The sequence below is a fragment of the Cetorhinus maximus genome, chromosome 19, assembly GCF_964194155.1.
Source record: "Cetorhinus maximus chromosome 19, sCetMax3.hap1.1, whole genome shotgun sequence".
NCBI classification, from domain to species: Eukaryota; Metazoa; Chordata; class Chondrichthyes; order Lamniformes; family Cetorhinidae; genus Cetorhinus; species Cetorhinus maximus.
In genome coordinates, this window is record NC_135897.1 from 19,292,050 (window position 1) to 19,409,819 (window position 117,770).

At 47.3% G+C, this 117,770-nt stretch overlaps 1 protein-coding gene across 1 annotated transcript; it reads left to right on the plus strand.

The window, feature by feature from the left end:
* Positions 1–6,800: 6,800 nt before the first annotated feature.
* Positions 6,801–89,556, plus strand: LOC144694304 (YEATS domain-containing protein 2-like). The gene is made up of 16 exons (XM_078564636.1): positions 6,801–6,848; positions 8,754–8,924; positions 10,071–10,326; positions 47,667–47,828; positions 49,103–49,218; positions 56,339–56,497; positions 70,795–71,004; positions 71,235–71,514; positions 75,738–75,846; positions 76,544–76,620; positions 77,860–77,939; positions 78,841–79,042; positions 84,002–84,228; positions 84,445–84,519; positions 85,863–85,936; positions 88,011–89,556. Exons 1-16 carry the CDS (start codon positions 6,801–6,803, stop codon positions 88,135–88,137), a joined length of 2,373 nt encoding a protein of 790 aa, XP_078420762.1. The 3' UTR covers positions 88,138–89,556.
* Positions 89,557–117,770: the final 28,214 nt, after the last annotated feature.

Consider the following 117,770-nt stretch of genomic DNA (forward strand, 5'->3'; position numbering starts at 1 on the left):
GCTGACACTAGATGCCTGACGAGGCTTAGTACAAGACAGGGTGGCAGGTGCTTTGAGAATTCATGTTTTGATTCTCCATGTCCAGCTACAACCTCTGTACAATGTTCACTGAAGCCTCAGAGAGAAGGCAATAAGTTGGAGTATTTATGTTCATTTCTACAAGGTTTCCACTGTAGTTAACAGTGATAAATTGGGGAACTCTCACAGATATTATTGGGTCCACCGCTTTAGCAACTGGTGCACCTAAAGTGCCTGAGCAAATGTTATTCTCTCTTTGGAGATGGAAAGGAGATCTGGCACTTTAAAGGTTAACATGCATGTTTATGTTTTGAAAACGAGTCAGTATGAAAGTCCACGTGGAGGATGGAAGCTCAGTATCCTGGCCAATATTTCTCTGTACAGCTGCAAGCGTGGCAGCTCCACCTTGTGGGGTTTGGTAGTAATGCAGCCTATGTGATGGAAAGCCAAAACTGACAAACACAAGCGTGGCAGCTCCACCTTGTGGGGTTTGGTAGTAATGCAGCCTATGTGATGGAAAGCCAAAACTGACAAACACAAGCGTGGCAGCTCCACCTTGTGGGGTTTGGTAGTAATGCAGCCTATGTGATGGAAAGCCAAAACTGACAAACACAAGCGTGGCAGCTCCACCTTGTGGGGTTTGGTAGTAATGCAGCCTATGTGATGGAAAGCCAAAACTGACAAACACAAAAAGCAAAGCGATTCGCATTCCACCAAAGTGGAAATCCATAAGACTATAAGAAGCAGGAGTAAAAGTAGCCATTCGGCCTGTTGAGTCTGCTCCGCCATTCAATGAGATCATGGCTGACCTGATAATCCTCAACTCCACTTTCCTGCCTTTTCCCCATAACCCTTGATTCCCTTACTGATTAAAAATCTGTCTACCTCAGCCTTGAATATACCTAACGACCCAGCCTCTACAGCCCTCTGCGGTAAAGAATTCCACAGATACACTACCCTCTGAGAGATGAAATTCCTCCTCATCTCTGTTTTAAATGGGCGCCCCCTTACTCTGAGATTATGCCCTCTGGTCCTAGACTCACCCACAAGGGAAAGCAACCTCTCAGCATCTACCCTGTCAAGCCCCCTAAGAATCTTATATGTTTCAATAAGGTCACCTCTCTTTCTTCTAAACTCCAATGAGTACAGGCCCAACCTACTCAACCTCTCTTCATAAGAAAATCCCTCCATACCAGGGATCAACCTAGTGAACCTTCTCTGGACTGCCTCCAATGCCAGTATATCTTTCCTTAGATAAGGGGACCAAAATTGTTCGCAGTATTCTAGGTATAGTCTAATGCCTTGTATAGTTTTAGCGAGACTTGTGCTCCAGAACTTGCTGCGCCCATAGTCAAGCTGTTCCAGTACAGCTACAACACTGGCATCTACCCGGCTATGTGGAAAATTGCCCAGTATGTCCTGTGCACAAAAAGCAGGACAAATCCAACTCGGCCAATTACTGTCCCATCAGTCTACTCTCGATCATCTGTAAAGTAATGGAAGGGGTCATCAACAATGCTATCAGGTGGCTTAGCAATAACCTGCTCACTGATGCCCAGTTTGGGCTCCGCCAGGGCCACTCAGCTCCTGACCTCATTACAGCCTTGGTTCAAACATGGACAAAAGAGCTGAACTCCCGAGGTGAGGTGAGAGTGACTGCCCTTGACATCAAATCCGTATTTGACTGAGTATGGCATCAAGGAGTCCTAGCAAAACTGGAGTCACTGGGAATTAGGGAAAACTCTCCGCTGTTTGGAGTCATACCTAGCACAAAGGAAGATGGTTATGGTTGTTGGAGGCCAGTCATCTCAGCTCCTTGACATCACTGCAGGAGTTCCTCAGGATAGTGTCCTCGGCCCAACCACCTTCAGCTGCTTCATCAATGACCTTCCTTCTATCATAAGGTCAGAAGTGGGGATGCTCGCTGATGATTGCATAATGTTTAGCACCATTCGCGACTACCAGTGCATCCACTATCTCTGTAGCTACTTCCTTTAATATCCTAGGATGCAACCCATCAAGTCCAGGGGACTTATTGGCCTTTAGCTCCAGAAACATAATCTGAGCAATTTGAACCCTCATTCTACATTTCACCTGGCGTCGTTCTGTCCAATTCACTGACCCATCTTCACAGTTAACATGTTCCCTACTTTTCAGTTGTGTGCAGGTTTTGATATTATTCTCCTGAGTCCAGATTACTCATACAGCTCTTTGAAACAAGAGCAACAGTAGTCATAACACTGACCCCAGGAGAAAACCAGTGTTAACATCCTTCCAGTCTTGGGAACAGGCATCAATCGGTCACCTCTCCTTCAGCCAGCTTTCAGTCCATGCTGCAGCTCTTCCTTTACGATTATGTATCTTTATATAATCAATAAACCTCCTGTGCTGCCATTTATCAGTGGCCTTTTGAAAATACACATTGTTCCATGGGCATCAATTCCACACCAAACCCTTGCCCTTCAGCTGGATGAGATTTCGTGCAAACAGCAGGAGCGTACTTTGTTTCCGACCACACCTCCAGTACCTGCCTGCCAGCCAGTCCATCTGCCCACCTCCTGGGGCAAGGCAATGCCCAAGGTTCCGCCCACTCTGCCCTGCCCATGAGACTATTATCCTGGTGGACTGGCTTCCTGGAATAAATTAGGAAGAAACAGGAAACCCTGCCTCCTTCGCGCTATTTGCCTTGTAAAGGGTAAACTTCTTACTAAACCAACTGGGTGCTCCTGAAATAGTTGTGGACTTGGCATAACCGGGATAATCTCTTTCATGGGATTCCTGCTGGATTTACAACAGAGGTCCGGCTAATTCCGGCAGGAATTCATGCCAAAAATCACTGTCTTTACTTTATCAGTGAATTCCAGTATTCTTCAAAGAATGCTTTAAAATTTGTCAGGCACAAATTGTCTTTTTATAAATCCAAGCTGTCTGTCCTTTATTGAACCTCGCCATTCTCATTGAGTATTACATTTATTCTGTATTCTGGCCTCTAGAAGTTTACCCACTGCTGAATTAGGCTCCCTGGCCTATAGTTTTTTTCCTTTCTCTCTTCCGCTAGGTAAAGATGTTTGAAAGATTGTGGTCAGAACCCCAGCTATTTTCTCTTTGATTTTCCATGGCATTCTTTGACACATGCTGTCGCAACCTCATTTTTCGGGTTTGGGTTCCACCTTTTGTTCAGTCCTGCTCCCTAACTGGCAGTTCTATCTGAATGGCTAACCCTGTCCTCCTGTGCCCTTTCATCCCTATCACCACACTCTTCAGTGAAAACCAAGGCAAAGGACTCATCTGGAAACTCCCACATTCCTTTATCCACCATAAGATTTTCTTTTTCATCTCTGATTGTCATGTTCCTTTTTTTGATTATCCATTTACTTTTTCATCTCCAATCATTGCTCCCCTTTCTTTAATTATTCTTTTGCTCTGTGTTTATAAATTCTTTCATTGTTTCCTGAAATGTTATTTATTGTCTGCCTTTCTTCCTCCCCTTCTTTGTCTTCCTAACCATTTTTGCTTCTAAATTTTCTGTTCCTGGCTTGATTTTTTTTTGCATATTACTAGCCCCAAACTTGCCACTTAGCCCTTTTTGAAGTTCTAATTTAATTTTTAATTTCGTGTTGAGCCAAAGAACTCCAGCTTTTGTTGCACCTTCATTTCTGGTGGGAATAAGACCAGTGTTGTACTATAAATCATCTTCTATTTGAAGAGTTCCTATTGTTTCTTATTTCCAGTTTTTCTTTTCTATTTATTTGGGCCTGTTCCTTTTTCTTTGGTTCTGGGGATGTAAGTGATACTAGGCACCTATTGCCCATCCTTGAGAAGTTGGTAGTGGGCCCTCTCCTTGAACTGTTATATCCTTGTCGTGATGAGTAGAGTCCGTCTTAATTGAATTTGGTATTATCTTTGTTCCCTTTTTCAATTTTAACCCTCCTCCTCCTTCAGATACCATGTCCTAAGCGGTCATTGGCAACCATGGACTTCCATTGCATATTGGCCCATGATTATGCTTGGCAAAATACTTCAGTGGTTTGCCGTTATCTTCTGCAGTAGTATGGCTGCTCGGGAAACTCCCACTCTTACCACCTGCCTTCAAGTGTAATGGAAGGATTTAGATGCTGATAATCAACCTTTTAGTCAAGCTATGAACGCACCTTCCAATGCACCCGAAGTCAGGTGGTAAGTTCTGAAGTGGGGCTTGAACCTGGATCTTCTGGCCTAGAGGTAGGGATGCTACCACTGTGCCACAAGACCTTTAATTTTGATACCAGTTTTATTCCAATGCCATCTCTCTTGGCCCTCATAGCTTCTAGATTCTCTGCATCACTGCACATTCCCCACTCTGCCCCAGGTGCTTCATCCAGATGCCGATTCTTTGGGAGTGAAAATAGATAGTAACTGTTGGGAGGCATCACAGCCCTCACCAGATGACTACATTCATGCATCGTTTTTGCCTAGGATTAGGGATTGTGACTGATTCTAATCCATGGTGCTGACGCCAATTATAATGCTCCTACTGTAATAGCAGTTAAGATCATTCACCTCTGCACAGGCTCAGGATCAGACCTCGGGACTTTGACCTGCTAGGCTCAGGCATAAATTCCCGTAATTAACTCAGTCTGTGGGTAGGAACTTTGGTTTTGGAGCTTACAGTGTCAGGAGTGAGGCAAAAGTGAGTTCATACCTTAATGGGGAAGGACTGTTGTTCCATTATTGAATTGTAGTAGACCTGTCCCGGCAGACCGATCGTGTCAACCTGTTCCTGCCCCATGGAACTCATTTCTTGCTATCTTGACTCCATTCTCTCTCCCCTTGTCCTGTCCCTTCCCACCTACATCCGTGATTCCTCTGACACCTTACGTCACATCAACAATTTCCAGTTCCCTGGCCCCAACCGCTTCCTCTTCACCATGGATGTCCAATCCCTCTACACCTCCATCCCCCACCAGGATGGTCTCAGGGCCCTTAGCTTCTTCCTCGAACAGAGGACCGAACAATCCCCATCCACCACTACTCTCCTCCGTCTGGCTGAACTTGTTCTCACACTGAACAATTTCTCCTTTAACTCCTCTCACTTCCTCCAAATAAAAGGTGTGGCTATGGGTACCCGCATGCGCCCCAGCTATGCCTGTCTCTTTATGGGGTATGTGGAACATTCCTTGTTCCAGTCCTACTCCGGCCCCCTCCCACAACTCTTTCTCCGGTACATTGATGATTACTTCGGTACTGCTTCATGCTCTCATCGGGAACTGGAAAAATATATTAATTTTGCTTCCAATCTCCACCCCTCCATCATTTTCACATGGTCCATCTCTGACACTTCCCTTCCCTTCCCTTCCTTGACCTCTCTGTCTGAATTTCTGGTGATAGACTGTCCACCAATATCCATTACAAGCCTAACGACTCCCACAGCTACCTCGACTACAGCTCCTCACACCCTGCTTCCTGTAAGGACTCCATCCCATTCTCTCAGTTCCTTCGCCTCCGTCGCATCTGTTCTGATGATGCCACCTTCAAAAACAGTTCCTCTGACATGTCCTCCTTCTTCCTTAACCGAGGTTTTCCACCCACGGTGGTTGACAGGGCCCTCAACCTTGTCCGGCCCATCTCCCGCGCATCCGCCCTCACGCTTTCTCCTCCCTCCCAGAAACATGATAGGGTCCCCCTTGTCCTCACTTATCACCCCACCAGCCTCCGCATTCAAAGGATCATCCTCCGCCATTTCCGCCAACTCCAGCATGATGCCACCACCAAACACATCTTCCCTTCACCCCCCCGGCGGCATTCCGTAGGGATCGTTCCCTCCGTGACACCCTGGTCCACTCCTCCATCACCCCCTACTTCTCAACTCCCACCTATGGCACCTCCCCATGCCCACGCAGAAGATGCAACACCTGCCCCTTCACTTCCTCTCTCCTCACCGTCCAAGGGCCCAAACACTCCTTTCAAGTGAAGCAGCATTTCACTTGCATTTCCCCTAACTTAGTGTACTGCATTCGTTGCTCCCAATGCGGTCTCCTCTACATTGGAGAGACCAAACGTAAACTGGGCGACCGCTTTGCAGAACACCTGTGGTCTGTCCGCAAGAAAGACCCAAACCTCCCTGTCGCTTGCTATTTTAACACTCCACCCTGCTCTCCTGCCCACATGTCTGTCCTTGGCTTGCTGCGTTGTTCCAGTGAAGCCCAACGCAAACTGGAGGAACAGCACCTCATCTTCCGACTAGGCACTTTATAGCCTTCCGGGCTGAATATTGAATTCAACAACTTTAGATCTTGAACTCCCTCCTCCATCCCCATCCCCTTTCCGTTTCTTCCCCGTTCCTTTTGTTTTTTTCAATAATTTATATAGATTTTTCTTTTCCCACCTATTTCCATTATTTTTAAATATATACCTTTTATGCCCTTTTAGTCTTTCCACCCCACCCCCACTAGAGCTGTACCTTGAGTGTCCTGCCATCCATTCTTAATTAGCACATTCGTTTAGATAATATCACCACCTTCAACACCTCTTTGATCCTTTTGTCTGTGACATCTTTTGATTATCTGCTCCTACGACTGCTTGCTTGTCCCTACAACCACCCCACCCTCAACTTCTCTCCCCCCACCCCCCCCACCTTAAACCAGCTTATATTTCACCCCTCTCCTAATATTACTCAGTTCTGTTGAAGGGTCATGAGGACTCGAAACGTCAACTCTTTTCTTCTCCACTGATGCTGCCAGACCTGCTGAGTTTTTCCAGGTAATTCTGTTTTTGTTAGGGAATTTTGCCCTCTACGTGGAAACATGTTGTTTGTGGTATCCATTGTAACTGGTAGCTTTGGGCTTGCTAAGGTAAGAAAGAACAGAATTGTATTTATATCGTGCCTTCATGACGTTAGGACACCCCAAAACTGCCAATGAAGCACTTTTGAAGTGTTGGAGTGTTGGAAATATGGCAGTCCATTTGCACACAGCAAGGTGCCACAAACAACTATGCGATAATGACCAAATAATCCATTTCAGTGGCAATGGGTGAGGAATGGGATAATTATATATGTTTTTATATGTATTTTACATATTTATATATATTATATATATATATATATATGTATTATATATAATATAATACATATAATCCTGATTGGCCAGGATACTGACCGATCTCCTTTGAAATAGTGTCACAGGACATTTTATGCCTGCCTGAGAGAATAGGTGGGACCTCAGTTTAATGTCTTACCTAAAAGACGACGCTTCCAACAGAGCAGTGCTTCCTCAGTACTGCACTGGAGTTATATGTTCAACTCTCTGGAGTGGGGCTGGAATCCACAACTTTCTGACTCAGAGGCGAGAGTGTGTGTTTTATTTTGATGCAACAGAGTAATTACTAACTTAACCTTTATAATGGGACAACTGGGGGTGTGAATCAAAATAATGAACGCTCACCAGACAATGATATTTGTTAGTCACTCATGGGAGGAGAGGTCTTACTGTTTCAAAATCCTTTCACATCTATTACGCTTTTCCATTTTCCTTTGCCCAGTTTCACATGTGACATTTCTGGTTTGTATTTTTTATTTTGGCCATTTTTCTCAGCTGCAATATTTTCATATTTTTTCTGGTGCTTCCTGTTTAAAATAAAATGTATTTTAAAAATGGAGCATGTAATTGAACTTCACTCATTGAACTAGCCCGGCCATGTTCAATGCTAACACACAAGCATAAGCCAGTGTCAACCTTGTGGCATAGAAGTAGCAGTGTTGCCCCTGTGTCAGAAGGGTCATGGGTTCAAGTCCCAATTCTGAGCACAAAGTCCAGGCTGGCAATTCAGTGCAGGACCAAGTGTTGCACTGCTTAAAGTGCCATAATTTGGATGAGGTACTATACTGAGGCCTTGTGTATCTGTCCAGGAGGTCACTGTTTAAAAATAAGGGTTTGCCCATTTAAGACAGAGTTGAGAATTTTTTTCTCTGAGGGTAGAGAGTCTTCGGCACTCCTTTCCTCAAAAGTTGGTGGAAGTAGAGTCTTTGAGTATTTTTAAGGCAGAGCTAGATAGATTCTTGATTAACAAGGGGCTGAAAGGTTATTGTGGGTAGGCAGGCGTTTACAATCAGATCAGCCATCATCTTATTGAGTGGCAGAGCAGTCTCGATGTCCGAGTGGCCAATGGTTCAAATTCACATATTTGCATGTTCATATCCCGTGCCACTGTTTGAAGAGCAAAGTTTTTTCCCAGTGTCCTGGGCAACATTCATCTGTAAGCAGAACAACCAAAAACAAAATAACGAAGTATTTGTCTCATTACTGTGGGATCTTGTTGCTGCTGTGTTTGCCTACGCAACGACAGTGCCTACACTTCAAAAGTAATTCCTTGGCTGTGAAGCATTTGGGGACACCCTGAGGACGTAAAAGGTGCTTTTTAAATGCAATTTCTTTCTTTTCAACGAGCAGTACAATAGTCATTAACAGTTGAGCTACAGGAATTGAATTGCTGGACATTATGAATTATATTGAGCATTACAGTCTTTTCTCTCAACACCTGTCTGTCCATTGCACGCTTTGAGAGGGGTGACATAGCTGATGCTGGGTTGGAGAGGGGGGATGAGAAGGTGAGGTGCTAAAATGAGCTAAAATTGATATACTCTAGAAAGCAGGTGCACTGGAAGTTTATTAGCAATAGTTAAAATACATGCCTTGCTTTGTGTTCCTGAGAGCTGTCACCACGCACTTAAATAAAGAATTTCTGGTTGTTCTTTGTAGGTCATCATTAAACAGGAACCAGGAGAAGCAGTGGGCCAGCAGTCGGGGGTCACAGCCGTGTCCACACAGCAGGCTGTGCAGCAGTTTGTGACTGTGAAGGGTGGCCAGGTGATTGCAGTCTCCCCCCAGAAACACAGCAGCGCACTTGGGGCAGGAGCCACCCAGACTAAGGTAGGTCTCGGAGGTGACTTTTCACGGAACAACGATGAGCAGGCCACAGAGAAAGCCTGATGGGCATTGCAACAGCAAAGCTAGGTTATCACAGAGCGGTGTCATCATTGACACTGAATGCACTCAGGAACTCTGCAGCTTAGAGGCTGTTTCCCTGCTGATGTTACACATCAGGTGTCACATGCTGAACTAAAAGGAATATGTCACACTACACATGGGGCACTTGTAAACGGGTGCAATTCCAAAATCGGCTTCCAATAAAATCAAGGCCCAAATGTGGATCGGTATGCAGCCTTGAGACTTGGCTGGTGGTTTGATTGCTAAAAGACCCTCATTTTGGTGACCTAATACACAATCTGCATTTCTTCAAAGATAAAGTTAGCTGAGATTCCTATTCCTGAGTGCTATCCAGTGACCTCCCCAGCTGGAAAATGCACACACATAGATGCAGGTGAGGATTGAATCACGTTGAGCTCTGATGACCTCTGTGGTCTATTGGGCTGCTGAAAATCAATGTAGGTTTATACATCAAAAATGGCCATTTCTGGGCAAGGCACTTGAGGCTGCTTAGCACCTGTGGAGCCAGTACCCCAACAAGAGTCAGCCTTCAGGAGATGAGAGAAGAGGGTAAAATAAAGCAGACAAAGAGAAAGGACAGGAAAAGGTTCCAACTGATCATCCTGTACCCTTCCTCCCTCTTCCATAAATTGTGCAGTTCCTTACACCACTGAAACTCTCCCCTAATTTCTCAATCTTCTGGGAGGCAGAGAAAACAGGAAAAAACATCCCAAGGCCAATTTAGGGAAAAATCTGGGAAATTCTTCTTGAAGTCCAGAAGCAATCAAGCAACTCAGAGCAATAATCAAAGCTAGCCCTCACCGACCTCAACAGCTTGAGGTGTCTTCTGGTCTCAGGAACTCACCCAGCTCCCTTTTAGAAAGACAGGTAATCAGATTGAGAAGTCAACGACTCTCTGTGACTAGTAATACCTCCCATCTCTAATTTAACTTTTTGCTTTTGTATTTCATATGTCTGACCTCCAGTATTCCCACCCCTATTTAACTCAAATAAATAATCCAGTTTTAAATTACCATTGCCCAACAGGTTCAATTGGTTTAGTAATACAGTACGTTTGCTTGCCCACAGGTGGTTGGGATTCCAGTAGGTTCAGCCTTGCAGCCAGTGGTGAAGCAGGCGGTGGCACTCAGCGGTGGGCAGATAATTGTTGCCAAACCAGGCACCACCGTTGCCCGGGCCGTCGGACAGAAGCAGATTGTGGCTCAGGGGGTGGCGAAGGCCGTGGTGAGCGGAGCGAGCGGAACCATCGTTGCTCAATCAGTGCATGCAGTCACCAAGGCTCAGAGTTCGTCTGCTGTCCAAAAATCAGGTTCTCAAGGCTCAGGTAGGGAGAGACGCTCACCTTTGCTTCTGATGCAGCTACGCTCTTTCTGATGGGGTAACCGTGACATTTGTGGGGATGACCGCTGATGTCATGTCTTTGTTGGTGAAGCTGTTGTACGGGGAACCAGGATTGGACCCAGTGGCTGTAGGCTGTTGGCTGTACTTCTGCTGTTTGAGTTGTGCCAGTATAGAATGTCTCTGTTGCCTATGGTGAAACTGCAAAGGAATTCTATCTGTCCACACACAGAGTGTTTGAAAAAAGCAAAGCCATGAGGTGTCATTTTGACTTGGCGAGATGTAGTAAAATAAGCCAAATCGATTCAGCTGACCATTTTATACCTTCCCAATTTTCAAGTCATTGAAATTGAAATTCAGGAAGGATGTATAACAGGCAGCTGATTCAATATTGCATATTTTACACGCTCATCCAAAATCATAATGACCCCCCCCCACCCCCGAGTGTCATATCTATCATGTTTCATACCTCAGTCTGCAGAATACTGTTTGAACTTGATCCCGACAAAAACCCTTTCAGAATAAAGGTTGGACTCTGACTGAGAAAACCCAGCTGTGCTTCACATCCTCTGAGTTTCTGTGTTTCTGTTGGTGTGGTGTACATGGACTTTCAAAAGATATTCGATACAGTGCCACACAACAGACTTGTGAGAAAAGTTATTATTCATGGAATAAAAGGGACAGTAGCAACATGGATACAAAATTGGCAGAGTAATAGGAAACAGAGGGTAATGGTCAATGGATATTTTTTGGGCTGGAGGAGTGTTTGTAGTGGAGTTCTCCAGGGATTGGTATTAGGACCATGCCTTTCCTGATATAAATTAATGATCTTGATCTTGGTGTGAAGGGGACAATTTCAAAGTTTGCAGATGATACAAAACTTGGAAGCATTGCAAACTGTAAGGAGGACAGTGTGGAACTTAAAAAGGACATGGACAAGTTGGTAGAGTGGGCAGATAGGTGGCAGATGAAGTTCAATGGGGAGAAGTGTGAGGTGATGCATTTTGGTAGGAAGAACATAGGGAGACAATATAAGATAAGGGGTACAATTCAAGGATGTGCAGGAGCAGAGACCTAGGTGTACATGTGCATAGATCATTGAAGGTGACAGGGCAGGTGGAGAGAGCAGTTAATAAAGCATATAGTGTCCTGAGCTTTTTTAATAGGGGCATAGAATACAAGAGCAGGGAGGTTGTGCTGAATTTATATAAGACACTTGTTAGACCTCAGCTGGAGTATTGTGTACAGTTCTGGATGCCACATTATAGGAAAGATGTGATCACATTGGAGAGAGTGCAGAAGAAGTTGATGAGAAACTTGAGTTATGAAAATAGATTGGAGAAGTTGGGACTGTTCTCCTTGGAGAGGAGAAGGCTAAGAGGAGATTTGATAGAGGTGTTCAAAATCATGAGGGGGCTGGATAGAGTAGACAGGGAGAAACTATTCCTGCTCGTCAGGGGATTGAGAATGAAGGGACACAGGTTTAAAGTGATTTGCAAAAGAAGCAAATATGATGTGAGAAAATAACTTACACACAGCAAGTGGTTCGAGTCTGGACTGCACTACCTGGAAGTTTGGTGGAGGCAGGTTCATTCGAGGCATTCAAGAGGGCAATAGATGATTATTTGAATGGGAAAAATGTGCAAGGGTATGAGGAAGAGGCAGGAGAATGGCACTAAGTCATGATGCTCATTTGGAGAGCTGGTGCAGACACGATAGGCCGAATGGCCACCTCCTGCACCGTAGCAATTCTGTGATTTTGTACAAGCGGGGTGCGTAAAAATATTTGTCACTGTTAGTTTTCGGTTGCATCTACCCCGACAGAAGGAGAGGCCTGCAAAAAAAAGGAACCTGACCTTAATTTAATTATACCAGTGACAGCCATTCCATCCAGCGCTGGCCTTAGAAACATTAGGCAGGGAAGAGCATTTGATTGCAAGACGATGGGACAAAATTGGGCAAGCAGGACTAATTAGATAGATCTTACAGAGCAGGCACAGGCCCAATGGATTGAATGGGCTCCTTCTGTACTTTATGATTCTATGTTATTGAGGATAAAAGTCTTTTTAAAAATTGCCAACTTTGCTGCCAGGCATAGAGCTTGTGCCATGGCCTTGTGCTGCTGTGGTCATTTGAGGTCTGCAGCACCATCTCCCCCCATTCCCACTCCACTTTACCTTCCAGGCCTCCTGAAATACGCAGGCGATCGATAACATAATGTGACCATAAAAAATCATCAAGCTCCAGTGGTTGCCAGGATTCCACCTCCCCTGGTGCTGTGGTGGGAGCCTCCTGGCTGATGCCTCCAAGTGCCATACTCTAGAGAGAGGGATATGTCAGAAAAGACCTTTAATGATTTTTCTGTGAAGCAGCTGCTGATTACACATGAGAGTACCTGCTGTACACTGGTGTTTGTGACATGTATTTCAGTTTAAGGCATATCAGTGTTGAAAGGTTTGAATTTAGTTCAGCTATCTTAAGTGATTTGCGGGTTCTGTTTGAGTCAGTCAGATTTGTGCTTCATGACCCAATCTGACTTAAGTGGGAAGATTTAACAGAACAGATGATCCTACAGTGAAAGATATATCTAAGTGGTAGAGATCACGAGCTTGGAAGGTGCTGTCGAAAGAGCCTTAGCAGGTTATTGCAGTGCACCTTGTGGGCACGTTGTTGTGCTGGTGATGGATGGTGTGACTGTGGTAGATGGGGTGCTGATCAAGCAGGCTGGATTGTGTTGAGCTTGAGTGTTGTTGGAGCTGCAATCATCCAAGCAAGTGGAGAGATTTCCATCACACTCCTGACTTGTGCCTTGTAGATGGTGGTCAGGCTTTGGGGAGTTAGGTGATGAGTTACTCACTCTGACCCTCTCTTGTAGCCACGATATTTATATGGCTAGTCCAGTTCAGTTTCTGGTAAATGGTAACCACAGATTGTTGATGGTGGAGGATTCAGCAATGATAATACCATAGAACACCAAGGAGAACTGATTAGATTCTCTCTTGTTGCCAATGGCATTATTGCCTGGCAGTTGTGTGGCATGAATGTTACTTGCCACTTATCAGCCCAAGTCTGAATGTTGCCCAGGTCTTGCTGCATGCAGGATTGCTTCTGAACCTGAGGAGTTACAAGTGATGCTGAACATAATGCAATCATCAGCAAACATCTTGACTTCTGAGCTTGTAATGGAAGGAAGATCATTGATGAAGCAGCTAAAGATGGTTAGGCCTGAGGACACTACCCTGAGGAACACCTGTGGTGATGTCCTGGGGCTGAGATGACTGGCCTCTGACAACTGTAGGGAGATAGACTGAAGAAACAGACTGTTCGGAGAGGAGAACATTGGAAGGTATTCAAAATCATGAGGGGTCTACGCAGAGTGGATAACGAGAAAATGTTCCCATTGGTGGAAGGATCGAGAACAAGAGAACACTGATTTAGAGTGATTGGCAAAAGAAGGCTGCAATGAGATCTGGAGACGAGTGGCATTGGTGGAGCCCAAACTGAGAATTGATGAGTAAGTGCTTGATAGCACTGCCAATAACACTTGCTGATGGTTGAGAATAGTTTGATGGTGCGTTAATTATACAGATTGAATTTGTCCTGCTTTTTGTGAACAAGATAGTTTATCACATTGTCGGGTAAATGCCAGTGTTGTAACTGTACTGGAACAGCTTGACTTGGAGCATGGCTTGTCCTGGAGCACAAGTCTTTAGTACTGTTGCGGGAATGTTGTCAGGACCCATAGCCTTTGCTTTGTCCAGTATGTTCAGCCGTTTCTTGATATGATGTGGACCGAATCAAATTGGCTGAAGACTTGCACTTGTGATGCTGGGAGCCTCAGGAGGAGGCTGAGATGGATCATCTACTAGACACTTCTGGCTGAAGATGGTTGTAAATGCTCCAGCTTTGTCTTTTGCAATGATGTGCTGGGCACCCCATCATTTAGGATAGGGATGTTTGTGGAGCCTCCTCCTCCACTGAGTTGTTTGATTGTCTGCTGCCATTCAGGACTGGGTGTACCAGGACTGCACAGGCCATAAGACCATAAGGTGTACGAGCAGAAGTAGGCCATTCAGCCCATCGAGCCTGCTCTGCCATTCAATGAGATCATGGCTGATCTGATAACCTTCAATTCCACTTTCCTGCCTTTTCCTCATAACCATTGATTCCCTTACTGATTAAAAACCTGTCTATCTCAACCTTGAATATATTTAACGACCCAGCCTCTACAGCCCTCTGCGGTAAAGAATTCCACAAATAGACTACCCTCTGAGAGAAGAAATTCCTCCTCATCTCTGTTTTAAATGGGTGCTCCCTTACTCTGAGATTATGCCCTCTGGTCCTAGACTCTCCCACAAGTGGAAACAACCCCTCAGCATCTACCCTGTCAAGCCCCCTAAGAATTTTATATGTTTCAATAAGGTCGTCTCTCATTCTTCTAAACTCCAATGAGCACAGGCCCAACTTATTTAACCCCTCCTCATAAGTAAATCCCTCCATACCTGCGATCAACCTAATGAACCTTCTCTGGACTGTCTCCAATGCCAGTATATCTTTCCTTAGATAAGGGGACCAAAACTGTTCACAGTATTCTAGGTGTGGTCTAACTAATGCCTTGTATAGTTTTAGTAAGACTTCCCTATTTTTATATTCCATTCCCTTGAAATAAAGGCCAACATTCCATTTGCCTTCCCTATTACCTGCTGAACTTGTGTGCTAGCTTTTTGAGATTCATGCACGAGGACCCCCAAATCCCTCTGTGCTGCAGCTTTCTGCAGTCTTTCTCCATTTAAATAAGATTTAGCTTCTCTATTCTTCCTGCTAAAGTGCATAACCTCAGACTTTCCCACATTATATTCCATCTGCCATGTTTTTGCCCACTCACTTAACCTGCCTATGTCCCTCTGTAGACTCCTTGTGTCATCCTCACCACTTGCCTTCCCACCTATTTTTGTGTCATCTGCAAACTTGGCGATAGTACATTCATTTCCCTCATCCAAGTCATTAATATATATTGTAAATAATTGTGGCCCCAGCACTGATCCCTGTGGCACTCCACTAGTTACAGGTTGCCATCCTGAAAATGTCTCCCGTATCCGAACTCTCTGTCTTCTATTAGTCAGCCAGCCCTCTATCCAAGCTAATATACTATCCCCAACACTATGGGCTCTTATCTTCTTAAGTAGCCTTATGTGTGGCACCTTATCGAACGCCTTTTGGAAATCCAAATATGTTACATCTACTGGTTCTCCTTTATCTATCCTGCTTGTTACCTCCTCAAAGAATTCTGATAAATTTGTCAGGCATGATTCCCCCTTCATGAAGCCATGCTGACTGCTTTATTATATCATGCATTTCTATATGCTCTGCTATTGCATCCTTTATAATAGATGCCAACATTTTCCCAGTGACAGATGTTAAGCTAACTGGCCTATAGTTACCTGTTTTTTGGCTCCCTCTCTTTTTGAATAAGGATGTTACACTGGCAGTTTTCCAATCCTCTGGGACTTTTCCAGAATCTAAGGATTCTTGGAAGGTTACTGCCTGTTCATCTACTATCTCTGCAGCTATTTCCTTTAATATCCTAGGATGCAACCCATCAGGTCCAGGTGACTTATTAGCCTTTAGCCCCATTAGTTTCCCTAGTACTTTTTCTCTAGTGATAGTTATTGTATTTATTTCCTCCCCTCCCTTTTGCCCTATGATTATTTAGTATTTTTGGAATGCTATTAGTGTCTTATACTGTGAAGCCTGATGCAAAGTATTTATTCAACTCCTCTGCTATTTCCTGGTTCCCCATTATTATTTCCCCAGCCCCATTCTCTAAGGAGCCTATGTTTACTTTGGCCTCTCTCTTCCTTTTTATAAATTTAAAGAAGCTCTTACTGCCTGTTTTTATATTACTTGCTAGTTTACCCTCAAAGTTTATTTTCTCCCTCTTTATTATTTTTTTGGTCATCTTCTGTTGGTTCTTAAAACTTTCCCAATCCTCTGGCTTACCAATAATCTTTGCCTCATTGTATGTTTTTTCTTTCACTTTGATACTATCCTTAACTTCCTTGGTTAACCATGGCTGGTTTATCCCCTTCCTACAATCCTTCTTCCTCACTGGGATATATCTTTGTTGTGAGTCATGAACTATTTTATTAAACATCTGCCATTGTTCATCAACTGTCTTTTCTGCTAAACTCCTTTCCCAGTCCACTCCAGCCAACTCTGCTCTCATTCCTTTGTAGTTACCCTTATTTAAGCTTAGCAGTTGTTTCCGAACTAAGTTTCTCACTCTCAAACTGAATGCTAAATTCCACCAAGTTATGGTCACTGTTTCCTAGGGGATCTTTTATTCTGAGATCATTTATTAGACCTGCCTCATTATTACACATTACCAGATCCAAAATATCCTGATCCCTGGTTGGATCCACAACATATTGCTCTAGGAAATTGTCCCAAATACACTCTATAAATTCTTACTCGTGGCTACCTCTGCCAGTTTGATTTTCCCAATCTGTATGAAGATTAAAGTCACCCATGATTAGTAAACGGCCTTTTTAACATGCCCTCGTTATTTCCTGATTTGTCCTCTGTCTGACAGCATAGCTACTGTTAGGGAGCCTATAGACTACTCCCACCAGTGTTGTCTTCCCCTTGTTATTTCTTACCTCCACCCATATGGATTCTGCATCTTCCGATCCAAGATCATTTCTTGCTATCGCACTTATTCCATCTCGTACTAACAAAGCTACCCCACCACCCTTTCCTTCCTGCCTGTCCTTTCGAAAAGTCACATGCCCTTGAACATTTAGTTCCCAGCTTTGATCTCCTTGTAACCACATCTCCGTAATGGCTATAAGATCATATCCACTATCCTCTATTTGTGCCGTTAATTCATTTATTTTGTTCCGAAAACTACGTGCATTTAAGAGCCATTAAATTTGCCTTTTTACCATTTTTTCCCCTTTCATCCTATTTGCTGCTTGTTTTTTTATGTCGTACACTCTGTCACTTCCTGTCACACTCTGGGTATCATTACCTAAGCAGTTGCCCTGCAATGCCACCATATTATTTTGCTTTGTAAGCCTACTTATCTCCTCTCCAGAATCCTCTCCCCTCTGTTTAGTTTAAAGCTCTCTCTACAGCCTTAGATATTCTATTCGTCAGGACACTGGTCCCAACATGGTTCAAGTGAAGCCCATACCACCGGAACAACTCCCATCTACCCCAGTACTGATCACAGCTTTGATTTGATCCGTTGGCTGTGAATTTGCAAACTCGGTCTATAGCATTCTGCTTCCACTGTTTAGCATGCAAGTAGCCCTGGGTTGTAGGTTCACCAGGTTGGCATCTCATTTTTAGGTATGCCTGGTTCTGCTCTTGACATGCTGTCTTATACTCCTCGTTGAATCAAGATTGGTCCCCTGGCTTTTGATAATGGTAGAGTGAAGGATATGTTGGGCCTTGATTTTGCAGATTGTGGTTGTGTACAATTCTACTGTTGCTGATGGCCCGCAGCTCCTCATGAATGCCTAATTTTGAGCTGCTGGATCTGGCCTGAATCTATCCCATTTGGCACAGTGGTGGTGCCACACATGATGGAGGGTATCCTCAGTATGAAGATGGGACTTTGTCTCCATTAGGACTGTGCTGTGGTCATTCCTATCATTGCTGTCATGGCCAGATGCATTTTCAACAGGTAGACTTTTAAGAACTAGATCACGTAGATTTCTCCCTCTTGTTGGTTCTCTGACCACCTTGTGCAGGTCCAGACCGGCAGATATGGCCTTCAGGGCTCGGGCAGTAGTGGTGCTACTGAGCCACTCTTGGTGATGGACATTGAATCCTACGCAGAGTACATTCTATGATCTTGCTGTCCTCAGTGTTTTTCCAAGTGCTGTGATGGATACACACACACACCACCCACACACACACATTAATGAGAAAAGTGGACAGTTGCTAAGCAGAGAGAGAGATAATATCTTCATCTCTGAACATTGACACAAGTGGTTTAATATATTCAAAAATATTGTATATTCAATGTTAATGTGCTCCTGACATTACAAAATAATGTACCTTCAATGGTCCACGAGCAATTCTACTGTTGGTCTGGCAGTAATATATGGTATGCAGAGGTAAGCACTCTATATATAATACCTCTGTGTGTATTAGTTACGTTATACATATTTATATATTATAACCTGTCTTCATATGTGTTACATACATAGGATACAGTAGTGTACAAAGCCCCTGCACATATAACATTCAAGTATTAATGGAGTGATGACAGAAGCTCACTCTAACCAGGGGGTTTGTGTCTTCAGAAGCCTCATTTAAACTGCTGCTGTTTTGATATGTTTTCTGGTAAACCGATGCCTGTCAGCTGATTATGTTGTTAAAGCATCTTATCATAAGAGTTGTAGAGCCAGCATTTGCAATCAGATGAGATTGGAGCAGCCCTTAAGCAGTTTTGTAAGGGCTCAGTCAGTGTTTTCTTGGTTTTGTTGTAGTGCAGAAAGCCAGTTGGTGAAGGATGATACTGGAGTCGGTCTTTACTCAGCCTCACATTTATTTGCAGAGTGAAACATTGCAGTAAATGCAACCATATGTAGTTTCATTAAGTATCTCTTGCTCAATTAGTACCTTGCACTTGTATATAGTTAAATACAATTGATATACAATTAACAAGTCCCTCAGTGATGCTGTATTCAACACCAATGATTTGAGGTGTCAGCCCTCAGTTCATAGCACCCTCGCCTTTGAATCAGAGGGTTGTGGGTTCATGTCCCACTCCTGGAAAACCAAGAACTGTGATTGTATTCGAAAGAAGTTGCAATCTGTGACTGTTCGTAACTTGAAAGAGTTTCAACACCAATGATTCTGCATTAAGGAGATGGAGGAGGGAAATCAGCCTCCACTCAGCAAATGTTTCCCCTTGCTGAAGTGTGCTCAGGCCAATGTTGGCTGGGGACAAGGCCAGGTTGGCTGCGATGAGTTTCATTCACAAAGAGTGACCATTTAGGGGCATTAGCAAAGACATGTTAAGACAAGTAGTTTTTCATTTGGCAGTTCAGAACCTTCAGGAAGAATGGTCAGAGAAATCCACACATATTGATAGATTTGTCTGTCTACAGTTTTATCCTCTTCTACCCTTCTCTCTTGAATGCATTAATTCATGCTGGGCATGATTCCATGGGCACCATCTCTGTAACATGCTCATTGTTTGTGTAAGATCCTAGTGAATGATGGAGACAGTTCAACCACAGGAGGCATCACGTACATCCCCACTCAGTTGCTTTCTCACTCGCTCTCTCTCTCACCCACGCACGCGCAGTGGCAGGTACATTCTAGTAAGGGTTACTGGAAAGCAATAAAAATAGAAAGTGCTGGAAAATTCAGGGCTAGCAGCGTCTGTGGAGAGAGAAACAGTTCGTGTTTCAAGCTCAACATGACTCTTCTTTGGAATTGAAGAAAGCTTGGGAAGTGATGTTATGCTGTTGAAAAAGGGGGCGGGGCAGGTAGAGCAAAAGTGAAGGTCAGGAATAGGTTAGAAGGCAAGGGAGATTAAATGTTAAAGATGTCATGGAACACAAGCTGAAGGATGTGGTAATAATAGCATTAAAGACACAAAGCATTGGTTCAGAGTGTCAATAGCAGGATAAAGGTCAGCATTGTCTGACAGCAAAAACATTAAATCAAGATACAGACTGGTACTGGAGGGAAAACATTCAAAATGGAGGACAGAGTTCATGGTCTGAAGTTGTTGAACTCAATATTGGGTCCAGAAGGCTGTAAAGTGTCTAATCGGAAGATGAGGTGCTGTTCCTCCAGTTTGCGTCGGAACATTGTAGCAGGCCGAAGACAGAAATGTGAGCATGAAGGCAAGATGGTGAATTGAAATGGCAAGCGACAGGAAGGTCTGGGCCATGCTTGTGGACAAAACGAAGGTATTCCGCAAAACGATCACCCAGTCTGTATTTGCTCTCCCCAGTGTCGAGGAGGCCGCATTGGGAGCAGCAAATACAGTAGAATAAATTGCAACAAGCACCTGTAAATCACTGCTTCACCTAGAAGGAGTGTTTGGGGCCTTGGATAGCGAGGAGGGAGAATGTAAAGGGGCAGGTATTATACCTCCTGGGATTGCATGGGAAGGTTCTGTGGAATGGGAATGAGGAGTTGGGGGAAATAGAGGAGTAGACCAGGGTGTCAGAGAGGAAGTGATCCTATTGGAATGCTGACAGGGGAGGGGAAAACAATTTTATTTTACTGGAACGCAATGGGGTACAGGAACCATAACTGATTACTCCCTTCCTAACAGAAAGGGCATAGAAGCCTGTTATAGACCTCTTCCCTCCACCCCCCCCACCGCCCCCCACCACCACCAACCCACTGTTGCCCTGGTTAAGGTCAGTTAACTTGGGTTGAATCTTGATCCATCTATACTGTATGGCACATTACCCCATTGGGCTGATGCTGGAGGGGGTGGAGTTGAGCAAAGTCCTCTGAAATACCTAAAATGTAATCTGTGATCAGTCACCAGGAACAAGGTTACGTGCAGGATGTGTTGCACTGAGACCTGCTCATCCCTGGGGATAATTCTGTGGGGATAGCAAGGCCTGATTTGGTATTGCACTGGAGCCAGCGAATTGTGCACATGTAGTCCATTCTGATGCTTCTGATTTCTGCCTTTTTAAACTCCACTTGAATGTGGCCTCATTCCCAAGGGATATAACTTGGTGGGGAGGGAATCAGCGTGTTTCTGAATCCCCACAGGAAATCTGCCTGCCTCAGCTGGAGTATTATTAATGGTGTAAAGGGCTAAATCTCATTGAGCTTTCCTGGTGCAAATAGGTGTGAAATTATTTCAAATTTTACTCAGAAGTTAGGTTTGACTGCTCTTACTGACTTCATCACTGACATCATTGACAGGAAGAATTCTAGTGTTAGACAATATACCTCCATGTGCCTTTTAAGCAGACAGAGTACTAAAGAGCAGAGTGGCATGTCATGAGTGTCAGAGATAGAAATAAAGATAAAAGCAAAAAACTGCAAATTCTGGAAATCCAAAACAAAAATAAGAATACCTGGAAAAACTCAGCAGGTCTGACAGCATCTGCGGAAAGGAACAGTTAAAGTTTCGAAATAAAGGTTTGGTTACTCCCTGCTGACCCATGACGAAGCTTGTTGTATAACTTGCTGTTCATCTTGTGTGCTTTTGTTTTTGTTACAATGTCAGAGGGTGTACGAACAGATGAGGGTGTTTGCCTCTGGATAGATGTTTGCTGTTATGACCTCTTTAAAGCGGTGACATCAGTAGTATGCCTTTTATTAGCAGAATTCCTTGTTTTTAATTTAATAACAAATCCAAAGGGAATCACCAATCAGTTTGAAGATATTGAAATCACGGTTCACATAGACAGCAGCTGGCTGCTGTTAATCCTTTGGGAGCTCAGTGTTACTTTTGAATAATTAACCCTATACAATTCCTTGAATAACCTGAAAAAAATACTGACTGTGTTCTCAATAAATAAGGAAGTAATTTTTTTCTGCCTCATTAGAGTAAATGACCAAAAGCTTAGCCCAAGAGCTAGGTTTTAAGGAGCATCTCAGAGGAGAGAGAGGCAGAGAGATTTATGAAAGGATTCCCAGAGCTAGGTTATAGCTGAAGGCACTGCTGCAGTGGTCAAGTGATTAAAATCGGGGATGCACAAGAGCCTGAATTGGAGTAGCGCAGAGATTTCAATGCTGTAGGTGTGGTTGGAGTGATCAGGAGGGGGCGAGGCCACAGAGGGACTTGAAAACAAGGCTGAGAACTCCAAAGTTGAGGCATTGCCCTATCAATTGTGCTGTCATGTGTCCTGAAGCTCATCTCGGTGTCAGATACAACACAAAGGTTACGTATAGTCTAACTCAGCCTCAGCCAGTTGCCAGAGGGAGGGATGGAGTCGGTGGCTAAGGAACGGAGTTTATTGCTGGAACTGAAGGCAATGGCATTACTTTCCCAATACTTAATTGGAGAACATTCCTGCTCATCCAGCTCTGGATGGGTAACAACCAATTAACTACTAGGGACGTTGGAGGTGTTGGTGAGATATGTTGTTAGCACATGTAAAGCACTTTGGGATGTTCCGAGGATGAGAAAGATGATATATAAAGTTATCACTCAAGTTAGCCTCAGTGCCTCTCACGGTGGTAGGGGAGAGGGGTAGGAGGGGAACTCAGCTCCCCTTTGATTCCAGCTACAAGTGTGTATGTGTGTGTGTCTGTGCATGTGCGTGTCTGTGTGCGCATGTGCGTGGGTGTCTGTGCGCGCACGTGTCTGTGTGTGTGTGTGTGTGGGTGTGTGTGTGGGTATGTCATTGTGTGTGCGTGTATACACATGGTCAGTGAGCGAGGCCGGGATCAGGAGCATTTTGCAGATGTTTACTGGAGGGAGAAGGGGCTTTCTGGGGCAGAGTTCGTGGTTTTTCATTTCATTAATTTTAATTGCCAGAAAATCACAAGAAACCTGTGTACACTTTCCAGTTTTATATTGCCACCAAATGTGGTGCCCGGAGTGCAGGATTGACCTTGTGATAGCAGCTGCACAATGGATGTCATCAGTGATTGGTCAATAATTACATGCACACCTTTTTCCATCTCGGCTGCTGGTTAGAGGCGTGTGTCCCGACCAATTCTTGAGTATGAACCCTGCATTAATGTGCCAGTTGGCATAATTAGTGCCAGTTGATATAGCTTCTCTCCTGACACATGCCCTCTCATTGCATAACTTGCTGCTTGAAACCTGTATTTCCACTCTGTTTTATGGACTAAAACACATTTTCAGTTTCTGTGTTTTCTTAGTTATTGTCTGCTGTGCCTGTGAGGGATACTACTGACTCACAGACGGTGTCACACTTTTGATGCTTTTACTGCTTAGTTACTGGGAACCTCCACGTCAGCACAAGGTTTATATTTAATATTATAAAGTCAGTTATAAAGAGTTGGCAAGCCACACTATAAATATCTGCTTTTACCAGTCTTTAACCTCAAGGATTTGTAAACTCTATTACCAAATTTCTTTACTCACTGTAGTGAACGAGTCAGTACTTAATGGTGAAATGTGACAGCATTAGTATCTAGAGCAACAAAGTAAAATACAGAGTAAAGTTCCTTCCAAATGCTCCCAGTACAAGTACAGCATGGATTTGATACAGTCCAAAGCTCCCTTTGCAATCTTCCATCAAACATTCCCAGGAAAGATATCGCATGGGTTCAGTACCTCTACTTGAGAGATCAGGCATTCTGATGAAAGGTCACAGATTTGAAACATTAACTGTGCCTCTCTCCACAGACGCTGTCTGACCTGCTGAGTATTTCCAGCATATCCTGTTTTTATTTCAGATTTCCAGCATCCGCAGGATTTTGTTTTTGTATTGGTAGTTTTGGGTACAGGAGGAGTTAGATATATTGATTCACGTTTTGAATTAGCCGAGGAGATTGCTTTTTATTGGCATACATTCTGTTCTTTCCAAATCTTGTTATTAAGCTATTCGCAAAAGATATGAAAAGAGGTAGACTGTGCAGCTATACAAAGTGCTTATAAAAGATTGGAGATCACCGATAATAGGGAAGAACTGTCAATGATGAACAGGAGAAATGGTGGAAATGACAAAGCAACAGAAGAATGGGGTGAGTAATGGAGAGGAACAGCAGTATTGAGAGTGTAATGGAGGGAAGGAATGGGGACGTGGGGAAGGCAATAGGAAAATAAGAAGAGTAACAGAAACAGAGGAGGACAGGAGAGAGCAGAAATCCAGGGATAGGTTCCTTTGCTGCTCAGTAGTTTTGTGCTGTCAATGACAGGAGATGCCACTAATGCCCCAGTTGATTGTGGAGAGGTTTTAACAAATAAACTTGGCAATGATTTCAGCTGGGCCTGAGCTGCTTCTTAATCCCCAAGAGGAGTTGGCAGTAAGATGCCGCAGTAAACTTTACAAAAGATTTTCTTTGAAATCTCTTGCCAGTCTGTATCTGCAAAGGCAACAGTCTTGTCACAGAATCAGATTGATTCTGAAATTAGACCCCACTGTTGAACTTGGGGTTGGTGTAACCGAAGGATTGTTGAATTGCCTTGTGAATTAGTAGAGCTCTTTGCTCCCCCAGCACCGGTGCACCTGAGTTCAGGGGATGTGGTGAGACTGGAAACAGCCAACAGCCCGAGGGGGTCGCTGGAGCTTAACCCAATCATACAGCTTTCTCACAGGCACAGTCAGTCACCACCCAGAGGCTGGGGTTTTTTTGCTGCTGCATTGTGCAATGCGTGCCTCCTTTGTTCAACAGCTCATTTCTTTCTATGGCTGACGACAGCTTTTGAAGTCTCGACAAGCACAGACAAGCCGGCATCCAAAGCGGGGCTCACTCTTTGCTGCAAGGTTGAAACATCCTGTTGTTGTTGGTTTTCCACCTGTGCTAATCGCACTGGTGCCTGGGAGCCCTCTGCCGTATTTTTTTTCTGGAACATTGAGTTCCTGGTTAAAGAGCCTGGGTTTCCTAACAAAATATTTACTTGTCACTGACTGATAGTGCATTGTCAGTTTGGGTGCATAGAACTTCTGTCACTCTTGGGCCATCCATCACCCTAGGACATCTGTCACCCCAGCACATGATGGTATCAAGGAAATGTGTGTCTCCAATGATGTCCAGCTCTTTGCATCCAGAAAGTGAGCATTGAAAGCCCAAATCAAGAGGCTCCTTCCCTCAGCAAACATATTGGTATGCTGCCAAAGAAAACCGACATTTCATGTCTTTGCAAAATCACTTTAACTACAGGACTAAATGCACAATCCTTGAATGTTTTTATAATTTCCTTTTCGATATTTTATTAATTTTTGTGTCTTTTTATCACAGCTATTTTTCTTCTGTTCACGAGAAACAACTTCTAATTTTGAGAGAACAGGACTGATGCTGACAGCTTCCATTCTCGATACCAACACTGACTATTCAGCTCCCTGTACCAACATTGACTGGTGAACTCTATACCAGTCTTGTCCAAGCTTTTCACATGGTGCGGGGTGGGGGGGGGTGGGGGGCACATATCAATGTTTCTCACTCGGTGGGGGCGGATGAGCAAATTTAAGAAAGTTAAAGTTTGGCCCAACATTAAACATGAATTACAAAAACAAAAGATGACGTATGAAAAAAACAGCTTGCTGAGAAAAATCACTATATATTGATTATTTATTACTCATTTTTTAAAATTAAGATGAGCATTCGAATGTTAATGGGTAGGAGAGTGTGTGTCCAGCTCACTCCCAGTCTCAGGTTGCTCACTTACTGATCCTCACCACTGTGAGAGTGGGTGAGAGCGCCTGTTGGTGTGTGGGGGTGAGGGTGGATGAGAACCCTGAGACTGGGAGTGAGCCAGACACACACATTCCCCTCCCTGTCACCACACCACCCCCCCCCCCCCCCCCCCCCCCCTCTCTCTCTCTCACACACACACACGCTCGCACACACCCTCTCAGACACACACTCTTTCACACACACACACACCTCTCTCTCTCTCACACACTAACACACTGCCCCTAAAACATACATGCACACACACCTTCCCTCACTCACCCACCCTCCCTCACTCACTCACCCGCTGGCCCACCCTCACTCACTCACCTGCCCACCCTCACTCACCCTGACTCACTCACGCTGACTCACTCACCCACCCTCACTCACCCACCCTCACTCACTCACCCGCCCACCCACCCCCCACCCTCACTCACCCCCCACCCTCACTCACCCCCCCGCCCACCCACCCCCCACCCTCACTCACCCCCCACCCTCACTCACCCCCACCCTCACTCACCCGCCCTCACTCACCCACCCTCACTCACTCGCCCGCCCACCCACCCCCCACCCTCACTCACCCCCCACCCTCACTCACCCGCCCTCACTCACCCACCCTCACTCACTCGCCCGCCCACCCGCCCCCCACCCTCACTCACCCCCCACCCTCACTCACCCCCCCGCCCACCCACCCCCCACCCTCACTCACCCCCCACCCTCACTCACCCGCCCTCACTCACCCACCCTCACTCACTCGCACGCCCACCCACACCCCACCCTCAATCACCACCCGCCCTCACTCACCCACCCTCACTCACTCACACACCCACCCTCATTCACCCCCCACCCTCACTCACCCGCCCTCACTCACCCACCCTCACACACCCACCCACCCATCCTCACTCGCCCACCCACCCAGCCACCCTCACTCGCCCACCCACCCTCATTTACCCATCCACCCTCACTTGCCCACCCACCCTCACTTGCCCACCCACCCTCACTCACTCACTCGCCCAGCCGCCCACCCACCCACCCGCCCTCACTCACACGCCCGCCCACCCACCCATCCACTCTCACTCAATCGCTCGCCCGTCCACCCACCCACCCACCCTCACTCACTCACTTGCCCGCTCACTCGCCCACCCACCCTCACTCACCCGCCCGCCCACCCTCACTCACTCACTCGACCGCCCACCCTCACTCACTCGCCCGCCTGCCCACCCTCACTCACTCACTCACTCGACCGCCCACCCTCACTTACTCGCCCGCCGACCCACCCACCCACCCTCACTCACTCGCCCACCCACCCACCCTCACTCCCACCCACCCTCACTCCCACCCACCCTCACTCACTCACTCGCCCGCCCGCCCACCCATCCACCTTCACTCACTCGCTCGCCTGTCCACCCTCACCCGCCCACCCACACTCACTCACTCGACCGCCCACCCTCACTCACTCACTCGCCCGCCCACCCTCACTCACTCACTCGACCGCCCACCCTCACTCACTCGCCCGCCGACCCACCCTCACTCGCTCGCTCGCCCGCCCGCCCACCCACCCTCACTCGCTCGCCCACACGCCCTCACTCGCTCCCTCGCTCGCCCGCCCACCCTCACTCGCTCGTTTGCCCGCCCACCCTCACTCGCTCGCCCACCCACCCTCACTCGCTCGCCTGCCCACCCACCCACCCTCACTCACTCACCCGCCCGCCCACCCACCCTCACTCACTCACCCGCCCACCCACCCTCACTCACTCACTCACTCGCCCGCCCGCCCATCCACCCACCCTCATTCGCTCTCCCGCCCACCCACCCATTCACTCGCCCACTCACTCGCCCACCCACCCTCACTCCCACCCAGCCTCACTCACTCACTCGCCCGCCTGCCCGCCCACCCATCCACTCTCACTCACTCGCTCGCCCGTCCACCTACCCACCCACCCACACTCACTCACTCGCCCGCCCGCCCACCCTCACTCACTCGCCCGCCCACCCTCACTCACTCGACCGCCCACCCTCACTCACTCACTCGCATGCCCACCCACCCTCACTCGCTCGCCCGCCCGCCCACCCACCCTCACTCGCTCGCTCGCCCGCCCACGCGCCCTCACTCGCTCGCTCGCCCACCCTCACTCGCTCGCCCGCCCGCCCACCCACCCTCACTCACTCACCCGCCCGCCCTCCCACCCTCACTCACTCACTCGCCCGCCCACCCACCCTCACTCGCTCGCCCGCCCGCCCATCCACCCACCATCACTCGCTCACCCACCCGCCCACCCACCCTCACTCGCTCACTCACTCGCCCGCCCACCCACCCTCACTCGCTCGCCCGCCCACCCTCACTCGCTCACTCACTCGCCCGCCCGCCCACCCACCCTCACTCGCTCGCCCACGAGCCCTCACTCGCTCGCTCGCCCGCCCACCTCGCTCGCCCGCCCGCCCTCCCACACTCACTCGCTCGCTCGCCTGCCCACCCCCACTCGCTCGCCCGCCCATCCATCCACCCTCACTCACTCGCCCACCCACCCACCCTCACTCACACTCGCCCGCCCACCCACCCTCACTCACTCACTCGCCCGCCCACCCACCCTCACTCGCTCGCCCGCACTCCCGCCCACCCACCCTCACTCACTCGCCCGCCCACCCACCCACCCTCATTCACTCGCCCGCACGCCCACCCTCACTCACTCGCCCGCACGCCCGCCCACCCTTCCTCACTTGCCCGCCTACCCTCACTCACTCGCCTGCCCGCCCGCCCACCCACCCACCCTCACTCGCCCACCCACCGACCCACACTCACCCGCCCGCCCACCCACCCTCACTCAGTCGCCCACCCAGCCAGCCACCCTCACTCGCCCGCCCACCCACCCGCCTGCCCACCCACATACCCACCCACCCTCACTCACTCGCTCGCTCGCCCACCCACCCACACTCACTCACTCACAAACCCACCCTCACTAGCTCGCCCACCCACCCACCCTCACTCGCTCGCTTGCCCGCCCACCCTCCCTCACTCACTCGCCCGCCCACCCACACTCACTCACTCACCCACCCACCCTCACCAGCTCGCCCACCCACCCTCACTCACTCGCCCGCCAGCCCACCCACCCTCACTCGCTCGCCCGCCCACTCACCCACCCACTCACCCACCCACTCTCGCTCGCTCGCTCGCCCGCCTGCCCACCCTCACTCACTCACCCACCCCCAAACCCTCAGCCACTCACCCACCCTCACCCACTCACCCACCCTCACCCACTCACCCTCACTCACCCACTCACCCTCACTCACCCACCCACCCTCTCTCACCCACCCACCCACCCTCACTCACTCACTCACTCACTCACTCACTCACTCACCCACCCTCACCCACCCACCCACCCACCCTCACTCACTCACCCACCCACCCACCCACCCACCCTCACTCACCCGCCCGCCCACCCACCCTCACCCACCCACCCTCACTCACCCGCCCGCCCACCCACCCTCACTCACCCGCCCGCCCACCCACCCTCACTCACCCGCCCGCCCACCCACCCTCACTCACCCACCCACCCTCTCACTCACTCACTCACTCACTCACTCACTCACTCACTCACTCACTCACTCACTCACTCACTCACTCACTCACCCACCCTCACTCACCCTCACTCACTCACCCATCCACCCACCCTCACTCGTTCGCTCGCTTGCCCGCCCTCACTTGCCTGCACTCACTCACTCACTCACCCTCACCCACCCTCACTGACTCACCCACCCACCCACCTTCACTCGCACACCCGCCCACCCACCCACCCTCCCTCACTGGCACGCCCACCCACCCACCCTCACTGGCACACCCACCCACCCACCCTCACTCACACGCCCACCCACCCACCCTCACTCGCACGCCCACCCACCCACCCTCACTGGCACGCCCACCCACCCACCCTCACTGGCACGCCCACCCTCACTGGCACACCCACCCTCACTGGCACACCCACCCACCCACCCTCACTCACACTCACTCACCCTCACTCACACACCCACCCTCACTCACCCACCCCCACACACCCACCCACCCTCACTCACCCTCACTCACCCACCCTCACTCGTTCGCTCGCTTGCCCGCCCTCACTCGCCTGCACTCACTCACACTCACTCACCCACCCACCCTCCCTCCCTCACTGGCACGCCCGCCCACCCTCACTGGCACACCCACCCACCCACCCTCACTCGCACGCCCACCCTCAGTCGCACGCCCACCCACCCTCACTCGCACGCCCACCCACCCACCCACCCACCCTCACTCGCACGCCCACCCACCCTCGCACGCCCACCCACCCACCCACCCACACTCGCACGCCCGCCCACCCACCCACCCACCCACCCTCACTCGCACGCCCGCCCGCCCACCCACCCACCCTCACTCGCACGCCCGCCCACCCACCCACCCTCACTCGCACGCCCACCCACCCACCCACCCTCACTCGCACGCCCACCCACCCACCCACCCACCCTCACTCGCACGCCCACCCACCCACCCACCCTCACTCGCACGCCCACCCACCCACCCACCCTCACTCGCACGCCCACCCACCCACCCACCCTCACTCGCACGCCCACCCACCCACCCTCACTCGCACGCCCACCCACCCACCCACCCTCACTCGCACGCCCACCCACCCACCCACCCTCACTCGCACGCCCACCCACCCACCCACCCTCACTCGCACGCCCACCCACCCACCCACCCTCACTCAACCACCCACCCACCCACCCTCACTCAACCACCCACCCTCACTCAACCACCCGCTCTCACTCAACCACCCGCTCTCACTCACCCAGTCGCCCTCACTCACTCACCCACCCTCCCACCCTCGCTCCCCCACCCTCACACCCTCGCTCCCCCGCTCTCGCTCCCCCACCCTCGCTCACTCGCCCACCCACCCACCCACTCGCCCACCCACCCACCCACTCGCCCACCCACCCTTACTCGCCCACCCACCCTTACTCACTCGCTCACTCGCCTGTCCACCCACTCACCCTCTCACCCACCCACCCTCACTCACTCACTCGCTCGCCCGCCCACCCTCACTCGCTCACCCACCCACCCTCCCTCACTCACCCACCCACCCTCCCTCACTCACTCGCCTGTCCACCCACTCACCCACCCTCGCTCACTCACTCACTCACTCGCCTGTCCACCCACTCACCCACCCTCGCTCACTCACTCACTCGCCCGCCTGCTCGCCCACCCTCGCTCACTCACTCGACCGCCCGCCCGCCCGTCCTCGCTCGCCCGCGCTCACTCGCCCACCCACCCACCCTCGCTCGCTCGCTCACTCACTCACTCACCCTCACTCCCCCATTCACTCACTCGCCCGCCCTCACTCACCTTCCTACCCGCCCACACTCACTCGCCCGCACTCACTCACTCACTCACCCGTCCGCCCTCGCTCGCTCGCCCGCACTCACTCACTCACTCACCCGCCCTCACTCACCTTCCCACCCTCACTCACCCGCCCGCCAGTCATCCCTCACTCGCCCGCCTGTCCGCCTGCCCTCACTCACACCCGCCCTCACTCACTCGATCGTCCGTCCTCACTCACTCGATCGTCCGTCCTCACTCACTCGCCCGCCCACCCTCACTCACCCGCCCGTCCGCCTGCCCTCACTCACACCCGCCCTCACTCACTCACTCGATCGTCCGTCCTCACTCACTCGATCGTCCGTCCTCACTCACTCGCCCGCCTGCCCTCACTCACCTTCCCACCCGCCCAACCTCACACTCACTCACTCACTCTCACTAACTTACCCACCCCCCTCACGCTCCCTCACCCACTCTCCCTCCCTCCCTCACTCACCCACCCACTCACCCCCCACCCTCACTCACTCACTCACTAACTTACCCACCCTCATTTTCACCCTCACTCACTCACCCACCCTCCCTCACTTACTCACTCACCCATCCTCACTAACTCACCTACCCACCCTCACTCAATCCCTCAGCCACCCTCACTCACTCGCTCGCTCGCCCACCCACCCACACTCACTCACTCACAAACCCACCCTCACTAGCTCGCCCACCCACCCACCCACCCACCCTCACTCGCTCGCTTGCCCGCCCACCCTCCCTCACTCACTCGCCCGCCCACCCACACTCACTCACTCACCCACCCACCCTCACCAGCTCGCCCACCCACCCTCACTCACTCGCCCGCCAGCCCACCCACCCTCACTCGCTCGCCCGCCCACTCACCCACCCACTCACCCACCCACTCTCGCTCGCTCGCTCGCCCGCCTGCCCACCCTCACTCACTCACCCACCCCCAAACCCTCAGCCACTCACCCACCCTCACCCACTCACCCTCACTCACCCACTCACCCTCACTCACCCACCCACCCTCTCTCACCCACCCACCCACCCTCACTCACTCACTCACTCACTCACCCACCCTCACTCACTCACCCGCCCACCCACCCTCACTCACCCACCCTCACTCACCCACCCGCCCACCCACCCTCACTCACCCACCCACCCTCTCACTCACTCACTCACTCACTCACTCACTCACTCACTCACTCACTCACTCACTCACTCACTCACCCTCACTCACCCTCACTCACCCACCCTCACTCACCCTCACTCACTCACCCATCCACCCACCCACCCTCACTCGTTCGCTCGCTTGCCCGCCCTCACTTGCCTGCACTCACTCACTCACTCACCCTCACCCACCCTCACTGACTCACCCACCCACCCACCTTCACTCGCACACCCGCCCACCCACCCACCCTCCCTCACTGGCACGCCCACCCACCCACCCTCACTGGCACACCCACCCACCCACCCTCACTCACACGCCCACCCACCCACCCTCACTCGCACGCCCACCCACCCACCCTCACTGGCACGCCCACCCACCCACCCTCACTGGCACGCCCACCCTCACTGGCACACCCACCCTCACTGGCACACCCACCCACCCACCCTCACTCACACTCACTCACCCTCACTCACACACCCACCCTCACTCACCCACCCCCACCCACCCACCCACCCTCACTCACCCACCCTCACTCGTTCGCTCGCTTGCCTGCCCTCACTCGCCTGCACTCACTCACACTCACTCACCCACCCACCCTCCCTCCCTCACTGGCACGCCCGCCCACCCTCACTGGCACACCCACCCACCCACCCTCACTCGCACGCCCACCCTCAGTCGCACGCCCACCCACCCTCACTCGCACGCCCACCCACCCACCCACCCACCCTCACTCGCACGCCCACCCACCCTCGCACGCCCGCCCACCCACCCACCCTCACTCGCACGCCCACCCACCCACACTCGCACGCCCGCCCACCCACCCACCCACCCACCCTCACTCGCACGCCCGCCCACCCACCCACCCACCCTCACTCGCACGCCCGCCCACCCACCCACCCTCACTCGCACGCCCGCCCACCCACCCACCCTCACTCGCACGCCCACCCACCCACCCACCCACCCTCACTCGTACGCCCACCCTCCCACCCACCCTCACTCGCACGCCCACCCACCCACCCACCCACCCTCACTCGCACGCCCACCCACCCACCCTCACTCGCACGCCCACCCACCCACCCTCACTCGCACGCCCACCCACCCACCCACACACCCTCACTCGCACGCCCACCCACCCACCCACCCTCACTCAACCACCCACCCACCCACCCTCACTCAACCACCCACCCACCCACCCTCACTCAACCACCCACCCTCACTCAACCACCCGCTCTCACTCAACCACCCGCTCTCACTCACCCAGTCGCCCTCACTCACTCACCCACCCTCCCACCCTCGCTCCCCCACCCTCACACCCTCGCTCCCCCACCCTCACACCCTCGCTCCCCCGCTCTCGCTCCCCCACCCTCGCTCACTCGCCCACCCACCCACTCGCCCACCCACCCTTACTCGCCCACCCACCCTTACTCGCCCACCCACCCTTACTCGCCCACCCACCCTTACTCACTCGCTCACTCGCCTGTCCACCCACTCACCCTCTCACCCACCCACCCTCACTCACTCACTCGCTCGCCCGCCCACCCTCACTCGCTCGCCCACCCACCCTCCCTCACTCACCCACCCACCCTCCCTCACTCACTCACTCGCTCGCCCGCCCACCCTCACTCGCTCGCCCACCCACCCTCCCTCACTCACCCACCCACCCTCCCTCACTCACTCGCCTGTCCACCCACTCACCCACCCTCGCTCACTCACTCACTCACTCACTCACTCGCCTGTCCACCCACTCACCCACCCTCGCTCACTCACTCACTCGCCCGCCTGCTCGCCCACCCTCGCTCACTCACTCGACCGCCCGCCCGCCCGTCCTCGCTCGCCCGCGCTCGCTCGCCCACCCACCCACCCTCGCTCGCTCGCTCACTCACTCACTCACTCACCCTCACTCCCCCATTCACTCACTCGCCCGCCCTCACTCACCTTCCTACCCGCCCACACTCACTCGCCCGCACTCACTCACTCACTCACCCGTCCGCCCTCGCTCGCTCGCCCGCACTCACTCACTCACTCACCCGCCCTCACTCACCTTCCCACCCTCACTCACCCGCCCGCCAGTCATCCCTCACTCGCCCGCCTGTCCGCCTGCCCTCACTCACACCCGCCCTCACTCACTCGATCGTCCGTCCTCACTCACTCGATCGTCCGTCCTCACTCACTCGCCCGCCCACCCTCACTCACCCGCCCGTCCGCCTGCCCTCACTCACACCCGCCCTCACTCACTCACTCGATCGTCCGTCCTCACTCACTCGATCGTCCGTCCTCACTCACTCGCCCGCCTGCCCTCACTCACCTTCCCACCCGCCCAACCTCACACTCACTCACTCACTCTCACTAACTTACCCACCCCCCTCACGCTCCCTCACCCACTCTCCCTCCCTCCCTCACTCACCCACCCACTCACCCCCCCACCCTCACTCACTCACTCACTAACTTACCCACCCTCATTTTCACCCTCACTCACTCACCCACCCTCCCTCACTTACTCACTCACCCATCCTCACTAACTCACCTACCCACCCTCACTCAATCCCTCAGCCACCCTCAATCACTCACTCGCTCACCCACCCACTCACCCACCCACCCTCAGTCACCCACCCATCCTCAATCACTCACTCCCTCACCCACCCACCCGCCCTCACACACTCACCCGCCCGCCCTCACACACTCACCCGCCCTCACACACTCACCCGCCCACAGACCCTTGCTCACCCACCCACCCTCAGTCACCCACCCATCCTCAATCACTCACTCCCTCACCCACCCTCACTCACTCCCTCACCCACCCTCACTCACTCTCTCACCCACCCTCACTCACTCTCTCACTCACTCTCTCACTCACCCACCCACCCTCACTCACTCACCCGCCCACAGACCATCACACACCCATCCACCCTCACTAACCCACCCACCCTCACTAACTCACTTACCCACCCTCACACAAATACCCTCACTCACTCACCCACCCACCCTCACTCAGCCACCCACCCTCACTAACTCACCTACCATCCCTCACTCAATCCCTCACCCACCCTCACTTATTCTCACTCTCTCCCTCAGCCACCCACTCATTCTCACTCACTCCTTCCCCCACCCACACCCCTCACTTACCTCCTCACTCACCCACCCACCCTCACTCACTCCTTCCCCAACCCACCAACCCTCACTCAGTCACCGACCCTCATACTCACTTACTTACCCTAACTTACCAAATCAGCTGCAGGGGAAGTGCGATGAGAGCGGAAGAGAGGCCTGAACGAGGCATGAGGCCTAACGGTGCCCGAATGCGGGTGCCCACCGAGGGGAGCAATGAGAGCCGGGGAACATGGCTGGAGCCGCCCCAGAGTACTTTATGGTGGGGGGGGAAACGTTGGGAGCGGAGGCCCCGCAGGCTTCAGAGTTGCCAGTGCTTGCTGTTCCTCCAATCACGCTCTGCTTCTCTTCCATATTTGCTGCTGTCGGTTCACTGTTGAACCTATCAGCATCATACGCGGGAGAGAAACAGGCCGTGATTGGAGGAACAGTTCCCTGCAGAAATCTTCAAACTCACTGACCCCTCTACCAGCATTTTCAACAAACGCTCTGGGGGACACATGGAGGAGCTTTTATGGCCTGCGGGCCACAGGTTGGACAAGCCTGCTCTATACCATCACTGACCACTGAACTCTTTACCAACACCGACCAGTCAGCTCTCTGTACCAACACCGACCAGTCAGCTCTCTGTACCAACACCGACCAGTCAGCTCTCTGTACCAACACCGACCAGTCAGCTCTCTGTACCAACACCGACCAGTCAGCTCTCTGTACCAACACCGACCAGTCAGCTCTCTGTACCAACACCGACCAGTCAGCTCTCTGTACCAACACCGACCAGTCAGCTCTCTGTACCAACACCGACCAGTCAGCTCTCTGTACCAACACCGACCAGTCAGCTCTCTGTACCAACACCGACCAGTCAGCTCTCTGTACCAACACCGACCAGTCAGCTCTCTTTACCAACACCGACCAGTCAGCTCTCTGTACCAACACCGACCAGTCAGCTCTCTGTACCAACACCGACCAGTCAGCTCTCTGTACCAACACCGACCAGTCAGCTCTCTGTACCAACAGTGTGAAATTTTTCAACCGATGAAACTCTTTCGAGTTATCAACAGTCACAGATTGCAACTCCATCGAGTACAATCAAGTTCTTGGTTTCCGGGAGTGGGACATGAACCCACAACCCTCTGATTCAAAGGCGAGGGTGCTATGAACTGAGCCAAAGCTGACACCTCTTCAACCGATGAACATGCATATTGTGAGAGACGTTACTAATGAAGGGTATTAGATTGGATACCCTTGACCTCACTGCTCTCTGTACCGACACTGATCAGTGAGCTCTCTGTACCGACACTGATCGGTGAACTCTATACCAACACTGACAAGTTTGGTATAACTGTGATCATGAGGCATTTAGATATATTTCTGGTGTGAGAAGGGATTGTGGGATAGGATGGGAGTATGGATAGGCGGAGCTGGCCTTTGAAGAAAGGAAGGTTTCATTGGCTTCATGGGCTTTATCTGCTCCATCTTTCATTAAGTTAGACTTTGAATTTTCTTCAGATCACAGATAATCTCACTTTTTGTGAACTGGGCAGGTGAAATTTGTTCTTAAACTTACAGTCTACAAAGTCTACCCATCAGAGTTTAGATCCAACCAGCCATCTATAGACACTTAGTGGTGATAATGGCAATGGGTTTTTAAATTCTTTCACAGGACTTGGGCATTGCTGGCTGAGCCAGCATTCTATTGCCCATACCTAATTACCCTTCAGAAGGTGGTGGCGATCCACCTTCTTGAACCGCTGCAGTCCATGTAGTGTAGATACACCCACAGTGCTGTTTGGGAGGGAGTTCCAGGATTTTGACCCAGTGACGGTGAAGGCACAGCGATATATTTCCAAGTAGGATGGTGTGTGGCTGGAGGGCAAGTTACCATGGTGTTCCCATGCATCTGCTGCCCTTGTACTTCAAGGTGGTAGAGGTCACGGGTTTGAAAGGTGTTGTTGAAGCCGCCTTGGCGAGTTGCTGCAGTGCATCGTGTAGATGGTTCACACTGCTGCCACTGGGCGTCGGTGGTGGAGGGAGTGAATGTTTGTGGATGTGGTGCCAATCAAGCGGGCTGCTTTGTCCTGGGTGGTGTTAGGCTTCTTGAGTGTTGTGGGAGCAGCACTCATCCAGTCAAGTGGGGAGTATTCCATCACACTTCTGGCTTGTGCCTTGTAGATGGTGGACAGGCTTTGAGGAGTCAGGAGGTGAGTTACTCGCTGCAGCATTCCTAGCCTCTGACCTGCTCTTTTAGCCACAGTATTTATATGTTAGTCCAGTTCAGTTTCTAATCAATTGTAATCCCCTGGATGTTGACAGTGGGAGTTTCAGTGATGGCAATGCTATTGAATGTCAAGGGGAGATGGCTGGATTCTCACTTCTTGAAGATGGTCATTGTCTGGCACTTTTGTGGTGTGAATGTAACTTGCCAATTATCAGCCCACGCCTGAATATTGTCCAGGTCTTGCTCATATGGGCACGGACTGCTTCAGTATCTGAAGAGTCATGAATGGTGCTGAACATTGTGCAATCATCAGCGAAGATATCCACTTCTGACCTTATGGTGGAAGGAAGGTCATTGATGAAGCAGCTGAAGACGGTTGGGCTGAGGACACTACCCTTAGGAGCTCCTGCAGTGATGTCCTGGAGCTGAGATGATTGACCTCCAACAACCACAACTATTTTCCTTTGTGCTAGGTATTACTCCAACCAGCGGAGAGTTTTCCCCCTGATTCCCATTGACTCTAGTTTTGTTAAGGCTCCTTGATGCCACACTTGGTCAAATGCAGCCTTGATGTCAAGGGCAGCCACTCTCACCTCACTGTTTGAATTGAGTCCTTTTGTCCATGTTGGAACTAAGGCCGTAATGAGGTCAGGAGCTGAGTGGCCCTGGCAGAACCTAAACTGAGCATCACTGCGCAGGTTGTTTGAGTAAGTGCAGCTTGATAGCACTGTCGCCGACCTCTTCCATCATTTTGCTGACAATCGAGAGTGGACTGATGGGGCAATAATTGCCGGGGTTGGATTTGTCCTGCTTTTTGTGCACAGGACACACCTGAGCAGTTTCCACATTGCCGGGTATTTTTAGGTATGCCTGGTGCTGCTCCTGTTATACCCTCCTGCACTCTTCATTGAACCAGGGTTGATCCCTTGGTTTGATAGTAATGGTAGAGTGGGGGATATGCCAGGCCATGAGGTTACAGTTTGTGGTTGTACACAATTCTGCTGCTGCTGATGGCCCACAGCGCCTCATGGATGCCCAGTTTTGAGTTGCTAGATGTGTTCGAAATCTATCCCATCTCGCACGTCGGTAGTGCCACACAACACAATGGAGGGTATCCTCAGTGTGAAGATGGGACTTCGTCTCCACAATGACTGTGCGATGGTCACTCCTACCACCGATACTGTCATCAACAAATGCATCTGCGACAGTTAATCATTGAGTTGTCCTTGAATTGCTAAACAGGTGCTTGATATCTGGCTCCAGAGAGCTCCCCACTACTCTGTTCTGTAGATGTTTTATGTTGCTACACATACTCTTTGTTTATTTTGTCAAGATAATTTAAAGGTCATGAAACGTTCAGTTCTTGCAGAGTCACTGGCAGTAAACACATTCCAACTTGGCTGCAGTTAAACTAATGGTGTTGGCATGGTGCCAGTCACAAGACCCAGAGCTTGTGTCTTTAAGATCAGCTGTGTTGTATTGTTCAGCTTATAGTCAACAGACAGATAAGGTTAGGACATGGAGGACAAAACAAAAACAGAATTACCTGGAAAAACTCAGCAGGTCTGGCAGCATCGGCGGAGAAGAAATCAGTTAACGTTTCGAGCCTTCATGGCCCTTCGGCAGAACTGAAGCATAGTTAGAAGAAGGGAGAAATATAAATTGGTTTAAGGTGGGTGGGGGGGGCGGGGAGAGAGAGACATTGAGGGTGTGGTGATTGTGGAGATGAGCAGATAATCAAAAGATGTCACAGACAAAAGGGTCAAAGAGGTGTCGAAGGTGGTGACATTTGTCTGAGAAAAGTGCTAATTAAGAATGGAAGACAGGATATTCAAAGTACAGCTCTAGTGGGGATGGGGTGGAAGGACTAACAAGGTTTTAGTTTAGATTTAAAAATAATGGAAATAGGTGGGGAAAGAAGAATCTATATAAATTATTGAAAAAAAGGTGGGAGGGGGGAAGAAACGGGGTGGGGATGGGGGGAGGGGGAGTTTAAGATCTAAAGTTGTTGAATTCAATATTCAGCCTGGAAGGCTGTAAAGTGCCTAGTCGGAAGATGAGGTGCTGTTCCTCCAGTTTGCGTTGGGCTTCACTGGAACAATGCAGCAAGCCAAGGACAGACATGTGGGCAATAGAACAGGGTGGAGTGTTAAAATGGCAAGCGACAGGGAGGTTTGGGTCTTTCTTGCGGACAGACCGCAGGTGTTCCGCAAAACGGTCGCCCAGTTTGCGTTTGGTCTCTCCAATGTAGAGGAGACCGCATTGGGAGCAACGAATGCAGTAGACTAAGTTAGGGGAAATGCAAGTGAAATGCTGCTTCACTTGAAAGGAGTGTTTGGGCCCTTGGATGGTGAGGAGAGAGGAAGTGAAGGGGCAGGTGTTGCATCTTCTGCGTGGGCATGGGGAGGTGCCATAAGTGGGGGTTGAGGAGTAGGGGGTGATGGAGGAGTGGACCAGGGTGTCCCGGAGGGAACGATCCCTACGGAATGCCGTCAGGGGGGGTGAAGGGAAGATGTGTTTGGTGGTGGCATCATGCTGGAGTTGGCGGAAATGGCGGAGGATGATCCTTTGAATGCGGAGGCTGGTGGGGTGATAAGTGAGGACAAGGGGGACCCTATCATGTTTCTGGGAAGGAGGAGAAGGCGTGAGGGAGGATGCGCGGGATATGGGCCGGACACGGTTGAGGGCCCTGTCAACGACCGTGGATAGAAAACCTCGGTTAAGGAAGAAGGAGGACATGTCAGAGGAGCGGTTTTTGAAGGTAGCGTCATCAGAACAGATGCGACGGAGGCGAAGGAACTGAGAGAATGGGATGGAGTCTTTACAAGAAGCGGGGTGTGAGGAGCTGTAGTCGAGGTAGCTGTGGGAGTCGGTAGGCTTGTAATGGATATTGGTGGACAGTCTATCATCAGAAACTGAGACAGAGAGGTCAAGGAAGGGAAGGGAAGTGTCAGAGATGGACCATGTGAAGATGATGGAGGGGTGGAGATTGGAAGCAAAATTAATAAATTTTTCCAGGTCCCGACGAGAGCATGAAGCAGCACCGAAGTAATCATCGATGTACCGGAGAAAGAGTTGTGGGAGGGGGCCGGAGTAGGACTGGAACAAGGAATGTTCCACATACCCCATAAAGAGACAGGCATAGCTGGGGCCCATAGATTCTTCTTTCCCCACCTATTTCCGTTATTTTCAAATCTAAACTAAAACCTTGTTTGTCTTTCCACCCCACCCCTACTAGAGCTGTACTTTGAATATCCTGTCTTCCATTCTTAATTAGCACTTTTCTCAGACAAATGTCACCACCTTCGACACCTCTTTGACCCTTTTGTCTGTGACATCTTTTGATTATCTGCTCATCTCCACAATCACCACACCCTCAATGTCTCTCTCTCCCCGCCCCCCCCACCCACCTTAAACCAATTTATATTTCTCCCTTCTTCTAACTATGCTTCAGTTCTGCCGAAGGGCCATGAAGGCTCGAAACGTTAACTGATTTCTTCTCCGCCGATGCTGCCAGACCTGCTGAGTTTTTCCAGGTAATTCTGTTTTTGTTTTGGATTTCCAGCATCCGCAGTAGCTTTTAGCTTTTTGTTTTTATCTAGGACATGGAGGAGTCTGTTTTCCATTAGCTAACAGCACCCTCTGGTGATTGAAACTCTTCAACACACATGCTTTTGAGAAATGTCTATAATCTGAGTTGCTTGTTCTACATACCTGAGGGGATAGGTTCGTTATTTGTTACTTATTATGTGTAAGTAAGAAGGTAGTATAATTACTATAGGAGCTGGTATTAAAACTGGTAGTTGCACTTAAAGAAGAGGCCAATATTATTCTATTACTTATTGTGCATTAAGAAAGTAGATTGTATTACTGTTACATATAAATTGGGGCAGTTGTTAGTGTTGATGTTTCGCTAAAGTATGACAGTGCATTATTACAGTTACTTGTGCATAAATGGGGGCAATATTCTTTGTCAATAAACAATAATTGTCAATAAGACGGTATCATTGCTGTTACAGTTTTTGAGCAGTTACAATACTTAGTTCACACTCTTATGCTCATCGCATTGTTTCTTGGCCCAAACTGTCAGTTTAACCCCAACGTGCCCCACAGTGCCCTTGAATTGACCTGTACATCAGGCCTCTGCACTTTGTTATCAACCTCTTGAGCAGTTAGCTGGAGATGCTTAAGAATCCCTGAGTAAGATAGTCATCACACTGGACGCTGCTGCTGAAGGTATGAGATCAGCAGGAACACGCAACACTGCCTGGTATTTTGAACAGAACACCGGGGCTTGTACTGACTTCATGTTAAAACTGTCCTGTTGTCACTCCAATGGACCTGTAAATTCCTGGGCTCCAAATCTTTATCTACGTCTATCTTGAAATATGGAACTAGGGCCAAATATTTTTGCAGATCCAACAAAGCGTACAACAGAATGATTGCTGATCATAATGGGGAGATCAGATACATCAGTAGAAGGGAGATTAAACACATCGGTAGAGGGGAGATTAAATACATCAGTGCAGTAAAGGAGATAATAAAACCATAGGATCATAATACACTGAAGGAGGCTATTCAGCGCATAATTTTTCTGCTGATTCGTCAAAAAAGTTATTCAATTCTTCCCACTGCTTTACTCTTTGCCTGTAACCCTGCAAAAATTCTTCCTCTGAAGTATATATCGAATTGTGCTTTATAAGTTCCTATTGAAACGGCTTCTGTAACCCTTTCTTGCAGGGAACTCCAGATCATAACTCGCTTCATAAGCAAATACCATCTCTTCCCCCCACCACCACCACTCCTGGGTTTTTGCCCATTATCTTAAATTTGTGTCCTCTGGCTACTGAACCATCTGCCACTGGAAACAGTTTCTGATTTAATCTCAACACCCCCCCCTCCCACCCCCCCACCAGCCATATTAATTCTCCCTTTAACCTTCTCTGCTCTATGGAGAACAATTCCATTAATTCTCCCCTTAATCTTCTCTGCTCTATGGAGAACAATTCCATTAATTCTCCCCTTAACCTTCTCTGCTCTATGGAGAACAATTCCATCTTCTTTAATCTCTCCAGATAACTGAAACCCTTCATCCTTTGTACCATTCTGGCAAATCTCCTCTGCATTCGCTCTCCCCAAGGCTTTGACACCCTTGTTGAAGTATGGCACCCACAACTGGATGCAGTAATCCAGCTGGGGCCTAACCGGTGATTAATAAAAGTTTAGCATAACTTCCTTTCCTTTTGTACCTCTGTCTCTCTGTACAAGCCCAGGATCCTGTATGAATTTTTTAACAGCGTTCTCAACGTGCCCTCTCACCTTCAAAGATTTGTGTACGTGAACCTCTAGTTTCTTTTTTCCTGCATCTACTTTTAAATTTGTACAATTTAGTTTATATTGCCTCTACTCATCTTTCCATCCAAAATGCAACACCCTACACTTCTCAGCATTATATTTAATCCGCTCATTTCACCAGCCTATCTGTGACCTCCTGAAGTGTATTATTATCCTCCTCACTGCTTACTACATTTCCAAACCCTGTTTCATCTGCACACTTTGAATTTATGCCCTGTGTACCCAAGTCCAGATCGTTAGATACATTTTGTCACAGTTTCATTTTGCTTCCATCTCAAGACATAAATCACTGGCACTTTTTGTGTGTGGGGACGCTTTAGGCCCTAATGTTGTTCCATCATGCAGTTGTGGCAGCTGCTTTGACATTAATACAAAAGCAAAACACTATAGGTGTAGGAAATTCAGAATAAAGACAGAAAATGCTGGAAATGCTCAGCAGGTCAGGTAGCATCTGAGAAGGGAGAAACAGAGAAGGTTTCAGGTCAATGATCTTTCATAATTGGTTCTGATGAAAGGTCATCAACCTGAAATGTTAACTCTCTTCCTTTCCCCACAGATGCTGTCTGACCTGCTAGGTATTGCTAGCATTTTCTGCTATTAGTATAACTGTGTTGTTAATACGGTATTTGTCAAAATTACTTCAATTCTCTGTGGTCCAACAAGTAGGTGGTTTTCATTTATTTGAGCTACACTGATAGTCCCTAGGGTTGCAAGCCAGCTATCGTTCTATTGCGACAAGCAGCACCTGTTCATCCCTGTTCACAGGCTAGAGGCATGAGGACTGAAGAATCTGCAGTGGGGTCTGTAGTTTGAGCAAGAAGCAGAGTATGTTATGTCCACCAGATGGCAACATAACAGCATGTAGCTGAAAGTGTTAATTTGCAGCTTGGTCTCCGTGAGGGGGAAGCAATCCCCCCCCTTACTGAACTTCGTATTTCAGAATAAACTGTTAGCATTCATGTTGCTGCTATGGTGCCAAAATATTTTCTCTTATGCTGAATGTTAAGAACACAACATAACCATTTGGGATATGTTTGTTGACAATCACAGCCTTGAGTTAACAGTGCAATTATCTCTTTATTCAAAGGGATTTACATTTCCCATTCTAGTTTTAATCAGAGCTGGGAACTATATCCAATGCACTCATGCATTCTGTTAAAAACAAGGGATCACTGTACATTCCCCCATCACTTAAAACATTTCATGTTTAAAACATGTGATCACTTGTATTGGCCAAAACCTGATAACCATTAATCATCTGCATTAGCATCAATTTCAAAGTTGCCGCTCAATGCATCTTAAGTGTTCTATTTGTTTCAGGCAGATGCAACTGTGTTGTGGCATGACAGGGCACAACCTTTTATTGTGCACAGAATACAAGAACAAATATGAGTAAATAATATCAAGATGGTCAGGGTGCACTGAAGATAATAGGTCTTTTGAGGCAGACTACATTACCTTTTTTCCCCCAAATACATTTTATTTGTAACGTTTATAAAAGTACATTACATGACTGTTCAAAGTTGACATTACATAAAGTGCAAAACAAATCAAGTCTCTTCCAATACTGCACATTACACACAACATTTACAATTACAGTCATTGTTTACAATGTTCATTACATGTCAAACATACAGCCCAAGGAGTTTGTTCACAGTTTCCAGCCCCTCAGTGTACTAAGGCTGAAGGGCCTTAGACAGCGGCCTTTGCTCATAGTGCCTTTGTGGCAACTGCCCCAAGCAGTTCCTCAGCACATAATCCTGGACTCTGGAATGTGCTAGTCTATAACACTCGGTTGCGGACAACTCTTTGCACTGGAAGACCAACAAGTTTCAGGCGGACCAAAGAGCATCTTTCACCGAGTTGATAGCCTTCCAGCCGCAGTTGATGTTTATCTTGGTGTGCGTCCCTGGGAACAGCTCTTAGAGCACAGAGTCCTGGGTGATGGAGCTGCTTAAGATCAACCTTGACAGAAACCACCTCACCTCTTCCATACCTGCTTTGCAAAGGTCATTCCAGTAGGTCACCCCTCTTATCCCTGCATCGTTCCTGCTGGACTCAGCAAAAGGTTTGAACAAGACAGGGAAGAGAGCAAACCCCTTCCTTACTCTGACCCTGAGGCTATGACAGCTTAGTTGAATGAGAATTATAGAGTTTGCAGACGGTTGTACTTAAAAATTGTTCAAGGCTAAAGGCATGAGGAGTGAAGAACCTGCAATGGGGTTTGTAGTTTAAACAAGACAATGTTCAGTGAATTTCATTCTCTTTACAATGAAGCTATAAGACAGCTAGTTTGCTTTACAGCATATTGTGGAGTTATTTTAGAAGTTATCCACCAGCTATCACTTTATCTAAGCCAGAGATTAAAATAAATTTCATGCCTTTCTCTTTCAAATAACCATTTATTCACACAGGAATAGCAACATCCACAAAGTCATAAAACTATCCCAAGAGTAAGATGAATTGCAAACCCAGTTAATAAAAGAATAACTGCATTGACTCAGCTGTCCATCGGGTCAAGGCACTTAACACACGTGAAATTAAGGTGTTGGCCATCTCATATAGAAGACAAATTACCAACTGTAAATGGTGAGGCATATATCAGATGCTTCATTTCCTGTTCTGTAGCCTTGTTCAGCATGCCAGCCATATCCTGCCAAACCAGTGGTTAGATCCTCCATTCACTGTCGTAGACTTTGTCGACCAGGAAGGTCCCTTCAGTTTCAAACCCTGGTCTGCACTGAGTTAGAAAGAAAAAAATTTGCATTTATATAGTATATTTCATGCCCTCATGATGTCCTAAAACACTTCACAGTCAGTGAAGTACTATTGAAGTATAGTCACTGTTGTAATGTGGAAATGTGTTAGTCAATTTACACTCAACAACCTCCCACATACAGCACTGAGATAAATGAGCTGATGATATTTGAGAGATGATTATTGACCAGGACCCGGGGAAAATTCCCCTGCTCACCTTTGAACCATGCCGTGGGATCTTTTATGCATGAGAGGACAGATGGACTTGGTTTAATTACCGATCTGAAAGACAGCACCTTTGACAGTCTAGCACTATCTTTGTACCACACTGCAGTGTCAGTCTGGATTATGTGCTGAATTGGGGCTTGAACCAGTTGGCCTTCTGATTCAGAGGTGTGAGCTGCCACTGAGCCTAGTTCGTATTATATTGGGGCAGCAACATGGACGCTTGAGTTCTACAGCGGAGCTCTTAGGTAGTTGAGGTGGAAAATCATTTGGAGTTCCCCTACTCCACTGACATTGAGGAACTGCTCCTGGAAAGTGCAAGTGTTTGACAGGTTACCAACAGCAGGATCAGCTTCACCTGCACCGTCAAACAGCCTGCACCTTGCAAGTGAAGTATAGCTGCCTAGGCACGTTGCTGGAGGGTGGACTTGTATGCAAGAAGAGTAAACACCTTCAGGACGGAAGTGCGAGGGGGAATAAAAGAAGGAAAACAACAGCTTGCATTTATTTAGCACTTTCAATGTCACAGAGTGTCTCAAGGTGCTAACCAAACAAAATTTGGCCCTGAACTGCATAAGGAGACGTAAGATCATGTTGGTTAAAGGGGGTTAAAGGAGCATCTTAACGGAGGACAGAGAGAGAGAAACGGTGAGGTTTAAGAAGGGGAATCCAGACTTCAGGGCCTTAAACCGCTGAAGGCACAGCTACCAAAAGAAAATTGGGAATGCCCAGAGGCCAGAATTGGAGGAACACCGAGTTCTGCGAGAATTGTAGGGCTGAAGGGCAAAAAGGGAGAAAAACCCACTGCCAACATTTCTTCAACATAATCTTTGGTATCTTGGACTAAGACATATATAGAGTAAACAATACCTGGGAGTGAGACCTTGACAGCAATCTAATCGAAGTGTTGAATGGTTAATATATGGAATAAAGGACAAGTTATAATGAAGAAAGCACAGTCCCGTTAGTTAGAGAACTTCTGGGGTCGTATCTAACCCTGTTAGCCTATCTGTAGGCGACTATTGCTGTGCTTACAAAAAGACAGACTGACATTTATATAGGGCTTTCATGACCACTTGATGTCCCAAAGGCCAATGAAGTATTATTGAAATGTAGTTCCTGTGTACTGTGGGAAATGCAGCAACCAATTTGTGCACTGCAAACTCCCACAAACAGCAATGTAATAATGATCAGATCATTTGTTTTTGCAATGTTGATTGAGAGATTAGTATTGGCCAGGACACCGGAGGTAATTCCTCTGCTCTTCTTCGAGATTGCATCATGGGATCTTTTATGTTCACCTGAGAGAGGAGTAAGGACTTTGGTTTAATATCTCATCTGAGCCACGGCAACTCCTGACGATGCAGCACTCCCTCAGTACTGCACTGCATTATGCTCAGGTCCTGGAGTAAGACTTGAACCTACAACTTTGTGACTCAGATGAGAGTGCTACTAACTAATTCCCACACATCCCAACAGGTGCTGTTGGCAAACCTTGGGAGCCTGAAAACACAGCTGATATTTCTGTGCTGGCTCACACAGATCGGAAAGTATCGTAGCAAGTAACATTTTGATTACCTACAACACAGGCCGTAAGAACAGCCTTTTGGGTTTTGTATAAAAGTAGAAAGAGGATATACAAACACGTAGAGCCTGAGGCCATTTTAATCCTTCAGTCAACATCATAGTGCATTTGATCCTGTTGGCTGAGGTTCAGCGTCAGTGTGAAAACCAGCTGAACCCAATTCTCTGATGCATGCAGTCAACAATGTGTAAAATGCTGAAGTTTATCTGTGTCTCCTCTCACGTTTTGCTTTCGCCCCTCAGTTATGGCCACGCTGCAGCTCCCAGCTACTAACTTGGCCAACCTGGCTAACCTACCCCCAGGGACCAAACTCTACCTAACAACCAACAGTAAGAACCCCTCGGGCAAAGGAAAGCTGCTGCTGATACCCCAGGGAGCTATCCTGCGGGCTGCCAATCCAACAGGTAAGATCTTTCTGCATCAGGCTATTTGGGTCAAGTTAGAATGCAGAGCTGCATTACCTACCTGGAAACTGGCATTACCTTCGATAGAGAAGTCCCTGCCAAACATATAATGTTAGTGTATTGCACCATTATATACTGTGACACTATGATGGAAGTGACTTGCAGATGTTCAGGAGTTACTGGCCCTTCTCACCACCCACCCCATGTCTCTCCCCCCCACCACAAGCCCCATCATATCCAATGGGCTTAGTGAAACGTCTGAAATGGACCAATCAAGCCCAAGGAAAATTCCCATTGGTTGTACCACTAAGAATCTACCAGGCATTACTGTGTGCAGGGGGGTTTTGGAGGGTGATGCATGCCAACATTGCACATGTCCTAGCGACTGCAGGGAAATGGGAGCAGGTGACCCGACTGCAATGTAGAACCAAGCCTAGGACTCAGAGGTTGAGGCTATCATTCAACCCTCTGGGGACATATATGAGGCCACAGATCAGGTCAATTCCTCTCTCTGTCCAGTGGAGTTCTGTGTGATGTCAGACGTAAAAGAGAGAAGAAGGATTATTAGCATTTACACACATGAGGGTGGCTATTCTTCACTGACAATGCTCACTCTATTGGAATAGTTGTCTCCCCCTCTGTCACTTTAGCTAATTGATGGTGTGTGTTACAGTGTGCCACTAATCAGTAAATCAAACCCTTTCCATTTACTCCTGCCCAGACAGAATCGTTAGCAGTCTACAACATCTGTCCCAGATATTCAGTAGACTGAATACTCCAGTCCAGTGCCTGTCCGTTATCTCCTGTATGCTGCTTGTCATGTCTACCGCACACAACTGAGTCCCAAATGGGTTAAAACAGCAAGATTACAGGTTCGAGCTCCTCTATTTCCCCCTCACCACAAACAAACACACAGTATTAATGCTTCCCCCTCTTCTAACACACACAACCTTACTGCCACCCCCTTCAACACACCATTCACTGTCCTCCTCACTACACACAGCCTTACTTCCACCCCCTCATCACATGCAGTCTTATTGTCCCCCTCACCCCACACAACCATAGAGTCTCCCCTCCCCACACAACCTTATTGTTTCCCCCGTCTTACCACAGACAGCCTGACTGTCGCCTGTCACCACAGACAGCCTTGCTGCACTCCCCCAAACCAGGAAGTGTACTGGACAATTACTGCTCATAGTCATTACTTTTTCATTCATGCGATGTTCCTGCGGACTTTGTTTGAGATTTATCCCATGGTAATGTTCTTTCAGCAGGGCAGCAAGTGCAGGGAGCATCAACGAGCACGACTGGCAGTATTCAGGGTACCGTAGTTAGTGGATTACCCCAACAGCTGGGCTACACATCATACATCCTCAAACAGACGCCACAGGTCAGTCCCAGGATACCTCCATCCATCGCTAGCCGCTCATTTGTGTTGCTGTTTTCAGTGGTCAGGAAGGAACTAGGTGAACAAATGACCAAAAAATGAGATTTTGGGTCATTAGGACTGCTGTGGATAGCTGATATAGGAATGGGAGTAAGCTATTGAGTCTGTTCCGTTATTGCCTTTTTTCCATAACCCTTAATATCGTTACTTAACAAAAATCTATTAATCTAAGTTTCTTCTACCTGTAACTGTGCGATATAGATTGGTAATTCAAACACGTGCTGTATGCAGTGTTGCTATTGAATTTCTGGTGTGGCCTGTGAGTTGTGAGACTGCCCATTGGTAGTGCAAGGCCACAAAGTGGCCCCTTCCATCTTCACATTAAATGGCTTCATTCCCCCTTAAATACTTGTGAGCAAATGCAGGGGCACAGGAGCAAAAATGTTTTAATTGGATGTTGTGACTGTAAGGGAAAGGGCTGTGTTTTTCAGCGGGTTTTAACTCTGGTTCCTGGGTTTTAATCTAGCCCATACTAAGGGAATAAACATTCTCCTTTTATTTCTCGGTCACTGTTTAACTCTTATCTTTTTCTATTATATCTCTCTGTCTTTCTCTTTTTATCTTTTTATGAGTAATGTTGTATATGAATTTCAGTGTCAGTGTGTTGCTAGGTATGTAGGCCATATGCCCCAAAGACCGGTGGATCAAATGAAATAGCATGTCCTAGCTGCTGTTCGCAAAGGGCGAGGTACAGACGGTTTCCAAGCAAATTGTGCTCGCAAAACTCAAAACACGGTGTCCAACATTAGATGTGATTCCGCGATTGGATAACATTTGCTGATTAATCCTCAGTGTGCTAAACATTACACTGACAATCAATTTAAGATTGTCAGCCGGGCTTGCAGTGTGGCACATTTGCGTGTACTGGAAGCTCCATATATTAATACACAGGGCCCTGTTCTTTGCAGACAGAAAGAACATGAACGCACACTGTGCCTGTTTCAGATAAACAAAATAAGTGACAGCCATTTGCTGACTCATTCCTCAGGGCAATGCCTTCACCAATCAGGCTCAAGCTGCCTGGTTTAAATTTCAAACAATGCTTGGTAGTTAACTGTCAGTCACTATCACTGATGCATTCTCCATGGCAATACCACTATCAATCAGAGTCCACTTGCCAACCAATCAGCACTCTCTTCACATACAGTATAAATTGTTATTTTCCCCTTGTATCGATATTCTTACGAAGTGTCCTGATGAAAAGCTTCGACATGTTTTTTTTTGCAATACTTTTTTCTTTCTGTTGCTCTCTATCTCTGTTTATGCCTATCTACCTCAATTGTTATGTATCTATTGCTATTTATTTATCTCTTTCTATCATTTTTATTTGTATGGCTCTGTCTCTATCTCTCTGTCGTAAGAGCCCTCAAATGAAGTACGTTTGGAACAGTGTCAGTCAAGTTGCACTGTAAAATGCCCCTGAATCAGCACGCACTGATACTAAATTCAGCCACACACAGCAAGATCACAATGTACCTCGTGTTAGAATCGGAAATGTCACACTGGTGCAGTTAGGAGCAGGTATTTTGTATGGTTGGAACTTATTCAAAAATGAAAGCACGTCAAAGATTTTGCGCATCACTGTGTTGCTTTTTTAGCTGTTTCCAATCATTTCTAGAAGATTTCTGTCTCATCAGTGGGACTATAACGATACAATTAGAGGAACGGGCTTCAAAGCATACCCAGGTATAGTGGAGTTATGGAGCCGGCATGTTGTGAGCGATGTGTAATACCAGTGGTTAGAGGGTTAAAATATGAGCACAGGTTGCCTATACTTGGCTTGAATCTCCTTGAGTTTAGAAGACTGAAATATGATCTAATTGCAGTGTTGAGAACCTTAAAAGGATTTAATGGGGTTGATACAGAGGAACTATTTCCTCTCGGTAAAGTTAGAGCTAGACCATCTAATGGGAATTCAGGAAGCATTTTTTCATACGATAGGTAGTGGAATTCTGGAAAGTTGTCCCCAAAAAGCTGTGGACACAGGAATAATTGTGACTTTTAAGACAGAGACTGATAGCTTCATATTCGTTGACAATCTTACCTGACAAAATCTAAGGCGGGTAAATGGAGTCGAGGTACAGATCATTCAGAATCTAATTGAACAGCCCGAGGTTCTAAATGACCTGTTCTATTTCTTATGTTCCTAGTGTTATGATCCCAGTAGAGACCGATAACTTTTAAAAAGCAAGGAATCCCCATGATGCCAATGAAAAGAAAACTAATGAACAAGATTTCACTTTTCAAAACTTTTACTCTAAAAGTTAAACCAAAATCAACATACTTCAAACATTAATTAACAGGCAAATGATGCTTCAAAAAAAAGTATCTTTTGTGTTGATACAACAAAGATATGCCTAAAGTAGTTACAAGCACTCACATCACTTCCCACACAAATGTGGCAGTGTGTGCAGTCTCACAGTCTTTCCAATTGAGCCTCAAGTACTCCATCTTTCACTTTCCACTCAATGGATTTGGCCTTCAACTTGTTTTCACCTGCAGCTGTATTCTATCCAAAGTTCCAGGATGCGATCCACACCCAAACAACACACCCCTGCAGAACCCCACCCAGCTAGATTCACAACACTCTTGATGGCACAGAATCCCCAGAGACTTCCTTCTCTGTTCCCTTCAAACAGTCTTGTTGGCTCTAGCAAAACTGAAACAGCAGCAGTGGGGTTCTTGTCCAATCCACAATCCCTACTCCCCCTGTCTTCAGCTCTCTGACCTTTCCAAATGTATAACACATGTTGTAACACAGCCCCTGCTCTAGAAGAACAGGGCAGCAGACACATGAGAACACCATCACCTGGACGTTCCCCTCCAAGCCACAAACCACCCTGATTTGGAAATATATCGCTGTTCCTTCACTGCCGCTGGGTCAAAATCCTGGAACTTGATTCCACAAAAGAGGACACAAATAATCTCCCAGAAATGTTAGTGAACCAAGGGTCTAGTGAGAGGGAGGAATTGAAGAAAATCAGTATTAGTAAAAAAATTATGCTAGAGAAATTAAAGGGATTAAAGGCTGAAAAATCCCCAGGGCCTGATAATCTATATCCTAGAGCATTTAGGAAGTGGCCCTGGAAATATTGGATGCGCTGGTGGCCATCTTCTAAAATTCTGTAGACTCTGGAGCAGTTCCTACAGATTGTAGGTGGTAGATGTAACCCCACTATTTAAAAAAAGAGGGAGAGTAAAAATAGAATTATAGACCAGTTAGCCTAACATCAGTAGTGGGGAAAATGCGAGAGTCTATTATAAAAGACGTGGTAACAGAACACTTGGAAAGCGTTAACGGGATTAGACAAAGTCAGCATAGGTTTATGAAAGGGAAATCTTGCTTAACTAATCTACATTGAGTTTTTTGAGGATGTAACTAGTAGAACAGATAAGGGAGTACCAGTGGATGTGGTGTATTTGGATTTCAAGAAGGCTTTTGGTAAGGTCCCACATAAGAGGCTGGTGGGCAAACTTAAAGCATATGGGATTGGGGGTAATATACTGGCATTTATACATATACATATACAACAGAGTATGGGAATAAATGAGTCTTTTTCCGGGTGGCAGGCGATGACTAGTGGTGTAACACAGGGATCAGTGCTTGAGCCGCAGCTAATCATGATATATATGAATGACTTGGATGAGGGAACCAAATGCAATATTTCCAAGTTTGCTGATGACACAAAACTGGGCGGGTTATGAGTTGTGAGGAGGATGCAAGGAGGCTTCACGGTGATTTAGACAAGTTGTGTGTGTGGGCAAACACATGGCAGATGCAGTATAACATGGATAAATGTGAAATTATACACTTCGTTGTGAAAAACAGAAAGGCAGAGTATTATTTAAATGGTGATATGTTGGGAAATGTGGATGTACAAAGGAATCTGGGCATCCTTGTACACCAGTCAATGAAAGTAAATAGGCAAGCAATTAGGAAGACAAATGGTATGGTGGCCTTCATTGCAGGAGGATTTGAGTTCAGAAGTAGGGATGTCTTACTGCAGTTATTATACAGGGCCTTGGTGAGACCACACCTGGAGTAGTGTGTGCAGTTTTGGCCTCCCTACCTAAGAAAGGATATACTTGCCATAGAGGGAGTGCAGCGAAGGTTCACTAGGCTGATACCGGGGATGGCAGGACTGTTGTATGAGGAGAAATTGGTTCGACTGGGCCTGTATTCACTAGAGTTTAGAAGAATGACAGCGGACCTGATTGAAATGTATAAATTCTAACAGGGCTAGACAGACTGGATGCAGGGAGGATGTTTCCCCTGGTTGGGGAGTCTAGAACCAGGGGCCACAGTCTCAGGATACAGGGCGGGCCATTTAGGACTGAGATGAGGAAAAATTTCTTCATTCAGAGGGTGGTCAACCTGTGGAATTCTCTACCACAGAAGGCTATGGAGGCCGGATCAGTGAGTGTACTCAAGAAAGAAATTGATAAATTTTTGGATATTAGGGGCATCAAGGGGTATAGAGAGAAAGCGGAAATATGATGTTGAGAGAGAGGATCAGCCATGATCATATTGAATGGCGGCACAGGTTAGAAGGGCCGAATGGCCTACTCCTCATACTTTCCATGTTTCCTAACAGCACTGTGGGTGTACCTACACCACATGGACTGCAGCGGTTCAAGAAGGCACCTCATCACCACCTTCTCAAGGGCAATTGGGGATAGGCAATAAATGCTAGCCTAGCCAGCGACGTCCATCCTATGAACAGTTTTTTTTAATTCTCAGAGCCTTCTCCCTGCTCCTTCACCAGCATCTATTCTGAGCTGCAGGTTCGGAGACCAGCTGTAATTCAGTCTCCAAATTAACTGTCTATTTACCCATTGTTTTTTAACTTGCATCCCCATTGCAGCCTCAGGTTACATGGGCATTTCTTAGAACTAAAATGCTTGCTAGGAAATCCAACTTGACACTATTCAGAAAACATCCCAGGTTCACTTTGGAATTAAAGGGACATTCCCAGAAGAAAATACAGGCTTATCCCAAATCACAAGGGTCATCACACTAAAAATGTCTCACTCAAATCGAGTGTTATGTCATTCCTGAGTACTCAGCTTTTAGTACAGCATGAAGCAATTAACTCTCAGAAACTGCTCTGTAAACAGGCCCCCATAGTTGCTGCGGTTAGCCGAGCAATTAACTAAGAATTTTTAATATATCGATGCGTATTGTGTTAATGGGGCAGCAGTACTTCATTGTGAAATCACTTCTCTAGCACCAACCTCCCTTTGCATACGATGGTAAGAAACATAATATGTACCAAAGGCAATGTCTATGGCTTGGCTGACACGCAAAAGCAGTAGTTTTCCATAAAATTTTACATAACAGAAGAAGGCTGTTTGGCCCATCGTTGAAAGAGTTATCCAGTTAAACCTGTGCTCTCCCCATAGCCTTGAACTTTTTCTTTTCAAGTATATATCCAACTTCCTTTGCAAGTTTCTATTGCTTTTACCACCCTTTCATGCAGTGCATTCCAGATCATAACAACTCTTTGTTTTTAATAAGAAATCCCCTCATCTCCTCTCTGGTTCTTTTGCCAATTATGATAAATCTGTTACCGACCCTCCTGTCAGTGAAAATAGTTTCTCCCTATCTACTCTATTAAAACCTCTCATAATTTTGAACACCTCTATTAAATCTACACTTAACTTTCTCTGCTCTAAGGAGTACAAATCCCAGCCTCCCTAGCTCCGCCATATAACTGAAGTCTTTATTCTTCCAGCCATTCTATAACTCAGGTATGTATAGCCAGAAATTCCACATGTTCCAGAAATGTGAATCTACTTGGACTTCCAGAAGGCCTTTGACAAGGTGCCGCACAGGAGGCTGCTCAGTAAGATAAGAGCCCATGGTGTTAGAGGCAAGGTACTAGCATGGATAGAAGATTGGCTGTCTGGAGGCAGAGAGTGGGGATAAGGGGGTCCTTCTCAGGATGGCGGCCGGTGACAAGTGGAGTTCCGCAGGGGTCAGTGTTGGGACCACAACTTTTCACTTTATACATTAATGATCTAGATGAAGGAACTGAGGGCATCCTGGCTAAGTTTGCAGATGATACAAAGATAGGTGGAGGGGCAGGTAGTATTGAGGAGGTGGGGAGGCTGCAGAAGGATTTGGACAGGTTAGGAGAATGGGCAAAGAAGTGGCAGATGGAATATAACGTGGGGAAGTGTGAGGTCATGCACTTTGGTAGGAAGAATAGAGGCATAGACTATTTTCTAAATGGGGAGAGAATTCAGAAATCTGGAGTGCAAAGGGACTTGGGAGTCCTAGTCCAGGATTCTCTTAAGGTTAACTTGCAGGTTGAGTCGGTAGTTAGGAAGGCAAATGCAATGTTGGCATTTATTTCGAGAGGACTAGAATATAAAAGCAGGGATGTGCTGCTGAGGCTTTATAAGGCTCTGGTCAGACCACATTTAGAATATTGTGAGCAATTTTGGGCCCCGTATCTCAGGAAGGATGTGCTGGCCCTGGAGCGGGTCCAGAGGAGGTTCACGAGAATGATCCCAGGAATGAAAGGCTTAACATATGAGGAACGTTTGAGGACTCTGGGTCTATACTCGATGGAGTTTAGATGGATGAGGGGGGATCTGATTGAAACGTACAGAATACTGAAAGGCCTGGATAGAGTGGACGTGGGGAAGATGTTTCCATTAGTAGGAGAGACTAGGACCCGAGGACACAGCCTCAGAGTAAAGGGAAGACCTTTTAGAACAGGGATGAGGAGAAACTTCTTTAGCCAAAAAGTGGTGAATCTATGGAATTCATTGCCACAGAAGGCTGTGGAGGCCAGGTCATTGAGTGTATTTAAGACCGAGATAGATAGGTTCTTGATTGGTAAGGGGATCATAGGTTACGAGGAGAAGGCGGGAGAATGGGGTTGAGAAACTTATCAGCCATGATTGAATGGCCGGGCAGACTCGATGGGCCGAATGGCCTAATTTCTGCTCCTATCTCTTATGGTCTTATGGTCTTTGGAGCCAGTGGCTCACACACTGGCTGATTTCCTCCTATTCAAATTGTCATTTGACAGCTGCCTTTTTTTCTTTCCAGGGCACATTTTTGGTTGGCCAGCCAGTTCCTCAGGCCTCTGTGAAGCATGGACCTGGTGGCTCTATGGCATCTGGCGTGGCAGTGCAGGGGCCATCTTCTACAGGTACTCACCAGCAGACAATCAGAGTCTCCACTGCCCAAAAAGCAGTGTTTGCACAGGTAAATGCTGCACTCTTCTAAACTGGTGGGACTGGGTTTTCTCATTTAGACATGAATTGCGCATGTTTTGAGATACAGGGGCATAATTATAGTTGGAGCATTGAATTAATTCAGGAATTATCTATAACCACAAAAGCTGCTCTTGAGGACTGGAGCAAGGCATGAGCCCAGGAAATACAAGGAAACATCCGCAGCTCAGGAGCATTTTACAGGATCTGTGTGAAACTCAAGGGCACACAGGCTGCTTGTCACATGACTCTTGGCTGACATTAGACTTTGTAGCGACTGCCTGCAACTTACTAGGCCCCTTCAAAGGGCATTAGGAGCCAGTCACTTAATATGGGACCAGTCACAAGTAGACCAAACTGGGTAGGGGTGACAGTACATTAGTGAGACAGTTAGGTTTTCCAGCACCAAGCACAGATTTCCAGATTTATACTGAACTTAGTTACACTTTCTTGCTTTGATGGAAATGCTAGCCCAGCACCATAACCACTAGGCTGCTGTCCCTGGTGTCTCTCTCGGGCCCATAGCCTTTTCCCACTACCTCTGAAGAAATGGGTTTCCTTCATGCAGCTAGTGTCCAGATTGACATGACTGAAATCAGGAGTTCTTGTAAGAAGAATCGCAGGCTCAGGCTCATTTCCCATTACTCCATACTGTAGTATTTCTGAGAATGGCCATTGAACACAAGGTTGGTTGGGATTGTGACCTGTTGTTAATTTGCCCAGCCATGAAGATGGAGCAACCTGGTTTTAGAACTGAGTTTTTGAGGTGCAGACCTTTGGCCCTAAAGCCAATTTATTGGAACCTGTTGAGTTGCATAACGGCCCATAACTTCCATGGAGTGGCAATCAGAATCGGAGTGCCACTGTGCTTCCACTTATTTACCTGGAAGTCAAGCCACTCTTTTCTTGCTTGGCCTTCTGACTCAGGCCAGGTGGGAACTGTGTAGTGCAGCGGGTTCCCGAGGCCTTGTGTCGAGAGCCGGAGAGTCGGAGGTAAGGAAGCCACGCCCCCTTTTTTACAGCATGAGCTGCTGTAAAGCTGGTAATGTTAAAGGTCCAGCCACTTGGGGAAGCCAGGGAGAAGGTAAGCTTGTAAGGTAGTTGGGTAGGATTGGGGGGGTCATTGTGTGTGAGCTTGGGTGGTCAGCTGGAGTGGTGGCCAATGGGGTGGAGGGGTTGGGTGATCAGTGGTGGTGTTGGTTAATGGGAGGGGATCGGGTGGTCAGTGGGGTGGCCGGGTGGTTGTGGAGCGTGATCGTGTGGTCATGAGGGATCAGGTGGTGGGGGGGGGGGTTGAATGGTCAGTGGGGCGGGTGGGATCAGGTGGTCGGTGTGAAGGGCAAAGGGGTCTGGAGGTGGTGGTGGTCAGTGGAGGGAGGTGGTCAGTGCGGTGGGGTGGTCATTGGAGAGGGACAGGTGGTTGAGGGGTGGCCAGTGGAGAGGGTGGGAAGGGTAGTTGGGGGGCGGAGGGGAGGGCAGTCAGTGATGTCCTGTGGGTAGTCTAGGGTGTTGGGGGAGCCCCGGGTGTAGTCGGGGTCCTATGCTTTGTCGCCGAGGGGGTAAACAGGTGGGACCCGTGGAGGCTCGGGTGGGTATTTGGGAGGGAGCAGGGTCCTGTGGGGGGTGCAGGGGAGGTAGTTGTTGGGGGTTCCTGTGGGGATTGGGAGTGTGGGGGCAGGGGGGGAGGGGTCAGTACTGTAGCTACCCAGAAGTTCGAAGAGGTTTTAATTCTTCTAATTTTTTTGGGTCACTATTAACATAAGACATTTGAAAACATCCAAAGTTTGTGACTTAAATTGCACTGTCGGATGGTTCCCATTGCAGTGCAATTGTCCAACGGAAGTTTGAACCTGGGGACTTTTGGAGTGGTGGTGGGGGTTTAGTTCTCCAGCGCTTCATTGGGATTCATCCCCTCCCCCCCAGTTATGATGCCCTGGAGTTCAGAAGTTAAAGGTCAAAATGACTGACAAATAATCTACATGGATTTGAGAGCCACTCATCCAACAAAGCCCCTCTTTGGTGGATTACTAAAAAGATTAATGCCAAGGCATTAATGGAAAATAGTATTAAAATTGACTGGGCAAATAGAGAGTGAAGGTTGTGTCTGGGGAAAATTGGAAAGTTTAAGGACAATATAATTAGCCTCAGGCAAGATGTAAGATTAGAGATAATTGCTTCCCCGTACGATAATGGATCTGTGCACCAGAAACCCAACTAAAACCATCAATGCTGCATTGACTAACTCCACTACAAGGAATTGAATAAATACCCTATATTGGAATGGGGTTGGGAATTAGGGTCCACACAAATAGATTGTGTGTGTGGAACCTAAGACTATAGAAATGTCAAGGGAGGATATAAGTGCTACATTTTTAGGTTTTTTTTTTAATATTATTTTTATTGTGTTATTATTTTATTACACTTTTTTTGCCCTGATTATTTTTAGCTTCCAAATTTCACACTACACGGGTATGTGAACCCAGGCTTCCTTTGTCCCAGAGAGAATGTTTTCAAATGCCCAAATATCTAGGTTAATGTGTAGCATGCCCAGGGAATGATAGAGCTCTGTCTTCGGTTTATTTAAGTTATTGATGTTATCCTGTGATCGCAGGTGATTTTCCTTGTCTTCAGAAGTGGTGGAGGTAACATAGCGTTAGACTGCGACTTAAGCTTTAACTCCCAAACAGATTTATTAAACAGTAAGAACGTAAATGACTGGTACTGGTAACACATGTATACAGTAGTTGTAAAGCCAATCTAGCTCCCCACGTAGAGAGAATAATAAGTAGTCCTGTGCTAAACTATGATAATAGCAGTCTCCTTAGGTTGCATATTTTTTCTGTTCCTTACTACCCATGGAAACTAAGATAAAAGCAAAATACTTGACTGGAAATGCTGGAAACCTGAAACAAAAACAGAAAATGCTGGAAAAACTCAGCAAGTCTAACAGCATCTGTGGAGAAAAAAAACAGAGTTAACATTTTGAGTCCTTATGTCTCTTCTTAAACCCACCTCAAACATAGAAAATAGGAGCAGGAGTAGGCCATTCGGCCCTTCGAGCCTGCTCCGCCATTAATTATGATCATGGCTGATCATCCAACTCAATAGCCTGCTCCCGCTTTCTGTCCATATAAACAATATAAATGTCATTACTCCAACCCCGTAAACAGTATAAATTTCATTACTCTCATGCCCACATGTCCGTCCTTGGCCTGCTGCAATGTTCCAGTGAAGCCCAACACAAACTGGAGGAACAGCACCTCATCTACCGATTAGGCTCTTTACAGCCTTCCGGACTTAACATTGAGTTCAACAACTTCAGACCATGAGCTCTCTCCTCTATCCTCACCCCCCTTGATATCCCCTTTTTTCAATGTTCATTTTCATTTCTTAATTTTTATTCTTTAATTTTTTAAATTTTTATTTTTTATCCACTTATTTTTATTTCTATTTCTATTTAAATTAATTTTTATTCATTGTTTTATCCTATTTTCCATCTTTTTTCCCACCACCGTCCCCTCCCCCCACCCCACCCCCACTAGGGCTATCTGTCACTTGTCCATGTTGTTCTTTCCAGAGTGCTTACCCTTGTCCTGCTATTATCACATTCTCATCTCCGACCTTAATGCCACCACTAGCACCTCCTTTAGCCAGCACCACTACTAGTAACACCCTTTTGTCCTTTTGTCCATGACATCTCTGGCAATCTCTTCTTTGCCCCCACTGGCCTTTTATTCAGCTTCATCTGCTCCACCCCCCTTAAACAGTATAAATTTCATTACTTCTCTTTAGCTCTGAAGAAGAGTCATTAGGACTCAAAACGTTAACTTTTTTTTTCCACAGATGCTGTTAGGCCTGAGTTTTTCCAACATTTTCTGTTTTTGTACCCATGGAAGCTATTTGGGCTGATGCATAACATGACAGATATTTATAATTGAATTGAATGGCTTGGTTCCTCTATTGGATACCAGTCTCGAGAAACCAGCAAGTTGTTGCAAAAGCTGTAATGATGTATGGACCTGATCAGGTGAACATTATCTCACTTGTGAAACAATAGGTTCGTTTTTGATATCTTTGGCATGATGAATCAATGGGCAATTAAGTAAAACAGACATAAACTAAGAGGGGCACAGAATTCTCAATCGCACCTACATACTTTTTCTTTCATTGTCATCAGCAACAGCTGTACCTGACCATGCTTTGGGTATTTAGTGCAGAATCATAGAATGGTTACAGCACAGAAGGAGGCCATTTGGCCCACTGTGTCCTTGCTGCTCTCTTTATGAGCAATTCACCTAGTGCCACTCTCTTGCCTTTTCCCATAACCCTGCACATTTTTCCTTTTCAGATAATTACCCAGTTCTCTTTTGAACGCCTCGATTGTACCTGCCTCCAACACTCCCAGACAGTGCATTCCAGATTCTAACCACTTGCTGTGTAAAAAAGTTTATCCTCATGTCACCATTGTTTCTTTTGCCAGTTACCTTAAATCTGTGCCCTCTGGTTCTTCATTCTTCCACTAATGAGAATTTCTCCCTACCTACCCTGTCCAGTGCCCTTATGATTTTGAATACCTCTATCAAATCTCCTTTCAACCAACCCTTCTCCAAAGAAAACAGTCCCAGTTTCTCCAATCTAACCATGCAACTTAAGTTCCTCATCCCTGGAACCATTCTTGTGTATCTTTTCTGCACCTTCTCCAATGCCTTCACATTCTTCCTCAAGTGTGGTGCCCAGAATTGGACACAGTACTCCAGTTGAGGCCGAGCCAATGTTTTATATATATTTAACAAAACTTTCTCGCTTTTGTACTCTATACCCTTATTTATAAAGCCCAGGATCCCGTATGCTTTAATGACCACACCCTCAACCTGTCCTGCCACTTTCAATGATTTATGCATATACAGACCCAGGTCCGTCTCCTCCTGCACCCCCTTGAGAATTGTACTCTCTATTTTATATTACCTATCTGCGAACTTCCTACAAAAAATAGTCACTTCTCGCCTCTTTGCATTAAATTTCATCTGTCACTTATCCACCCATTTCACCAACTTGTCTATGCCCTTTTGTGGCTGTACACTATCCTTCTCACAGTTCACAATGCTTCCAAGTTTTGTGTGTCATCTGCAGATTTTGCAGTAGTGCCATGTGCACCAAGATCTAGGTCATTAATGTATATCAAGAAGAGCAGAGGTCTTAACACCGAGCCCTGGGAAACTTCATGTAAACCAACCTTCAGCCTGAAAACCGGCTGGTCACCATTACCCTCTGTTCCCTGTCACAGAGTCAGTTTCATATCCAAGGCCAGAATTTTCTCATTGGTGTGTGGGGGCAGGCCCTGCACGCTGATGCGTAAAATGACACGCGGTGATGTCGGGCGAGCGTCCCGACATCACTGCACGCCATTGCGATATTTAGATGGACGGGCGAGTGATATTCTCCAGTGCATGCCCACCATTAATTAATCACCCAGTTAAGGCCCTTGAGGCAGCAATTGTCTGCTATTTTTCGGGGCCCGTGTGATCTTCAGGACGCAACAGGCAGGCGGGTAAGACACATTTGTATAAACTTCATTCACAGGCGGGATAAGAGGGGTTAGCGGATTTGCAAGTGGCATCTGTTACATATTTAATTGTGAAAGTTACTGACACTTGCCTGCGTGAGCAGAAATACTTCAAAACTCTTCACAGCTGCTTGGACAGGAGCCTTCAGGTCAGGATTCTACAATAAAGATCATTTTTGGGGCCTGCAGGTTTCAGGAAGCCTTCCCTTAGCCTGGGAATGGGAGTTGTACTCTCCACTGGAGCCAACTCCTCTGAGGAGGAAGAGAAGGCCAGAAGGGAGAGGAGGTCAGGAGTCCACATTCAGCCTCCAGGGGAGCCACCTTTGGGAGGAGAGGTACAGGCACAAGGGGCACAGGGCCAACAGGAAGTCCAAGGCGGAAGGGGCCACAGAAGATGCCACTATCCTACTGCCAGGGTTTACAGACGGCAAAGCAGCTACCTCAATACGTCTGAGGCGCAGTGCCGAAGGAGTCTCTGTCTCTCAAAGGAGACAGTGACCTCCGTTTGTCAGGTGATAGGCCCTAAGATCAGCTCCAACTGTGTGGGTGGGCACCCCATGGCAGTGGCGTTGAAGGTCAAGGCTGCCCTCAACTTCTATGCCTCCGGCTCTTTCCAGGGGTCGGTGGGTGATCTTTGCGGAGTCTACCAGTCAGCTGTCCACACTTGCGTCAAGCAGGTGACAGACGCTCTGTTCAGGTGTGCATTGACCTTCATCCACTGCTGCTGGGACAAGGCCAGCCAGGCAGAGCGAGCCAGAGGCTTCGCAGCGATTGCTGGCTTCCCCTGCATCCAGGATACAATTAACTGCACACATGTAGCCATCAAGGCGCCAGCGGGTGAGCCCGGTGCCTTCGTCAACAGGAAGGGCTTCCACTCCATGAACGTGCAGATAGTGTGTGATCACAGGATGCAGATTCTACAAGTCTGTGCAAGGTACCCAGGCAGCTCCCACGACGCCTACATCCTCAGACACTCCCAGATGCCGAGGCTCTTCAGTGCTCCAGCCCGGCTGGATGGATGGCTGCTGGGCGACAAGGGCTAGCCCCTTAAAAGGTGGCTCATGACGCCTCTCCGCCATCCAAGAACACAAGAACTAGGAGCAGGAGTAGGCAATTCAGCCCCTCGAGCCTGCCCCGCCATTCATTACGATCATGGCTGATCTCATTTTGGCCTCAACTCCAATTTCCTACCCTCTCCCCATAACCTTTTAACCCATTACTAATTAAAAATCTGCCTATCTCCTCCTTAAATTTATTCAGCATCCCGGCATCCATTGCACTCTGAGGTAGTGAATTCCACAGATTCACAATCCTTTGAGAAAAGTAATTCCTCCGTATCTCTGATTTAAATCTACCACCCCTTAGCCTAAAACTATGGCCTCTCCTTTAGCATCTTATATATCTCAATTAGATCTCCTCTCATCCTTCTAAACTCTAGCGAGTATAGGCCTAACAGCTCAACCTCTCATAAGACAAGCCCTGCATCTCTGGAATCAATCTAGTGAACTTCCTCTGAACTGCCTCCAATGCAACTACATCCTTCCTCAAGTAAGGGGACCAAAACTGTGCACAGTACTCCAGGTGCAGTCTCACCAATGCCTTGTACAGTTGTAACAACACTTCTCTATTTTTATACTCTATTCCTTTAGCAATAAATGCCAAAATTCCATTTGCCTTCCTTATTACCTGCCTTACCTGCATACTACCTTTCAGTGATTCATGCACGAGGACACCCAGATCCCTCTGCACTGAAGCATTCTGAAGTTTCTCTCCATTTAAATGATGTCACCTTTTTATTCTTCCGACCAAAATGGATAACCTCACACTTATCCACGTTAAACTCCATCTGCTAAATTTTGGCCCATTCACCGAACCTGCCCATATCCATTTGTAAATTTCTTATTTCTTCATTGCAACTGACTTTCCCACCTATTTTGGTGTCATCTGCAAATTTAGCAATAGTACCTTCTATCGCTGAATCCAAGTCATTAATATAGATTGTAAATAGTTGGGGCCCACGGACCGAACCCTGTGGCACCCCACTAGTTACAGCTTGCCATCCAGAAAAAGTCCCATTTATCCCTACTCTCTGCTTTCTGTTGGTTAGTCAATCCTCTATCCAAGCTAATATATTACCCTTAACAGAGTCTGAGCAGCGGCACAATAGGAGCCACGCCTCCACAAGGGCTGTGGTAGAGAGAACCATTGGTCTTCTCAAGATGCACTTCCGATGCCTGCACCGTTCAGGGGGTGCACTCCAGTACCCTCCAGATCGTGTGTCACTGATAGTGGTTGCATGCTGCGCTCTCCGCAATCTGGCACTGGAAAGGGGCGAAGCAGTGGACGAAGAAGGTGTAGACGCAGTTGCTCCGGCTGCACACGATGAGTCCAACAGTGAGTCCGAGAATGAGCACGCACAGGAGAATGCTGAGGGGATAGACGCTGACCTGGGCATCCAGGGAGGCAGGGACACCCAGAAGGCTTTAATCCAATGAACCTTCAGCTAGCCCACCAAAGATGGACCTCCAACATACACCAGGGCTGCATGCTCTATACTCGATACCTGAGTGCTAAATCTGCCTGGATAATTACATTAACTAAGGGCCTTGTCAATAAAGCTCAGTGTCAAAAACTCACTCATTACATCATGGGTAACCTCCCACCTGCAGAAGAAAGGAGTCAACCCGAGCTATGCTCACATATCAACGTTTAATGATTAAACAAAATGAAGTTCAGAAAAAAAAATACAATGGTGTTGCACATCACACCAAGTGGTCATGAACTAATAATGGGGCAACACAAAAGCACCAGTGAGAAACCCGTGGTGTGCCTAAGGTGCCTTAAATTTACGTTTACGAGTGCTATGTCTAGGTGCTCCACCCTCGCTGGCACTGGCATCTGAGACAGCCTGCTCACTGCTGTCCTGTTGGCCTCGATGACCTTGACGGCTGTCCTCTGGCCCGTGGAGCCTTTGATGGCCCCACCTAGGAGGGAGCGGCCAGCTCCACAGCTGGCATCTCTCCAGTCGTCGCATCCTCATTGGATGCCACGGTCACTGGGGGATGGAGGAGCTGCTGCCCTCATCCGGAGCGCCCTGAGAGGAGCCCACAGATACAACAGGCAGCTGCTGCGCCGAAGTGAGGTCGCATCGAACCTCCCTGCTCACTGTAGACGGATGGGCACCGAGCTGGGATACTCGGTACCCAAACCATCTCCCACACTGACACTGACCAGCTGAGGTCAATGCTGGGGTGAGGGCTTGCTGGTCTGAATGCATCCCCAGGAAGCCCTGATTGGTCTCCTGGAGGAGCCTCTCCATGAGAGTCGACACTCTCCATGCAGGAAGCATGGCGCTCGGCCATGAGGCTCATTGCATCGGTGATGCTCTGCGTGGACTCCTCCAGCATGGTGACCATGCCACACATTGCCTCATGTATCTCCGCCAGATCCCCCCGCATACCCTGCTGGACTTCCAGCATTTGCTGCCTCACGGACGACTCCAGAGTCACATCATCAGCCACCAACCGAGCATGTGCCTCGTCCCCAACAGTCCTCAGACTGCCGGCACCCTGGGCACCCTCTGTCTCCGCCCGCACCTCAAGTGAGTGTGAAGTGCTCTCACTGCTGTGCCCCGGGACACTAGCCGATGATCTAATTCCCACCGAGGTGCTACTATCTGCACTGGTGCCTGCCTGGCAGAGATGGTGTGACACTGGTGAGTCGAAATGTTCAGGGCCCTCAGGTGTGAGAAGTGGCCCCTCTGCCTCCTCCTCCCGGCCCTGCTCCGGGGATGCTGAAAGGAAGTACAAGGACATTTGATTAGTTACAGTGCAGACAATGTCAATATGCATGCCTGGCCCCTGGTCAGTATGCGCTCATCCTTTCATAATCAATGGTCAACCCATGTTACAAACTTCAGTCACTGAGCATTCAGCAGTGCCATGGCTGCTGGAACACACATGGTGACCTCAGTGCTTGGCAAACATACCTCCCAATGGCACCCCAGCCTCACAGCCACCGGTGGACCTGGGCGCCTGGCGCCTCTCCAGATCCATGGCCTGCTGCTTGAATGGAGTCACGACGGCCAACTGAGCCTGGCCTCTGCTGGGCCGGGCCTCCGCCAGTCCGCATCCGCTCAGCGGAATTGTGTGCTGTCTTCTCCTGAAAAGGAGAGAAGAGCATTGATTAGTCCAGCCTGTACCTGGATTCCCATTGCAACCCTGCCACCCCAACCAGAGTGGGACATGGCAGGACTCCAGTGCTTCGTCACCTTGCGGCTGCCGCACACTAATACAAAGAAGCCAGGGCGAAGCCCCCCCCTTGCCCACATGCTGCTGCCCCCATCACATTTGCCACCACACAGTCTAACCTTGCAAAGCAAGGAGGCACAAGCACGTGCAACGCAAAGCCCAGCAGATGAATTGGGAGCTCCCCTCCCTGCATGTCAGCGCCCTGACTTTGACATGTTTCGCAGTTCCAGCACTCTGCCTAGGTGCAGATCCTTGAGTTTCACCCACATTCTATACTCTGGGTGTCAGTCTAACACATGCTGCAGGTGCAGAACCCATCTCAGCACTACCCTATCATGGTGAACTAGGCATGGGCAATATCTGCTGGCCCACCCAGTGAGGGAAACATGCTGTGAAGGATTCAATGCTGTAACTGCACTCAGAGTTGTTTGGGCGGGGGGAGCGGATGGGCGCATTGGGGGGAAAGGCTGATGGCTGCATTAAGTGACCTCTACCAACATTGTACTCACCCTTACCGAGCGCAGGAGGCCATTGAATCTCTTGCGGCACTGGACCCACGTGTGTTGCACCACATCATGGGAGCTCACTGTCTCGGTCACCTCCTCCCAGGCATGTTTGGTCAGGTGAGGGGGCCTCCGCCTCCCGTCCCTCGGAAGCAGGACCTCCCGCTGCTTCCCTCCAGGAGGGCAGATAGGCGATCATCTTAAAAACGAGGGGCACACTCCCCTGCTGCCCTACCCACCGGCCTGGCCTGCCCCACTGACCTACCCTCCAGCCTGGCCTGCCTCACTGCCCTACCCTTCGGCCTGGCCTACTCCGCTGCCCTACCCTCCGGCCTGGCCTACTCCGCTGCCCTACCCTCCGGCCTGGCCTACTCCGCTGCCCTACCCTCCGGCCTGGCCTACTCCGCTGCCCTACCCTCCAGCCTGGCCTGCCTCACTGCCCTACCCTCCGGCCTGGCCTACTCCGCTGCCCTACCCTCCGGCCTGGCCTACTCCGCTGCCCTACCCTCCGGCCTGGCCTACTCCGCTGCCCTACCCTCCGGCCTGGCCTACTCCGCTGCCCTACCCTCCGGCCTGGCCTACTCCGCTGCCCTACCCTCCAGCCTGGCCTGCATCACTGCCCTACCCTCCAGCCTGGTCTGCTCCACTGCTCTACCCTCTGGCCTGGCCTGCCCCGCTGCCCTACCCTCCGGCCTGGCCTGTCCCCCTGCCCTACCCTCCAGCCTGGCCTGCCCCGCTGCCCTACCCTCTGGTCTGGCCTGCCCCGCTGCCCTACCCTCCAGCCTGGCCTGTCCCGCTGCCCTACCCTCCGGCCTGGCCTGCCCCGCTGCCCTACCCCCCGGCCTGGTCTGTCCCACTGCTCCGGCCTGGTCTGCTCCACTGCTCTACCCTCCGGCCTGGTCTGCTCCACTGCTCTACCCTCCGGTCTGGCCTGCCCCGCTGCCCTACCCTCCGGCCTGGCCTGTCCTGCTGCCCTACCCTCCAGCCTGGCCTGTCCCGCTGCCTTACCCTCCGGCCTGGCCTGCCCCGCTGCCCTACCCTCCGGCCTGGCCTGCCCCGCTGCCCTACCCTCCGGCCTGGCCTGCCCCGCTGCCCTACCCTCCGGCCTGGCCTGCCCCGCTGCCCTACCCTCTGGTCTGGTCTGCCCCGCTGCCCTACCTTCTGGCCCGCCGCTGCCCTACCCTCTGGTCTGGCCTGCCCCACTGCCCTACCCTCTGGTCTGGCCTGCCGCTGCCCTACCCTCTGGTCTGGCCTGCCACTGCCCTACCCTCTGGTCTGGCCTGCTGCTGTCCTACCCTCTGGTCTGGCCTGTCGCTGCCCTACCCTCTGGTCTGGCCTGCCCCACTGCCCTACCCTCCGGCCTGGTCTGCCCCGCTGCCCTACCCTCTGGTCTGGCCTGCCGCTGCCCTACCCTCTGGTCTGGCCTGCCGCTGCCCTACCCTCTGGTCTGGCCTGCCCCACTGCCCTACCCTCTGGTCTGGCCTGCCGCTGCCCTACCCTCTGGTCTGGCCTGCCCCACTGCCCTACCCTCTGATCTGGCCTGCCTCACTGCCCTACCCTCTGGTCTGGCCTGCCGCTGCCCTACCCTCTGGTCTGGCCTGCCCCACTGCCCTACCCTCTGGTCTGGCCTGCCCCACTGCCCTACCCTCTGGTCTGGCCTGCCGCTGCCCTACCCTCTGGTCTGGCCTGCCCCGCTGCCCTACCCTCTGGTCTGGCCTGCCCCACTGCCCTACCCTCTGGTCTGGCCTGCCCCACTGCCCTACCCTCTGGTCTGGCCTGCTCACCTCTGGTGAGCCCTTCTACTGGCCATTGTGAGCAGCCTTGCAAAAGCTGCCAGTGCTTCATTTAAACAGGCTGCCGGGTCGCCATTGGACCTGGCGGTCAGTGCACTCCCGCTGCTGCCCGCCCACTCCCGCTATCCTCGGGAGCCGTGCATTACGCTAGGTGGGCCTTAATTGGCCCGCCCGCGTAAAATGGTGGCATGGACCCGATCATGGGTGGTGATTGGGTCCGCGACCACCCGTTCCCACTCGGCCCGCCCGACATGGGTTAAATTCTCCCCCAAGTTGCTGTTGTCCCTTTCGTGGTTATGTTACTGGTAATCCAGAGACCTGGGCTAATAACCCAGAAAACATGAATTCAGACCCCACCATGGCAGTTTGAGAATTTGAATTCAATTTTTAAAAATCTGGAAATAAAAAAAAACTAATATCGGTGTCTTTTGTTGTGTTTGTCCTTTGTAGTGTCAGTCAGTAATAAAATTGCAGCTGATTCACTGTTGTCTTTTAGAGAAGGAAAACTGCTAGCCTCACCAGGTCTTTCCTATATGCGGCCCCATATAACACTCAATTCCCTATGAAGTGGGTTAACTAGCCACTCAGTTGCTGCAAACCATGGTTCAAGAAGGAGACCCACCACCACTTTATCCAAGCAACAAGTGACAGACAATAAGTTCTGACCTTACCAGTGATACCCAACTCCCAAGTTTGAATTGGAAAAAATCTGTGTTGATAAATTGTATGTTTTGTTGAAGGTTTCCTTATGTTTTATATATACCATACTGCAATAGATGATCATTGGCAGTGTTTCCCCTCATTTCTGTTTGTTGTGTGTAACCTGTATGTTGTGCTGTCGTTCCTTTAAGATTGACAAGCGGCTGTGCAGGCATGCATCTTAAAGGAAACATTGCTTGTGCATGCTGTTTGTTCCCTATGTGACACATTCCTAATTGCTGTGAGATCTTGCACCCGCGCAGCTTGGAAGGAATATTGATCGAAACATTCCTCATGCTTAGAAAAAATATTTCCACATTGATTTGTGAGCCCTCCAGGCCTTTCTTTCTTCATTGGGAATAGTTTCAATTCGCTTAGCTTTATTCACAGCTCATTGTTTTGTGATGTTGATTCATTCTTGTTCAATGAATTATTTTCAATTGCCCTGTGTTGAAGACTGCACACTGTTGCTGTTATAAAATGTTGATGTTATTGCCTCAGGCTTGCATCTTGTGTTTGCCTGCTGACCTTTACCTTTGTAACAGACCTTGCATGCTCCCACAGAATCATTGAATAATTTGGTGCCTTTAGCAATTGAACAGCTAAAAATGCAATAACAACCTGTATGTTGCTTTATGTTAGAAAGAAACTTGAGTGTCAGAGACAGACTCGAGAATCTTGTGATCACTGGAGCTTCCTTCTGGCAATTAATGAAGTCAGGACTGCTGAGTTACATTTCTTTCTGAAAGGATGAGGAGGAGGGCATGTGGGAGGACTTTTTGTTCAGAATACCACTGTACTTTCAGAAGAAAAAAGACCTGCTTACTGCAATCTGGATTTTCTGAGTTACCCTTGATCCCTGAGGCAGGGGCCTCCAAGGATCTGTCCTCCACCTCTTTTTAAACCTTGACTATTTGTTCATACATACGCTGACACACACAGCCTCTGTATTTACATTGATGCACGCAGCCTCACCACTTCTTTTGATCATGCAACCAATTTCTTGCTGTCTGCCTCTTGACTTTTCTCTCCTTCTTTAAAAACCTTGTGAAACCCATCTCTTTGACCTAACATTCAATCCAGACTCCTATCTTCTGTCCACCATTCAGCCATCAGTTCCTCTTGTTATTTCTTTGTAAAACTGACTGAAACATTTAGGTTTACACAGCGTGTTGAACATACTATGTAGCTGTAGTTCTTATCAGCAAATGGTGTGAATTTACCTATGCGGTCTCCCATGGTAGAGCCAGCCCAATGTGGCAGCTCTGTTGCTATCTTTGGGGCTGATCATTGGTGGATCTTCACTATTGGTGATGATATGGGGCAGCCTTGCAGGGAAGGATGACCCACATCACCATGCTCCATGCAGTTTGGAAAGGTGACATTTGGGGAGAAGAAAGATGGCGGTACGCCCTCTGCCACTGCCTATTGCATTGTGTTTATTGCTAAAGCAGGTGTAAATGTACTTATTTTACAAACAGGTTGTCCCCAGTGCCCAAGCGTCCTCTCTGCATTCACTCGTACATTCTCCTTCACCCGACGGAGCAGCAAGGCCACTGTCTGCAGCACTTCCTCTCTCTCAGCCTGGCACTACCACCCTGCGGGTGGCTGGAGGAGTCATTACGACAGCCAGTCTCTCAACACCAGTCTCAGGAACAGCACCAGCAACCGTAGGAACTGTGACTCTTCAGGTAACAGGGCAGAGAGTGGAGGAAGGGGAGGGCAACCCATGAACAAAGATAATAAAGAATGACAGCACAATAATTGTATGCTCAGCGTCACAGAAACCTTTTTACTCTGGAAATGTTTTGATTGGTTTGAAAGAGAATGCAAGCTGCAGATATCCTCTGGTCTTCAATTGGAACAATTGCCCTGCGGGCACTCTGGCACTAACACCACTTCTTCTTCACTTTGTTCACAGTCAGAGCTGAAGGGCCCCAGCCCTCCTGTGAATTCTGCCACATCCCTAGCGAAAGCCTCAGGCCAGCAGTCGTCAGTATCCCAGATGGATCTTGCCACCAGCCAATCACCTCGTGTCGTTTCCGTTGGTTCCCAGGCAGCCCATGTGGTGGTTTCGCAGCCCAGTGCTGGAGGATCCAGCAAAACCAGCAGTTCGGCAGGACCCAGTGTGATGTCTTTTGTGTCCAGTTACACTGCTGGAATGAACACAGTGAGTGGAAAAGCCGTAGCAACAGTATCAGGTAAGATGGTAGTTTATGATGTTTGGAAACCAGTAAACTTTCTCTTCTATCCTGAGCAGGGCAGGGCCACTCATTCCAGACACTCCTTCCTCAGAACTTGTACTGGAGGAGGTTACTGAATGGTATACTAATTTTTTCCTTGTAATTTCTTTAAGCTGTTTCCTTTGTTCTTAACCATCTCTAGAATTTATTCTGGTCCACAGGGGAGTCAAGCAACTGGACCTCTGGTGTCAACCTCTGTTGTTTTGTAATTAGTGTCCCGCCTCTGATTGGCACTGTTGCCTGATGTCATTGTTCTGCCTCTCATTGGCACTGTCCTCTGGCACTGACCCTTAATGTCATTGTCCCACCTCTGATTGGGATTGCCCTATAATGTCAATGTCCTGCCTCTGGCACTGCCTCCTAATATCATTGCCCCTTCTCTGACTGGCATTCCACCTGTAATGCCCTGCTAGAGTTAGACTGTGTGGAGTTAATTCATATTGGGAGAAACTGTTCCCATTTGTGGAAGGATCGAGAACCAGAGGACATCAATTTAATATGATTGGCAAAAGAAGTAATGGTGCTTTATTATGCAGTGAGTGATTAGGATCTGGATTGAACGGCCTGAGAGTATGGTGGACAGGGATTCAATCATGACTTTCACTGGACCGAATGGCCTTCATCTGCGCTGTATCCATTCTACGATTCTGTGTTCTGCTTCTACGCAGAGCAAGTTTCAGAGCTACGTGCTCTTATGCAATCATTCCCTTAATCAGCAACTTGTAGTATTCAGCTGCAACACCATGTAGTAAATGTACTTGGATCAGAATAAAGGCTGTGGGTGAAATTTATTTGACTCTCAGTGATCTGCTGTGGAACCAGGATAGTGTGACACAGTCCTGAGGAATTGGTAATCTTTGGAAACGCATCCTCATTTCCAATTAGTATGAACATTTCTTCTCAATCTGGGATCTGTTGGACAAGATTATAGATCTGTAATCATTGGACTACTTTACTGAGCTAAGATCTGTTGGACATTGCTACAGTTCTGGGATATGTTGGCTCTACTAGAGCTGACACTGATTGGACACTGTTACAGAGCTGGAATCCATTAAATAGTGTTACAGATCCAGTATCTATTTGTTCAGGGTGGAAGAGTTTGCATCTAATGGACAATGTTTCGGGCTGGTGATCTATTGGACAGGTCAGTGGAAAGGAGAGTCAAGTTATCTGATTGCCCCCACTAACCAACGTATCTCCCACTGTGTTGCTCCTGACAGGGTGGATAGGGAGCAGCTGTTCCCCTTAGTTGAAGGGCCAGTCACGCGGGGACACAAGTTCGAGGTGAGGGGCAGGAGGTTTAGGGGGGATGTGAGGAAAAACCTTTTTACGCAGAGGGTGGTGACGGCCTGGAATGTGCTGCCTGGGAGAGTGGTGGAGGCGGGTTGCCTCACATCCTTTCAAAAGTGCCTGGATGAGCACTTGGCATGTCATAACATTCAAGGCTATGGGCCAAGTGGTAAATAGGATTAGGTAGATAGGTCAGGTGTTTCTCACGTGTCGGTGCAGACTCCATGGGCCGAACAGCCTCTTCTGCACTGTGTGATTCTGTGAATTGAAAACCAAAAAATAAGAAGCCTCTATTGGGGTTAGGAAGAATCGTACATTTATTTAATATAATTCAGCACAATATGTTATGAATGACATAATTCGCTGCTGTTAGTGAAGGACTGGGGTGATGCCACCGTGTGACATTTATGTATTGGAAGGAGAGATGTCTCTTGTTTCTGATCGAACCAGCTCAATGATGCCATTGCTAATTAAACTCTCACAATGGGAACTTTAACCTGGAACAGTCATTATTGTAGAAATGGAACCGTATAGTCTTAAAATACTTGTGGATGTTCTCTTGCTGGCTCAGTTAAGCCAAGCAGACCAGAGGGTACCATCTCAATTTCTGGCTACATGTTGAGTTAGCTGATTTTAACCAGGACAACAGCAGGGAGGGTACAATTGTCCTCAGTATCTTGGGCTGGGGGAGGAGGGGGGGGAGGGTGTGAAGAGCCAATCAGCCACGGTTCTGCTTATCAGTATCCAGAAATCCCCTCCCACATGCTGACACTTCACTGCCTAGGCTCATATGTGGTTTGTGGGCATGGGCTGAGGTCCTGCAAGGCATCGAGCCTTGCGCTGTTAAAGTCAGTGCCTTCAGGAGAAGAGGAGAGGAAAATAAAGGCATTAGAAAACATTGGTGGATATCAATTGCATCCAGCAGGTTGACACTTAATATGCATAAAATGATTTTTCGGAGAAATTGTTTTCCTGTAGTTTCAATTTAAACTTTCAGAGGTTTGAAACCCCTGGGTCCACTTGAAACAAATCTCTGCCACTCAGAGTTAAAAAGAGCAAAAGAAAATGTTGTGAAGCATTCATATGCACTTAGGAAATGAATAAGTGATAAGATCGTATGGGTTAGCTTCTGAGTGTAGTGGAGGGAGAATGGAGTGTAATGAAAATTAACTGCAGTGTTTATGTCAATCCTGGCTACAATCACAGCTCCTGGGAAAACCAGATGCCCTGTAAACACTCGAGACATTTTTGCCACCAGTGACCCTTTGAACAGAATTATCACTTTCTTTCTATCCCCTTCCCACCTGTAGACACTGACCAGTGCTGGGTTATGGCAATTGACTGCTCTCCACTAACTCATTCATGTGCGAGCAGAGTGACCATACCACATGAGGCATCACAGCGGTTCCATGGTACAGCCCACATCCGATAGCTGGGCATGAATCCTGAATAGCTTTCCCTTCTTTTAGTCCAGGGGCATGAGCAATCGTACTGTCCCAATCCTTGGCCCAGCTGAGATTCACAAGTTCTGTTTGGCCTCGGGGCCAGAACAAGTGCCACACTGTTAGATGGCGCACTGGGCTGTAAACTAGAAAAGTACTCATTGATCCCTGCTAAATGACATCTTTGTTGCCTATTCATGTTATCTACCTTCTTCCTACCCTGCCCTTGTAAAGTATCTAGGATGTTTCCCATTGAAATTGTCATATAAATCCAAATTTCTGTTGGGATCTCTTCTCCACTGTGAGCTTTCTATCTGGAGGCAGTTTCATAACTGCTTACATACTGATATTTATTTTTATATATTTAAAAAAACTTGCCCCTCCTCAATCTCTCTTTAGGCTTTCAGAACATCTTAAACACCAATTAGACCATCCCTTAATCTTTTGTACTCAAGGGAATACAAGCCTAGTTCAGGCAACCTATCCTCATAATTGAACCCTTTTAGCCCAGTGTCATATTGCCCTGCATTCAGACTCTGTGACAGGATTGGATCAATGGTCTTCACTGCTCAGATCTGGAGAATAGACGAATAATTCGCAATAAGACCCTTGTGCTCTCCAACTCCCTCAAAGCACTCTTTCATTCTTTACTTCCTGCCTCAGCTCAACATGGAGTGCTTTCCCTGTCCCAGAGGGTGTACGCTCCATCTGCACTCGGGCTTCTCCCAGTGGCATTTACTGTCCAGGTTCATGTTTGAAGAATAATCACTTGGGTGAGGTGCTGGAGGGCACCCACCACCCAACAGGCAGGCAGTATCCTCGGAAGAAGAGGGACGGAAGGAGGGAGAGAGAGAGAGAGAGATGCTCGACAAAGTAAAACTCCACTGTACAATCCACTTAGTCAATCCACTTAGTTCGGTGGTCTAAAAATTTCATTAATTTGTATGAGTAGAGAATCTTTGTGCCTTACAGGAAGTGCAGTTTGTAATGTTGTTTGAGTTCATCACCTGATGGATCCTGGATAATAGTACATGGTAATATCAAAGGACCACATCCACAGACATTTGGCTTTGTTAAAATGATAAGAATTGAGAATGAATAAAAAGAAAACATGGCTTTAAACTAAATGCACATGGAATGTCAGGAAGACCCATTTAAACCATTAAAACTCATTGAAACCAGAATGGCTCCCATAGTTCAAAGCAAAAATATGAATGATCTTTCTTCACCTTGCATGCAAGTTGTATTAAACATCACACTAAAGCAATTAGATGGAAGTAGTGGGGAAGCAGTTAGATTTGGTTGCACTATTAAGAAGGGCTTTAGGGGTCAAACACGACGCACAAGATTCTGCAAAAATTAGGTCGATTTATCTGCCACTGGTTTGTCTGTTTCCTGTCTGTTGGGTCGTGTAATACCTAATTATCATTCTGCCATCTCTTTGTACAGTGAAGACAGAGCCTGGTTCTGTAGGTGCTTGCTTCAGCCCCACACTTCCCACAGCAGGCACTGTGAAAGTGGAACGAGGAGGATCGGATGGGGCATTTGAAGTTATTGAGTAAGTCCAGCATTTTATTCTCAAATCTTTCTTCTATGGATGCCTCCCAAGATGCACTCAGTTTAAAAAGTCAAGCACGTTACAGCTTAGATACAGAGTAAAGCTCCTTTTATACTGTTCCATCAAATTCTTCCAGGTAGGGTGTGCTCTGTCCTGTACTCAACTACATTTGGCCTCCACGTTCCTGGAATACTGATGGAAACCTGGTTACTATTCGTTGATCACGCTTGGAAAATTCACGTCTGTGAATGTCGGGTGACTCATAACTGTCAAGTCTTTCACAGTCAAGTATCTTGCCTGCACTCACTGTCTCACTTCACAGACAAAGAGTAGTCACTTAGGTGAGATACCAACAATCAGGCAACCTCATAGAATAGCTGAAGAGAAAGGAGAGAAAACTAATCGGTTAAAAAGATCCCACTGACTGACCGCATGCTTCATTGTTAAATTACTGTATCAATACCTCAACTGGGAGATGTTCATTGACGCACCGCCCACCCTTTGTGTTATAGCCATCAGTTTAGCCAGGTGTCACTGTGTTAAGATAAGTCGCTGTAGAAATAAACAGCAGGTCCATCAGCATCTCTGAAGAGAAAAGACAGGGTTAATGTTTTGGCAATAGCTGGGTGTTGGGTGTCACTGCTTTACTGACACATACAGAGCACTGACCGGCCTCTTATTCCTTCACTGCCTTTAGCCTTGAACACATTGAGAATGTACAGCAGCTGCTGACTGCCATCCTGAAGAAGGTGCCTCTGATCGTAACCAAGAAAAGTGAGTAAAACTCCTGATTTTTATTTCCACTCGTTGCTCATTTTAATGTTGGATTCAGCAGCTGCAGACAAACGCTCCGGTGCATTCACGTTGGGCAGATTTTGAATCGGTACAAAACTATTTCCAGCAGATAACCTGTTGGAGTGATGTTGGCTGAGTGAAAAATATTGGCCAGGAAACCAAGGAGAAGCTCCCCTGCTCTTAAAAATAGTGCTGTAGGATCTTTTACATTCACCTCAGAGGGTAGACAGGGCCTCATCCAAAAGATGGCACCTCTGACAGTGCAGCATTCCCTCAGTACACCACTGAGGCGTCATACCACTTTATGTGCTCAAATTGAAAAGGCTGTGATTTAGATAGTCACAAAAGATCACGTATCTACCGGATAGGATAGGAAAGGTAGTGTAGTGGCTTGGAGTAATAATGCAAAGAACGTGAGTTCAAATCCCATCATTCAGAAATAAAAAGCTATCAGCAAGAGGTATCATAAAGCTGTTGAATTGTTGTAAAAACCCAGAGTTCACTAATGTCCTTTAGGGAAGGAAACCTGGCATCTTTACCCAGTCTGACTACATGTGACTCCAGTCCTACACCAACACAGCTAATTCTAAACTGCTTGTTGAAATAGCCAACAAACTGCTCACTTGTAACAAACTGCTTCAAGCATGCACTGTAGCAGTTCAGAATGAACTCCTACCACCAGCTTCTCAAGACAACTAGGGATGGGCAATAAATGACAGCCCAAGAATTAATTAGAAAAAAAATCAGGGCGATCTCCCAGTGTCCTGACAAATATTCATCCCTCAGCCAACATCACAAACAGCAAATTAATTGGCCATTTTTCCACTGGCTAGTTGTGGCACAAATTGGCTGCTATATTTGCTGACACCGTAATCCCTTAGACATGAGGTGTCTTGGACTCCCATGAGCGTGATAAGGCCCTATAGACTTGAGGAGTCTCTTTGCAACGCCTCCATAGTTTGAGCAAAATTGGAAGGTAGTAATCAAGGTGCAGTTTAACCTGACATTCTCGACCTGTGCTCAACTGACCCAGAGATTGAATCTGTTCACTTTGATCATTGTTGCCCAGCTGCTTTGGCATGTTAAATGCAGAACTTACTATCACGCCAAACCTCGTTTTCCTTTAGCTGTTTCTATAACATCTGTGGTATATCTGTGACACCCAGTGGTTTTTATGTTAGATAAATTAAACACTGATCAATGAACTTTTTCCAATAGATGAGGACTCCAACCCATTCTGTGCGATCTCTCTGGAGCAGTACTACAGCTGGAATATTGGGAAGAGGAGAGCTGCAGAGGTAAGGCCCGCTTCCCAGTGCTCTTGAGCCCAGGTTAATTTTCAGTTCCTTGTTTTTGTCTTAATTAGACAGAGCTTTGAAGGGATAGATGAAGAGAAAAGCGAAATCAGCAGGATTCCCACACCCAATTGCTATCTACTGGTCCCTGCTGAAAATTTATGTGGATTTTGTGTAAGGAAGGGGGCAGGCTCCACTGTGATGCATCCCTTGGTCAGATATCCCACTAACGGTCACTGGGCTCAGCTGCGAAAAATAGCAAATTGTCTGAGGCAGTTGTCACTTGTGTAACTGGAGTCCAGCAAGATTTAGCATTCAATGGTAGGTTGGTCTGTGTTGTGGCTTTTTCTACTGTCCTTCTGAAACCAGTTTTCTCCCTCTCTTTGAGAGAAGCAACAGGCCCTTGCCTCAGTGTGTTGAGGCTGAGATCGATACTTCAGCATGTGTCAACCTTCAGACAGAACTTGGTGTACTTGTGTCCAGGATACAAATGTGGCCCCTTTACCAGTGTATGTGTTACAGATACCCCCGATACAGGACCCCTTCTGCCAGTGCCCCCCCCCCCCCCCGCTGCAATACAGGATCCCATGTCCCAGTAACCATTTAGGTCCAGTTTTCATTCTGGTGTATCTACACAGTGTGCCCTCTGAGACCAGTGTATCTTTCCTGAGGTACGTGTTCAAATCTGACAGTAGGGTACTCGAGGTGGAATCTGACCAAGGCTCTGTGCAACGTATAAATAACTTCCACTCCTTTGTAAAGGATAGCATTCTGTTAGCCTTTTGCATGATTTCAGCCCAAGGATAATTTTGTATCTGTAGTGTTTCTCCTCCGTTTTAGTCTGTAAGGACGGTGGTGTAAAGCCAGGAACCTCATGTTGCCCTGTTCCTCCCTGTCTGCACAGTGGCAGCGTGCAGTAGCCATAAGGAAGATCCTGCAGGACGTGATGGAAAAATGCGCACGGTTCAGCAACACAGAGGCCATGAAAACCAAGCAGATCATGTCCTGGTGCCGTCAGCGTGGCTACACACCGCTCGATCCAGAAACGGCCATCATCGAGGAAGATTCGATGGAAGATATACTGACCCGGATCGACAATGAACCAGGTGAGCTCCCAGTAAACTCTGAGTGATAAGCCATTCAGGTTATGGACGGTAAAACGACCCAAACCAAACTAGTAAAATGTTCACTGAGGCAAAGGGTTCAAATCCCCAGCCAACACAAGTTAAAAATGAGGAAGACAGGAGTGAGAAGAGAAGTCAAGGGTAGCCAGCCGAGGCTCCTTTCCCTGTACCCTGTACAGCCGAGGCTCCTTTCCCTGTACCCTGTACAGCCGAGGCTCCTTTCCCTGTATCCTGTACAGTCAAGGCTCCTTTCCCTGTACCCTGTACAGCCGAGGCTCCTTTTCCTGTATCCTGTACAGCCGAGGCTCCTTTCCCTGTATCCTGTATAGTCAAGGCTCCTTTCACTGTACCCTGTACAGCCGAGGCTCCTTTCCCTGTATCCTGTACAGTCAAGGCTCCTTTCTCTGTATCCTGTACAGCCGAGGCTCCTTTCCCTGTATCCTGTACAGCCGAGGCTCCTTACCCTGTACAGCCGAGGCTCCTTTCCCTGTACCCTGTACAGCCGAGGCTCCTTTCCCTGTATCCTGTACAGCCAAGGCTCCTTTCCCTGTACCCTGTACAGCCGAGGCTCCTTTCCCTGTACCCTGTACAGCCAAGGCTCCTTACCCTGTACAGCCGAGGCTCCTTTCCCTGTACAGCCGAGGCTCCTTTCCCTGTACCCTGTACAGCCAAGGCTCCTTTCCCTGTACCCTGTACAGCCGAGGCTCCTTTCCCTGTACCCTGTACAGCCGAGGCTCCTTTCCCTGTACCCTGTACAGCCGAGGCTCCTTTCCCTGTACCCTGTACAGCCGAGGCTCCTTTCCCTGTACCCTGTACAGCCGAGGCTCCTTTCCCTGTACCCTGTACAGCCGAGGCTCCTTTCCCTGTACCCTGTACAGCCGAGGCTCCTTTCCCTGTATCCTGTACAGCCGAGGCTCCTTTCTCTGTACCCTGTACAGCCGAGGCTCCTTTCTCTGTACCCTGTACAGCCGAGGCTCCTTTCCCTGTACCCTGTACAGCCGAGGCTCCTTTCCCTGTATCCTGTACAGCCGAGGCTCCTTTCCCTGTATCCTGTACAGCCGAGGCTCCTTTCCCTGTACCCTGTACAGCCGAGGCTCCTTTCCCTGTATCCTGTACAGCCGAGGCTCCTTTCCCTGTATCCTGTACAGCCGAGGCTCCTTTCCCTGTATCCTGTACAGCCGAGGCTCCTTTCCCTGTATCCTGTACAGCCGAGGCTCCTTTCCCTGTACCCTGTACAGCCGAGGCTCCTTTCCCTGTACCCTGTACAGCCGAGGCTCATTTCCCTGTACCCTGTACAGCCGAGGCTCCTTTCCCTGTATCCTGTACAGACGAGGCTCCTTTCCCTGTATCCTGTACCCTGTACAGCCAAGGCTCCTTTCCCTGTATCCTGTACAGCCGAGGCTCCTTTCCCTGTACCCTGTACAGCCGAGGCTCCTTTCCTGTACCCTGTACAGCCGAGGCTCCTTTCCCTGTATCCTGTACAGCCGAGGCTCCTTTACCTGTATCCTGTACAGCCGAGGCTCCTTTCCCTGTACCCATTACAGCCAAGGCTCCTTTCCCTGTACTCTGTACAGCCGAGGCTCCTTTCCCTGTACCCATTACAGCCAAGGCTCCTTTCCCTGTATCCTGTACAGCCGAGGCTCCTTTCCCTGTACCCTGTACAGCCGAGGCTCCTTTCCCTGTACCCTGTACAGCCGAGGCTCCTTTCCCTGTATCCTGTACAGTCAAGGCTCCTTTCCCTGTACCCTGTACAGCCGAGGCTCCTTTCCCTGTATCGTGTACAGCCGAGGCTCCTTTCCCTGTATCCTGTATAGTCAAGGCTCCTTTCACTGTACCCTGTACAGCCGAGGCTCCTTTCCCTGTATCCTGTACAGTCAAGGCTCCTTTCTCTGTATCCTGTACAGCCTAGGCTCCTTTCCCTGTATTCTGTACAGCCGAGGCTCCTTACCCTGTACAGCCGAGGCTCCTTTCCCTGTACCCTGTACAGCCGAGGCTCCTTTCCCTGTATTCTGTACAGCCAAGGCTCCTTTCCCTGTACCCTGTACAGCCGAGGCTCCTTTCCCTGTACCCTGTACAGCCAAGGCTCCTTTCCCTGTACCCTGTACAGCCGAGGCTCCTTTCCCTGTACCCTGTACAGCCGAGGCTCCTTTCCCTGTATCCTGTACAGCCGAGGCTCCTTTCCCTGTACCCTGTACAGCCGAGGCTCCTTTCCCTGTATCCTGTACAGCCGAGGCTCCTTTCCCTGTATCCTGTACAGCCGAGGCTCCTTTCCCTGTACCCTGTACAGCCGAGGCTCCTTTCCCTGTATCCTGTACAGTCGAGGCTCCTTTCCCTGTACCCTGTACAGCCGAGGCTCCTTTCCCTGTATCCTGTACAGCCGAGGCTCCTTTCCCTGTATCCTGTACAGCCGAGGCTCCTTTCCCTGTACCCTGTACAGCCAAGGCTCCTTTCCCTGTATCCTGTACAGCCGAGGCTCCTTTCCCTGTACCCTGTACAGCCAAGGCTCCTTTCCCTGTACTTTGTACAGCCGAGGCTCCTTTCCCTGTACCCATTACAGCCAAGGCTCCTTTCCCTGTACCCTGTACAGCCGAGGCTCCTTTCCCTGTACCCTGTACAGCCGAGGCTCCTTTCCCTGTTCCCTGTACAGCCGAGGCTCCTTTCCCTGTACCCTGTACAGCCGAGGCACCTTCCCTTTCATTTATATGGTGTAGTCCCAGTGTGGTCTTATCAATAAATTGTCAGAAAGATAACCAAACTCCTGTCTGTCTCTCAGATGTTTTCAGTCTCCAGTTTAGCCTAATTTCTGATTTCTATCTCTTCTTCCTGTACCCCTTTGTGATTGAGTTAGCATGGAGTTCCAGGAGCATGGAAAGCTGGGTTTTAATCTGTTTAATATTTTATATATATTTTATGTATTATATATTTATAGATACTATATTAATGAGGGTCTACAATTTTTCATTGCTGGCAATTATTTGACAGCCACAATATCAAAAGTTCCTTGAAGACAATATCCCAGTGGACACTATTTATAGCTTATCAGCACAGTATGTAAACTACACGCTTTCAAAGGGTACAGTTCAGTGTCCTTGCCCTATTTAGCAGTACATTATCCCAGTATTAAATCACTGGGATAAAGTTAGATCAGATTCGGTAGGAGAGATGGTCCAATGTTATAATCGGATCCAGATTTACTTTGTGGGTGGCAGTCAGTTAGAAACATTCCTGTTTATATTGTCTAGAGATATTTACTAATTTGGCATTATTTACAAGCCCTTGGGCATAACCCTTGGGTTCCCGCCTTGGGGAACTGGAGCAGGGGTTGCTGGGGGCGGTGGGGGGGGTTGGGGGCAGGGGGGTTAAGGGTTGGTCGGGGCGGTTGGGGGGGTGGGAAGGGGGGGGTTGTGGGGTGGAGGGGTGGGGATGGGGGGTGTTGGTGGGGGCGGTTGGGGGGGGTGGTGGTTCTTTAAAATTGAACATTTTGATTGAACTCCACATTTCTGCTGGCCATCATTTGAAATGTTAGTTGTAGTTAGGTGGCTAAGGGATACAAATTGGTGTTCTGTTAAGTCAGTGGGATACCGATTACCTTTTAACTGGGCCCTGAGCAGGGAAACAGGTGTGGATTTCCCAGCAGTCTAAAGCAGTTCCACTACTGATGTGGAGACTGAAGAGACCATCCAAGGTAGGTGAGAAACTTCCCTTTGTGAAGATAAAGAGCGAGCATGAGTGTTTCTGCAGACTCCAATGCAGTCACTCCTCCATACCCTCCGACAAGGCTCTCCTGAAACCCTCCACCCATGACTTAACCTGCTCACCAACGAGCCCCTTCCGCTGGTGTTGGGCAGGCAGCCTCTGTCATGCCTGCCAGCCAGCTGCTGCTCTCTGCCCATTTCATGCAGGTGACATAGGAACAGGAGGAAGCCATTTAGCCCCTTGAGCCTGTTCAGCATTTCATTAGCCTTTTTGATTATTTTCTGTACCTGTGACATTTTAATAATCTGTGTATATTGACTCCTAAGTTTCTTCAGACCTCCACTGTTTCTAGCTTTTCACCATTTAGAAGGTACCCAGTTCTATTCCTCTAGGTCTAAAGTGAATGACCTCAGATTTGCCTGCATTGAAATTCATTTGCCAGTGTATTGTCCATTCACTTGATCTATGAATACCTCTTTGTAATTTTATACTACCATCTATACTGCTCACGTCACGTGAGCAAATAAATAAAAAAAGGAATCATGTCATCATCAAGCTTGAATATGGGGCACTCTATCCCGCCATCTAAGTCATTAATGGATACTGTGAATAGCATGCATGGAAGGCCTATGAGTTAAAATACCCTGGCCTCAAAATTAAGCCAGTGAATACAATTTACGTTTGCACCTCCTTTCCCCACTTGGATCTAAAATTGATTGCTTTGTGTTAGTCATTAACCCTTAGAAATACTTGCATATTCTTGGATATAATTATATATTCTTGAGGGTATTTGCATATCCCTGGAATAAAAACAATAAAGTGCTGGAAAATCTCAGCAGGCCTGGCAGCACCTGTAGAGAGAGAAACAGGGTTAATGTTTCAAGTCCAATATGACTTATTCGGAACATAGTGCTGGTCTGGTCTACTTCTTGTCTGAAGTTATTTTCCAAATCCTTCCCATTATTCACAATTCCTTTTGTAATTTATAACTTTTTCCTGTATTTACAAACTATCTGAGTTACTTACCAACATTTGAAGTTATTTACTTACTCTCCTTTACGTGTAAACTGTTGGGTATAAATATATAAATAGCTGCTTTGCTATTTGTAAACTCTCACCAATATTTAGAAATTTGCCATTAATTGCAAGTTCTTGGGATAATTTTAAGACTCGCCATTAATCACCAATGCTTGAGACTATTTAGAAATTTGCTATTGTTTAGCAGTTTTTGGCATTGAATTTCAGAATGCCCTTCCACATACAGTGGGGCTGGTGAGCTCTGTCACAGGCTTATGGAGGTGGAGGCCATTTTGAAAACTGAGCCTGAGAGTGATGAAGAGGTTGACATCATTGGCACGGTCGAGCCCTCTAAAGTGAAAGTCAAGAAAGAGCTGGAGGAGGAGGATGAAGAGGTCAAATTCTACATGGGCTTGATGCCAGCCATGGAATATGCCAGAGATACAGCACAACAGGTAACCATAAAAGGCTAAGATGTAGCCAGAAAGCCAACCCGCAACCAATACCCATCTGTCTGTTTGTCTATGTTTTGTGTGTCTGGCTCCCTGTTTCCTCGTGTGCACATGTGAGCATGAGCTGTCCTTTCATGGTGGCTTAGCCTCTCCATGCTGACTGCTTCCCTTTCTGCTGGTTAAGTTTCTCCACAGTGACAGCTCTTTTTCCCTTTGTAGATTGGTGTTACGATCGAACCCTTGGAGGTGGAGAGCCATGTCTATGCGCCAGTGATCGAAGACATGATAATAAAGGTAAGGTCAGTAGGTCTTGCCAAATAACAATGGGTTACCCGGAGTGACGGTGGATTGCTGCGAATGACAACGGGTCACTGCAAGTAACAGCAAGAAGCTGCAAATAATAGTGAGACACTACTAGTAATGGTGAGTCGCTGTGAGTAACAGTGTGATGCTACGAGTAATGGCGAGTTGCTCCCTCTGAGCAATGGTGAGACACTGCAAATAACAGTGAGACGCTGCAAGTAACTGAGTCGTTCTGAGTAATAATGACTCCTTCCAAATAATAGTGAAATGCTACTAGTAATGGTGAGTCATTGGGAGAAAGAGTGAGTTGTTCAGTGTAACAATAACACTCTCTGAGTAACAGAGAGACACTGTGAGTAACATTGAGATGCTGCAAGTAACAGTGAGTCGTTCAGAGTAACAGTCACTCCCTGCAAGTAACATTGAGATACTGCTAGTAACGGTGAGTTACTGTGAGTACAGTGATTCACTTTGAGTAACGATGAGTTGCTCCAAATCATTCAGTAGCTCTAAGTAACAGAGTGTCACTCTAAACAACAATGGGAAATGGTGGGGTAATGGTAATAACCCAGAGACATGGGTTCAAATCTCACACGTCAGTTGTAGAATTTAAATTCAGTTAATCAAATCTGGAATTGAAAGCTAGTTATTGTTTGTCATAAAACCCACCCTTGTGGGCATTGGTGGCATGGACATAGGGATGGGCAATAAACGCTGTGCTACTCAGCAACATCCACGTCCCGTGAGCAAATAAATAAAAAAAGGAATCATGTCAGCACATCAACTCACAGAAGGCTGCAGCCTCCACCAGGCTGTTTACTCTGCACCCTCTCCATCATGCACCAGAGACTGAATTCCCCAGGAACAGGCTGGAGGTTAGGATTCATGGCCATTGCCAGCACAAATTGGAAGATTAAGCGCTTTTTGGAGTGACCTGTTGTTACTCAGAGCTGGCACAAGTTTTTTCTTCTTTATTCCTTCATGGGATGTGGGCATTGCTGGCAAGGCCACCATTTGTTGCCCATTCCTAACTGCCCTCGAGCTGAGTGGTTTCCTCTGCCTTTTCAGAGGGCAATTAAAAGTCAACCACATTGCTGTGGGTCTGGAGTCACATGTAGGCCAGACCAGGTTGGGGCGTTTATTGCCCATCCCTAATTGCCCTCAAGAAGGGGCTGGTGAGCTGCCTCCTTGAATCACTGCAGTCCATATGTGTAGGTACACCCACAATGCTGTTAGGAAGGGAGTTCTAGGATTTTGGCCTAGTGATAGAGAAGGAACGGCAATATATTTCCAAGTCAAGATGGTTCTGATCATTCTCATCTCTTTGTCTTTAGGCTGCTGAACAGTTTGTAAGTGACATCCTTCGAGAGTCTTTGGGAATTGCACACCAGAGCACTCCCCACAACAGGTATGTTGCATTCTTCTTTCTAATCGACTGGGGGTCTGACAGCCAATGTCAGGGACAGGGGTGAGAGGTGAGCAGGACTTAGTACATGATAGAATGCAGGCAAGCAGAGTTTTGGATGAGCTGATGTTTACAGAGGCTAGAGGATGGGAAGTTATCCAAGAAAGCAATTGGAATAGTGAAATTTGGAGGTGACAAAGGACATGGGGCTGAATATTACGCTGAGAGTGGGCTCCCTGCACCCTCGCCTAAGTTTCGGGAGCGAGCCCGCTTCTGTTACCAGATCACTGGCTTTAATTTTTTGGGCAATGGCCCTTTAATTAGTATGAGGCAGGACTTCTGTTTGCTTCCAGGAGGATGTCCTGCCTCACATGGGTGCTGGCCAGTCAGAGGCTGGCAGCTCTGCACACCAGCAGTGCCAAACAGGAGTGGTGGCCACTGCAGGTACCACAGGTAGGTCAAGGAGATGGTGTTCATCAATGGACCCAGACATTTGGTTAAGTCTGAGATCTCGCTGACGGGACTTGGGGTGGGGATGGGGGCTTGCTGAACAGGGCAGGAGGTCGGGTGGACATGGGATGGCAGAACTGTGGGAGAGGGTCCTCTGATGGATACAGGGGACCTGGGAAGGAGGCACCACCTGCCCCCACCTTTTCGTTGACCAGCTGTCCGCAGGGTTAAACCTTTTGGGCTACACAATAAGTGCAGACTTCCAGTGGTGTGATGAGGCTCTTAATTGGGCATTAACTGCCCCCTTTAGGGCCTCAACTGGGTCACGGGCAGGCAATTCACCTGCTGCCTCCCCGGCCACCCTTAAGATTGTAGAGGGGGTGGGTGGACTGGTGGCAGGAATACCCTGATTGCATGATGCCCTCATTTACGGGTCCATCCACCTGTTTTCCTGCCCACGAATGGCCCATGAAGTTCAGCCCATGGTTGCACCTTTTTAAGCAGCAGATGGACTGAGGTGAGAGCAGAGGCGGTAATGTTTCTGGGGTTAAAGTGTTGGTAGCTTCATCTCTAGGTCAAAGAGGATACGTCCAGTTCAGCCTGAGACAACGGCCGGGGAGAGGTTTAGAGTCGGTGATTAATGAACGAAGTTTGTAGCTGGAGCTGAGGAAATGTTTGGTCTTCCCAATGTTTAATCGGAAAACATTGCAGCTCAGCCTTGACTGGATAATGGGCAAACAGTCTGACAACACAGGAGGTGGTGGTGAGGCTAAAAGAGGCGCAGAAAAGGTAGAGTTGGGTGTCATCAGTGATTGTATGGAAGCTGTCCCCATGTCTGTAGATTGTGTCGCCAAAGGGCAGCATTTTGATGAGTAAGAGGATGGGGAGCCAAGGATAGAGTTTTGGAAGACTCCAGAGTTAGCAGTGCCAGTGTGGGAAGAGAACCCATTGCTGGAGATGCTTTGCCTATCTTTTGATGGGTAAGAGCGAGACCAGGTGAAAACAGTCCCAATCAACTGGACGACATAGGCAAGACTTTAGAGGAGGAAAGTGTGGTCGGAAGTTGCAGAACAGTCCAGGAGGGGTAATGCAACACAGCCCCAGAGGACCTCTCCGTACTCACTGCCAGCCTGCTCACTGCATTCTGATGGATGTTAATCCAGTTCCCTAGGTTCTTCCGCAGCTTCCTACGCTAGCTCAGAAATAAATGATTCCTATAGGGAGCAATCATATAGTGTGTTGGATTGCTGAGTGTGAATCAACAGGACAGTCAGAGCATGGCGAAATCAAGAGTGAAAGGGGATCTTCCATTCAGCCAGTTAGCAAAGGATACAGGGAAGACGAGGAGAATTTCTTCTACACAGTGAGTGGTTATGGCCTGGAATTCACTGCCTGTTAGGGTATTGTAAGCAGATTCAATAGGAACTTCCAAAAGACAATTGGGTAAATATTTGAAAAGAGAAAAAAAATTGCAGGGCTATGGGGAAATAAAGAGAGGAGTGGAACTAATACGATAGCTCTTTAAAAGATCTAGTACAGGAAAGATAGGCTGAATGGCCTCCTTCTATGATATATCATCCTATTCAATTTGTAAATAGTGAGGCTTATGTTTCTTTGTTTGATTCAGAGCGCCCAAAGAACTGAGTGTAATCAACGTGCACCAAGCCATCTGTAACATCTCCGTCTGTGACTTCCTCACCAACAAGTACATGGGCATGCTGGCAACTGAACAGACCCCACAACAAGAACTATGAAAGCCTTCACACTCCTCCCACCCTCTGCATCCAGACAGGGACCTGGGAATGTCCAAGCCAGCTGTTGTGCTGACATGTCACTACGTCCCTTGTGTTTCCTGCTGTGTCCATGAGAATGAGGGTGATGCTATGCCTCTGCAGATTGCTTGTCACTAGCATTCTCCCCAGGGCCACAGAAGCTTCCAGGCCTGTTGGAGCTGGCTCTTGTCGGAGGGGATGGGACAGGAATATTTTTGTGGTTGATTAAGCAGCTGGACAAAGATGTGATGGGCGAAACCACTTGGTGACATATTTTTCAGTGTCATTGGATTGGTGCATGAAGGAGGAAACTGGATCAATGATATGCTTACACTGTGATGGACAGTTCAGGAGGACCTCAATAGAAATCATCCCTTAATCTGAGCAGTCACGCTTCTGGACCAAATAATGGCATCCAATGAATAAAGCAGCTGGTTATTTTACTAAAAATTGTTTTTAAAAAATGTTTGAAATTCCGTGCAAGGTTTCATACCACTTTACTGAATAAGTTTAAACAACCTGCCAGTGGCATCAGGCTGGAGAATATTATGGCTTCATCTCCGCAATCTCCCACCCACCTGCTCTTGAGTGCCAAATGCGAGGGGAGTAAAACAAAGCCCAGGCTCTCCCTGCAACTAATGAGAAATCAGACTGAGCTCTGTGTGCTGCCCTCGCACAGCCAGCTGAACAGCACCACCAACACCTGAAAGCAGGTCACTATCACCATCTCCTTGTCCAATCCTGGCACTTGGGGAGCACATCACAGGGGTAAAGATGCCTTGAAGACCTGCCTCGCCTTCAAAGCCATCGACATTTGTATAGCTAATTGAGCTGACCAATGGGGAGTTTGTCTCCACTTCTGACCCTTACTTTCTGGCTAGCAGTCATTGTATTTGTTTTTTGGGCTGCTTGCTTTGACTTGGTTAGAGAGAATGCATTGTGAAGCACAGTCAGTTTTCTTGAATAGCAAGATAGATTCTCATGCCCATGCGCTGGGTCGGTTAAAACTGCTGCTGGATAAGAATGCAGCGGATTTGGTCTTGCTGGAACAGTAATGTGTTTATCATACCCTCTTTCTCCTTGTTCCTGAACCCACAGACAATAAGTTAAAAAGTCAATTAAATAAAATCAACTTGCATTGAAAAAAACCCTGAGTTTTGGCCATTTGCTGGGCACAGAGGCTACCTTTGATAGCACAGCAGTAAGACTCTTGTTTAATCGCTTGCTCTTTATAGAGGCACCTCCCTGTACTAGCTCTATAGTATGCACCTCTATAGGCACCTCCCTGTACTAGCTCTATCGTATGCACCTCTATAGGCACCTCCCTGTACTAGCTCTATAGTATGCACCTCTATAGGCACCTCCCTGTACTAGCTCTATCGTATGCACCTCTATAGGCACCTCCCTGTACTAGCTCTATAGTATGCACCTCTATAGGCACCTCCCTGTACTAGCTCTATAGTATGCACCTCTATAGGCACCTCCCTGTACTAGCTCTATAGTATGCACCTCTATAGCCATTTCCCTGTACTAGCTCTATTGTATGCACCTCTATAGGCACCTCCCTGTACTAGCTCTATAGTATGCACCTCTATAGGCACCTCCCTGTACTAGCTCTATAGTATGCACCTCTATAGCCATTTCCCTGTACTAGCTCTATTGTATGCACCTCTATAGGCACCTCCCTGTACTAGCTCTATAGTATGTCTGCCATAATTTTTTGGATGTGTAATTCTTTTTCTGGTCTAGGGCTTTGAACAGCTCTCCCCCGGAGATAAAAAATTAAGAATGTTAGAAATTTAAGTGAAAAACATAAATTGCTACAAACGTGTCAGACCTGTCAGTTCCGAAAGAGAATAACCAGGATCGTGCTCCCTTCATCAGAGCTGGTCAGTTGTGACCATTTATCTTTCCATGATGGTGACTGATTTTCTGATCTAGTTTTCCTAAATGATATTTCATCATGTTGAGAAACGCTAGGTTTGCACTCATTTTGCAGACTTTGTTAAATCACTAAAATACTTTTTTAAAAGTGACATTGGAGTAATTTAAGAAGATGCACTGCAGCTTATTGAGCCCATTGCAGCACAATGTCTTGCTGAGCTACTAACTATAAGGCTATTGATCTACACTAGCACAGGAATTCTGGCAAAGGCATTAAAACTGGGTTGAAATCTTCTGAACTCAGAACCATTACAGTTGGCAACTATCAGCAAAGCATAAAGGGCAATGAACAGGCTTTCGATAGACACAATGGCAGTAAGAGATGGATTAAGGTGAGCCCAGGGATAAGCTTTAGCTAGTAAGAGAGACTAGTGAAACTGGTGCAATTACATTAAACAAAGAAAGTAAGGCGATCTGAGAGAGGTTTTCAGAATTAAATTTAAGATCTTCACCAAAAGAACAGTGGGAGAGGTTTGGAGGGTTTTTTTTACGCACATTGGACTTGTATTTATATAGCACCTTTCACAACCTCAGGATATCCCAATGCATTTTTCAGTCAGTGAAGTACTTTTTCAAGTTTAGTCACTGTTGTAATGAAGGAAATATAGCAGCCAGTTAGTGCACAGTAAGCTTCCACAAACAGAAAATGACTGGATAATTTTTTTAAATGCTGTTCATTGAAGGATAAATATTGCCCAGGATATTGAGAATAACTCCCCTGCTCTTGTTCGAAATAATACCATGAGATCTTATACATCCACCAGAGAGGAGAGACACCGGTTTAACTTCTCATTTGAAAGACAGACTGTCGTAGGGACTGTCAGCCAAAGTATGTGTTTAAGTCTTTGGAGTAGGGCTTAAACCCACAACCTTCTGCCTCAGAGGAGAGAGTGCTACCAGCTGAACCAAGCTGACACTGCATCGTAATCAGTGACAGGCAAACTGGCTGAAGATTTCCACACAGTTGTCTGAGGCACTGATCAGGGACTGGGTCACCTTCTAACTGCGGCCCGCTGGCTATTGTCAGTTACATACTTCACTGTTGAGGGCTGATGCACACTGTCAATACAATCCCCTACATCTTTTGATTAGCAAATCAATAATCAGACAGTCAGGATGTGTCAAATGCTAACACACACAGGGAATGTCACTTGTCTGCGTTTTCTACATTACGATAGTGACTACACTTTAAAAGTAGCGCATTGAATTTAAAGCATCTTGGGGCAACCTAAGGTTGTGGAAGGTGCTATATAAATGCAAGTCCTTTTTTTATTCAACAGAATAGGTACCAATCTCTATCCCTTCTCTGGTAAACTTTTTTTTCAGGATGGAAGCAATGGTCCCACACTCCCAACTGGAAAACGCCCACTTGAAGAAAGTACTGTTGGGAGATCAGCAGTGGTCACTCAATAAGCCACCAATTTTCTTCCTGCTCCTGAAGGTGCTGACACATGCTGGGCACCAATGACCTTCTGGCACTTAATCTGAGCAGCTAATCTTCACATGTGAATCTAGACTGAGAGCATTGGCTATACTACCATGAGACACAGCACAGCTGAAACCCTATCCCCATCCTCAATACCTGCATGTAGATGTATTTTCCTGAAGGGGGAGTGAGTACCTGAGATGATTTTTGCCATCTTAGCCCATGGCTGTGGAGACCAGAACTGAGACAGGTTAGCTCAGCACGGTTGTGGTCTTCATGCAGCAGTGGATGGTACTTTAACCACTCATGCATTGGAAAATGTTCCTATCAGTTGAACAATTAGGAGATGAGCTTGCCCGTGCAGAATGGTAAGATGAAGTTCTCTCCAAAGGAGGAATACAAGAAATGATATGCTGAGCTTTGCTCCCACAGCGTTAAGAGTTTTCCTCCTAGAGTGCTACACCGAACTTCCCTTCTTTTGAGTAATACCTTCTGTAAATGTTTCTTGAGAACAACTATTCACTGTGTGTCCTTTCTCTCAAGCTAATGATCGATGTGAGGATGTGATCAGAGCAAACATTGTTTCCACCATCGATCTATGCATGCCCGCCACCAGGGTATTCAAACCCAATTTCAGGAAACTGCTGGTGTAGTTAAATTCTCTTGCACAGCTTTCTAAATTACTGTATTTTACAGAATGATTGTGTTTATCAGAGTGATGGATATCAGTGCTGGGGAATGGAACATTTATCCATTTTCCACCAAGTAATACCTTGTTGGGATTTGATGACCATTTATCCCTGGAAATAATCGACCTTCAAATGTATTTTAAACAAATGCTTCCCAAAGTGACTGACTCTGGTAAGTTGGGATTCTGTAGTGCGGGGGATAGATGTTAATTAATATGCGAGATGGAAAGTGGTTTCTTCCACAGACCAAACAATAGTCAATTCATTAACAATATAGAAAACAAAATCCTGAAGGCGCTGGAAACTCAGCTCAGCAGGCCAGACAACATCTGTGGCATGAATAGGCAGTTAACATTTCAGGTCTGGTTCCTTCTGAGTATTGCTGAAAAAAGAGACATGCTGCCAAAGCTTTTTATCTTGCACTCATTGGGACAGACGCAAGAAAGCCAAATTTCAAAGGGAACAACAATTTACACTGCAGGAGAAAAGGGGTGCTGATTGGTTGGCAAGTCAGCTCTGATTAGTTCTGGTGTTGCCATTTTAAAGAAAATATATTTTCCAATATTACTGTGGGATACTGTGAAGCAGGCTTGTGGGGCACTGTGTATGTGTGAGTGTGTGCCCACGACTAACTTAATTAGACTGAAGACAGTCAGACTGCAAGGTTTAAATTATCAAAGGGTTAGATGTAAAGCAGGCATTTTGAAGTGAAGAGTGAGCTGAGATGGGATACCAGTAGCAGTAGGAATTTGCATTAGGTGATAAATGAGATCATGAGTAAATAAAGCAAGTTATTAAGTTTATTTTTCCCGAAAGTAGTGGCCATAAAGACAAAGTGAAAGATTTTTATATTCTGGGAAGGTAACTTCCAAAGAAAGTTAAAAACAATGGGTTTAAAGATGAAAGGGAGAAAACATATTTAAGAGAGGATTGAAAGCTTGTATGACATGTGGCCATGTGATCTTGAAGAGTGTGCTGTGCGAGCACAGTCCTGTGAAGGAAGCAACTTCTAGCCGCCCCAGAGAAGTGTCTGGTTGTTCCAGGAAGCAAGGTTTTGTTACAAGCTTTGGATTTCCATTGTCAAGGGAGAGAGAGGCTTGTGAAATAGCTCCCTTATAGCAACAGCGGGTACCTTGCGATAATATTACTGGATATTTTATAGCTTAAGAATCTATAGGGACAGTTGCGTGTAAAAGGGTTTATTTGCGAGTCTAGCTAAGTAGAAATCTTTTGAGAAATGTTATAAGACTAAATTTAACGTGTAACTGTAATCTTATGTATTTAAGCTTTCTTTTGTTAATAAATGTTTTAATTTTATTTAAAATCTCCAAAAGTATTAATGGAATCTTTACTTCTGACTTCAGTACACATGCCTTCTCGTAATAAATCCAAATTGCAAAATTGTTGTGATAGCATAACCAAGTTTCCCTTTGGGGTTTGGTCAGCCCTCCAAATATCACCTGCCATATCATAACATGGTGAATGCACCATGCAGTATAAATTGTTGCTCCCTTTGAAATTTGGCATTCTTGTGTCTGTCCTGATGAATGCAATACAAACAGCTTTGACAGCTTGTCCTTTTTTTCAACAACACTCAAGTTCTGCACTACCACATGACTATTTCATTCTGGTAATTGAAAGTATTTGCATTTATATAGCGCCTTTAAGGATATCCCAAAGTGCTTTACAGACAAAGGCGTATAGGAAACACAGCATCCAAATTGTGTACAGCACCGTCCCACAAATAGCTAAGTACATGACCAGATAATTTGTTTTAGTGATGTTAGTTGAGGAGTACATATATGCCTAGGGTGTTGAGGATAACACTCCTACTTCTGATCATAATAATGCCATCGGATTTTTTTTTATGTTCACGTGAGAGGGCAGATTAAGTCTCTCTGATTAAAGCATCTTTGACAGTGAAAAATTCCCTCAATATTGCATTGGGTGTCAGCCTAGATAATGAGCTCACATCTCTGGATTGGCAAATGAACCCATGCCCTGACTAAGAGGCAAAGTGCTAGCCAATGAGCCATGGCTGACACTTGATGAATTCATTAGCCATGTCAAGTCATCCAGGAGGATATCTAGAACTTTTTGTTGGTTGACTGCTGAAAGCGTGGCCGCCAATGGGTTGAGGGAAGTCAAGTTTGCTCAAGAGGCCAGAGTTGGAGGAATTCAAAGATCCCGCAGGTTTGCAGGGAGGTTGCAGAGATACAGAGAAGTGAGGCATGGAAGGATTTGAACACAAAGACTAAAATATTTAAATGGAGGCATTGGTGGAATGAGAATACATCATCTGCCATATCCATTTCTTGAAAACAGGTTGTGCTCTGAGGGTCTCTCCCAATAACTAAGCTCCAAATCATTCCCACTGCTTTTCTCCAAATCCTTGCCAAGGTACAGAAGATCAGACATCCATAAAAGAAACACACTCGATATTCCTGTGATCCAGAATGCCTAGCTGTGAGCAGTACCCATGAGGTGGGATGGGGAGGGGGTGGTGGTTTTACATGAGAAATCTCATGAATGCGGTCCATAATTCTTCATCTATTGATAATATAAGAATGAAAATGAAGGTTGCATGCATCCTTGCGATGTCCTTGCTGCACTGCTCTGCAGTGGGAGCACTGTATCACAGAATTACCCCAAGGAGCATGAAGCCCAACCGGTCCACAAATAGTTCAACCCTAACTACCCACCTATTTTTGTATCCCACAGCACTACTCGCCCACCTCTCTCCATATCCCAGTAACCCACCTACCCAGCTCTGCTCATATACCACAAACCCACCTACCCATTTTCCATATCAAGCCCATCTACCCACCTCACCATATCTTACTTATCCAACTTACTCACTCTCACTTATCCAACTTTCTCTATTTCCATTAATCCCACCTACCCAGCCTCTTATGATATTCCTCAATCCCTTACTTCTCTGGATTGATCCCATTTACACTGCCCACTTCGATGTCCTTCCTTGATAACTTAATGTATATCTGGATTATCCCAATGAGGAAGATCCTTGACCTCCCTTCTTGGCCCTAGCCACTTTGTTTTTAATTTGTGATCACAGCAATTTGATATAATGATGAGATGTACACTCAGTGACATCAGACCAAATCAATTATTCACCTACTAATGGATAATTAAAAACAATACATATAGAAATATGACCCCACCTTTTTTAAACACCAGCAAACAATCACTTTAAGGCAGAATAGAACCCGACGGACCTCCTCGTTGATCACTGTGATTGTCCAAAGGTAGGCCTGAGGTTACAGCATGGAGCATGAGTCTGACTGACCAATCTTCAACATGTGGATCCATACTATGCTTGGCCCCCGGCTGTTCAGAGGTTGGGATGTAATTAAGAAATTCACTGATCACCGTGTGCATGGTCATTTTAACAGATCGTGGTAACACTATTTTTGTTCTGCTTGCCTGCCCACTTCACAGCAGCAGGGACCATAGATTGTCTATCCTCCCCACAGTTAGCTAGAGTGTATCTTGCCAACATTGGACATATTAATCACTGTTGTCTGATTGCTGTCTCTAATGCTGCTATGTGACTGAAGCCTCTAGCATTTTTGTCTGACTGCTGTCTTAGGTGCTGCTAACTGCTGTCTCTTGCACTGCTGTTTCTAACACTACTGTCTTTAACACTGCAGTTTGCCTGAACTCCAGCAGTCCTTTTTGTCTACTGACTCTAGCCCTCCTGTCTGACTGCTGATTCCAACATTACTTTCTCTTCCATTGCTGCCTTTAGTGTTGCTGTTTCTCGTACCACTGTCTCTAACATTGCTGTCTCAAGCACTATTGTCTGATTTCTACTCTAGCTTTCCTGTCTCTAACACTGCAGTGTGACTGCTGCCTCTCACACTGCTGTCTCTAGCACTCCTGTCTCTCGCACTGTTTCTCACACTCCTGTCTCTCGCACTGCTGCATCTAGCACCACTGTCTCAGCTGTGCAGTCGGACTGCTATTTCTAGCACTGCTAGCTGACTGGTAATGTTAGCTCTGCTGCTTAGCTATTTATTACACTGCTGTCTGTAGAACTACTGTCTATCTGCTTTTTCCTTGCACTGCTGTCTCACTGCATTTACCTATTCTGTCTGACTGCTCTCTAGTTTCATTATCTGACTGCTCTTTCTAGCACTACTATTTCATAAGATCATAAGAATCTTGAGAAATAGGAAGGTGAGACTGAGAAATTAATAATGGGAAGCAAGGACATGGCAAGAGACTTTGAACAAGTAATTTGTATCTGTCTTCACAGTAGTAGACACAAAAAGCAACTGTTATGGACAGGAGGGGGATTAATTTAAACAACCCTGATTTTTCCACTCGCTACCCGTCCGTAAACAGAAAGGTGTTTTTGATTTCTTTATATGTGGTGGTGTATTTTCCCAAACCCTTCAGTTTGGAGTGATCCAACCCTCTATTGATAACCCCACAGCAGACTCGAGATAAGGTAAAATAAGAGAATTGGTTTTTTTTAACACACACAAAACACAGGAAGTGTTTTTGCAATGTTCGACCCTTTTTGCACTCATACCACTTTCTCAAGGGCAACTAGGGATGGGCAAATAAATGCTGGCCCAGCCAGTGACGCCCACATCCCGTGAATGAATTTTATAAAAAACTCCAACAGGCTCGTCAAACGTGATTTCCCATTCGTAAATCCATGTTGACTCTGCCCAATCAGATCATTACATTCCAGGTGTCTATTTATCACATCCTTCATAATAGATTCTAGCATTTTCCCTTCTACTGATGGAAGGCTAACAGGTCTGTATTCTCTGTTTTCTCTCTCCCTTCTTAAATAGTATGGTGACATTTGCGACCTTCCAATCTGCAGGAACCGTTCCAAAATCTATAGAATTTGGGAAGATGATCATTACCGCATCCACTATCTCCATAGCAACCTCTTTCAACACTCTGGAATGTAAAATATCAGGTCCTGGGGAATTTTCAACCTTCAGTCCCATTAATTTCTCCAATACAACCTTCTTACTCATACTAATTTCTTTCAATTCCTCATTCTCCCCAGTCCCTTGAATCTCTAATTCTGGGAGATTTCTTGTTTCTTCCTCAGTGAAGACAGACACAAAGTCATTGTTTAGCTTCTCTGCCATTTCTCTACACCCCATTATAAATTCTCCTGATTCTGCCTGTAATGGAGCCAGATTTGTCTTAGCAAAACGTTTCATTTTTACATACCACTTACATAAGTGGAATTAAGGCCCCAATCAAATCAGCCATGATCTTACTGATTGGCAACAGACTCGATCGACCAAAAGGCCTACTCCTGCTCATAGTTCTTATGCAACATCACATGCAACACATCATAAATCACCACTCTACAGAGAGACACCTAATTGCCCTTGACCCCACTCTCTGTTTCAATGTCCTTCGCTTGTGCCTGATACTACTAATTAAGCAGTAGATTGGATTGTCGACTGAGCTAAAAAAATATATTGATTACCTGGAGCATTGAGGCTCTGATCATTCACAGGCTTCTCACTCAGACATAGGCTGGTGTGGGGAAGAGAAACATGTCATGCTGAATTATAGGGGTGTTCTGCGGCTAGGGCTAAGGAACACTTCAGGGGCAAGTAGAGGGAATGGGGACGAGGTAATCTCACAGCATCCTCCATCCTATCAAGCGTTCCATTGTGACTGGCCAGATGGACCGAGGTGGTCTTTCCCCATCCTATATGTTCTTGTGTGCCCCAGCCCTGAAAGCCCTCAACTCGAGCAACACAAGCTTTCAGCAGAAAGTAAGAAAAACAAAACATCGTTCCAAATGCAGCAACCAGCAAACTCTGCTGAAATCACATCCAGCCCAGAGCAACTACACATGCAGCTGTCATTAAACCTGCTGGTCTTCATTTGATATTCGCACAATCATTCTTATTTTTGCACATGACATAATTTCTCGACATTGCAGCTGCATTATAAGTAGAAATTAAGTTTATTAAACTCTGGTCATTCAGCAGATCAACCAACATAATGAAAGCTGTGTTGTGTGTCCTTTAATTTCTTGCGTTGAGTGGAGTGATGTATATGTAAATGTGATACATGCACCTGAACCTGCTTTATTTAGGACAGCCATGACAGGCACTGCAGCACCTTGGCCTAGTTAAAGGTGATTGGTGGTTGAGAGAAGGAAAGATGACGTGTTACTGCGGTGCTGCTGATGATGAATGAGCCCTTTGTGTTGCTAAGATACATCTCAGTTTGCAGCCTCCATCCTGTGCACAGCCCCACCACTGCGGGATTTCCAGACAGGAGGAGGGGGAGGGGCGGACGAGAGGAGAGGCCCCCCACTTCTTGCCAAAATGGAGCTGGCTATTTATTAACAAGTTGTTTTATCTGAGATTAGAAAGGCAACAATTCGACTTACAGTTTAGAAATGAAGAAATGAAGCTTCCCTTCAGTGGAGTTGGACTGCGCTCAGAGCCTCTCATCATTCAGCAACTTTCAAATCTACTTAATGTCTGAATTGTCCCAGGCAAACCAGGAAGTGACACTGGGACTGCAAGTTCATGCACTGAGTCCCTTTATTAAAAAAAGACAGGTTCTGAGTTGAGTCCAAGGACATTTTCTGCAGTGAAGGCAATAGATCTTTCTGTGATACTCGTGATCTTCCTGCAGTTTGCCCCCCAGCACCTCAGTCCAGCTGCCATTATAGATGTCAGCTGTAGCTCAGTGATAACACTCAATGGATTGTGAACTTGTACTTATATAGTACTTTTCACAACTTCAGTAACTTTACAGCCAGTTAAGCTTTTTTGAAATGTAATCACTGTTGTAATGTAGAGAAATGCAGGAGCCAATTTACAGATAGCAAGGTCCCACAAACAGCAAAGAGGCAAATGACCAGATATTCTGTTTTTTGTTTGTGATGTTAATTGAGGGATAAATATTGGTCAGGACACTGCAAGAACTTCCCTGCGCTTCTTCAAAATAGTGCCATAGGATCTTTTATGTCCACCTGAGAGGGCAGACAGGGTCTCAGTTTAATGTTTCATCTGAAAGATGGCATCCACGACAGTGTTCCCTCTATCTTCTGTTTACTGTGTTCAGCTGCCATATTGCACTACACAGTCTGTTTAAGATTGACGCTCAGCCACCCATGTGCGCACCCTCAAGGGAATATTTCTTGTGTGTGGCCCGTTTATTGCCTGCGTGGCACATTGCCGTTTGCTGCATGTCCATGCACCCACGTAGCTTAGCGAGAATATTGACCTCCAACAGTGCAGCACTCCCAGTACTGACTGAAGTGACAGTCTGGATTTTGTACTCAAGCCTCTGGTGTGGGACTTGAACCAATAACCTGACTCAGGCGAAAATACCTCTTACTAAGACTAGGCTGATATCGACATTAAAAGTGTCACTCAAATTTTTAACACTCTAAAATTAGATGAACAATTGTGTTTGGTGTTTGGTGTGCCTGTAGGTAATGGTAGAAATGCACTTTCACAGGTAAATGTATCTTGAATATGCCCCTTTGGCTGTTGCAGTTTTACAATTGCTTGTGACTTCACTCAATCACTTGTACTCCTGCATCTGGGTTTGAATTAAGCGGATGTCTTATTTGTTACTAGTGATAACAATCATTCTCAGTTACTGATGTGCACTTATATCCACATAAAGTGATTTTCAATTTACTCTGTTTTGTGCATGTGTTTTTAAAGAATGGGAAACTCTTGGACCTATGCTGCTCCCTATTCCATCTACACAGTTTTCTTTTCACTCACTGCTACTTGTATAGCTGTGATGGAATATGTTCATACTCCTCAATTACTTCTATCTTTGCACAAAGGGTAGTGGAAGTTAGAACTCTCAACACGCCCGCCCACTCACATTCCAAAAACTGCTGTTGAGGCAAGGTCAATTGGAAATTTCAAAACTGAGATTGAGAAATTTTTTTTGTTAGACGAGGGTATTAAGCAATATCAACCAGGGCAGCTTGATCAGCTTTGATCTAATTGAATGGCAGCTGACTGACTTACTCTTGTTCCTATGTTGTCCAGTATTAACTACATAGCTCTCTGGCTTGTATGGTTTTGATAACTCTGTATATTTCACTGCTGTTTCTAACTACAGATGTTGCTCATGCAGCAGCTTACCCCCAAGTTAATCTGACATTTCATCAATTTTTATGTTTCTTATTAGTGATTCTGTCAGTTCACCAAATCCACATGTCTCATTACAAGTCTTTAATTTAGTTATTTACGAACATACAAATTAAGAGCAGGAGTAAGCCCCTCGAGCTTGCTCTGCCATTCAATAAGATCATGGCTGATGTGATTGTGGCCTCAACTCCACATTCCGTCCACCCCCAATAATCTTTGACTCCCTTGTTAGTCAAGAATCTATCTACCTCTGCCTTAAAAAAATATTCATTGATCTTGCCTCCATTGCTGTCAAAGGAAAAGAATTACAAAGATTTGTGATCCTTGGAGAGAAAAAATTTCTTCTAATCTCCACCTTAAATACATAGAATTATATCGAACGTATAGTAAAGAAAGAGGCCATTCAACCCAACCAGTCCATGCTAGCATTTATGCTGCACTTGAGTCTCCTCCCATCCTTCCTAATCTAACTCCATAAGCATAACCCTCTTCTCTCTTGTATGCTTATCTAGCTTCCTCCTTGGCACCACCTGTCAAGGGCAATTAGGGATGGGCAATAAATGCTGGCCTAGCCAGTGATGCCCACATCCCATGAATTAATTTTTAAAAATGTATCTACATGATTTGCCTCAATCACTCCCTGTGGTAATGAGTTCCACATTCTCACCACTCTCAGGGTAAAGAAATATCTTCTGAATTCCCGATTGGGTTTCTTGGCGATGGTCTCTAGTTTTGCTCTTCCCCACAAGCAGAAACACTCTGGGCGGAAGAATACAGGTGGAGGGTGGACAGCACGGCCCCCAGTAAACCACATGGCATAGAGCCAACATGCTCCACCCTAACCCACCCCGCAGCCTTAAAACACTGTGGGGTGGACTAATGAGGGCCAAGTGGGTCTTCTGCCCCAAAAGCTGCTGGCCAAACTGATTGTCTGGAAGATCCATCAGTCCCGAAAGTGACAGGAAGGCGTCAGTGGCCACTGCTGGGACTAGAGGAGAAGAAGAAGATCAAGGCCCATGGATCCCCAGAGCAGGTAGGTCTGGGGTCGGCGGGGTTTGGGTAGTTTAGGAAGAGGGGTGGGAGGGGCTTGGGTTTAAGGGGAGAGCGGGTAGGAAGGAAGGGAGCGTTCAACCTAACGGGGGTGCTCCGCCCACGATCGGCCAAGGGCATTCCCTGAAGAGCGATCCCCTCGCCTTCCTTCCTGCCCTTTAAACAGTTAAAAAATTGGGCTTCCTCCTTCGGCCCTGCTACCCGCGCCAAATGTTTTATGGCGTGGGCAGTATATTATCAGGGTCATTTGGCTTGAAAACAAGCCTAATTGACCCTTAATTAATTATTTAAATATGGTGGGCATCAGTGCCTGCTTGCCCTCCTCCGGGGGGGAGCTTGGGGTGGGCGGGAAGATGGCGTGATGGGCACCCACCCCATTTTGTGTCCCCCCCTATGGGAAACACGCCTGTGGGGGGGCAGGTGGCACATATAATTCAGTCCTCTGTGTCCACTCTATCAAAACCTTTCATAATTGCAATGACCTCCATGAAGTCACCCTCCCAGCTTTCTCTTTTTAAGAAGAAGGAAACCCAACCTGTTCATCCTTTCCCCATAAATATAACCTCACAGTTCTGGCACCATCCTTGTAAATCTTTTTTACACCCTCTCCAGTGCCTCTATTTCTTTTTAATCATATGGGAACCAGAACTATACATTGTATTCCAATATGGTCTAACCAAGGTTCTATACAAGTTAGGAAAATTTCTCTTATTTTTTAATTCTATCCCTCTAGACATTACCCCTAGTGTTTGGTTTCCTTTTTTAAACGACCTCATTAACGAGTGTAATTCCTTTCAGTGATTTGTGTATTTATGTATCTCCCAGATCCCTTTGCCCCTCAATCCCATTTACTGATGAATGATTTCTCCAATTTTCTTCACATGTGAAAAGATCAGGCCTTTACTATGTCTCAGACCACAGATTATTGCTCAGATGTATTTATCATTAAGTTATATCCAGTTTAGCATTTATATTTATACTAGTGAACCTCCTGTGGGATTGCTCATGGGGGAAATGCTAGTTTTAATCCAGGACCGGAATCAGGGGCTCAGGGCTGAAGTGGGCAGAAATCTGATAGGCTGCATGGAGAACGAAATCAGGCCAATTTTAATGCACAGGCCTGATCTGCTTTGTTCTCCTACCTGAGGACAGTGGGAATGATGCAGAGGCCCAGGTGGGAGATGGAGCCAAGGAAATGATCCCCAGCAAGATGACCTGGGGTGGGGTTGAGCAGGAAGAATCAGAATCAGGGACTGGGGTGGGGGTGGGGGGAACAAGCTTGAGACAAGAGAGGCGCAAGGCTTCCCTTTAGAGCCAATTGGAGCACTCATGCTCTTTCTGGCTTACAAAGAAAGACTTGCCACGGCCACTTCAGATTCCTGCCAATCATCATCTTCCACTGTTGGGTCCAGGACAGTGTGGCTCTAAGGCAACTTGGAGTTAAAATCACATGCACACGCCAATTAACCCAACCATCTGAGACTTTACTTTTTACATTTACAAAACTTAAAAGGGTTATTTTGGTCAAAGGATGAAAACAGGCATTTAATGGATGCTGTGCCAATGAGAAACACCTGTTTGAAAGTCCAGATTTAGCATGCAATTTTCATACTAATTGAGGATTATCATGATCTGAAACTGACAACTGCAGGTTTAACACGCAAGTGCTGTTTAGACACAATTTTTCTGAAACTGTATATGTTGCCTCCATCATTGGCCAACTTCCACTGAAGGTGTGGAATATGCTGCTGGGAGTGAACAGGTGGAGCTAGAGAGCAGGTGCCCAGGTTTTCCCAGGTTTTCTGCTGGGGGTGGGTAGAGAGGAGGCGGGATGGAGACCACAGAGGCAACTGATGTGCTACACGTGGGAAGAGATCAACCAGGAAGTCAACAGCCAGGAACCCTGGCCCCAAGACATGGCTCCCATGTTTCACAAACAAAACTCCCAATAACTGCACCATCACCACCAAAATCAAAACCTCAACACACTGCGTTCACCATCTAACTCTCCACTGACACTCACACACCCCACACTATTGCATCCTTCACAATTACTATTCACACCTCTTTGAAGTGGTAGATGTCATGGGTTTGGAAAACCTCTGGTGCTCCCCTCGGACCTCCTCTTCCTCCTCTTCACCCTGCTTGTCCTGCTGCGCCACCTCCTCCTCTTGTGGCTCCTGAGTTTGATTTTCTGACGCAGTTGCTGGTGGTAAGGGCTGGTCACTCAGGGTCACCAGATTGCAGAGGAAGCAGCAAAAAAAATCACCACCATACTAGACACCTTCTCAGCCAAGTACCCAAGGGCACCTGCTGACCAGCCAAGGCATCTAAACCTCAGCTTCAGTAGCCTAATAATCTGCTCAATGATATTCCAGGTGGTTGTATGGTTCTCATTATTTGAGTGCTGAGCTGGTGTCTGAAGGTTGCTCAGGGAGTTATACACCCTGGCATCAGAGGGTATCCTTGTCACCAGCCAGGCACTTTATACTGGGACGCAAGGTTCTGTGAGATGGATAACTCATTATAAATACATTGTGGCAGCTCCCTGGATATCAGACATTCACCTGCCAGTGGTTGTAGGCAAGTTGCACATTGAGGGAATGGAGTCCTTTCCTGTTTCTGAACACCTCGGCGTTTAAATGAGGGGTTCACATGCAAAGGCAATGATTCCCGGATCATGGAGAATCCCACAATCCTTCTGATTCCCAGTGCTTTCTGCCTCTGGTCTTCTCTGTCAATTGAGAATGACATATAGCCATTCGACAGAGTATGTAGAACCAGGGAGATTCTGAAGTGCAGAAAAGATTGATACGAACATATGAACAAGGAGCAGGAGTAGACCATTCAGCCCCTTGAGCCTGCTCCACCATTCAATAAGATCATGGCTGATCTGATAGTAACCTGAAATCTGCATCCCACCTACCGCCGATAATCTATCACCCCCTTGATATGTGAATTATATCATCTGTGGTAGCTTGGAATGTTCCAGTAGTTTAAAAATCAAGTGCTACCACGACCTTGACAGTCACAGACTGTACTGCAAGATTGTGGACTTTATTTTATGAGATAGCAGAGCTCTGTAATGATCTCGCTGGTAAGCACAGCCTCCTCATGCACAAGTCTTGGGTAATGGGACTGTAGGAGTAATGCTGTTTGAAGGCCCTGGGTGGATAGCACCCCCGGCGGAGAGCCCTCCTCACTCTCCTGTCACTCTCTCCTGCAGCAGCTGGTGTTGCTCTACCTGGGCTCACTTCCTCCTTGAACTTCTCATGAAGAGCCGCTCTAGCAAGATTCTGATGACAAAGTACTCCCTTTTCCTGGTGACTTCTATTATAGGTGTCCAGTAAGATGGACTAGTACAGCACTGACTCTTTTCAGGTGAAATCCTGAGAGAATATCCAGGAATAAAGTGTTGGTGAAGTCTTGATGAAGTTTCCCAGAAAACCTCCCAATGCCCTTCAAAAGTCCTCTTCAAATGCAGCGTCGCCAGTGAATCTCATTCAGCAAGTGAACAATGAAAGCTGAGCGTGGTTTTACATAGCACTCAGTGATCTCTGCAAGGACATGTTTACTCTGATTCAGCTGGTCGCTGTTAGGAGAGGTCATTAAGTGAAGTGTTATTCACCAAAATGGCATCTTTAATGAGCACTGGCAAGCAATTTAATTTTCAATCATCCTCTCAATGATTCTCCTAGCAACTGTTCTGAGCCAGCATTTCAACTCTTTTACAAAGATGGCAGTTTGTGTTAAACACGGGCTAACTTGGCCACCTTGGGGCCTCTCGAGTGACTATAGTATTTGGGTGAAATGGCCCCCTCATGCGTTACATAAATGAACATTATATTATCAGTATAAGTGTTTCCTGCAATGGGTGCAGCCTGTTTCAGATTAGGGAAGGAAATAGTCCTTGAATTATGTTTGATTTATGGCCTCCTCCGAAGTCACCAATTCAGAAGCCATCACCAATCCTTTCCTCATCCCTTTAGCAATTCACATCCTGTCGACAAGCTCTAGTTTAACCTCTCCTCCCAGCCCTGGAATATACCACCTTAGTCTCCCTCAGCAACATACTTTCACTGATTACTTTAAACCTGCCCCTCAATTCCCTCTATCGTCTCTCCCTCAATCCATTCATTTCCTCTCCCTCAATCCCCTCCATTTCCTCTCCCTCAATCCCCTCCATTCCCTGGCACTGAATCCTCTCCAGTTCCCTGGCTCTGTACCCTTACCATTAAAACAAATTTGTATGAAAGCCTCGCTGTGGGGAGCTGTGTTATTTAAGGCCGGGTATGTAATTAATAGATTGATAATTACAGAGCATTGTAGAGAATTACATGTTGATAAATGGGAGTGTGGTGCTGTAACTTTCAACATGGTCATCTGGGTAATAAAATGAATGCACAAACAAGAAACAGCAGACATTAATGCTGCTGTAGCCTCTCTTGCAAATCTCAGATTGACAGTGTTTCAGGCTAAAACCCCATCATTTAATGAAATATATAGAAGGGTTTGGGATTTCAGTGTGAGGTTTGCATTAGTTCAGTAGCGTAATCTTGGTCACCCTGTGTTCCATCACTTTGTGTTATATTTTCACTACAGATGTAAATGAAGGGATTGCAGGTCAAACTGTGACCTCTTTTATGAATACCCTGTAGATTTTGCCCCTTGCTTGAAGGTGCTCCTGGGTGGGTGGCGGGGGGGGTGGGGGTTCCATGGCTGTGTTTCTCACCAAATGCCCCAGCCAGTGAGCAAGATATTCAACTGTGGAGGCATCACTCCAGGGCACAATCACGATCCTCACACCGGCACTTTCCAACAAGAGCCAGATAGTGATCCAGAACAGGAACCCTGACTTTCTTCTCCCTTCCCTAACACCGAGACCCCTGAGGTAAACTGTAGTTTCCCAACCTCATTGAGATCAGCCAACCTAGACCAGGGACTGAAGAAGGCCTGAGAAACAGCTCTAGTTTGGTCTGATGATAAACGAATTAAGTACAATAAGAGAAAAGAGGAGCAGAAAGAGCTTTCTACCTAATAGGCGGTGAGTATGTAAAACAGAGTTCTCCACGGTTGATGCCTTACTGAGCTTTAAGAATGAACTAGACCAGTTCATGTCAACAAATGGGATACAAGGTTATTAGAAGAGTGCCCAAGAAATACTGGAGAGGAGGGCTAGATGGGCTGAAAGTTCTCTCCTGCCTGAAACTGTTGCTATATTACAACATTTACCTGCATTGTCAGTTTTCTACTATGTCCTGTTTATTAAGAATCCATTCTGTAAATGCTGCTTGTTGGGGTTATTGAAGACAGTTTCGATCGTTTTGTGGCTAACTACATCAGTGCAGAATTTATAGAATCTGCTGATTAGGCTGTACATCAGAGTAACTCCGGCAGCCTCCAGTACTGGAACAACAAACAGGGGCTGTTAATGTTTCAAGCATTGTCTTCACTTTGCCTTCTCTGCTGGGAGCCTTTTATTTAAACATTGAAATTCACAACCACTGAACTTTGCACCAACCTCCTCACCCTTACCCCGCTCAACTACCAACTACCAGTGAAGATTGGTGCATTCAGTGACCTCCTGTACGGTTTCTATTAAAAGAGACAGTGTCCTTGGTCCCTCTGCAGAGTGTCAATTGAGACCATGATGCCAGCCAGTTAGTGAGAGGCAGGGCTCAATGCATTTTACAGCAAACAAAGCCAACAGCAAAGCAAACAAAGTTTATTTACTGGTTCAATTTAAAAAGAGTCTCTGCAAACTGCAGCAAACAGAATTCATGACCAAAACTGCAGCAAAGTTACCCAGTAAAAGTACAGGTGATGTCTCCAGCAAAATGTAGTGAGTGGAGGATAGTTTCATTGTACAAGTAATGGGCAGAAAATCAAACATTCTATTTGCAGCATTATAGTCTCCAGGTATGATTGATGGGGGAAATGACCCAATCATCTCCATTGTGCTCTGGAATTGTGGTATCACGACAGTGAGTCCTCGCTTAAAGTTGTGGTTGCGTTCATGAAAATCACGACTTTAAGTGAAACGACTTTAAGCGAATCATGGGTTCCCATAGGAATCAATGTTAAAGAGGGAGTTAGGTTCCTTCGGACATTTCTTGCAAAATAAAATGTACAAGTTGAAATACTGTACCATACATATGCAGCACTGTGCATTCCTAGCTGAAATAACTTGCAAAATAAAATCCATCACTAAATATAAAAGAAATACAATTTATAAATTAAATTATTTTTAAATAATTACAGTACTCACCTCAGTACACAGTACTTTTAGATCGATGAGACCCCATCTAGTGGCAGAAGTTAGTCAATGCAATTAGCAGCAACTTACACTGACCAACGTCTGCCACTGGAAGGAACCCAGGACTTAGTGTGAGTTCAGTAGTGGAACCAGAAGTAGTGAGCTACTGAAGAACAGTCCCCGAGGATTCAGGTAAGGAAAGAGGTTGGGAAGTAAGGGTGGGAGTCGGCAAGGTGGGGGCAGAGAGGCAAGGCAGAAAGAGGCAAGGGAGGGTGTCGGCATGAGGGGGTGTTGGCAAGTGGGGGGAGAGAACTGGGAGGGAGGCGGCAAGGGGGTTAGTGAGCAAGGGGGAGAGAGGCAAGGAGGAGTGTCAGCAAGGCCAGGTGAGCCAAGAGGTGGAGTGGGGGGAAGAGGGACTGAGTATGAGGGTGGAAGCACTGCAGGAAAAGTCATGTGAGCAGACAGACCACAAGAGGAAGTCTGTGGTAAGCGATGTTAAAGTAAAACTGGCAACATTAAATGGTTCTGCTGGCACTACCTCATTAACAACATTAAAGTGAAACGTGGTTTCACACAGAGATGTGGTTGAGGGAGGGGCAGGATTGGCAGGTGAACATTCCAGGATATAGAATCTTCAGGCGAGACAGGGGAGGGGGTAAAAGAGGACGAGGCATTGCATTATTAGTTAAGGAGTCAGTTACTGCAGTAAGGAGAGATGATATCTTGAAGGGGCATCGAATGAAGCTTTGCGGGTAGAGCTTAGGAATAAAAAAAGGACAGCCACATTGTTAGGTGTTTATTATAGACCCCCAGATAGTCAGCAGGAAATTGAGGAGCAAATATGTGCACAATTTGTGGAGGTGTGTAAAAGCAATAACAATAGGGTAATTATATTAGGTGATTTCAACTTTCCCAACATTAATTGGGATAGACATACTGTTAAGGGTTTGGATGGAGTAGATTTCTTGAAATGTGCACAGGAGAACTTTTTAGGTCAATATGTAGAGGGTCCAACAAGGGACGGCGTAGTGCTGTATCTAATTCTGGGGAATGAAGCCGGACAGGTGGCTGAGGTGATGGTGAGGGAGCATTTTAGTGATAGTGACCACAACATGGTACAATTTAAGCTTGTTATGGACAAAGAAATAGACAAGTTGCAAAAAAATGTTTTGGATTGGGGGAGAGTGGATTTTAGTAAAATAAGGCAGGATCTGGCCAAGGTAGACTGGGAACAGTTACTTGTGGGGAAACCTACAGAAGTGCAGTGGGGGGTGTTCAAAAAGGAAATGGGGATGGTACAGGCTCAACATGTTCCCTCTATGGTGATAGGAAGGAGTAACAAGCTCAGAGAAACATGGATGACCAGAGGATATTCAGGATACGATGAGAAGGAAAAGAGAGGCTTTTAGCAGGTACAAGGGGAGCAAATCAACGAAGGCATTATTGGAGTACAGACAGTGCAGGGTGGAGCTTAAGAAAGCAATTAGGAGAGCAAAGATGGGATATGAGAAAGCTCTGGCTGGTAAAAGTAGGGAAAATCCCAAAATATTCTATAAGTATATCAATGGGAAGAGGATAACCAGGGAAAGAGTAGGGCCCATTAGGGACCAAGGGGGCAATCTATGGGTGGAGCCAGAGGACAGTGATAGAGTGTTGGGCGATACTTCACATCAGTCTTCACCCAAGAGAATGAGGATGAAGGTATCAAACTTGGGGAGAGGGACTGCGAGGTTCTTGAGCAAATTTATATCGGGAGTAACAAGGTATTGGAGGTGTTGGCAGGCTCAAAAGTGGACAAATCTCCAGGTTTGTGTCCCAGACTGCTGAGGGAGGCAAGGGAGGAGATCGCAGGGGCTCTGACCCAAATTTTTAATTCCTCTCTGGTCACAGGGGAGGTGCCAGAGGACTGGTGAACAGCTAATGTGGTTCCGCTATTTAAGAAGGGTTGTAGAGATAAGCCAGGGAACTACAGGCCAGTGAGTCTCACATCAGTGGTAGGGAAACTATTGGAGAAAATTCTGAAGGAGGGAATCTATCTCCATTTGGAGAGGCAAGGTTTGATCAGGGATAGTCAGCATGGCTTTGTCAGAGGGAGGTCATGCCTAACAAATTTGATTGAATTTTTTGAGGAGGTGACCAGGTGTGTAGATGAGGGTAGTGCAGTTGATGTAGTTTATATGGATTTCAGCAAAGCCTTTGACAAGGTCCCACATGGGAGACTTATAAAGAAGGTAAATGCACATGGGATACAGGATAATTTGATAAGGTAGATTCAAAATTGGCTTAGTTGTAGGAGACAGAGGGTGATGACAGAAGGCTGCTATAGTGACTGGAAGCCAGTGTCCAGTGGCGTACCACAGGGATCTGTGCTGGGTCCCCTATTATTCATCATTTATATAAATGACATTGATGACTATGTGGGGGGTAGAATTAGTAAGTTTGCGGATGACACAAAGATTGGCTGGGTGGTTAACAGTGAGGCTGAGTGTCTTGGGCTCCAGGAAGATATAGACGGGATGGTCAAATGGGCAGATAAGTGGCAGATAGAATTTAACCTTGAAAAGTGTGAGGTGATACACTTTGGAAGGAGTAATTTGACAAGGAAGTATTTAATGAACGGCATGACACTAGGAAGTTCTGAGGAACAAAGGGACCTTGGCGTGTGTGTCCTTAGGTCTCTGAAGGCAGAGGGGCATGTTAGTGGGGTAGTGAAAAAGGCATATGGGACACTTGCCTTTATCAATCGAGGCATAGATTACGAAAGTAGGGAGGTCATGTTGGAGTTGTATAGAACCTTGGTGAGGCCACAGCTGGAGTACTGTGTGCAGTTCTGGTCACCACATTATAGGAAGGATGTGATTGCACTGGAAGGGGTGCAGAGGAGATTCACCAGGATGTTGCCTGGGATGAAACATTTAAGTTATGAAGAGAGGTTGGATAGACTTGGGTTGTTTCCGTTGGAGCAGAGAAGACAGAGGGACGACCTGATCGAGGCATACAAGATTATGAGGGGCATGGACAGGATGGATAGGGAGTAGCTGTTCCCCTTAGTTGAAGGTGTTCAACACCGCTTTGATCCTTTTGTCTGTGACATCTTTTGATTATCTGCTCCTATCACTGCTTGCTTGTCCCTACAACAACACCCCCGCCCCCTCAACTTCTCTCTCCCCCCCCACCACCTTAAACCAGCGTATATTTCACCCCTCTCCTAACTATACTCAGTTCTGTTGAAGGGTCGTGAGGACTCGAAACGTCGACTCTTTTCTTCTCCACCAATGCTGCCAGACCTGCTGAGTTTTTCCAGGTAATTCTGTTTTTGTTATGTAAAAGGACAGTTTGGTACAGTGCCAAAGGCGGGCCCTAACTAACCTTAAAACTGTTCTAAAACTGAACACAGAAAACTTGGAGTATCTGCAGTAAATGAATGCAAGCCAAGGGGAGTATTTTGTTATTATTCATTCGCAGGACATAGCTGTTGTTTGTGTGGCCATCCCTAATTGTCTTTGAGAAGGTGGTTGTGAGCTGTGTTACTGAATGCAGTTGAGTGGCTGCAGTTAAGAGTTAACCAGATTGCTGTAGATCTGGAGTCACATTAGTGAACCAGATTGATTTTTATGACAATCCAGTAGTTTTGTGGTCACCATTATTCATACTAGCTTTTTATTCCAGATTTACTTAATTAACTGAATTTAAATTCTGCAGCTGCCATAGGGGGATTTGAACTCATGTCTGAATCTTTACTCCAGTCACATAGCTACTATGCTGTACCCCACCAGCAATAGAAAATGACCCAGCCAAGGGGGTTGTGAGCAGTGAATTAGAGGAATAAGAGTTTCATGTAGAGTCACTCCATGATTTACAGTTAATTCCCACTCTGCCACATTGAAAGCAGGGAAGTGTGCAAAGATTATGCATTTATCACTCCATGTATAACCCATGAGACTAGTCTGTATCCCATTCTCAGGCATCTCTTATTTCATGTATACTCCATCCGAACCACTCGATTTGATCCCAGCCTGTAACTTGTTCCAGGGTAAAATTAGGAAGGAAAGGGTGAGGAATGATAAAAGCAGATTGTTTTCAGTAATTGAGGGCTAACCCTAATCTAGGATTGCGAGATAAGAAATCTCATTACAGCCTGTATTTTTAAATGTATTCTTTTAGGGATGTGGGGGCCACTGGCAAGGCCAGCATTTGCTGCCCATCCCTAATAATGTTTCAATGTTGTAATTTCTATGTAATTCTATTACTCGCTAATAAACCTCCCAGACTCCTTGATTAGATTCCAATCTTTATGATTCTTAGGCAGACATTAATCCATGTAAATTGAATCTGTTTAAATCAATCATCATCTTCAGTATTTTTTTTTCAATGCCAGCCACTCACAACCTCTCAGTTATCAGTCAGCCCTTCTTCCCCTGAGATGCAACAGAAGCAGTTCCTTCCAGCAATGGCTGCCAGCTTGGGTCTCCCAGTGACTGACGGATGACTAGAAGATTCTCCTGATAACAATAGCTCTATTACAGATGCTGGTGCTGCTGGGTGCTGGAGTTTGTCGCTCCCCACTGCTCTCGCTCTGTTCATTCTTTCTTCCTTTTGTGCCACAGACTGTTACTGCTCAAAGAAAACAGCGGTTGTCTGTTGGGCTCCAGAATGAAACTGCGTTCCCTTTCTGCCTCTGTGCAGCAGACACAGTTTTGCAGTGAAGTAGAGTAGAGATGGCTTGGAGTCAATGCTCTGAGCATCGTAACGTGACAAGCAGACCCGTCCCTCAGACCTGCCACATTTCCTTTATCTGTTTCCTTCTTCCATTTTAATAGGATCAGGGAGTGATGGCTTTATATTATTTCCTCTTTTTGTAGGAGAAAGAAAAATTGTGCATTTATATAGCACCTTTCACAGCATCAGGACATCCCAAAGTGCTTTACAGCTATTTGGGTACTTTTTGCAATCTCAACACAGTTGTAGAAAGCACAGCAGCTGCAAGCAGAGATATTGGCCAGGACACCAGGAAACTCTCTTGTTCTTCACAGTATCACAGCATCTTTACAATGCAGAAGGAAGCCATTCGGCCCATCAAGTCTGCACTGGGCTCTGTGAAAGAGCATTCCATCTAGTCCCACTCTCCTGCCTTAACCCCGTAACATTGCACATTCTCTCTTTTCATGCAGCAATCCAATTCCCTTTTGAATACCTCAATCGAACCTGCCTCCACCACCCTTATAGGAAGTTTGTTTCAGGCTCCAACCACCCTCTGGGTGAAAGATTTTTTTGAATAGTGCCACAGGACATTTTAAATTTACCTGAGAGAGTAGACAGGGCCAGTCATCTGAAAATCGGCACCTCTGACAGGGCAGCACTCCCACAGTGCTTTACTGGAGAGTCAGTCTTGATTACGTGAACCATCTCTTCAAAGGTTTCAATCGCCGCCAGGATCCCAGAGGCCGACATAGCTGCCCCCAGTATCCCAAGCGCCATTTGCTCTCCAGTTTCCTGGCACCGATGCCCTCCCCAGGAACTGGGTACCACCCCACACTCCAAGAACCAAGGAGGCACCTGGGCACAGTCACCCCCCACCAGCACTAACAGAATCTGGACACCATCTAGCCTCCGCTACTACAGGAGCTAGCTATCTTCTGGAATCCAGCAATAATGGAACTCAATAGTTTGATGTATGGTACTATGGCCTGTAACTTCTGAGCTCTGGGGCACCATAACTGAAGGGTACCCCAAAGATGTGCTGGGGTCCCCATCCCACTGAGGTCCCCAGGTAAGGATTGCGTGGCAAATGTACTTGGAACCATCTGAAAGTACAATATAAATTGCAAGTTTCAGATAGTTCCAACTGGCTTATAGTAATAGTTACTCAGAAAAAGTTAAAAGAATAAGTCCACTTCTAACTTCTGGGTAACTATAATACTGACTCCTCCACCCTGATCCCCCACAGACTTTCCCCCCCATTAGACCACCCGACTCCCCCACACACACCGCCCTCCTCCCCCCTCCCCCCTCCCCCCCCCCCCCTCCCCACCCCACTAACCCCCCAGGCCCACCAAATAACCCTGACTACTCCCACAGCCCATCACTGGAACCCTCGACAGCCCTCCCCAACCCCCACGGGACTCCCTGCACACCTCAACCCCGCACGGGACTCCCCCACAACCCCAGCCCACTATGGGACCCCTTACACCCCATGGGACCCCCCGACTGACCTTCCTGACCACCTGACCCTGCCCACTGACCACCTGACCCTCCGACTGACCCCCACCCCCGACCCCCCCAACCCGCCCCCGACCACCTGACGCGACCCTCACTCCTGACCTCCCACCAATCCTACCCAATTACCTTACAAACTTACCTTCTCCCTGGCTTCTCAAAGTGGCTGGATCTTTAAACTCACCTGCTTTACAGCAGCCCATGCTGTAAAAAGGGGGACATGGCTTCCTGACCTCTGATTCTCCTGCCCTCAACACAAGGCCTCGGGAACCCGCTGCACTGCACTTCCTGCCCTGCCTGAGTTGTTCACTCCAACCCTTAGAAATGAACATAACGAAGTTAACAAATCTCTTTGCATGTTACAGAACCAGCAAATTTCTCTGCTCAGCAGGTCAGTGTGTTTAGGACCTAGTCTTCTACAAAATGTTGATGAGGTAACAGTGGAGGACAGGAGAGCAATATTCAGGGATGAATTTCCAAAGTTGTTTCAAGGACTGTGAAACCTCAAAACTGCAGCAGGGCAGCAGAAGTTGAAGTTGACTCATTGTACAGTGAGCTGGTCTTCATTGTAGAAGCACCGTTCAGTGCATCACAGGAGGAGATTCCAGATCTCTCACTCCTCTTTGAAGACAGGCTAGGAGAGGCAGAAACAGGACACATTCAACAAGATGGTGACTGTTCACCAGAGGAACTTCTAGACCTTGGCTGGTTCTTTCGGGACAGAGTTCAAGCGAATGAAGCCGTTGCAGAAGCAGATGAACTGAGAAGCAAAGGTCCTAGATCTTACCACACTCTTTGAATCCATTGCCAATGTTTGTGAAGCCTTTGTTGTCTCTTTTGAGTAGAATCATCCCTTTGTTGAAGAAGGTAATAAATATGTTAATTTGCCCTCTTATTCCACTGAACCCACCAATGACATGATTCAACAATTACATGCAGCCAGTATAAAGCTTTCCAGGGTGAAGGAGATGTTTAACTCCAAATTGGATCAAATCTATAGTGGAAGTTCAGAGCTTATTAATATGTACAAATGTAAGCTGCAGCTCACACTTGGATCTCACCAGCAAGTCAGGATGTACTCAAATCTTCTTTCAGTAAGGAAGCAGAGCCCAAACTACACAGCTTCTACAGCTGATGAGCACAACACAGGAACTTCCTATCAATCCTGGTCTGGAGGTTGATTCCATTGTTGCTGATGATGCAATCCTACTTTCTCATGCTAACCCTGCAGTCCCATTGTCTGCAGTGGAGCAGCCTCACACTGAAGCAAGCATGGAAATGATTCCACTGCCTACAGAAATTGAAAATCCTACCCTAAGAGTATTGGGGAAGTCTTCCTTTCCTCATATCCAGCAGTGTATTTAGGATATTCTTTGTTCTTCTTTTCGATTCATTCATGCCTCAGGTATTGGATACTTCTCTCACTATCACAGCAGCTGCAAAGTTCTTTATAAGAGATGAAAATGCTTCATTTTTTCAAGCCAGTGCTTTCATCTTTCCCCAGTGTGCAACGCAGAAGATTACAGAGAGAATGTCAGTTTGTTCTCTCTCTTTTCAAGGGGCTGTGATCATTCGAGACGTGAAGGCTTCTCCCTTGAACCAGTTTTTCCTTGATTGGTTATCACTGCCTTGACATTAGGTCTTTGTAAAAGTCACAGCAGGGGGCAACAGTCATGAGAAGCCGCTATCGCACTCCACCAATGTGTTCGCCTTCCAAGGAGAAGATAAGGGAATACATATGTCCTACATGTCCTCCAAGAGAAAAACAGAATTACCTGGAAAAACTCAGCAGGTCTGGCAGCATCGGCGGAGAAGAAATCAGTTAACGTTTCGAGCCTTCATGGCCCTTCGGCAGAACTAAGGGCCATGAAGGCTCGAAACGTTAACTGATTTCTTCTCCGCCGATGCTGCCAGACCTGCTGAGTTTTTCCAGGTAATTCTGTTTTTGTTTTGGATTTCCAGCATCCGCAGTAGCTTTTAGCTTTTTGTTTTTATTTTTGTCCTCCAAGAGAGCCTGTTGGGAATTGACGCCTTTGGTGACAGTGGCTTAGGGTGGGGTGTGGGGGGGGCGGTGTGGGGTGGGCTTGGATGGAAAGTGCAAACAGTACAGGATATTAACAGATGGTGGGAATGTAATGTAGATTGTTTAACAAAATAATGTAATACTTTTGAGATTATATTTGTGGGGAGCTGTGATGTTTGTGTTAATGAGACAATGGTGTTAACTATGTAAGCATGACATCGGGGTCAGATGACCAAGAGGCTCCAAGTGAACAAGCAGGACACTCTGCGTCCAGAAAACAATGTAATTACCATGAGGTCTTGGATGTAAATAGCTCGTAATAGTTTCAAGCAAACATATATACTGACTATCTTCAAGTGACTCAGAGAGTAAATAAAAACTCATCCAAAAGCTTAAGAACGCTGATCATTCTGCTTTTATCAATGGTGTATTGTGCTGTCTGTTTATTGACAGGGTGCATTATGTTGCCTGTTTAATGATGGTGCATTGTGCTGCCTGTTACTGACAGAGTACATCGTGCTGCCTGTTTATGATGGTGCATTGTGCTGCCTGTTTATTGACAGAGTGCATTGTGTTGCCTGTTTATCGATTGTGCATTGTGCTGCCTGTTTATCGATTGTGCATTGTGCTGCCTGTTTATCAATGGTGCATTTTGCTGTCTGGTTATTGATGGTGCATTGTGCTGCCTGTTTATCAATGGTGCATTTTGCTGTCTGTTTATCAATGGTGCATTTTGCTGTCTGTTTATTGACAGAGTGCATTTTGCTGTCTGGTTATCGATGGTGCATTGTGCTGCCTGTTTATCAATGGTGCATTGTGCTGCCTGTTTATCAATGGTGCATTTTGCTGTCTGTTTATCAATGGTGCATTTTGCTGTCTGTTTATTAATGGTGCATTTTACTGTCTGGTTATCGATGGTGCATTGTGCTGTCTGGTTATCGATGGTGCATTGTGCTGCCTGTTTATCGATGGTGCATTGTGCTGTCTGTTTATCAATGGTGCATTGTGTTGTCTATTCATTGATGGTGCAGTGTGCTGCCTGTTTATTGTTGGTGCTTTTTCTGATGTTTATTGACAGAGTGCATTGTGTTGCCTGTTTACTGATGGTGCTTTTTGCTGATATTTACTGAAAGAGTACATCGTGCTGCCTGTTCAGTGACAGAGTGAATTGTGCTGCCTGTTTATTGATGGTGCTGTGTGCTGTCTGTTTATCGATGACACATTGTACGGCCTCATTATTGACAGATTGCATTGCATGCCTGTTTATCGATGATGCATTGTGCTGCCTGTTTATTAATGTTGCATTCTGCTGTCTCTTTATTGTTGGAGTGCATCGTGCTGCCTGGTTTTTGGCAGAAGGCATTGTGCATTGCTGAAAAAAGTGACATGTCAAAGCTTTTCGTCTTGTACTCATCAGGAACACGCGCAAGAATACTGATATAATTAGTTAATTAGCTGACTAGTTGGCCAGTGGACTCTGATTGATAGAGGTATTGCCATGGAGAATACACAAGTGATGGTGACTGACAGTTAACTGCCAAGCATTGTTTGAAATTTAAACCAGGCAGCTTGACTCTGATTGGTCAAGGCATTGCCCTGATAAATGAGTCAGCGAATGGTTGTCACTTATTTTGTTTAGCTGAAACAGGTGTTATGACCGGTCCCTGGGTGAGCTCCCCCAGTTGGTTAACTTCATGAACGGGACCCCAATTTTGTTACGTTCCTGGGTGAGGATGAATGAGCTGGCTCCTCTTTATTCAACCCTCTCGGCTGGTCACAACAAGGTTAATTTAAAAGGGATCCCTTCCCCCATGGATACCTTTCCCAAGTATTTTTTTAAGAGTCAATTTAACCAGGCTTTCTTGAG

What these genes read in the sequence shown, in the direction of transcription:
- LOC144694304 (XM_078564636.1), top strand. Translation starts at nt 6,801, where the DNA reads ATGTTGTTTGTGGTATCCATTGTAACTGGTAGCTTTGGGCTTGCTAAG. An exon ending in TCCTCAAACAGACGCCACAG is followed by an intron (nt 49,219 to 56,338) that starts GTCAGTCCCAGG and finishes TTTTCTTTCCAG; the next exon opens with GGCACATTTTTGGTTGGCCA. An exon ending in AGCCGTAGCAACAGTATCAG is followed by an intron (nt 71,515 to 75,737) that starts GTAAGATGGTAG and finishes CTCTTTGTACAG; the next exon opens with TGAAGACAGAGCCTGGTTCT.